At 43.0% G+C, this 144,179-nt stretch overlaps 1 protein-coding gene and 1 long non-coding RNA gene across 3 annotated transcripts; one reads left to right on the forward strand and one right to left on the reverse strand.

The window, feature by feature from the left end:
* The first annotated feature begins 13,139 nt into the window (after positions 1-13,139).
* grik3 (glutamate ionotropic receptor kainate type subunit 3) lies at positions 13,140-86,166 on the forward strand. Of its 2 annotated transcripts, none has more exons than XM_078094485.1 (16): positions 13,140-15,751; positions 52,094-52,267; positions 52,351-52,608; positions 52,696-52,877; positions 55,161-55,214; positions 57,747-57,917; positions 58,974-59,117; positions 60,790-60,897; positions 63,228-63,341; positions 66,070-66,273; positions 70,715-70,938; positions 73,586-73,704; positions 79,924-80,141; positions 81,986-82,211; positions 82,368-82,618; positions 83,312-86,166. In XM_078094485.1, exons 1-16 carry the CDS (start codon positions 15,637-15,639, stop codon positions 83,504-83,506), a joined length of 2,757 nt encoding a protein of 918 aa, XP_077950611.1. In that variant the 5' UTR covers positions 13,140-15,636; the 3' UTR covers positions 83,507-86,166. The 2 variants fall into 2 exon arrangements, with proteins under 2 accessions (XP_077950611.1, XP_077950612.1); XM_078094486.1 differs by having other exon boundaries at positions 15,331-15,751; positions 58,978-59,117; positions 83,314-86,166.
* Positions 86,167-121,544: 35,378 nt separating this feature from the next.
* Positions 121,545-123,741, reverse strand: LOC144389501 (uncharacterized). Its single transcript, XR_013453604.1, has 4 exons — positions 123,645-123,741; positions 122,728-122,993; positions 121,939-122,250; positions 121,545-121,732 (listed from the first exon to the last, which is right to left on the reverse strand). It is a non-coding gene; the product is annotated as an uncharacterized LOC144389501 (long non-coding RNA).
* Positions 123,742-144,179: the final 20,438 nt, after the last annotated feature.

The raw sequence follows: 144,179 nt of genomic DNA on the forward strand, positions 1-144,179 counted from the left end.
TGCCAGGAAAACAAAAGGAGTGATCCCCATTGGGAACCAGTGTGTTAGTGGTTGGTGAAAACAAAAGATTTAAAAAAAAATCAAGAAATATTCAAGAAATATTCAAGAAATATTAAAATAAATATTCAAAAATATTCAAAAACATATTCAAGAACTATTCAAAGGAATGATTCATTACAAAGATCATGATATGTGATGAAGAGGGAAGAAAACCTGCGTATACCACATATCTTGCTTTTTACAAATTTCTCAGGAAAACAAAAGGAGTGATCCCCATTGGGAACCAGTGGGTAAAGGGTTGGTGAAAAAAAAAGATTTAAAAAAAAATCAAGAAATATTCAAGAAATATTCAAAAAATATTCAAAAGAATCTTCGAAAAATGTTTAAAAACATATTCAAGAACTATTCAAAGGAATGATTCATTACAAAGATTATGATTTGTGATAAAGAGGGAAGACAACCTGCGTATGCCACATATCTTGCTTTTTACAAAAATGCCAGGAAAACAAAAGGAGTGATCCCCATTGGGAACCAGTGTGTTAGTGGTTGGTGAAAACAAAAGATTTGAAAAAAAATCAAGAAATATTCAAGAAATATTAAAAGAAATATTAAAAAATATTCAAAAAATATTCAAAAACATATTCAAGGACTATTCAAAGGAATGATTCATTACAAAGATCATGATATTTGATGAAGAGGGGAGAAAACCTGCGTATGCCACATATCTTGCTTTTTACAAAGTTGCCAGGAAAAAAAAAGGAGTGATCCCCATTGGGAACCAGTGGGTTAGTGGTTGGTGAAAAAAAAAGATTTAAAAAAACCCCAAGAAATATTCAAGAAATATTAAAATAAATATTAAAAAATATTCGAAAAATCTTTAAAAATATTCGAAAAATATTCAAAAACATATTCAAGAACTATTCAAAGGAATGATTCATTACAAAGATCATGATATGTGATGAAGGGGGAAGAAAACCTGCGTGTACCACATATCTTGCTTTGTACAAAGTTGCCAGGAAAACAAAAGGAGTGATCTCCATTGGGAACCAGTGGGTTAGTGGTTGGTGAAAAAAAAATATTTAAAAAAAATCAAGAAATATTCAAGAAATATGCAAAGAAGTATTCAAAAAATACTCAAAAACATGTTAAAGAACTATCCAAAGGAAAGTTTCATTACAAAGATTATGATACGTGATAAAGAGGGAAGACAACCTGCGTATGCCACATATCTTGCTTTTTACAAAGTTTCCAGGAGAACAAAAGGAGTAATCCCCATTGGGAACCAGTGGGTTAGTGGTTGGTGAAAAAAAAAGATTAAAAAAAAATCAAGAAATATTCAAGAAATATTCAAGAAATATTCAAGAAATATTCAAGAAATATTCAAGAAATATTCAAAAAATATTCAAAAAATATTCAAAAAATATTCAAAAGAATCTTTGAAAAATCTTTAAAACCATATTCAAGAACTATCCAAAGGAAAGTTTCATTACAAAGATTATGATACGTTATAAAGAGGGAAGACAACCTGCGTATGCCACATATCTTGCTTTTTACAAAGTTTCCAGGAAAACAAAAGGAGTGATCCCCATTGGGAACCAGTGGGTTAGTGGTTGGTGAAAAAAAAAGAAAAAAATCAAGAAATATTCAAGAAATATTCAAGAAATATTCAAGAAATATTAAAAGAAATATTAAAAAATATTCAAAAAATAATCAAAAACATATTCAAGAACTATTCAAAGGAATGATTCATTACAAAGATCATTATATGTGATGAAGGGGGAAGAAAACCTGCGTATACCACATATCTTGCTTTTTACAAAGTTGCCAGGAAAACAAAAGGAGTGATCTCCATTGGGAACCAGTGGTTGGTGAAAAAAAAATATTTAAAAAAAAATCAAGAAATATTCAAGAAATATTAAAAGAAATATTAAAAAATATTCAAAAAATATTCAAAAACATATTCAAGAACTATTCAAAGGAATGATTCATTACAAAGATCATGATATGTGATAAAGAGGGAAGACAACCTGCGTATACCACATATCTTGCTTTTTACAAAGTTGCCAGGAAAACAAAAGGAGTGATCCCCATTGGGAACCAGTGGGTAAAGGGTTGGTGAAAAAAAAAAGATTTAAAAAAAAATCAAGAAATATTCAAGAAATATTCAAGAAATATTCAAAAAATATTCAAAAGATATTCAAAAACATATTCAAGAACTATTCAAAGGAATGATTCATTACAAAGATCATGATATGTGATAAAGAGGGAAGACAACCTGCGTATACCACATATCTTGCTTTTTACAAAGTTGCCAGGAAAACAAAAGGAGTGATCCCCATTGGGAACCAGTGGGTAAAGAGTTGGTGAAAAAAAAAGATTTAAAAAAAAATCAAGAAATATTCAAGAAATATTCAAAAAATATTCAAAAGAATCTTCGAAAAATGTTTAAAAACATATTCAAGAACTATTCAAAGGAATGATTCATTACAAAGATTATGATTTGTGATAGAGGGAAGACAACCTGCGTATGCCACATATCTTGCTTTTTACAAAGTTGCCAGGAAAACAAAAGGAGTGATCCCCATTGGGAACCAGTGTGTTAGTGGTTGGTGAAAAAAAAAAGATGTAAAAAAAAATCAAGAAATATTCAAGAAATATTCAAAAAATATTCAAAAGAATCTTCGAAAAATGTTTAATAACATATTCAAGAACTATTCAAAGGAATGATTCATTACAAAGATCATGATATGTGATGAAGAGGGAAGAAAACCTGCGTATGCCTTATATCTTGCTTTTTACAAAGTTGCCAGGAAAACAAAAGGAGTGATCCCCATTGGGAACCAGTGGGTTAGTGGTTGGTGAAAAAAAAAGATTAAAAAAAAAATCAAGAAATATTCAAGAAATATGCAAAGAAGTATTCAAAAAATACTCAAAAACATGTTAAAGAACTATCCACAGGAAAGTTTCATTACAAAGATTATGATACGTGATAAAGAGGGAAGACAACCTGCGTATGCCACATATCTTGCTTTTTACAAAGTTTCCAGGAAAACAAAAGGAGTGATCCCCATTGCGAACCAGTGGGTTAGTGGTTGGTGAAAAAAAAAGATTTAAAAAAAAAATCAAGAAATATTCAAGAAATATTCAAGAAATATTAAAATAAATATTAAAAAATATTCGAAAAATATTCAAAAACATATTCAAGAACTATTCAAAGGAATGATTCATTACAAAGATCATGATATGTGATAAAGAGGGAAGACAACCTGCGTATACCACATATCTTGCTTTTTACAAAGTTGCCAGGAAAACAAAAGGAGTGATCCCCATTGGGAACCAGTGGGTAAAGGGTTGGTGAAAAAAAAAGATGTAAAAAAAAATCAAGAAATATTCAAGAAATATTCAAAAAATATTCAAAAGAATCTTCGAAAAATGTTTAAAAACATATTCAAAAACATATTCAAGAACTATTCAAAGGAATGATTCATTACAAAGATCATGATATGTGATGAAGAGGGAAGAAAACCTGCGTATGCCACATATCTTGCTTTTTACAAAGTTGCCAGGAAAACAAAAGGAGAGATCCCCATTGGGAACCAGTGGGTTAGTGGTTGGTGAAAAAAAATATTTAAAAAAAAAATCAAGAAATATGCAAAGAAGTATTCGAAAAATACTCAAAAACATATTCAAGAACTATCCAAAGGAAAGTTTCATTACAAAGATTATGATACGTGATAAAGAGGGAAGACAACCTGCGTATGCCACATATCTTGCTTTTTACAAAGTTTCCAGGAAAACAAAAGGAGTGATCCCCATTGGGAACCAGTGGGTTAGTGGTTGGTGAAAAAAAACGATTTAAAAAAAAATAGAGAAATATTCAAGAAATATTCAAAAAATATTCAAAAGAATCTTCGAAAAATCTTTAAAACCATATTCAAGAACTATTCAAAGGAATGATTCATTACAAATATTATGATTTGTGATAAAGAGGGAAGACAACCTGCGTAGTCACATATCTTGCTTTTTCCAAAGTTGCCAAGAAAACAAAAGGAGTGATCCCCATTGGGAACCAGTGGGTAAGTGGTTGGTGAAAAAAAAAGATTAAAAAAGAAAAATCAAGAAATATTCAAGAAATAACCAAAGAAATATTCAAAAAATATTCAAAAGAATCTTCGAAACATTTTTAAAAACATATTCAAGATCTATTAAAAGGAATGATTCATTACAAAGATTATGATATGTGATAAAGAGGGAAGAAAACCTGCGTATGCCACATATCTTGCTTTTTACAAAGTTGCCAGGAAAACAAAAGGAGTGATCCGCATTGGAAACCAGTGGATTAGTGGTTGGTGAAAACAAAAGATTAAAAAAAAAAATCAAGAAATATTCAAGAAATATTCAAGAAATATTAAAAGAAATATTAAAAAATATTCGAAAACATGTTAAAGAACTATCCAAAGGAAAGTTTCATTACAAAGATTATGATACGTGATAAAGAGGGAAGACAACCTGCGTATGCCACATATCTTGCTTTTTACAAAGTTTCCAGGAAAACAAAAGGAGTAATCCCCATTGGGAACCAGTGGGTTAGTGGTTGGTGAAAAAAAAAGATTTAAAAAAAATCAAGAAATATTCAAGAAATATTCAAGAAATATTCAAAAAATATTCAAAAGAATCTTTGAAAAATCTTTAAAACCATATTCAAGAACTATCCAAAGGAAAGTTTCATTACAAAGATTATGATACGTTATAAAGAGGGAAGACAACCTGCGTATGCCACATATCTTGCTTTTTACAAAGTTGCCAGGAAAACAAAAGGAGTGATCCGCATTGGAAACCAGTGGATTAGTGGTTGGTGAAAACAAAAGATTTTAAAAAAAAATCAAGAAATATTTAAGAAATATTCAAGAAATATTTAAGAAATATTCAAGAAATATTAAAAGAAATATTAAAAAATATTCGAAAACATGTTAAAGAACTATCCAAAGGAAAGTTTCATTACAAAGATTATGATACGTGATAAAGAGGGAAGACAACCTGCGTATGCCACATATCTTGCTTTTTACAAAGTTTCCAGGAAAACAAAAGGAGTAATCCCCATTGGGAACCAGTGGGTTAGTGGTTGGTGAAAAAAAAAGATTTAAAAAAAATCAAGAAATATTCAAGACATATTCAAGAAATATTCATGAAATATTCAAAAAATATTCAAAAGAATCTTTGAAAAATCTTTAAAACCATATTCAAGAACTATCCAAAGGAAAGTTTCATTACAAAGATTATGATACGTTATGAAGAGGGAAGACAACCTGCGTATGCCACATATCTTGCTTTTTACAAAGTTTCCAGGAAAACAAAAGGAGTGATCCCCATTGGGAACCAGTGGGTTAGTGGTTGGTGAAAAAAAAAGATTTAAAAAAAAATCAAGAAATATTCAAGAAATATTAAAAGAAATATTAAAAAAGATTCAAAAAATATTCAAAAACATATTCAAGAACTATTCAAAGGAATGATTCATTACAAAGATCATTATATGTGATGAAGGGGGAAGAAAACCTGCGTATACCACATATCTTGCTTTTTACAAAGTTGCCAGGAAAACAAAAGCAGTGATCCCCATTGGGAACCAGTGGGTTAGTGGTTGGTGAAAAAAAAAGATTTAAAAAAAAATCAAGAAATATTCAAGAAATATTAAAAGAAATATTAAAAAATATTCAAAAAATATTCAAAAACATATTCAAGAACTATTCAAAGGAATGATTCATTACAAAGATCATGATATGTGATAAAGAGGGAAGACAACCTGCGTATACCACATATCTTGCTTTTTACAAAGTTGCCAGGAAAACAAAAGGAGTGATCCCCATTGGGAACCAGTGGGTAAAGGGTTGGTGAAAAAAAAAGATTTAAAAAAAATCAAGAAATATTCAAGAAATATTCAAGAAATATTCAAAAAATATTCAAAAGAATCTTCGAAAAATGTTTAAAAACATATTCAAGAACTATTCAAAGGAATGATTCATTACAAAGATTATGATTTGTGATAAAGAGGGAAGACAACCTGCGTATGCCACATATCTTGCTTTTTACAAAGTTGCCAGGAAAACAAAAGGAGTGATCCCCATTGGGAACCAGTGTGTTAGTGGTTGGTGAAAAAAAAAAGATGTAAAAAAAAATCAAGAAATATTCAAGAAATATTCAAAAAATATTCAAAAGAATCTTCGAAAAATGTTTAAAAACATATTCAAGAACTATTCAAAGGAATGATTCATTACAAAGATCATGATATGTGATGAAGAGGGAAGAAAACCTGCGTATGCCACATATCCTGGTTTTTACAAAGTTGCCAGGAAAACAAAAGGAGTGATCCCCATTGGGAACCAGTGGGTTAGTGGTTGGTGAAAAAAAAAGATTAAAAAAAAAATCAAGAAATATTCAAGAAGTATTCAAGAAATATTAAAAGAAATATTAAAAAATTTTCAAAAAATATTCAAAAACATATTCAAGAACTATTCAAAGGAATGATTCATTACAAAGATCATTATATGTGATGAAGGGGGAAGAAAACCTGCGTATACCACATATCTTGCTTTTTACAAAGTTGCCAGGAAAACAAAAGGAGTGATCCCCATTGGAAACCAGTGGGTTAGTGGTTGGTGAAAAAAAAAGATTTAAAAAAAAATCAAGAAATATTCAAGAAATATTAAAAGAAATATTAAAAAATATTCAAAAAATATTCAAAAACATATTCAAGAACTATTCAAAGGAATGATTCATTACAAAGATCATGATATGTGATAAAGAGGGAAGACAACCTGCGTATACCACATATCTTGCTTTTTACAAAGTTGCCAGGAAAACAAAAGGAGTGATCCCCATTGGGAACCAGTGGGTAAAGGGTTGGTGAAAAAAAAAGATGTAAAAAAAAATCAAGAAATATTCAAGAAATATTCAAAAAATATTCAAAAGAATCTTCGAAAAATGTTTAAAAACATATTCAAAAACATATTCAAGAACTATTCAAAGGAATGATTCATTACAAAGATCATGATATGTGATGAAGAGGGAAGAAAACCTGCGTATGCCACATATCTTGCTTTTTACAAAGTTGCCAGGAAAACAAAAGGAGAGATCCCCATTGGGAACCAGTGGGTTAGTGGTTGGTGAAAAAAAATATTAAAAAAAAAATCAAGAAATATGCAAAGAAGTATTCGAAAAATACTCAAAAACATATTCAAGAACTATCCAAAGGAAAGTTTCATTACAAAGATTATGATACGTGATAAAGAGGGAAGACAACCTGCGTATGCCACATATCTTGCTTTTTACAAAGTTTCCAGGAAAACAAAAGGAGTGATCCCCATTGGGAACCAGTGGGTTAGTGGTTGGTGAAAAAAAACGATTTAAAAAAAAATAGAGAAATATTCAAGAAATATTCAGAAAATATTCAAAAGAATCTTCGAAAAATCTTTAAAACCATATTCAAGAACTATTCAAAGGAATGATTCATTACAAATAGTATGATTTGTGATAAAGAGGGAAGACAACCTGCGTAGTCACATATCTTGCTTTTTCCAAAGTTGCCAGGAAAACAAAAGGAGTGATCCCCATTGGGAACCAGTGGGTAAGTGGTTGGTGAAAAAAAAAGATTAAAAAAGAAAAATCAAGAAATATTCAAGAAATAACCAAAGAAATATTCAAAAAATATTCAAAAGAATCTTCGAAAAATCTTTAAAAACATATTCAAGATCTATTAAAAGGAATGATTCATTACAAAGATTATGATATGTGATAAAGAGGGAAGAAAACCTGCGTATGCCACATATCTTGCTTTTTACAAAGTTGCCAGGAAAACAAAAGGAGTGATCCGCATTGGAAACCAGTGGATTAGTGGTTGGTGAAAACAAAAGATTTAAAAAAAAAATCAAGAAATATTCAAGAAATATTCAAGAAATATTAAAAGAAATATTAAAAAATATTCGAAAAATATTCAAAAACATATTCAAGAACTATTCAAAGGAATGATTCATTACAAAGATCGTGATATCTGATAAAGAGGGAAGACAACCTGCGTATACCACATATCTTGCTTTTTACAAAGTTGCGAGGAAAACAAAAGGAGTGATCCCCATTGGGAACCAGTGGGTTAGTGGTTGGTGAAAAAAAAAGATTAAAAAAAAAAATCAAGAAATATTCAAGAAATATGCAAAGAAGTATTCGAAAAATACTCAAAAACATATTCAAGAACTATCCAAAGGAAAGTTTCCTTACAAAGATTATGATACGTGATAAAGAGGGAAGACAACCTGCGTATGCCACATATCTTGCTTTTTACAAAGTTTCCAGGAAAACAAAAGGAGTGATCCCCATTGGGAACCAGTGGGTTAGTGGTTGGTGAAAAAAAACGATTTAAAAAAAAATAGAGAAATATTCAAGAAATATTCAAAAAATATTCAAAAGAATCTTCGAAAAATCTTTAAAACCATATTCAAGAACTATTCAAAGGAATGATTCATTACAAATATTATGATTTGTGATAAAGAGGGAAGACAACCTGCCTAGTCACATATCTTGCTTTTTCCAAAGTTGCCAGGAAAACAAAAGGAGTGATCCCCATTGGGAACCAGTGGGTAAGTGGTTGGTGAAAAAAAAAGATTAAAAAAAAAAATCAAGAAATATTCAAGAAATATTCAAGAAATAACCAAAGAAATATTCAAAAAATATTCAAAAGAATCTTCGAAAAATCTTTAAAAACATATTCAAGATCTATTAAAAGGAATGATTCATTACAAAGATTATGATATGTGATAAAGAGGGAAGAAAACCTGCGTATGCCACATATCTTGCTTTTTACAAAGTTGCCAGGAAAACTAAAGGAGTGATCCGCATTGGAAACCAGTGGATTAGTGGTTGGTGAAAACAAAAGATTTAAAAAAAAAATCAAGAAATATTCAAGAAATATTCAAGAAATATTAAAAGAAATATTAAAAAATATTCGAAAACATGTTAAAGAACTATCCAAAGGAAAGTTTCATTACAAAGATTATGATACGTGATAAAGAGGGAAGACAACCTGCGTATGCCACATATCTTGCTTTTTACAAAGTTTCCAGGAAAACAAAAGGAGTGATCCCCATTGGGAACCAGTGGGTTAGTGGTTGGTGAAAAAAAAAGATTTAAAAAAAAATCAAGAAATATTCAAGAAATATTCAAGAAATATTCAAGAAATATTAAAAGAAATATTAAAAAATATTCGAAAAATATTCAAAAACATATCAAAGAACTATTAAAAGGAATGATTCATTACAAAGATTATGATATGTGATAAAGAGGGAAGAAAACCTGCGTATGCCACATATCTTGCTTTTTACAAAGTTGCCAGGAAAACAAAAGCAGTGATCCCCATTGGGAACCAGTGGGTTAGTGGTTGGTGAAAAAAAAAAATAAAAAAAAAATCAAGAAATATTCAAGAAAAATTAAAAGAAATATTAAAAAATATTCGAAAAATATTCAAAAACTTATTCAAGAACTATTCAAAGGAATGATTCATTACAAAGATTATGATATGTGATGAAGGGGGAAGAAAACCTGCGTATACCACATATCTTGCTTTGTACAAAGTTGCCAGGAAAACAAAAGGAGTGATCCCCATTGGGAACCAGTGGGTAAAGGGTTGGTGAAATAAAAAAGATGTAAAAAAAATCAAGAAATATTCAAGAAATATTCAAAAGAATCTTCGAAAAATGTTTAAAAACATATTCAAGAACTATTCAAAGGAATGATTCATTACAAAGATCATGATATGTGATGAAGAGGGAAGAAAACCTGCGTATGCCACATATCTTGCTTTTTACAAAGTTTCCAGGAAAACAAAAGGAGTGATCCCCATTGGAAACCAGTGGGTTAGTGGTTGGTGAAAAAAAAAGATTTAAAAAAAAATCAAGAAATATTCAAGAAATATTCAAGAAATATTAAAAGAAATATTAAAAAATATTCAAAAACATATTCAAGAACTATTCAAAGGAATGATTCATTACAAAGATCATGATATGTGATGAAGAGGGAAGAAAACCTGCGTATGCCACATATCTTGCTTTTTACAAAGTTGCCAGGAAAACAAAAGGAGTGATCCCCATTGGGAACCAGTGGGTTAGTGGTTGGTGAAAAAAAAAGAATTAAAAAAAAATCAAGAAATATTTAAGAAATATTTAAGAAATATTAAAAGAAATATTTAAAAGAATCTTCGAAAAATCTTTAAAAACATATTCAAGAACTATTCAAAGGAATGATTCATTACAAAGATCATGATATGTGATGAAGAGGGAAGAAAACCTGCGTATGCCACATATCTTGCTTTTTACAAAGTTGCCAGGAAAACAAAAGGAGTGATCCCCATTGGGAACCAGTGGGTTAGTGGTTGGTGAAAAAAAAAGATTAAAAAAAAATCAAGAAATATTCAAGAAATATTAAAAGAAATATTAAAAAATACTCGAAAAATATTCAAAAACATAATCAAGAACTATTCAAAGGAATGTTTTATTACAAAGATCATGATATGTGATGAAGAGGGAAGAAAACCTGCATATGCCACATATCTTGCTTTGTACAAAGTTGCCAGGAAAAAAAAGGAGTGATCCCCATTGGGAACCAGTGGGAACCAATGGTGGGTGGAAAAAAATATTCAAAAAAATGTTCAAAAAATATTCAAGATTTATTGGTTACAAAGATTATGATATGTAATAAGGGGAGGAAGAAAACCTGTATTTGCCACTTATCTTGCTTTTGACAAATTTGCCAGGAAAACAAAAGGAGTGATCTTCATGGCGAACCAGTGGATTAATGGTTGGTGAAAAAAACATGTTAAAAAAAATATTCAAGAAATATTCATTGCGATCACATGTGCACCTTAGACCACAAGGCAACATGACATTGAACCAATGTGAATAGCTCATGAATACAGTTTAAAAAAATGAGGCTGCAGCAAGAAAAACTGTAGGCTACAAAAAACAAGCCCTCGTCAAAGAAGTTCCACTTATCCAAAGGCAGACCACAACTATGCGAATAACATGACCTCACCGTCGGACGACGTCGTGGCCGCGCCTCCACTGCGAGCGCAGCGTGAGTGTGTGTCTGGACCAGCGATGCAGACGGCGCACGCGGAGCCAGGATTAATCATGCTGGGTTTTGGGAGGAAATGAGTTTCACTCTATAGGTCCTCCTGCCGAAGTGCTCATGTGTGATTTTACGCTGCTTGACCTCAGAGGTCTGTTTGAACATCCAGCAGAGCATGAGAGCTGAACGACAGGATTTATTTGCAGCAGAAGAATTGTTCTTTGTTTATCTGCCCAAAGCTTAAATATTAAAGAGTTGATTTAAAGGTCATGGGACTGTAGTTGATTTTTCTTCAAACATGCGTACAAACTCCACAGTTTTAAACTGGCAGAAGTTGATGTAGTAAAAGATGGATGAGGGGGATGATGAAGATGATCCCACTAATAATTCCATTGATGAATCAGGTCGGGTCAGGAATCTATTATCGCTCCGTGCCTTTCGCATCTATAACCCGCGGCTGAGACGCCCGCCAGCAGTCGTTTCCCATCTCACCGACTGTCTAGATGACTGATCAGGGTTGTGATTGTCTCCCCTCTCCCAACACACCACCGCTGCACACGTCAGCAGCAGCGCGTGCATCTCGAGCAGTCTCTAACGGCAAGCCAGGTCGCTAAACGTTGCAATCAGTGGCGGAATTGGGCCGATTGCTCATAACCCGGTGCGTGCGCGGCACCTTCGCCTTCCATCATGAGGCTGCAGCAAGTGCTCAACCCATCAGCGAAGCTGCTTTGTTACCCCCAGTACAGTTGAAGAGCGTAAATCAACATTTAATCATCTGTCTGCCCACAAAAGCTGCCTCTGTATTGTGCACCTGCTGTAATGGAGACGCCGGGCCTCCTGTCATGGCGGTGCTGCAGCTGTACGACGCGGAGTCTGGTTAGACGGTTCCGTGCTCGGCAACGCCGTTTGAATAATAATTAAGACAAAAAGCCTCGGCAAAAGAAAGAGCCATGAAATAGACAGCTCAGGTGGACTTTAGTCCACTCACAATGAATATCCAAACATGGATTATTTATTCCCAAACGTCAAGCTTCTGCGTCTTCAAACCGACTTTTTGATTCTTCGCTCTCTTTTCTTCTACGAGATCAATACGACTCCCTCATAGTTTGAAAAAGTGGGCTTTTTGATTAATTGACAATAATCTTTTCTTTTAACAAAAGCCACACCATCAAAAACAGCAAATACATCAAAATAACTTGGGGGGGGAAAAGCACTTAATTTATAAGCATTCAGACATAGACTTAGAAAGCTGTTCCTATTGACCCATTGTTGAGGGGAGATGTTCGATCTTCAGCGTTACGTTCCGTCTGGTGACTGGAGTCCTTTTGTGTTCCTTTTTGAAGAGAAAAGCAAAATCAATGGTGAAAATGTTTCACATTATTCATTTTTGAGACTCAATCGAAGTGCAGCAATTTCTCCATGTAATTATGACCAATCCACCTTCTTGAATTGCACATCTCCTCCAGCCCATCACATGTGTGTAAGCAAGCAGTAAAAGTGGGGAAATTGATTGTCCTCTTTCGCGACTCTCACAATCTTCAAAAACTAAACGAAATGTGCTGATCAATCCAGTCGACGACAGTCCACCTCTGTTCAAAGTCTGCAGTTTCACAATGGAGACCTGACGCTTCTGGATCCATAAGTAATGACCAACTTGGCAGACGGGGCATTGATCGCCGGCCGGTTGTAGATGCAACAGCAATCATTTCGCAGGGAAAAAATGGAGCCGAACTGGCTGTCGTAAATGGAGAGACGACCTGCTTTAACGTGACAACTTTACTTTTTAATTTACTCAAGTAGAGACCGGACTGAATTATCTGAGATGTGGTTTGATTTTGTTTTATTGCACCCAAATGTCCTTTAGAGTCCCTTTTACACTCCAATGAAGAACATTTTCCAACATAATAACATAAAAACATGTCAGAAACCAGAGGGAAGAATATTCAACCATCAGCCTTGTGGCTGAGGAGGAGACGTGTCTCCTCTAAACTTAACTGCGTCCCATATAATTCAGGATCAGGAATCACGAATCAGGAAACATTTATTGCCAAAATATGTCCTACATGCAAGGAATTTGAAGAAAAGTGGTAACAATACCTCCAGCTCAAGCCGATACAATAGTAACGTACATACACGTTATTGGAGACATTATAATAATAATCTATTGAATTATCATAGAAGTAAGGAAACACGAGGGGACACTGATTGTGTTGCAGAATAAATACTTTATATTGATACTTTAGATGCATTTTGATTTTGAATGACATTTATTTAGTATTATTTGTACAAGCCATTTCTTTTCAAACAATTGGTATTTTTAACAGAGTGCGTCACGCCTTGCGTGTAACATCACATACGTGATGTGGACGTGGGTGACGCCAGCAGTGCTCTGCTCTCATCTAATAATCCTCCTCGCTCCAGTGCGATTTCCACACGACATGTGACATAAGGCGCTTCTCACAACGCTGGAGTGACAAGACGACAGAAACGTGAGAATTTAATGTTAACTGAAAGCTTCTCCCGAATGTGGAAATCTCGCGGCGATACTCCATATTCTGCCCCCCCTCCCCCGACTCCTCTCACTGTGTGATTGTGGGGAACCGTGTCGCCCTGGGGTCTGACTGCCTCAGTTATCAGCCCAGGTGATGGAGAGCAGGGAGCACCGTTCCTCCACAGAGGGCACCCGCAGACCCACAATGTCTTGTTTGCCAGAGCTGTGTACATTTTGTATTTGAAAGAGCAAGCAAGTCAATGAATCTCGATAATGCGAGAGCCGGGCCACATAACTCACGTTGATAGTCCTTACATTGTGCCAAGAGGCGATAAATCTGCTCCGAGAGACATGAATATGCAGTGGCAGTCAGTCTGGCTTCTTCTTGCTCGCATGCACACTGATGCACAGTTTATTCCTCTCCCCCATTCCAAACAGAAAAATAAAACCAATGAGCCGCAGCACCGTCTCATCAACAGTATTCTATTAAGCACAAAGAAATGTAGCAGCGCGTTTTCAGAATATGCTTTAAAACGGCAAATCATTAATGTGAAACATGTGTTATGTTGGTGTATTAGAAATAGTCTAGAACAATCTATAATCGTCACATGAGTTTAGATTATTTTCTATATATTCTAACTGCTATTAAACATTTCTATATCTAAAAGGGATCAAGCAACCAGAGCATATTTTTTAAAGAGCTAAAATTGATTTCAGCCTGTTTATGATCCTCCACGTTATTTGTTTTAGGTCAAATGCATCATTAACTTACTGCAATCTGTGCCATAAAAAAGGTAATTCAGTACTTGCAGCTGCTTTGCCTCCTCTGTGTTAACATATAGAGAGCTATAGCAGCTCTCACTGTGTCATTGTATGCAACCTGCTGCTTGTATTTGAGAGCTCTTTGCAAAGCATGAGAAATGAGCAGCAAGTAGGCTTTAATGTACTTGATGCAGACTGAATGTCTCAAATAACTGTGATAATAAACCTGCTTTGTCAATGTCCCCATCCTCATCTGACACTTATTTCCCTCATGCTAATAATTCACAAAGCGGGCGGGGGGGTTTCCTACTCGCTAGTTTGAGGCAAAGCAAATCCATTTTAGGGCAGTAAATTAGAAACAGATCTGCATCCAACCCCAAACCCAATACCTCACAATATAAAAGATGTTTTTTGTATTAAATATAAAGTATTCATAACATGATGCAAGTAGAAGAGCGGGTCATTATTCGGACCCGTCTGAAATAGTCCTTGGACATGGTTGACAGGTGTGCGTAACGACGCGTGCCTCTAGTGGCACCGCGGAAGGAGGGTCCTCAGACGCACGCGGGCGCGCGGCTTTCTGCTGTGTCTTTCCACTCAGCTCCAACTAGGTTTCCTTTTCTTTTTACAACGAACACCGCGTGACAAAGAGCTCTTTTGTACTGATTTGGACGCCCTTCAGCCGGCAGCCTCGTGCCGTCGCTGCGCACAACCGGAGAGGAGCACCGCGCAGCGGCTTCCCCGCCTTCTCAACGCGCACCATCCGCCACGGGAAGACTGGAGTGATTGAAGAACTTTCATATTCCTCAGCACTCATCGTGAGACGCTTTTCTTTTCTCCGTTTGTTGCTTTCGGATGACAGAATCGTTCGAGGCGACCCAAAGTTCCGCAGGCGCAGTCCTCCTCCTCCTCCTCCCCCTCCTCATCTTCCTCCTCCTCCTCCTCCTCCACGGCGCGTTGCGGGAGTCCGGCTCGGCTGTTGCCGTGGTACTCGCCAGCAGACAGACAGCATCCGGCGGTCGGAGGGGACACAGAGACTGGCACGGGGGAGACTGTAGCCGATCCGCCTTTGAGGGGCTGCGGGCTTCATCCGAATCCACCGGCCGTCAGAAAAAAACACACAAACCTGAAGAATGTTGCGCCAAGTACAATGAGCGCCAATTCATCGGAGACGCCACAAACCCGCCGCACGCCGCGTCGAATCCAGCTTTGATGAGCGATTCTGAGGCGTCTTTGGAATTTTTAAAAAAGTGGATCTCACGACTTTTACAACCATGAGAAACACTTGTCCGTCTCCCCGGAGCGCGGTTTGGGAATACTGGACCTTGCTGATCGCGTGTCTCTTTCGGATTCACTACTCCGACGCGATGCCTCATGTCATTCGTATCGGTGAGTGTTCTAGATTTGCACGCGCGCGCGCGCACACGGGCACACGCACACGCGGGCCCGGTGTTGAAAGTTTGTCCTCATATATTCGGCTCATTTCGGCCTCTCCGTGCCGTCACAGAGGCACCGGGGTGTTTTTTTTTGTGGGGGGGGGTAAAGGTCTTTAATGTCACGTTGAACGAGGTGCAGCCAGCATGCAACAAGAGAGTGTAGTGCCTCTCTGCAGAGAGAGAGGGAGAGCATGCCTTGACACGCTGTGCGTTAGTGTGACCTCTGTGCACTCTGCTTAGTCTGTGCCATCCATGTTGAGTCACTGGCTGAAACCAGGTTTGTTGCCATGCATTCTGCAGGTCGTGTTTGGCTCTTCACAAGTGTGTTAAAAACAGCAGCATCACAGTAAGAGATAGAAAGTTTCAAACTATTTGACAATTGAATCAGCGGCGAGCAGTTTGATCCACTCATATTTCAGATGTCATCCCGTGACAGCCAACAGGAGCGCACAAAAACATGTGTTCAAAGTTGCATCCTGGGCGTCGCGTGCACACACACACACACACACGCACGCACGCGCACACACACACACACGCCCCAACGGGAGGGTCTGGTGTTGTCTTCTCTTCACCCACCGAGGAACAATGTGAGAATCGTCATCCGGAGGCTGGTCGACGCGATGAAACATTTTGCGCCGCCAAGAGACGGGAGCAGAATGAAGATCAATAATGTTTTTTTCGTCGTGAGGCGAATCGTTTTTGATATTTGGCGGAGTGCCACGCAGGACAATTACTCAGAATGCCATTGGCCCACATTAACATACCACCACAACAGACTGGGAGCGAGAACAGCTTAATGGCACGGGGCTCTTTGTCTTCGGCTTATAAATGATGGGTGAAAGTGGATGAACGTTATACAAATGCATATTTCATACCGCAGCACTCTAAGAGACTCTCCTTTGTGACATATTGGAAAAAAAATCGCCAACATCCCGTCACTGAGCCGCGTCCATTCAAATGAAAGTGACTTTAATGGGCTTTAGCGTTGCTGTATTCACAACCCGGCGTGCCCGGCGTCCAGTCCTCTCTACACTTGATGTATTTCAGCGCGGGACACGCAGAACGAAGTGCAAGGCAGTAGAATAATGCCCGGCGCCGAGCCTCGTATGCGGCCCAGGAACCCCCCCCCCTGTGACTGCCTGCTGCCCTCCGAGGGGTCGAGGCTCCTGTGACATCGCCCTGCGTGGACTCTGGGGATGAATCCTTAAAGCTACTGATCTGAAAATCATTTGGCCAAAAGGCCGTTATCTTTCCTTTTCTTTTTCTTGTTTTGACAGTGGCGGCATCTCACGCGAAGAGCAGAGATGACAGGCGTTGTTTTTAAAAATGTCAAAGTACTGAGACAAATCCACCTTGAAATGTGCTACAGTCGCACTATTGCTTTTTATAGAATCTATCAATGCTGGCGGTGCAGCCGCAGTTTGTTTTTTTTGTGTTCCTGAGGTTGTATTTTTTGACAAGGTTGCTGAATTTGCCTCAATGCCAACGAAAAAAAAAAGGATCTTTTGATCCTTTGAAGCCGAGTCGCTACCTAAATGGCCATGCGTGTGCATCCATTTCATTTCATCAGATAGTATTCTACACAATCGCAATTCAAACAATTAAACCACGTCTGTTTTAATAAGAGCGGGAGACGCAGAGGTGCGTTCACCACACGCGCCATGTGTGTTTTATCGCAGCCGTTTTTCTCAGAGAGGACGTTAGTATTCACAGTCTGTTGATCCCTTTGTGGATGAGTGCTTTTCTGAGGGCGTGTTTGTGTAGTGGCCCCCCCCCCCCCTTTTTTTTTGTTGCTATAATTTGGTTCTCTGTGTGCTTATGTGTGTGTGTGTGTGTGTGTGTGTGAGCTCTGTGTCGCAGTCACCCCTCTAAAACCAACAGAGGGCTCCCTCATACACCGGCGCTGGTTACCGAGTCAAACGGACCGGGGAGCGTCATGGAGGTGGGTGGCGGCGCTCTCTGTCTGCGACGTGGTTTCGGTGGCCCGCTCCCAGTGCACCATCTGGGTAATGGTGGGCATCCGAGGTAGAGTTGTTGCCGTCGATTTTAGTGCTTTTTGCAGTGCGGTGCTCTAAGTTGAGGCCAGATGGTCGCTCCGTCTTGTTCCTGCAGCCTCTGTTTGTTGGTGGGAATAAAAGACGGCTCCTCTTGTATTTGTCCACTTACACGCTGTGCTTCTCTTTAGACTCCCTCCGTCGCGTTTGGGGGTCTTTTATTTTTTTTCCCCAAAAGAAAAACAGCAACCTCATTATCCGTTTCGGGTGGATCATGCAACGTTATAACAAAGACGACACGGCTGCAGGATGACATTTTTCTCCCAGAAGGTAGCATGTGTCTGTCAATAATTTGTTTGTTTGTACAAAGACAGCCGACTCAGTAGCGTAATTTTGAACATGTTTTGTGCTTCGCTCTGCACCCGGTGAGCAGCCTTCTACTCATCAGATTGGGATCGACCAATTCGGATGACATGAAAACGCATCAATACGTCTTTTATTAAAACTTACATTCATAACAGATTATTACACATTGTCTCTTCCAACTGTGGGTTGAAAGAGCTAATTTATCATTTAGTGTCTCTTTTCTCTCTCAGTGAGGTTATTCACTGTCTGACAGGGATTTATTGTATAATCAATTACTTTATCTACCTAATACTTAAGGCACTTAATCAGTGCCAGTTAATCAATCTCCCTCATGATTACGTGTAGATTTCATTTCCTTTGCTCCTCGCTGTGCCCTCTGCAACACCTGGTCACGTGCACGTTTCCTGTAGCCTCCCTAAAACGTCTTGGCAGGCGCGACTGCAGACTTAATTATCGTGTACAGCTTTAACATTTAAATGTAAGCTGACACACGTGCAGCCCTTGAAGCGGCGCGGCCACTCACCGGCCTCGGCGGGATAAACCCGCGTCCGCGGTCACCACTTTGGTTGAAGTCTGCAAACACGGGAGCCACTTCAGAGGCTCGTCTTTATCCCTGCGCCGGCAGCTGAGAGGGGCCGAGCAGTTTTCATGTTATTAACTCTTTAAGCGAGCCGCAGAGTGCCCTCTCCACTCGGCGAGATCCCCACGCCCGCAAACGTCTCATCTGAAATGACTCAGGCGTCTCTCAGGAGAAAAAAAAGCCGTAATGGTACTTTGCAAATGTACTTTAAACAAAGTGAAACCCAAAGGGGCGCTTGTTTTGAGGATCGCTCACAGGAGGACGGCAGAGAGAGGGAAGAGGAGGACAGTGAAACACAAAGAAAGAGGAAGAACAATGAGGTGTTGCATCGAAAGTTGTATCAAATAAAGATGGCCATCAGCTGCTGAGTGGAAATGAATATTTCATTTTCATCTAAATTTGATCTCCCCCTTGACACACAGAGAGGAAGCAGGGAGAAGCCTGCTGGTAAAGGCTCGGGGGGCCGGGGGGAGTCGTCGTGGTGAATATGAACAAAGGCTGGTAGAGGTCACAGAAGAGTTGGATACAGGAGGGGGGGGGGGGGGGGGTGGATGGGGTGCGGGGGGGGGCGTCTTTGATGTGTGATTCCATTATCTGTTAGCCGAGGCAGAGATTGAAGCGGGAGGAACACAACAGTTGTTTTACACACTCCCCTTCGTCCACTTGTATAAACATCAACTGGACTGAAGCAGCCGCCTGTTTTCTGCTGCTGCATGTGCATCTCACCTTCCACACACACACACACACACACACACACACGCACACACACTCCGTCCACAACATTTTCCAAAACATATGTCTGGTCTCACTGGGCCTCTTGTACACAATCCAATCCTATTCTCTCTGTCAGCACACTCACGGCTCATCATTAGCTTCAATCTCGCTGATGGGAAACGGCAGATGTTCGTTTTGTTGAGCGGAGGGCCCGTCACCGAGCGCGCTCTCTTCTGTAATTGCTTATGATCCGGTTTAGACGTATTTAGAAAGGGACGTTCTACTTCCACAAACAAATATGTGCTGCAGGCTTTCTGCGGTGTGTCTTTTTCCGAAGCGCAATTCCAAGTCGAACTGTGCTGAATTTAAAGTGTGTTCATGTCTAACGCAGGCTGAAATAAATGCGCAGTGATCTAAAAATGTGCCCGTAATGTGTCTAATCACTAACGCTAACAAGGATTAATTGCATCAAGGCAGCGCAGGTACGTGGGTTCTTGTTCAGTCACACATAATAACGATCATCCAGTAATCCCGGCCACCGGGGGCTAATAGAGCGGATCTGCATACCGGTAAAATAATCCTGTGCACAGCAGGGCCCCATCCAGCCTCAGCCAGTTTAGCCTAGCCGCTGCTAACGCACCAGATGGTGTTTTTACACCGTACTACAAAGAGGGTGCTCTGCAGCGAAAGGCCTGCTGCAAGCATATGCTTGTGATGCCACTGACATAAATATGACGTAGTCAGAAAAAAAAGAGGGAAATCGTTTCCGTCATATTTAACGCGAGGAATTCATGGAAAAACATAACTAGTTAATTTCTTTATTTAATTAGGGCTGCACAGGTCGTGTTACTGAGTGCCGACCAGATACAGATACAGATCACCGTGTGAGAATGACTGCAGCTGTTTTTTAATCTGTCGTCAACATCAGGCTTTACTTAAACATTGCTGTTCTAAATCAACATGTAACAAATACATTCATTTTTAATTGTTATTTATTAAAAGAGATTAATAAGCAACTTGTTATTATATTGAAGTGGGGTGGAACTTTTTAATGGAGTGCCGAATTGGTCAATCTACATACAATAATTACAATTCTGTTATATATATTCTGTATAATGAATATAGATTGGCAACATAGAGAGGAATTGAGCCCAAACCAGCCAGCTGGCCAATATCTAAAATATAAAGTAAACAGAAGGGCCTTCAAACAATCCAAGAAACACAATACCCGACGGCGAGGACGTCAAACTAAAATGCACAGAACAAAAGTCACACAAAAGTGTGTCTCTGCGTTTGATAACGACTCCTACGTGATAGAATACATTAAAAGGGGCCAAATCCAATTATATGTTCCTGTGTAAAAAGTAGGAAAATTCGTCATTTTTGTGAAGCAACCCTTTACATGTCGCGGACACCGTCCATCAGAAAACAGCATTCTAAATCGGTTTGGTCCACAATCTGCCCGTTACCCCCTCACCCACCCTCACCCACCTTCACCCCCCTGCAGGGACTCAACGTCATCTCAGCAGGACGGGAGCTTTTTTTGGATTTGACAGCGTTTCGAAAATTCACGGCGTGTCGACGTTTGGCCATTTCCCTGTGAATGTTCAGTACCAAGGCAATGAATCAAATGTCACGCTCCAGCCATTTGTCTTTATTACGTGCCCTTGTCCTCTCGGCTTGACTCTGCCGTCTCAGCGTCCTCGGAGCTCTGCTGCACAAGGCGAATAACGCGGAAAGCGGTTTGAACCGAGCCGGATCCCTTCGCTCTCGGGGGTCCGTGCTAAGCGAGAGAACTTAGCCAGATCAGATCATCATATGTGTGCACTTTACTACACACATAGTAAACGGTTGGATGGTTGCATAGACGAAGCTGAGGGACTCATATTGAACCTTTTTTGATCGATTTTAAAAACCCGCCACGTCGCAACCGCTTGCCGCCTTTTTGTGCGGATCAAAACGCAGCTTTGTTCACCGGAGCGGCGTTAGCTTCGCTTTCCCTGCCTGCGTCGTCCTTTATCTATTCCCGACCCGGTCACCTGCGACACCTGCGGTCCACACTGTTACTCACCTGCACGGCAATAACAAGACCTCTTCCCCCGCCCGCGGCCTCGAAGCAGTCGGGAAATGGCGGCGGACGTAATCGGAGGTCTGAATCCTATTTAACTCGGGCGAAGGACGACGAATTGGAGGATGACACTGTTTCATTCTGCCCTTTTAATCAAGCTCTCATTGTTATAAATGTCAGGTCTTGGTTGTGTGATTCCCTCAAATTGCTGTTCCGTGACGGTGGGGAGATGTGAGTGTGTGTGCGCGCTCGGGAGAGACGGAGGGTGTGTGAGTGTGTCCGTGACAAGGGGACGTATAAGGGGAGCTGGCGTCGGATCCCCGGAGCGTCGGGTTGGAGCAGGAGTTACTAATCAACTGTGAGGGAGTCGGCAGGAGAAGACTCACCCTCTGTTTCCCCCCCAGAGAGAGCGAGAGAGAGAGAGACGCAACAGATAAGACAAACCTCTTCAGGCCCACAGCACTACAAATAAATGGCTACCACCCAAAATATCAGGGAGGGGCAGCAGAGATATTTCCTGCACATTCTTCCTTGCACATCTTCTTCTTTTTTCTTTTTTTTTTCTCTCCTCCTCGTCTCTTTTTATTACGGCAGTAACAATTGTGAGGACGGCCACAGGACGTGCATAGGACCCGGCGGTTACCTCTCTACCCCCCCCCCCCCCAACCCCCCGCTGATGGATAGCCGGGAGGTTGGAAGCCAATGTCAATTAAGTTAACACAGCCAATACCCAGAAGGTTTCACTCAGCACTCGTGCAATGTAGGCTGGACTCTCCCGTCTGCGGATCTTCTGTCCAACGTGCCCCCCCCCCCCCCCCCCCCCCCACACCACCTCATCCCCCCTCCTGGAGACCCGAGTGGTTAACCGCACAGAGCCCCCCCCGCGTGACCCGAGCGCCAGACTGCGTCGGACCAGCCTCAGATGTGTGGAACGAGACGCAGAAGATGACCATTGACAAGGGGAGGAAGGGGGGAGGAAGAGGGGCAGGAGGGGGGGGGGGGGGTGATGCTCTCACAGTAACCAAGCAGAAAGGGATTATAGCGTGTGATTAGACCATTATCGAAGCAGCGGTTATCTTTTTAGTCGGATCAATTTTCTATCACTGAGAGTTAATGAACATTTTGGCCTCTGATTGTTTTGTTTCTAAATCACGTTTTCTAGTCTCAAGTGCTAAACGGTTCAATAGCTACTCTTTTCTCACAATTTGGGAATTTGTTGTAGCTCACAATCATTGTAATGTTGTTGTACTATATGTGCTTTATATACATATGTTATGTACGTACGTCTCCTCCTACGTTAGCTGAGCAAAATGAGAAAACCGAACTCCCGAGTGGTGTTTAAACTCATCCAGAGCAGGAAAATTCATATTGTGAAAGCTGGTTATGCTCCTAATTGGTTTTCACTTTATAAGAGTGAAAATAATAACATGGAATTTCCCCCACGACAAAATAGGAAGCAATCAGCAAGTATTATCTGGTTTGATGAGAAGGATCAGTTGAAGTAATGCTGCAATAATCAGATGCAAATTTAATGAGACATCTGCAGTATATTAAGGTGACTTTTTTTTTTGGTAAAGCAAACAATTGCAATTTCTTCTTGCCTTCCGCTTCAGTAAAACATCACCACGAATAGAATGTGTTTGTCTGCTGTAACATACAGATGATTTATTGTGTGTAACAGTAGCTTCCTCTCTGCATAGATATGCTGAATATAGTGTTATCACCCCGTAGATGTAAAACAAAGCTTTCTGAATGCGAAAACAAGGGGAAACAAGAGCACTTCACTGTAATTACATGTCTAGAGTCTCAAATCTATTAGGAAAATTTAGAGCGCAACACAGTTTAGAAATGTCAATATTCTAAATGTCTTTAAAGGTCAAATAGAAATGTCAAAATCTTTAAGTAAGTGGAAGCAAGGTGTCTAAAATAAAACTATAGTGAAGCTATTATATTCCTGAAAAACATTTCTGTACTACGTTTTATTGCACATTTTAACTCCAGCATAATTTACAGTAAAAAGTACCACCAACAATGCGGCTCGTGCTTTTTTGCTGCAGACTTTCCTCATAGAGTGCATTTCCAATTCCACCAAGGAGCTTTTGTTAGCCTGATTGGTACTTGGAGGAATTTACAACCATCAGAACATTGACCACATTTAAAATAATTGGCATCACGCTGGCATCCCAGAATTAATGCTTGGTTAATGTCCTGCCTAGTCTCCCCGTGCGCTGTTCACATATGGATCGGCTGTCTGCCAGAGAGGTAATTACTTCAAATGTGGTTAGGACCATTCCTCTGCTAGGTCTGCAGTACTGCAATATGCAGCAGCACAAGGAGCAATTTCTTAGTGAAGCGATTTGAACCAGGCCACAATTATGAGTTAGCCAACAGAAAAGCAAATATTTAGTCATTAATTCCTTACATGTATATAATTGTTTGTATTTAAATAATCATAAACTGAATAATCAGTCACTCCACAAGACATCTTGAAACCAACATCTTTTTTGCATTTTCTACATAAATAAAGAATATAATTAAATTAATTGTCAAAGAAAATCTAAACCTTCAAAAGGTTGTTGATTTATCGACTTTGTTTTGAGCAAACATACCCACTGTAATCATTTTTGACATTTTAAAGACCAAACAATAATTCAAGAAAAAAAATATATTAATCAATAACTAAAATAGCCACCAGCTAAAGCCCAAAATGAAATGTTCAGTAATGGTAAAGCTCATTGATGACTTGGGGCCTTAATGCAAATTTAAAGTAGATCCAGATTCCACCACAAAGACCAGAAAATATTACATCGTCAGACTTCAGCAGCATTGTTAGATGAGCTGTGTCCTCTGTACCCGGCGTGGTGGAGCTTCAACCACACGAGAAGAGGATGTTCAAAGAGGGAGGGATGTGATCCTCTCTCCCTCTGTCTGGGCCTTCAGGAGGCCAAGCGAGAATCAGCAGGGTTTGTGATCTGGATTTCAAGTCTTTAATGACGGCTGGCTCGGGCTCTTGCCTAAGCATTGGACGACGGTAGGAGATGACAGAATTAACCTGGTGTGTGTCTTTGTGTGTGTGTGTGTGTGTGTGCTTTTTGGAGTGCAGCCTATTATGTGCAGGGGGGCCTCCTCAGTCCCTGTCAAACGTAATACATTGGACAGGAGGAGGTATTACCTCCAATTACGTGCTGTGATGCATCTGTGAAGTCTGGCCACCGTTAAGCTTTCGGGAGACTTTTGTCTGTTCATGAATTCATTCCTGCTTCACATTATACATTTCATGGGGACGGAAGAGGAGCCTCCTCTTGGACGTTTCATGTCTTCTTCCTTTATTACCCATCTTCCTTTCCTTAAAAAAAAAAAGAAATAGCCATTTATTTGAAGTCATGTTCTTCTAAGAGGGTAAAAGATGAGGGGTTTTTTTGGGGTGTGGAAGGGAGGGGGGGGGGGGGGGGTATTCAATTTCTTCCTTTCTAACCACACAGAAGATGTGGCTCTAACATGTGCTCATTGTGTTAATCCCTTGTCTGGGTAAAATGAAAACTCCCTTCCGTCGCCTTTCTTGACCCGTACACCCCCCCCTCGCCCCCCTCGTCTCCTCCATGCACTGCATTACAAGACTTACATTTCAATTTGCAAGCCCAATCACTGGGGTCTTCTGTGCTGCTGGTTGGAAAGCAATTGTCCCTCATTCAGCCTGTTCCCCTCATGTTTCCGATCAATTCGTGATTATTTGAAGGTGTTAAATGGCTTAAATTAACTGCATGCAGAACCAAAACTTCTTTCTTTTTCTTTTTTCCCCCACTTCATTTGATTGCGCCCCCACAGCCACCTTTCCCTCCATCCAGTGCTTCCCTGGTCATCTGTGCACCTTGATTTGAGAAACGAAGGTAGGTGGTGGCAATAACGGCACATGGAAATGGGCTGGTGATTGCATTCCTCCCTGCGTGGTGATGGAGGGCTTGAGTGATCGCTCCCCTGAAGCCCCTCCTCGGTGGTTGATTAGCTGTGAAGTCCTGGAGCTCAGGAGTGACACACTAGCTCATCAGACCCCGCTCAGCCTGTCAGGGACCCCCTGATTGCATGGTGCTTCATAATTGTCCCCTATTCAGGGTTAGGGTCCAGCGCAACGCCATTTCATCCTGCGCTCGACTTTCCGGGTTGGCATCCAGAAGATAGTCACTTAAAATGTTGTGGAAGGAGGGTTCATAGAAACGGCATCCATTGAAAAGATTAAATGTACCAACAGGAGACAAACAGGAAGCGCTCTTCCAGACATCCAATGCATAGTATTCATTCATCCGAATCTCTTTCAGGCCTAAAATGATCTCATAATGTGAAATGAATAGCATATAAAACTATCAATTATGAATGATGGTCAAAAGAAGGCTGTGTTGTAATAAGCCATATTGAATTGGGACATTTATGTCAAGAGGTGCTTCTTCTTCTACCCTCTCCTTGCTATCACCAGCAGCTGCCAATGGGTAAGGTAATTGGAAAAGCATCGCCATCGTGGCATTTATTATCATTGAGTTGGTAGATTGAAAGTTAAAGTATTCATAACAGAGAACTCTGAGGGCTCAGCCGCTGGTTATTGACTCCTGTGGCTCAAGCGGATGAAATGCACAATGTGTGGAGCTCATCAAATCACAGGACTGCCTTAATTCATTTCATGTTCTGGCATCAGCCTCTCAGGACACTTGAGTCTCTTGAGTTGCTTAAAGACTCGTCCCCGTGCCATCGTGATCCATCTGTGACACCCTGGGTGATATTAGCTTGAAATAAGTCTTTCAAACTCGCCACGGACACTGAAACAGGGGACAGAGTTGACCAACCCAAGAGCCCGAGGGAAGAGGCTTGTGAGCGGGGAGCTCGGCTGAGGGACTCCGGGTTAGGCTGCGTGGTTGCGCCGTACCAGTTGGTAATGACCGTTGCTTTAACCAGATGAGAAGGTCCTTTGGACACTTTCCAATTTTTCAAATTGTGGTGGTAAAGTCTGTCTGTCCTGCCGCAATCGTCGACTAGCTCCTCGCTGTAGCTGCCCAGGTCCGCCAGGTTCGGCGTTCTCATCACTGTTGGTGATCCAGCCCATCATGGAGTTGGAGCTGATGCTGAGCATGCAGTGGATGATGAGTGTAGTGGTACACGAGTGTGGATGAGGGGTTCAGAATTGTGACGGCTCATACTGATATCAAAAGTTTTTGCAGTTGGAAAGTGCAGGATCCAAGTGGAGAGACGTGTGACTTCCTTCTTTCTGTTTAAGTGCCCATCAGGTCAGACATGTCCAAACATCTCCGCAGGGTTTCTCCACTCACCACAAAGTTGGGAAGACCTGCAGTCACTTAGCTCAGCAGCTGCTTTTTTTCACTCATCCGAGACACATAAAATGACATCTCTCCTCCATTGTGCCTCCTAAAAGCCATTCGCCGTGTTGAAGACACCCCCGGCCAAAGGAGTAAATCTCTAGAGGTAAAAAACGAGCTCCATGTTTTGTACAATAGTTTTCCCGCATCTGGGACGTGTGCAATTGCTTGAACTGCTGCCATAGTTTATCATATTTTCCAGCAAAGACGTGGTGACTGCAGCCGCAGGCTTTACCATGTCCAGACCTTTCACTCACCAAATAGGCTTTTTGCTGTTGTCAAGCTTTGGCTGAACTCACTTGCTAGTGTTTGTTGGTGCGTTTTCTTTTATTTAGTATTCTAATTTCCCTCCTGCCAAAGGGAAAGTGATGGTCTTCGGTGACTCGCGTTTACGCTGGCCTTTTCTTGCTCCTCAATCTTCTATGTACAATGGACCATTAGCTTTATCCACCCATTGCAGTTTCGGTGATTACACCTGCTACATATTTACTACATTTTCAGCCCAAAACATGACTTTTTCCTTGTTTTTTCTTTGATAGAGATTCGAATGTCTAAAATAGGGCTCAGTGTCACGGAATGATGGACTTTGCCGGCGGAGACTTGTATAGAAAAGTAAATCCCCCTTCGTATTCAGCACAAACATTTACATAAGAGGGAGAAGGCTGGTGCGGATGAGTGCTTAGTCATAACACTCCCAATGTGTTCACTCCAAAAATGAGTCAGGGTGTGCGCGTCCAAAGATAAACCTGCATGAAGAACAATGGCTCCGTAAGGTCCCTGAAGAGTGCTGCAACCAGCGTAGACTCGGCATGCTGGTTTGCAGCGGGTGTCCGTGTTCACATGAGTGTGTAACAGAGAGATAATGAAGAAACAGTGAATGATAGAATTGTGCATTTGTCAAACTGGCCCTGGAACAATGTGTTCTTTTGTCCTTGTATTAGTGAAACGATACCTGCCGTTTTGTATTCATTTTGCAGTCAAAGCCTCAGAGCTCCTGATGATTATCATAGAAAACTTTTTTTAACTAAAAGATTTCTATTATTTGGTATCAATTGTCGACCTTCGCTTTGGATTGTTCTGGGGGGATTGCCAGAATGGCTCGCGGAGACGGACACACGTGAAGGCGTTTAGAGCACGGTGAGGTTAGAAGGTGAAAGTTCAGCGAAAGTGTTTCACGGTGGTTGATGGAGTCTTTTTCTGATTCTATTTGAACAGGCGAGCCAAACAAAGGGGAAACTTTTGACATTAAGTGTTGACCAGTTGCAATAAGGGACACTGACACGCACAAACAAACACACAAATAAGGTGAATGTCACCATTTGCATTTGACAGCAGAGCAGTGTTCACAGAGCCTCACCGCAGAAAAAGACACAACCTTTGGGTCGCTATTAATACTAGGTTTCTACTTTTAGAGACCAGGAGATGGATTTAACAACTGGGCTGTTTCGATGCAACTTCTTCCAGAGTGGAAGCAAGAATGTGGATCAGCCTGGAGCAGGTGGTGCTGGTGGCTCGGTGACGTAGCTGGTTGGTGCGTGCTGCTACTAGTGGTGGCTTCTGTTGGCTGTGGTCATTAGTGGCCAAACGGGTGTCAAGAATACGTCGTTGGTTCTCATAAAGCTCGGTGGTCCCTTGATGACTAGGAGAATCGTTTGCATGAACACATGTTCAGATTACTTGGTCCTCATTTGAGATTCGTGCAGATGTCACAACATTGAGTCCATGATGGGGGAAACGACAATTTGAAACAAATCTGTTGCTTTTGCTTACAACATATTTGAGTATCCTATTGTTCAAATACTGTTCCAGAGCAATCAGGAGTGGAGACGAACTGGAAGTGAAAACCGTGGTAAGCAGTGTCACTTCAGTCTGATGCTTTTTCCTGTTAATGTGTGTCAGCTAGAGACAGATACACCTGACTCAGTTAAAAGTAAGGCGTGCATACATGTTTGTAACGCTGCAATAATAAACCAGATCAGCATCGGGAAAGAGAGTCTGTCAGTGCTGTGGGCTCCGATCACTGAACCGGAGTCCCTGAAGTGGCTTAAAATCAATGGCCAAATGATAATAGACCCGATACAACGCTCCACACAGAAACAGCCTCTGATTGGTGATGTTACAGGTCAGTCCACCTTTACTCAGCCTCATGTTTCCACGACAGCGTCTGCGACAGCGAGACATCGAACTCTGCCAAATGAATGAACTGATTTTAGCTCCTATTTTTTGGTGGTAAATGATGGATTTAACCGCCTTGCTCACGGGCAGACTACAACAGACTAAAACCCCACCGCATCTCTCGGCTCTAAGCCACATGAATGTTGAACAGCAGAACAGTATCCTCTGGGGATTGTGTGCATTATGCGTTTGCCCCTCGCAAGGTCAATGTTGACGCGAATGTAGCATTGCCCTACCTGGTGTTTCCCAGACTGCAACAATCACAAAGTCCCTGTAGCTACAAGCCATTCAGAAGAGACAGGAACTTCACTGTGTGTGCACAGTGAGGAACTTCGGCAGAAGCTTAAGATACTGCGTGACATAGAAATACGGATTTGTTTTCTGTCCTGAATTTAGTTCCCACGCAAAGTGCTGCATAATGATAGATAGATAGATATAGATAGATACTTTATTGATCCCCAAGGGGAAATTTGTGTGCAGTAGCAGCAGTACAGTAAATAAAATGAGAAATGAAAAATGCACAATATATACACAGTACAGTAAAATAAAATAAAATGGCAAAAGGGTTACTGCTTATTGTTCACATTTATTGTTAAAGTGGATTTACATTCACTCTTTCAGCCAGCATGTCCCGCCGAATATAACATTTTGACAGAAGAACTTAATTTACATTTCTGCCAAAGTGTATTTCCAAATGTACTCAGTGGAAAAAAATGTTCAAATATAAGAAGTAAGTGATGCCTTACATTTCCTCCTGTATCTCCTCACGGTTGTCCCTCGCTTTGACAGGGTTTAATTAAAAAATGTGCCGCTTATTTTCTGTGTGTTAATGTTGAGTGAAGCTTGTTTTGTTTTGTTCATCCCAGATTCTCGTTCACATTTTGAGCTAACCGTTGAGCAATGTCTCTTGGGTTAAGTTTAGGAATAGATAATCCTTCGTCATGAGGTGAGCAACATACGTGAAAAAACATCCAGAGTCTCCTGGCTGAAAGGTTGCTGTTTCTTCGCTGCTCATGCTGCTGAATCAGTGTGACAAACTGGATGTACCCTTCAAGCACACGTTTTACACCCTTTGCATGCTTCTCTTTGAAAAGGCTTTTTGGTGAAATGATTTGTGGGCTCCATGTTCTGTCCAAGCAGCAGAGGTCAGTTAGGAGGAAAAGTCCCATTGAGGACACCGCAGGGGGCGGGACTTTGCCTCTTCATGAAGTTATTGTTCTCACAAAGTATTGCAAATAGTAGTGTTGTTGGTTCTGTAATGACAGCCTAATGCGAGAGGGCCAACGCGGAGTAAACAGTGGGCAGGTTTGAGATATATCACCGTAATGAAGTAATTATTATCGCTGCACTGGGATCTTTTCCAACATGATGGTTCAACAACATCAAAATGAATCTTCAGTTGAGTCACTTAATTATAATTACGATCATCCGTTGGCAGCTTAGTTTGTGAAAACACGAGTCAGACCATTTGTCAACCTTTATGCTATATTTTCCAATCCATCCTCCAATGATCATATCTAAGGAGCCTTTAAATACCTGGATTGATGGTACGTTATACTTTAAAGCTAATGCTAACAGAGTGATGTAAGGATACAACCTGAGACAATAAATGTGTCCAATAATATTATGCCATGCTGTTAATACTGTGATAACATAACTGTTAATATTGTCTTGTGCTGAAGAAACAGTAGCACGTCTTCATGAGAGCATTGCGTACTTCAGTCACAAAAATACATCTCAATGTTATTAGGGATTTGTTGCATCAGACAGAAGATCTCTCGGCCTTATTGTTGTGTCTGTTGGACATTTTCCCATTGATTTTTTTTGATGTGATAAACAAAAGACAGAGGATTTTATCAGCGTTACTAGCCTACACAAGTACCTCTATAGCAGAGCAGTGTTGGATCAAAATCGATTAGTATAATGGAAAATGATTGCAACGTAGGGTGCGATGAAAAATGATCGAGTAATAACCACGTGGCAGATTTTCCTCTCACTTTTTCTTTTCACTGGGATGGACGCACTGGGAGGCATGGAATCAATCTGCCCTCCGTAGTTTGTGGCGGCTGCTCCACTGAAAGAAATGTTAGATTTAATAGTATGTAGGGGAGGGGAAAGCAATGCATAAATAAGAGGATGTACAGTTGATGCAATGCAAATTAGCCTCGGATTCAATTTGTTGTCGGATTGGTAACAGTGAGGCCGGAGAGAGGAGGCAGGAAATAGTATATGATTTCCTCCAGCCGCTTGCATCACACCGTGCTAATTTGTGTTTCATGCCCTACGAACGCGAGCCAAGCTGCCGGTTTTCTCCCCCTCAACCCTGGCGCACAATCACGCTTTATCTTTTTAATATATTCTTTATTTGTCTATTAATGCATTCGGTTATTTTGAGAGCCTAAGCCCCTAGCACTGGCTTGGGTAGTAGTGGCGAAAGTCTTTCACAATGGTGACGGCTCACTTTACATTGTAACTCTCTCCAAAGACCACAGAAAAAAAATAAAAATGTGTGAATAAGAAAAGCGCAGCGTAAATGGCCTCCCTAATGACTCTCAGCAGGACTACTTCTTGTATCTTTTATGAGCCAGGAAGAAAGGCGCGCATCATTATACAGTACCCGTCTGAAATCCACCAGCAGCGTGATGCTCAACGAAAAGAATCCCCTCCCGGCAAATCGGGCGTAATGGGACACATTAGCGTGTCGTTAGCCTGTTAGCGTGCCCGGGGGTCGGACACTGGCTGCCAAATTCCTGCTGCAAAAATAAAACTGGCTCGTTCATTTGTGAACAGATAAAACGCGAGCGGCAACGTGTTTCTTTATTTGGGATATTTCTCCGAGATTAAGCGATTTAATAAAGAGATTCACGCGGTTTGTATCGAGAATGAGCGATGGACTCAACTCTGCAGACACCGACCATAAGAAAGTCTGATTCTTCAGAGGAGCAGCTTAGTTCCTCATGCGCCAGTCAACATGTTAATAAAGATAGTGTGCCGGGAAAGGGACATTTGGGGTCCCCTGCTGGAACTGTTGCTCCCGCAACCCGACCCCGATAGGCGGTAGAAGAAGAGATGAGAGATGATAAAGAATCCTTTATCCAGAATCCAGTAGCGTTCAATGCAATTTAATAGAGAAATATTGTATTTCTAAATCTATTACTAGGGAAATAATACCGAGCTGGCGTGCTTTGTTTGAAAAGTCATCAGTTAGAGCTGAGCAAATATGAGTCTAATATAGAAAATATTACTGTAATATGATGACATTACGGTAATATGATGCTATTACAGTTACCAAAGTCAATCATTCATATTGATGCAAATGGTGAGTTCAGTAAATCCTCCATTTGACTTCTTTGCATTTTTGATTCATACCATTTGGCTGCAAGAAAAGACGGCGTGAAGTGTGTGTCTCTCGGGTTCGTCAGTGTCAGAAACCCGCACGGAATCCGGTCATCTAATGTAAATTACTGGAATGCTAAGCAAAGAGCTACAGGAAGATGGATGGAAACCGCAGCGCAGATGATGTAGATGTCGGTGGAGAAAGACAAAGATTGATGGTTGTGGTCGGGGGAAAGGTCAGTAAAGAGAACGTGAAAGGAGGTAACGAGGTCTGTCACTGCAACCTGTCACTTCCTCTGTTGATGGGACCGAAAACATCATCTAATTCGATTCCCCTTTAAAATGACACGCGCCATCAGAAAGCCCCGTGCATTGTGGGAACATTCCTGAGTGGTAAAACAAATGACTTGCATGTGGGGCGGGATGCGCTTTGGAATGCAGGGAGAGACGGGCTGTGCTGGTTCACTACAAGTTATAAGGCCAACAAGTGCAGGGGCCAGTCAGCAAATACTGGGAAAGTCATCTGTGAGAGATGACTATCAATTAAAGGCACTTAAGGCGCTAATGATCAGCACAGGGTTCCTAATGAGGATATGTGAAGGTGGGATCGCATCTCTGAAAGTCAAGCGCAGTGTTAAGATTCCAGCAGTATGCTAAGAGCCATGAATGCACACCGGCCCACTCACCACAGCGCCAAGGTCGTCAGACGCCGTAACCGCCTTAGCCAGCACTATTTCACAGAGGGAAAAAGTTGCTTGGTTTACAGCGGCAGAGGGAGATGTGTTCCGTGGTGCAGCGGGGCGATTACATTAATTAGTTCCTTATGTCAGCTAGGAGGCGTGCTAATCAGTGAAATCGCCCCCGTGTCGTGTTTGGTTGGAAGGAGAACCTGCACACTCGCTGTCACACGCCTGCTTATTCCTGCTGGAGACGCCGAGCTGATCGCCATTATTTTTTCCTTTTTCTACTGATCAGAAATACAAGTTAATACTACCACACAAGAAAACAGTATACTCTTGTATGACAGCTATTTTAAAGGACGTGTAAGTCAAAACAGGGTAAGTTCAAATGCACTATTTAAGCAATTTGCCTTACATTATGATATTATTCCATAGAGCTGCAGGATGCAGATTGCTGCTGTGCACCATATATTTTAAGCTTATAAACATCTTACAAAGAAGTACTGTATTCCATGCTTTTTAGCTGCAGAAGTAATACAGTCAAAGCCTAATGGTAACTGTAGAAAACTCTTTCATCTCTGTTAAAGCTCCACGAATCAATATTTTTGCTCACAAGGCTCAACTCCAAATGAGATTTTTTCTCTCCTCTGAGATTGTTGTTTCTCAGTAATGGCCGGCACATTTATTGTACATCTTCCTGCTTTCAGCAAACCTTTTTCCAGTAAGTTGAGGTGACCATCTATGCTAAAGGCTTGTGTCAGGGATTGATTAAACATTGAAAAAGTGGTGAAAAATATGACAACAAATGATTTGCTCGATATGAAAGGCAAAAAGTTCCAAGCAGAATTATGAACTTTCTGACTTCAGGTCACAGTAAGTGAGCACGTTAGGCCCAGCATGGATTAAAAGGCTCGAGGAGCACGATGCAACTGAGCAACAGCATCTCCGGGTGTTTGATCATCTCCATAGCAACCTGCTCGCCGATGACCCCCATTACCTACCTGGCACACAGGTCAGGCACGTATCGCACCAAATGAAATGTACTTCCTGACAATCTCCCACACGAGGCCACAGTCCACTGAGGAGAGTCCTTAATAACAATGGAACCACCTGGACGTCTACGGGCCAATTTAATCACGAGCTGCACTGCTACCCTGTGTTGTCTGTTTGGAAGTCAATAACGTTTTAGAAATATTTACTTAAACTCGACAACCTGCATTGTAAATCCAAGCCCTCTGCTATGTTATGTTTCACATGTTACTACAGGGATTTGGAATGACACACAGTTTTGTTTCAATGGTTGTGCGAAGGGATATCACAGCACACACACACACCTCCCCATGAGACATCGGTCCGCTCTCGCTATTGGTTAATATCCCGGTGTAACACTAACTAATAAAAATACTACGGAGGTTTCTGACCTTCAGTGTCTACACGTTTGTGAAATTTGGAGCCCATCGAACACTTTAGGATGTGCAGCAGCGATACCATGCTGGTCTACCTTAACAGAAGTGAGGGGAGGGGGGGGCGTCTGTGATCAAGTATTGATAGTGACCGTTAGATAAACCGTTTCATTTTGACATGAGGCTCGGCGTGTCCCACAGAAAAACGTGCTTTGTGTCCACAAGAAACCTTGTCTAGATGCTGGCGTTATATCAGGGAGTTCGTTCCCAAGGTCAATGAGAGCCGAGCTGAGAGACACAGAAAGTGGGATTCTATTAATAGTGGTATATTTGTCACCTTGTTTCCGCTGGCAAAGAAGAAGCGTGACTGTGTGTGTCTGTGTCATTTGGCCATGTGGGTGTAAGCTTTCACATATCACGCAGGTTGTTTTCTCGTTCACTCAACAGTGTTAACAAAACTGAGCCATGCATCAGTTATTAAGTTGCTTTTATAAGAACGATGTTTGGAAAATGTCGCCCCCCCCCCCGCGTTGCACGATGGATTACGTTACTCCTCAACTGTAAAATGTATTTATTCTCCATCTGACTGGCAATGGCAAATAAGTTGGTTTTGTGTCCGTGTTAGTTCCCCGTTTATCATTCCGTGTTAGTTCCCCGTTTATCATTCCTCAAACAAGCGATTCTGCACATCATTCCAGGTCACGCTCCGCGACACGTCACGCCCAGCCAGTTACACGGCTCACGGGAGGAACACGCCGCTCCACATTCTGAAGTCAAACGGCACCAGCTCAACCCACCAACGGGACTCAGCCAAAGCACCGTAAAGTCTTCCACAAACTGAACCAGCGTCCAGGCCCCTCCATCGGGGCTCTCAGGAGAAGCCTCCCCCCCTCCCACACCTGCCACTCCCACGGGCAGCAGGGCGGGCGGTAATTAATTTCCACGTTTTAACCGGGAGGCAAAAAACGGTGGCGTCGTGGGACCGAGGCGCGTGCCACCGGCCCGCATTCCGCATTCCAGGGATTATGATAATGAGCCCCCGGAAGAGGGGGTGGACAGATGGAGGGAGGAGACGGTGGCGTCTCGTGGCCGGGGAGGCTGATCCCTGATGTTCTTTCCTACCAGCTCGTGGAAGCAAAGAAGCTGTAAACAATCGTTCCATTAGCGAGAAGGAGTTAAATATACGAGCACGAGCAGATTGCAGGATACTTTGGCCTCGGGATAATCCATCTCATGTGTCGTTTCTTTTTCTCATGCCACACATCATCTTGGAGACATTTCAAACTGCCTTGTCTGCTGTGCAGAACTTATTGTGCCATCGCACGCTTTCCTTTTTTTACATAAGCACAATCCAAGCAAACACTGTTATTTCTCAAAATGGGCGCCTGCTAATGCGTGTGGCGGTCGGGTGGGTGTTCTGGCGGGTGTTCGGGCGGGTGTTTGGGCGGGTGTTCTGTCAGGTGTTCGGGCGGGTGTTCGGGCAGTGTTTGGGCGGGTGTTCTGTCAGGTGTTCTGGCGGGTGTTCTGGCAGGTGTTTGGGCGGGTGTTCGGGCAGGTGTTTGGGCGGGTGTTCTGTCAGGTGTTCTGGCGGGTGTTTGGGCGGGTGTTCTGGCGGGTGTTTGGGCAAGTGTTCTGGCAGGTGTTTGGGCGGGTGTTCGGGCAGGTGTTTGGGCGGGTGTTCTGTCAGGTGTTCTGGCGGGTGTTTGGGCGGGTGTTCTGGCGGGTGTTTGGGCGGGTGTTCTGGCAGGTGTTTGGGCGGGTGTTCTGGCAGGAGTTTGGGCAAGTGTTTGGGCGGGTGTTCTGGCAGGAGTTTGGGCAAGTGTTTGGGCGGGTGTTCTGGCAGGAGTTTGGGCAGGTGTTTGGGCGGGTGTTCTGGCAGGAGTTTGGGCGGGTGTTCGGGCGGGTGTTAGGGCGGCGCTGCCTCCGGGAGCCCTCGGTCACTCTATGAGAGACAGGGAGGACTTGTTGCAAGTTGCTGATGCAGAAAACAGATTAACTCCGCTGGGCTTTTCTTGCCCGATGACATGTACAACAAAAGCATCCCGGCGGTGGTGGACGTGAGGGGATGAAGCTCGGGGGGCATCGAGGACGACGGGTGTGGTCTACAGTCTGTAGTATTTCCCTGTATCATTTTATATTACCACTGACTCGGTTATCTTGACATAACATAAAAACACAAACTTCACACACATTTCTTTGGTTATATGTGAAATGCACAATTAGTGCCACAGCATGCGTACGTTTACAATGTCTTTGGATGGTGTTTATTTCAACATGCAGCTCAGAGAACATACACTATTCCACACAACAGAATCAAGGCCAGTTGGAGAATGAAATCAAAGCAAATGATCAACACTCGACTAATTTGATTTTTCTGAAGAGCGCCTTAATAAACTGTGGATGAACCTTGAGTTACTGAGCAGCAAACCTCAGGGAAGTTTTATCCAGCGGCGACCATGCAGGGATTCATTGTTTGTCACAGAGGCAAATGCAATTTAGATATTTGTCCGATACCGATTTAAACAGATGGTTCAGGTATAGATGGGTTGATCCAGTGTCCAATGTCCTAGTTTCAATAAATAACAATTGAGCACATTCAGGTCTAATAGTTTATTATTGTCAACTGTCAGTTACTTAAATGTTACTTAAATGCTTAAAAGGTGTCAGTGTCGAGTCTGAAGCCCCAGAACGGATTGTTGGTATTTGCTCCACTTGCGGGCTGATTGACATATTCAAGCCATTAAGATGGAGATATGCTCCTTTCCACATTCAGCAGGTAGAGAAAAAGATTAACAATTATTTAGGCCACAACAGCTTGCAAAGCAAAATAATGTGCTGAAGAAGATGCAAATCTCTCATTTTACTGACGGCATCTGTCCATGTGAGTTACACCTTTAATATGAGTTCATAATTTAAGCAATTAAGTGATTAGTTTCTTGTCAACCACAATATTACATTTCCGTCCGTCCTTTATCCTTTAAATTAAACATATAAGGGACAATAATGCACGCACACACACGACGGACTCCGCATCCCTGCTAATATTAATGCTCCGTCCCTCTTGTGTTTGCTGTGATCATTTCTGCGTTGCGGTGCCTTCCGCTCCTTCTAGAGAAGCACAGGAGAAATAAATGACAATGATGTCAGCAGCGCAGCGTTCAGGCCGACGGTGCACAATGACGCGACGCAGAAGGAGGCCTGCTGGCGATGGGGGCGGGACAAAGGAGGAGCCGGTCCAGCCGTTGGCTGAAGGCTTTTGACAGGCAGACAGCAGGTGTGAGTAAAGAGGATAAACTTGTTCCCGTGAAGAGCGAGCTGTAGCACTCCAACGCTTTCTGATATTGTGTTTTCTTGTTTTTTAACTGGTTCAGATCGACTGTGTTCACTTATCTTATTGCCCATTTCAGTTAAGTTAATAAATGCATTTATTCCTCCTGTTCCAGTGAAATGCTGTTGCACGTTAATGATTACGTTGTTTAACAGTACTTGTAGCAAACTGTTTGCTATAAGGAAAAAACGCCTTTGAGGTCGTTGAAGTGCTTCTGTTTCCGTTCCTTCTGGAGTAACCAATTTTCATATGAATTAATGTCCTTTCTAAGTTAATCAAACTCTCTCTCACTCTTAATCAAGTTCACCTTCAGTCTGCATTGAACTCACAACTTCTGCAGCTCCAAGTTTAAGTGAACTTTATTGTTGAACAATAACTATGGCGCCAAATCCAGGTCAAAAGTTTTGTTCTTTTGAAAAACAAATGTAAACCTGAAAGTTTTGTTGTTGAACATTGAAAAATACAACAATCTATTCAAAATAAAAATTAAGTTTACAAAAAATATTTTCATGTTGAATATAGTTTTGACTCAGTTTTTAAATTTTTTGAACACATTTTTTTTTTCAAATGATGAAAACTTTTGAGCTGGATTTGGCTCCATAGATAACCACTCTCTTAGTAGATGCTGACCCAAGCGTTTTCCTCTCTTAATCTTGTTTTGCATAAATGCTCTCAAAGGCAAATAAAATCTGCTGTTAGTTTCAAATTCCATACAATAGATTTGCTACGGATATTAAGGCTAAATGTGGGTCACCAGAAGGAGAGCAAGGTGCGTGCTGAGCAAGCTTAATTACCTTGTATCTCTTAAGGTTTAAAGGGTGAGAAGGTTCACTACATCGGATTGAAGGGAGAAAGACCTACAGGAAGGGCGGCAAAATCAGGTCACACGGAGAAGTACAATTGTGAGATTATTTAATATGTTGTGTAAAATACAGTATCTCTTCCAAGGACAAACAACATCTAGAGTTCCATGTGCTCTAAATATAGACTTTTGTCATCTTCGGGTCACACATGGACTGTTTCTTTCAACAACAACAACAACAACACCTGCCTGACACCAGATGCAGATTCTGCACAGTACACGACAGAATGAAAGAAGACTAATTGTGTCCAAATTACCCGGTAAGCCATCATTTAATTCCCCCTGTCACGTTGAATAAGGATTAATTTGCCCGGCAAATATCACACAATGAATTATTGAATAACTCATCTCCCAAGTCAAATTAATCTTGAGGATTGATGGCGTGGATGTGACCTGTGATCACAGCGTCACGTTTCCCGCTGCACAATCACGAGCGCATTTCCAAGTGATGACTTCATCGCCATTGACTGGACTTGAATCCAGGTTAGATAAAACAAACCGGGGATGTCCGTCGGTGCACCGGTTTACGATTGCAGTCGGTCGGCTTTCTAATTCTAAGTCCCTCGGTGGCTGGTGACCGTGCATCACGTGGGCCGTTCTTTCCTGATTCCTCCAGACGCTCCAGATGATTTAGTTGAGCGTCCTTTAAAAGTTGACAGTGAGGCTTCCTCGCTGTTTGGGACTCAGCGATGTACCACTTGATTTTCCTCCCCCTCAGAAAACTCTAACCGGATGCCACGGACAAGGTAGAGCGGTTCATATTTAACTTACTTCAAACATCTTCGCGCTTCGGGGCCTCTCTGCTTTGAATGACCAAATAGGTCCTTGACTGCCTCCACTCACGGGCTTCACAGTCTCTCCACTTCCACGTCGCAAGGACTGCCGCTGGAGTGACTGTTACTAAACTGGTCCCGGGTGGAAGTCCTTGAGGCCGTTTCTCCCGCGTGCTTCAGTCTCCTCTTCTCGCCACGCCGCCGGTTGTCTTTAGACGAGGCGTCGCGCTCGCTTCAGTCTCTCGATTCCACGAGCACCCTTGAGATTCGTCTTTAGCAGCTGCCTCCTGGCACGAGAAAACAATTGCACTTTCGTCTCGGTGTGTTGGAGGCTTTAGCGCCGGGGTCCTCCTGCATATGAGACTTTGTAAAGTCATCCTGAAGGATATCTTCATTCAGCTCTCGTTCATTCCCATCAAAATTGGCAAGCTGCAGCCTCCGCAGCTGAAAAAGGGGATAAAACATACTTGGTTGGAAAAGTAACAGCAACTATAGAAAAGCTTGAGTGGGAGAAGAGGAAATGTGGGATTGAAACACCTAACCTTGATTTGACACCAAACCACAAGCAACGTGGAGGCCGAACAGAAATTGCAGCATGTGCAGTTTTTTTTTTTTTAGCAGAAGCAATATGAGAAAAGCTGTTAGCCCGGTGGTTTCTTTGGGTAATGAACTTGTCATCTTTCTGGTTTTAGTTTCTTGGCTTGGTCGTTTTTCTGTACTCCATTCAGCACCTCGGCCGCTCCTCTCGCCCGACGGACCTCCCGGGTCTCCGCTCAGTTGGTGGTTTGGCTCCGGGAACACATTTTGCCTTCTCCCATTGGACCCCACGTATCAAATGGCCTCTCATTGAAAATAAATAACGTGCTCCCCTAGTGTCCCGCATGGTGTTTTCTCACAAACGCTAAGCAGCCAAAATGTCGGTGCAGCAGTGGGATTTTCTATTCTCTCTCAGCCCATCGATATTATTCGGCCTGCGGGATAAAGGCACTGAGACTGGACTGCACAAGAAGGTGAGGTTAGTATGAAGTCTGGATTTGCCTCAGTCCCTTTTCACCTAATTTAAAAGTCCTTTCTGTTTTCATTTGGCAAAGGAAAAAAAGGGCCGTTGGCTGAGGGAGCATGAATTTATTCTGGATCGTAATTTTATGATCTAGTACTTTGGAGCATTTAAATGTGGAAAAAGAAGTACTACATCATGACCGCGGACTGCAGAGTAACATTCTACTTTAATACTAAATAAATTAGCAAAAGTCACATAATAACCATCAACAACATAGTCAGCAATAATTTTGATTATGGTTTTTATTATTATTTGTTTAAGGTGTGAGTTGATGTAAAAGCTTCTAGATGAAGTTTCTTTTTCTTAAAATATTTAAAGCAATATCATAAAACATTTACAGCAGATTCTGTTATGATTCTTCTATTTGACAGTCTGTAAATAAAAAACTAATCCAGCTAATAATATATTTAGGCCACTAGTAATGTTTTATGATACATGTTATCTGCTCATTTGCAGCATTAAAGTCCCAAAATACGACACACTGAATTTACCGTTTACTGTGACAGTTTCCTTCCTGGATCAAATCCAAAGTGACAGAAAGGAGAGAAATAACTTGCATGTTAATTTCAGCCTCCCAGTCCCCAGAACACTGCTCTGCCAGGAGGGTGCAGACCGAAGTCTGTCAGCAGGCCGAAGCCGACTAGAACTCATCCAGCGCATCTCCTTTCTGACACAAAAATGATCAACTCTTTGCGTTAAAACTGTTTCTTCTCCTCATCCTTTCGATGTGGAATATCACATTTCTTACTCATCGTTGGGTTCTGTTGGTTGGAAACAACATTTCTGATAAAGTTCACCTCTAAAAAGTTACTGTCATTTTCCTCTTTACCCACCAAAAGCAAAATGAATCAACTCACTAAAGAGAAATTCAATGATGAAAATAATTATCAGATGCAACCCCATTAGCATCACCTTTAGCATTTCCAAACAAGGTTCACTTTGAATGGAGATAAAAAACTGTGGCTCCCACTAACATCTAAATGCGTAGGATGTTGTTACATGTTATAAACTAAAGCATGTTTTAGTTTGACGCGGATGGACAAAAGAGAAGTCCGTGGTAGACTTTGTGTTATAATCACACGGAATACTCAACACAGACAAAGGTTTTATGCGCATGAAAATATTATAGAGTTGTTTTGAAGTATCACGTTCTTGTTATTGTTTGAAGATGAACTATCTTCCATTCTCAGTGAGCTTCAGGCTGCAACATTATTTGTGATGTTTCATTAAAATATGATGAACTGTGTCTTCTAAGGACATTTAGGTAAACAATGTGTTTCAGAATTTCACCTTCAAAGACACGATCACCTGAAAATCAGATGTTTCTGCTGTATTTGAGGGAGAAAGACTTTATCAGGGTCTGTGTAATGAAACACGTGCTTAATGGGTTTGTTTAAAAAGTCCTAATGGTTTTCTTGGTCTGCGTCCAAAGACACTCGGAGATGCAGCACAGGAATAATTTAGACGTTTAACTTTGTGCTGTATATTTTTCGTCAAGGTCACTGATCCCACTAGAATTATTGCCTCACGCCGCCGACTGACGCGGCGTTTTGTTTTTGCGCTTTGGCTTTTGGACTCACGCGTGTTTCTTTGATTTTGTTTTCACCGCGATCGATGGCGCGTGAGAACTTGGCGCCGTGTACAAAGACCGGCGATGAGACTCGTTGCACCTGTCAGAGTTGACCACGTCAGGTAATGAGGAAAGTCCCTCAGGATGTTAACGAAGCCGTTAAGCACTCATGTGTGAAACTACCAGGAAGCCGGCGTGTAAAATCGGAGCGGGCCGAATTAAAATTCACCGCACGTGGCGCTGAAATGTAAATATCCTGCCTTTGCGAGGATGAGCTGGCCTTCTTCGCTGTGCTCTAATCGGCTTTGAAAAGACGGTGCAAAGTGCTCAGGAATAATACTCGTGCTCTGTGATGAAACAACTTTTTATTATGAACCCACAATGGTCGAGCCGTGTTTGAAAAAGAACATAATATAAGCTGCGTGCATTTTGTTCTCCCCACGCTGACAACAAACGGTTCTCATTCAGGTGACACAACAAAGTCTTAAGAATTATCCTTTGTCTCATCGTCCCGAGGAAGAAACGTAGGTGTCTGGAAGCTGCAGATCTGTACGATTATTTAACAATTGGGTTTGGAATGAAGACCGTAAAAAGAAAAGAAAAGAAAACACGTCGCCTCGTCCGTTAAATGAAACTACGCGACTAGTGGTGTCTGCAAGAGAGGCGTCCTGTCGCCTGTCAATCAAATATGTGCATTCAGAAATGGAAATTTAATCGCAGTACGGGATGTGCGTTAAAGCATCATTAGGGATTTTTTAAAGGATTCTCTGTCTTTTTAATGTGATATATTTGACTGCAGCGTCCTGAAATGAAAAAGTCTACCTGTGGAAACTTCTGCTTAGATTCTATAAATGTTGAATTTTGCCGTTAATGTCCCTCGGTTGACTGGTCCCTTCATCCTTCATTGCTTTCTGCTAATCCTCATGAGTGCACGGCCCTTTTCCCCCGAGGCGAATCGTCTCCCTTCGTCTCGCCGCCAGAACGTGGTTGGAAACGAGCACCTCAGGCTTCAATTCAGATGTGTTGAGATTGGTCTTGTTCCACAGGATGTGAACTCCCTCGCAGACACACTGAATTTCCATTTAAGTGCCTCCTGTCCCAGAAACCGGCCCGAGGTGTCCCAAATGATCCGACCGGCGCCTCCCCTCATTTGTCCACATTACCTTTGCGTGCGCGGTCCGTCCAATAATAAGTGGGGCAGTTTATATTTCAATGACTGTGATAAACGGGGTGACTCGCGTGTTCCTTATCCATCACGACGACATGGACTTGATGGTCACAGATATGGAAATGTTGTTATTTGGGTTATTTTCAAGCTTCTGTGTTGTTTTCCCGCTGTTGAAAATGCACTCAAACCCTTTGAGAGATGTTTACTGCCATTCCCGAAAGTAGAGACAAGAGGTCATGAAAAGATTCTTATGTCCTGTTGTCATTGCGCCTCCGGCAAGAGATACTGTTTTTCTGTGGGAGGGCGAGATAATGGCTCTGTCAAAGCGTTTTATACGTAGCCGAACTCAAACTCTTGTTCTTGGACTAAATTAAACAAGGCCCCTCCGTACAGTTTTTTCCACACTGCTTATCTAACCTTCCACTTTAGAGACCCTCAGGAGGAGTCAATTGGTCACAGGTTTGTGACAGTAAAATTAAAAGGCCCTCTCAGTGCTTCTAATGAAAATGAAGCCCTGAAGTCCCCAAGTGACTCGTCACGGAGAATGTGGACATAAAACTCTGCGACGAAGCATCGACGTGGGCGGCGGCCTTCAGGGCTGACACGCCTCACATTGTATTGATCGGGACATAAAAAAGTAATGTATAGTAATGATACAATGAAAGGACCCAAAAAAGTGTTTTTTAACGAACTTGTCGTGTTGGCCATCTTTTGCCACCTGCCTCAGACTGAAAACAGCCGGCGTTAGTATGAGCGGGAAAAAGCACGCGGCCATTTGTTTATGGGCAACGGCATTTATTCTCAGACCAATTCTAGACAAACATTCCGACAAATATTCCGCCTGCATACTTCAAATGAGGGGGAAGCCAAACATGATTTAATTGTGTTGTTACTTGGTTCTTTTGTGCCAGTTCCTGAAGACGTCCTGTAATTAGTAAGGCTGTCAACATTAATGCGTTAATCTATGAGATTAATGTGGCCTAGATTAATGCAACAAAATATTTTAATTTAGTTAACGGTCGTTTGTTTACCTCCGGTTTACGTCCCGGAAGTAAACCGGAAGTTGGCCGCGGAAACCAAACGGCCGCTAGCAGCAGTCAGCTACATCAAGACGGAGAGGTCTTTTCGCATTGAAATTAACAGTGGTGCGACAAACAGCGGAGAACCGTGCAGAGGAATTACTCCACGTGTCAAACAGAAGGGACCCCACTTGAATGAGTAGCAAACAGAGCACCGCTATGCTAAGCTAGTTGTTAGGCTAACCTAGCTCCTATGCTACTTCCATCTCGACATGTAACGTTACCCTGAGCTGCACACAGTCTGTAGAGGACCAGCAATCTATTGACAGCCCTAGTATAGTCTTTAAAATCACAAACATGGTCCATTTTCTACTCTTATTGCTTTTGCACAAATAACGTTATGTTGTCAATTATTTACGTGAGTGACGCTGATGAAAAACACCTGATGTGAGGTGACTTTGTGGCCACAAGTGCAGAATGGTGGAACGTTTCAGCATGCACAAACGTTACCTGCGTCAGTGTTAAATGACCCTTTGCAAGTTAACAAGGTCGACTCCAGTCATTTACAATGGCGTCTGAGATAGCGACGGAGGGTGAACGTGGCCTGGGGCACGAAACAGCACATAACGTCTTCACAGCTGTTCTCTGCAATAGCAGGTTAAAGGGATTCATCTAAATGAATTCGATCCTTTAATCATAGTATCCTAGTTGGGTATGTGGGTTAGAGTATAGACACATTCTATTTGCTACTTGATTGGACACATAGCGTGCTGTATTTTTAAACCACATGGAGAGGAAGCAGCCGAGTCAGCTGTTCGGGGGGGGGGGTCATGATCAAATTGGTTGGACAAATGTTGCCAAGGATGCAATATTCAACTGTGTCGTGAGGTCATCTTACCAAACACACACACACTTTTCTAAAGCTTTGTGAACAAAGACAGGCAGCAGCAGGTGAGGATGGAGACTGGGGGGGATTGGGGACGGACGCAGGTAGCCTGGCACCGCTCAGAGCCCCCACCCGCCCGGCATCACTGACCATTGTCTCGCACCGCGTTTCGCTGGCAGAGCCTTTGATTGAGCTGGCGGCGAGGTGAGGCTCTGGCAAAGGGCGGGTTTTTACCTCCGTGATGACAATGGGCCACCGACCGGGGGGGGGGTAGGCGTCTGTTTGTGTCAGGCATTGTGCAGCGGGATTGTCGAATGGAGGTTTCGCTGTGCATTGTGCGGCGTTTTATGGGAAAGGGATTTGTCGATTTTTAGAAGTGCATCTGAGTCCCAACGCTCGTTTTTGGCAAATTGATTCTCGGCTTTGGCCGGGTTGTCCCACCATTGTCCTCATACAGTACGTTTCTCTCTACCGCGAATCGAATTCACGGTTTTCATGGCGCGCAAGGAGAAAGATACACTCATTACACCTAGTTTAGCTTAAAGGGGGAGAGAAAAAAAAGGGATTTTCATTGCAAGCACGCCCCGACACCCCTAATCATGACCGGGGTGCCCTGCACGGTGCAGAGCACAGGCTCCCGCCCTGACAGATTATCCGGTGTGAATGTTTGGGAATGATAATGAGATGAAAACACCTCGCCGAGCTGGGGGAGAGAGGGGGGAGGCTGGAGAGGGAGAAAGGGAGAGGGAGCGAGCGGCGGAGAGGGTGAGCGATGAGCTGCGATAAATTGCAGAAGCAGAACCACTTGAGCATAAAATTAGATTTTACAAATGTGTTGTTACCTGACAGTCCTCTGACAGAGGAGATATCACAACATTATAGGGCTGCATGAGTACTACTAATAGTATCAAATAAATAAGAATGCCTCTCAGCTGTGAGGGAGCAGGATGGATTTTCAAAATGGACAGTGAGAAATAACATAATTAAAAAGGCCTTTCCCATTATGGACTCAAACATTACAGGCTCAAATTCAATTTATATGATAATATATTATGATCCGTTAACACAGTCTGTACACATGACACATTTGTCTAAAGTGTGATACTTAAAACATTCAACTGTAACTCTGAATTTGACATTTTGAGGAAAGATTGGGAATTTAAAAAATAACCTTCTAATTTTTTTTTTTTTTGTCAATCTGCCTCTCTGTCATTATTATGTATTAATGTTTGTCAAACGCTTGATATTGACTGATAGCAAAATATTTCTCCCTTATATAAAGAAAATTACCGTCATGCTATTTTCTGACGATGTCTTTGGGCTCCTGTAATAGAGTGAAACTAGTCGATAATTCATTTAAACCTTTCAGACAGAAAATACAAACACAGCCTGTCAAAATAACATAAACCTCCACTTTACACAATGGATTGCTTTGAGTATTTGACGTAACAATTATTTGCATTGTTATTATAGTCACACACAGTAAGTCAAATACATCATTCAGAACAGCGACGACTGCACGAAACAGTCTGAGTGACAAATGAAGGCTCCAATTCACGTCGGCTCTGCAGAGCGACGGTGTGTGTGACGAGTCCCTGAAGACTTTGCCTCCAAGACGAAATAGTGTGTGTGTTGAGAGTTTTATTCCCATATGGGATAAATCTATGGGGAAATATTTGACCTAATGTTTATTATTGTGTAAACTAATAAAATCGGTAATATGTTTTGACACACTTTGTATTGTGATATATTATTTTATAGCAGTTGGTTGTAGTTTTGAATCTTGCATTTGCAAGTTTCTCACATACGAGAGCAACGTCTGTCCGTTAAACGTTCTCTCATTCACACCAGATGCCGGTGGGAGGAGACTAAAGCCAGATTTGCGTAGTTTGGCTCGAGTGCACACGAACTGTAAAAGTGAACAGAATGTTCCTTTCTTTATAATTCACTTATGTAGTTGAATAGCTGGTTAATTCAGCGCTACATATATTTGATGATTAAAGAAGAATCCAGCAGAACCGTCATACTTCTCAGTGACATTTGCTTGTGTTGTTGTTAAAGAATATGTAAATAGAGAAAACAGTTGCGTTGTTTTAAGGGGATTATTCAGGCGTTAAAAAGGGCTTATATAGTATAATGTCATTGTTTTGTCTACAATGAAGCTGCCACTGAACTGAAGTGCAGGCTTTATTCTTCTGCTTCATTTTCAAGCATCATCAGCGAACACAAACACTCAACAGCTGATGCCATCCTTAAATAGTCTTCCGCACCACTAGTGCTAGTAAAACAAATACACGGGATATATTTTAGATACATGCAATTTTACACCAAACGTACATATTTATTCATTAACGTGACATGTTTTTGGTGACGCTTTGGGCTGGTTGTGGTGTTCTGCAGAGGTGGTGTGTGCGAGCCTCAGCATCTCAGCACCCGCCCGTCAGTCGCTATCACGCTTTTAGTGGGAACGTCATCAACAGTTTAGACCTCCGTCAGCCGACAGCTAACACTCCAACGCGCCAATAAATACCACCTGTTTGATGGAGGACGCGGCCGATAGACATTAGCTTATAGCGCGTGGACACTGTCTGGTTCTATGCATGTAGGTGCATCAAGTGATACAATAAATAATGTTGATGTTTTCAGAATGAACAGAAACACGTGTGCTTCACTAATGGTTTAAGGTTTAAACATAATTCATCCAGATTAACCGTTAACGACAGTAACGAAGCGTGCAGGTCTCACACTCACACCCAACAGGCCGTTTCACAGTCTTCGATCGGACGGACCTGCATGTGTTTGAGCTGCAGGAGCGGAGGCATCGGGGGAACGTTAGAACCAGAACCGGGGCTCTAACCCAGAACTGTCTCGCTGAGAGGTGACTTTGCCATCTAATAAGTACCCTTTATTTCCTCTCACGGTACTTATCATTGATATAACAGATCACAGGCCTGATTTTCATTGGACTACTTGCAGAACGTGCAAGTTAGCCGCTGGTCTCGGTGTTGATAAGCGCTTGTCCCGAGTGTTGTGTTGTTAACCATAATTATGGAGAAAATATTCTGCTCAAAAACTGCGGCGGCGGTGTGTGTGTGTGTGTGTGTGTGTGCGCTCTGTACTGGTCATTATTTGCAGTCGTCATTTTGTAACTGAGTGCTGTTGCACATGCGGGAAGATATGGAGCCATTCATGGGGAGATTGGGAATCCCACCCGTGAAAAGAAGGCACAAAAGAGCACTACTCAGAGAGGCGGTGGGCGAGCACATGCCGAACGTATCCAAGAGCGTAATGAGCCAGCTTCATTGTTCGGGCCTCCACATCCGTCTGTGTGGTAGCAAGGAGTTTGTTCCAAGAAGCAAAATGTCTCCTAATTGGAGGGCAATAAAACCCAAATATGTGCTCCATCCTCTTATGTCCGTCCATTACGGTCTATATCCAGAAGCTGTCGACCTTCACACAGAAAAACTTATTTACAGAAAAATACTCTTATTTGTTCATTTTGGTTTCCAGTTTTGGAAATAAAACCTACTGGAGTGTATCCTATTTGTTATGGATTACAACTAAAACAGAAAAATCTGCTGTTCTGCTTCTGAACGCCTCCCAAATTGGGGTTACAAAGGTCTAGAAGCACACGCGAGGTAATGGATTCAAATTCAATGTTTTGTAAAGCTTGTAAGGTCAAATTGTTGCTTGACGGAAAAAAACAGAGTTTATCGACCTTGGCTTTCTCTCCCCAGATTTCATGTTTAACAAGAACTGTTTCATCACAGTTTTCGCCTCAGTTGCAGAAAGTGTGACCTTGCCTTAAAACGCGTTGGTATATTTAGAATAAAATGCAGAAAAAAAATCTAACTGTTGTGATTCCTTAAGACGTCGGTGTTAATCTTACCGTCTTTCGCATGTTTGGTTGTGTAACAGGGACAAACATCACATTGCAAACAAATATAACATTTTCAATCCAGCCCAAACAATTAAATGAAGGAAAAATCATAATTGGGAAAACAACACACCAGACTTCATCTTCTCACAGAGAAGATTTGCTTCATATTAAAAAGCAGCAATAGCTTTAAGGCTCAGGTAGTAAAGAAAATAAGAAAGAAAGAAAATAAATGAGAAAGTCCTTAAATAGCACACAGTGTAATATCCCAGAAACACGTTCAATTTCTTTGGCGAGATATAATTCTTGTTGTAATGTTGTAAAGGTCATCAAACCAAAGTCCTGAGATAACAAACACACCCATCAGCGTATCTTCTGCCACTCGGATCGGCCTTTCAGGTCTTTGACTGCAGTAGATGTACGAAATGTAAGAAGCAAACCTGTCCGTTGCTTCTGGTTTCACTTTCTGTAGCTTGAGAGTCAAAACTGGGTCGTCCTCTCCTCGCATATGAAACTCGGTGTCTTTTGAATGCAGCTGATCCACAAAGTCCTCAAAGGACAAATTACGGAAACAGCTGCAATTAGCGGCTGATTTATATATTGTGGCGGGACCTTGGGGACTAATTAAAGCCCCTTTGTGTTCTTGTCTATCCGAGGCATGCTAATTTAAAGCCTTTTGACTGATTCTCCAGAACACGTCTCAAATTCATGCGTCTCAATTTGCAGGCGCCCGCTGCAATAACCAACATTCAGCTGGCTTTTTAAAAACCTGAACTTGTAAACATATTCCATAATATTGCAATCCCTACATCATTAGAGGAGCTAAAAAGAGCCGCTTATCCCTCATCGGACGAAGTTGCGGGAGCTCTTGCACATTAGGGCTTTAAAGCCGCTGTGCTTCTGAAAAGGGGAAAAAAAAAGCCAATCATCCGCCGGAGTTTCTCCTCCCGACGAGCAGGTCCCCCCCTGTTTATTGAATTTGTTTAAGTGCATCCGAGCAATGCGCATTTCATCCTCTTAACAGTCAAATTACTATATACTCCAGCAATTACTTAATGTACTCTAATGAGATTTCCCCGTGAAATGGAAGGATTCATTTATTTTAATGCGACGCATTCCGCCGGGCGTTTTTTATGCCTCACGTCCCCCCGCGACCCGGCGAGACTTAAGAGTCATGAATAGTAAAGGTGAGACGTGTGAGTCAGGGAGGGAGGGGCTGGGGGAGGGGGGGAGGGGGGGGGGGGGTCACAGGTGCTATTTATCCGTCACCTGGTGGTCTCTCGGATTGGTGAAATGCTACCAGCTTGGCAGTCTGCATGTGTGTGTTCTAGAGCACAAATAATACAGCAAAAGACTCAAATGAAATAAATCACTGGGTGCTCTTTAAATCCCATTAGGCCTAATTAAATTAAATTCTTTTCTATTGATTTTTCTTTCTGTGCTGTTTGATATATAATAATGGTGTGCATATAAATCCAGTAACTGTTTGGGAGTGTCCCTAATTCAAAAAATGTTGAATATTATTTCAAGAAGTACTTTAACCATCCGACTGGACGTGAGGATCTCAATATTCCTGTCGGATGTACTTAAAGTTTTTAATCCAAAATGAATTGATCACAGCGGTATTTCTTCTTATTGAACATTGTTACGAGTGTTACAATCAAGCTGCTTTAGTTGTTTGTTGGATATCTAAAGGTTCTAAATATTGATTGAATCAGCACACCAGAAGTAAACCTTAAGATATCTGCTACTGTGAGTCAAGGTTGGAAAATGTTGTGATCTGCATGCAGGGAAACCAGTTTAGCAGACGGGCGTCTCTGTAACAATATGCACTTGATGGAAGGTGGCTGAGACGTTTTCTCTGTTATTCAGATGCATGTTTTGATGAGAGCGGAGGTGGAGGAACCACAGACTCCATAAGCTGCTGTTCCTACGGGCATCTTTTAAAAAGCTGTCTAAACTGTCTCCTCAAAGGCTGCAGCGGAGCCACGGAGGGACTTTGTCGTCTTACGTTTGACAGCACTCGGTGTTTGGTACTTTTCCAATTACACACACATGTTGGAACTTTTTAAGTGTTGACATGACAGTGAAAGATTGCCTAAGAAAATGCTTTAAGAGTAAGCGGCGTTGAAATAGAACAGAAATGATGCACATACACAATAACGCACGAGTGAACCACACACACACACACACTGATTCACATGTCCCGACGCTTTTGGTATGTTTTGTTTAATGGAAGCAACTCCATGACAAGAGACATCTTGGGATGGGTCCATAGCAGGAGTCACCAGTAGCCCGGGCCGGGCCACTTAAAAACAAGCTGTTTAGAATCCTAACAGGTCAATATGATGTTAGTGGATCCAGCTGAAACACATGCTTTACCTAGTTAAAAACAGGGCTACAATAGGCAGTAGGGTTATACAACCAATAATCCATAAAGTGGTTGGTATAATATTGGTGGAGTTCCACTGACCTGAATGTAATGTTACATTTACATATTTTTTATACATCCTCTTTATCATTAAAATTCCATCCATCTGTCCAACTATTGAAAACAGATGTTTTTCTCCACACCGAAGGACGCAGCGCAGCACTTTGATGTTCACATTGACATGTTTTATGGAAAAGTCCGGCTCATCTGAAAAATACTTTCCTTTGAATTTTTGTATAAAAGAAGAGTGCTCACGTCCAGCGATCTGCTCCTGCCATGTGGTATTCCTGTGAAATAAAAGGACATTTTAATGGAGGGACAAGAGCCCTGGATATCCTGCCCTGATGGACCAGGCAGACACACACAATATATATATACATACACTCCCTAGATCCATTATGGCTTTAGACTTCAAAGCTGATATTGGTTTTTCAGCATTCGAGAGGGTCGCTCTGTGTTTGCTGAGCAAATTTAATACCGTGAGTTATGAGCGCTGCTCGCTGCTCGTCTGAGTGCAAACGCCTCTAAATATTTCTATCCATTTGGGGCCGGCCTGGACTTGTGTCTGTGTTTTTCCTTTTGCCGTTATTGTGTTCTGAGACTGGGTTCCGCGGTCTTCACTCTCTCGGCCTCTTTTCTTTTCAGGTGGGATTTTTGAACAAACCGACGGACCCGTTTCGCTCGTTAGCGCGGAAGAGCTCGCCTTTAAATTCGCCGTCAACAACATTAACAGAAACAGGACTCTGTTGCCGAACACGACGTTAACGTACGACATACAGAGGATCAACATCTACGACAGTTTCGAGGCATCGAGGAAAGGTGAGTGGCCTGTTCCGCGTTCATTGATGGTTTGTTAACCGTGATTGTTTGTTCCCAGACGGTCTTCTCTCGCTCCTCTCCAGCGTGCGACCAGCTGTCTTTGGGTGTGGTCGCGATATTCGGGCCCTCGCACAGTTCGTCCTCCAACGCCGTGCAGTCCATCTGCAACGCGCTGGAAGTGCCGCACGTGCAGGTGCGGTGGAAACATCACCCCATGGACAACCGAGACAGCTTTTATGCCAATTTGTACCCGGATTACTCTTCGCTGAGCTACGCCATCCTGGACCTGGTGCAGTATCTCAAATGGAAAACAGCCACAGTAGTATACGACGACAGCACAGGTGTGCAGACTATTATATTATACTAATATGTCACGTGACCTTATCCTCGATAATCGTCTTCATCGGTGCCGTGTCTCTCTCCTCCAGGTCTGATAAGACTGCAGGAGCTGATAATGGCCCCGTCCAGGTACAACATACGGCTAAAGATCCGTCAGCTCCCTCTGGACACGCAGGACACCAGACCGCTGCTCAAAGAAATGAAGAGGAGCCGCGAGTTTCGCATCATTTTCGACTGCAGTCACCAAATGGCGGCACAGATTCTCAAGCAGGTGGGTGGGAGACCGCCGATCGGCCCCCGTCGCCGATGTCGGATCTGCCGGACAACGATTGGTTCTTTAGCGTTGAGTAGATCCAGATGTGTTGAGGATGGAAACATGGAGGCTTTGACTTGGCGAGCGCCGGTGAGGGAGTAGCAGCAGAAGGTTTGTGGGTCAATAATCAGCGATACTCTGGTGTGGAGGTACTAGTCTTCCACTTGTGCCCCTCCACAAAGCCCAATACAGCTCCCACAGCCTCCCCCCACCCCCTATTCACTGTGCTGTCAGCCTCTGTTAACACATTTACCAGATGCATCATCTGCTGCCCTGCTATTTAAATAACCCGGTCCTCCGGAGTCACTGAGATGTGAGTTGACGTGTATTCGCTCGTGGCCGCTCTGCTCATCTCCACCGAGGAATCAGTGACCTCTTGAGAGAAGAAGTGAGAGAAGGTTTAGAGGCAAAAATGCTCCTGACAGTTGCAGTTGAGGACCACGTTGTCACAACGCTGTATGCTCAAGCTTTTAAATACAGGTAACAGGTGATTGGTTATGAGTTTGATTGTTTTTTTTGTCCATATCCGGTGAGATATCGACCATTGGTGATCTTTGAAATCTTTTTTTTAATCTACATTATAGATTATAGACATATAGGAGGCCTCTACATTCATTGTACTTTGCTGGGATACCTTAAAGAAACGCTTTGTGCGGATTTAATTTGTAAAAATCAAGCATGAGTTGCAAAGTCGCAATATTGCTTGTCTATTTTATATTTTTTATTTAATATATATTGGGCGGCACGGTGGCGTGGTGGTTAGCACTGTCGCCTCACAGCAAGAAGGTCCTGGGTTTGATTCCGCCCAGTGGCCTTTCTGTGTGGAGTCTGCATGTTCTCCCCGTGTCTGCGTGGGTTCTCTCCGGGTTCTCCGGCTTCCTCCCACAGTCCAAAGACATGCTCTGGGGATCAGGTTAATTGGGGACTTTAAATTGCCCGTAGATGTGTGAATGTGAGTGTGAATGGTTGTATGTCTCTGTGTAGCCCTGCGATTGGCTGGCGACCAATCCAGGGTGTACCCTGTCTATCGCCCGAAGTTGGCTGGGATGGACTCCAGCCCCCCCGCGACCCTGTGTGCAGGATAAGCGGCTTGACAATGGATGGATGGATGGATTTAATATATATTTGGGCTACAGCTGAGGTATATTTTTACTTTCTTTTCAGCGATTTAGTGAGAGAAAAAAAACATGGTCTTTACAAACCGAAAGGACCAAGACAGATAAATGTTTCTTGGTATAAAAGAAAATGGATATTTAGAGTCTAAAAAACGTGTCTATAACACAGATACAAACTAAAATAGATCTAATTACATTCTATCTGGTAAACCCGGCTGCGAGTATTATTGTAGCACATGTGACTCATGTAAAACAATGTTCTCACGTAAGGAAAGTGTGGATATTATCGTGGTTTTGATTTGCAGGCAGCAGTGACAAAATGTACCGGCTACTAAACTACCGTAAAATAACGTTTTCTGGCAGCGTTACAAAAAGGTCGATCTCATCCAAGACAATAAGCAGCGTCCAAAGGACCGACTAAAATGATGTGTAATCTGACACGGCTGGTGCGGCAGATAAAAAGGAGAGTTTGAATAATGTTTCATTCGTCATGTGCTGATTCGTAACACTTCTGGGTTCTTTTTTCACCCTGACGGGGTAAATATGGAAATAAAGAAAACTCTTGCACAAAGTTTCAAAGTGACGTATTTGGCTGGATGTCGATAGAAGAGAAGTGACTTTGCCTCAACATAAGTACAGCATCTTATTTATATACCCTTGGCTCCCCCCACCCCCCCCCCCCCGACAGATGGTACAATTAAATAGGCAGAACAGCCGCCATGGGAATGTGAGGCCTTTGAATGTAGATTGAGTGAAACAAGTGGCAATGATGGAGCATTCGGATGTGAGGCAAAGATTAGTGAGCTCTTTTGATTCAAGCTCCTCTTCTCCGCTGGAATAACGCCACGTGGCCCCCGAGCCCCTGCAAACCGCTTCAATGCATAGAAAAGCACCGAGAGCCTCTGAGGACGTCATATGGTGCAGAAACCCCGACAAGCACCAACAGCAGGTTGTCCACAGAATGATCAGCGGTGTTCGTCAATACGCTCCTCTTTTGCACATCTCTTTAGTATCTTCTCTTGCGTGCTGTTGATTCTAAAATGACCTGACGGGACCAAGTGACCATTTTCTCCGTCCTGTCTCTGTTCATTTCACCTTCCCGCTCTTTGTCTCTGTGTCCTTTCAGGCCCAGACGATGGGGATGATGACGGAGTATTACCACTACATCTTCACCACTCTGGTAACGTACTGTGCTTGTTAATTCAAATAGAGTCTTGTTTTTTCTCGCCCCCACCCACCGCAGGTTTTTGATGAATAGTGGCTAATTGCCAAAGGGGTTTGGATCAAGTCCATAGTATCAGTTTTGCTTGACAAGCTGGAGGCATAATGGAGTCTTCAGTGTGTCGGAAACTCTGCCCTTCTTCTTATTGTGAAGTCAGACAAATTCAACAGCATGAGACTCAACTGAATGTGGCTTCGTTACAACGTTACAAATTAACAACAATTAATCCTCTACCGTCATGAACAAATGAATTATGTTGCCTTTTTGCAGATCTCACTTTACGATCATCACAGTTGTCCACCCCATGAATGTCAATGAAGGGTAGTGAAGGTGAAAGGTTTTGTTTACTATGTAATACATATCCTCATTAGCACCACAGGCCTCCAAAATAATCAACATTTTAAAGTTGAATCAACAAAAACTAACCTGAAGTGCATCATCCTTCATTTTTGAAGACTGTTTGATCTTTGGATTTGGTTTTGGATTAATTTTAGCTCGGTTCTGAGTGGGAATATTGATATATTATATATATATAATATATCTCAACAGCTTTTTGCTCTAAAATGTCAGATGGTTCAGGCTGTAACATGGTTTATTTTTCATTAACAGATGTATTTTACGGGGACCTGCGTATGTCACTATTTCATCAGTATTTTACGTTCTCACTCTGATAAAAATACGAATCTCCCGTCTGACTAATACGAGCAGAGCCGGCAGGGAGCCGTCGGCGCTCGCCACTGGGACTCCGCCTCTCTGGAGACAAACAGACTGAATGGGAATGAATACCAGCGTGATCTGTGCTGTTCCTTTCATTCTCTGTTATCATCAATGTTTCCCCCCATGTCTCCCCGGACCTCTCCGGTCTGCTGCGATAATGTGACATGACACAAAGGTCCGGGCATCACATGTGTCATCTTTCACACTTGACAGCGTGGCCACGCCATTGTTCTGCCGTACGTGGCGTTCGCATCGCGCGCCTATTGCTGGAAGGAGGGGATTCAAAAAGCTGCTTTCAGTGCCATTATATTGGTTCATGCGTTTCTCAAACAGGTGGAAGGGGAGAATACCTACAAGAGGATTTGCTTAGATTCTTTTTATTTTATTTTTTTCACAGGGTATCCTCTGGAATCGCTCTGTGCCATCAATCTGAGGCTGCAATCGGCTGTCACATTGATAGACGCACCATTAAGGAGATAATACCTGGCGGCTTGATTTGATCCAAAATGATGAATACTTGTGTAGTACACTTGGCAATACAATTTCCTCTCCCTGGAATCCACTGCTGTCTGTGTTTTATCTTCCCGGGGAAGGGAAATGCCGACTTATTAGAGCGTGCAGGGGGGGGTAATAACTTCCTTGTCCTCTAAAATGAGTCTGTCATCGCTATCTTTGAGAACCTGAAGCTGAGAACTTTGTTACGCATAACGCTGTGCGAGTAAAGGTTCTTGTGTAAAGCTGCTGTAGGAAGATGTGGATTTTGTGTTTATAGATGTGCGTAGAAAGCAGCAATGCAAAAAAAAAAAAAGTGAACTTATAATTGAAACAACTCACTTTTCAGACATCCTAAAACGCCCTAATAGAAACGAAGATGTCACAAAAGAGAAATGATATTTGAACAAAGCGTCCTGTCCCGGTTAGTTTGTATTCTTAGCTTCAAACACGGAGGAAACTTGTAACCTGATCTACTTTTTAACGTCACACGCAACAACACTGGTTCACTTTGATCTGCTGCCAACCAAAGAAACACAAAGGAGGAGAGAAATGTCTCAAAGGCCGGCGGCGACCGTTCCTCCGTAAGTGTCCAACGCGCCCCCCCCCCCCGGCTCCAGCCCCACAGGGTGCTAATGAAATATCTACGTCCATCCAAATGTCTTTTCCGAGCCCCCCCGGCGCTTATTCCGGCATGACGCGTGTCAACATGTGACTTCACACTCGGGCTACAGCGGCTGCACCAGAAATTACACAGCGGCTCAAATTGAATTGCTGAGGGAAGATGCCAGGGGAACGCAAGTGTTGAATTATTAATGCGAGCCAACGGAATTGGTGTTTCTTTTTCATTCTTGTTCTTTAATGTCTGGGCTACAAACAACAAAATGCCTCCCAAATAAGGAATTTGCAGCTATAAAGATTTCCCCGCACGGATATGATTAAGGAAGACGAAATCAATCACAAGCGTGCGGTTTGCGCGGCGTAATTCATTATCAAGTAGGCTCAAAAAACAGTAACAATTTATCAACTGTAAAAGGGTTCGCCGGCAGGAAAGCGACTCCGCCACCAGAGTCTGTTTATATCGCATTTATTGCACGGACGCCCAGCTTAAATCTCCTGATTTGACATTGAAAACCACTGCGTTTCTCTTCCTCTTCCCATTTGGTCTTAATATAGCATCTCTTTGATCAGCAGCTGCGTCATTCTCTCCTCCATGTGAGGAGAAAGCAATGCAAGGCAGACTAAACGAGAATCCGCCCCGCGTGTTGTCTCTCCCAAAAGGACCTGATGGCCATCGACCTGGAGCCGTATCGCTTCTGTGGCGTCAACATGACCGGCTTCCGCATCCTCAACGTGGACAACCCCCAGGTGGCCTCCATCGTGGAGAAATGGTCCATGGAGAGGCAGATTCCACCGAAACCCGACTCGGGCCTGCTGGAGGGGGTCATGACGGTATGTTTTATTACTTTTGCGTTGAAAGTCAATACAAAGGCACCACCTCGTCAATCCATCCGGGGGCCTTAACTATCGATTGTGGCGTTTGCCGGCGGTAGAAAATGGTTTTAACCTTAAGACGTACCAGGAAAAAACAGTTTCAGCTCAGCAACTACTGTTAGGTCAATTTTCTGATGTATGTATGAAGCACAAGAACAGAGGAAAAGGCTCAGCTACAGTTTGACTCAATGTTGACTGGTGTGGACGCATATTTCAAATCATTTTGTATTAAAAAAAAGTGGTGTGACTATTGGAACCACTCTGATTCCAATCCTAAATAATCAACTATTGTCCTGAAAACTGCACCATACAAGTTATAGGAGGTTTAGCCTCATACAGACATTTACAGATAATCTATCCAAAAATGAGCTATAAAAGTGAGAACGGTTCAACGGATTCCTGGTTTGCTCTGGCTTGTTGATAGCAGGGTGAGATATTGGCGAGGATAGCACGTATCCACTGGTTTATCTTGACGCTTTGAACAGCACAGATGGGGGGATATAGAGCCGTGGAGCACATCCATTAAGCCCTTATGCACCAATTACGGCATTCTCCCTTCGCATTGTTCCAGAACAGGTGCGTCCCTTTACAGCCAATCACTTTCAAATGGACGGTTTGTAATGGATAATTCACCATTGTCTCAGTATGTTTCTAGTAAAACGATTGGGACTCTGGCCGACTCCAACGGCCACAGCGTCCAGATATTAAAACCCGCTACAGCCCGTTTGGGACGAGCCGGGACGTGAATATGGTACAAATAGTTCTGCAAAAATGTAATTAACAGATCTTTATGGAAGGCATCGGGCCCCTGACGAACTCGGACCGTTAACAACAGGATCCTCTGCTGGAGGACTCAGGCTGTTACAGATGTGATAGCTACAGTTGTGCTGACAATAAGTAGTTTGAACACGCAGGACCTTTATAACGGTTTCCACATTGGTACGATGGTGACCGAACCATAACGTACGTCTTCCCGCAGGCATCAGCTGAATTAATGTTCACCCCTTATTCCAGACAGATGCGGCTCTGACCTACGACGCGGTCCACATCGTGTCCGTCTCCTACCAGCACGCCCCGCAGATGACGGTCAACTCGCTGCAGTGCCACCGCCACAAACCCTGGAGATTCGGAGGGCGCTTCATGAGCTTCATCAAAGAGGTGAAGAGACATATTTGTCCGGTGGTTATTTGATTACGTATGTTTGATCCTGCTGATTGAGGGGAGTAAATAAGAATGGCGGTGGATTGTTGGACTGTGCAGTCATTTGAGTCTTTGGATATTTACCCAGAAAATCAATGCTCTCCACACACACGAAGCAGACCATGCCTTGATAGACACATCAAAGCAGTGTTGTTGTCAGCTGCACAAATCCCTCGTATTCATAACCTCTTTTCCAGAAATGCACGTACAGTAACCTTTTGAAAGCACAACCAGTGTAGTTGGCTGTTATTTAATCTAATACGAGAGTCTGACAGTGCCTCAGAATACACAAAATGGAAGATTAAGGGTGCAGAGATGCTACTATTTGTGTCTTGGTTTGTTCAAACAAGAAAATCATTTGTATTTTTATTTATCCTGGGTGTGGTTTATGAACAGTATGAATTCCATTTGTTTTTCTCCTCAAAATTAACGCATTAACCTCCTGGATCTACTGTATTTCTCAGTCTTTGCCCTCTAACCAGGATCTCTCATCCGTGGTAACTCTCCAATAAATTTGCATATACCCACAGAGCAATCAGAATGATGGCGATGGGGGGGCTGTCCATGAAAAAGAGCACAGCCAAACCTCTTTCCACTTCCACTTATCATTAGCAAAATGGCTGACAACTTATGTTCAGTACCCGTGGCTTCTTCCAAAGGCCGTGTCCTGCACAGGCCAGGTCTTTGTTGCATTTTTTTTAGTGATGATCCTTGTTGAGCTGGCGTGAAAATACTCTCAATAATGGTTGTGTTCCTTTTGAACAACAGTTTTAGCAGCAATTCCTGCAAGCACAGTGTGGCAAAGGCCTCTTCCATTACAATGCACAACCAAACATTTGAGCATTAGCGATCCAAACAAGCCGCTGTGGCTCATACTTACATCGTCAATGTAAGAAATACACTGTATGGTTTGGTTGTAAAATAGAAAGACACTCAGGGCTGATTTACGCTCGACGGGCGTCTGACGTGTTCTGAAGGTCGACTCGGCCCTCCGGACGGGACGTGGCCGAGGCATTTATGTCACTCTCTGAATTAGAGCTGTTTGAACATGCCACCCACCTCGGTGGCAATAGGCCAGATGGAGCGAGGTAACGGGGGGGCGTTTGGAAGCAGAGAGTGACGCAAATTTCTCCTTGAAGCTTCGATCCTCTCGCGACAGCTACCAACAAAGACAAGGGAGAGCTACAGGCTGTAGGATTGTGACACTTTGGAGAATAATATGATGTAAAAAATAAACGTAAAGCACACTTGGCACACAAGGATCGGTTACTCTTTTGTATCAATAGTGGTTTGAGGCATCCGGTGCCTGCATCACAGACCGGAACTGAATGAAAGTGGCACTGCCACACAACTAAAGAGCAGTTCATGCACAAAGATCACAAGAGACAAAGTGAATGAGTTAGCTGGAAAATACATCCTGGCATGCCATTTTAAACCGAATTCCTCCCACTTACACATATACATGTATGTATATAAGTATAAATCTGGTACATGCAAGAAGCCAGGATGCCCTCATCTTCATTAGCACAGCTTTGAGAAGAACGGGTGGCTATGAGTGAGTTGCATTACGGGAGGCGCAGTAATGTGAATGTGTGAATAAGTATAAATGTGTAAATGAATTGTCTTTCAGTCCCACTGGGATGGTTTGACGGGGAGGCTGTCGTTCAACAAGACGAGTGGCCTACGTACAGACTTCGACCTGGACATCATCAGTTTAAAGGAGGAGGGGCTTGAAAAGGTATATTTCAGTCTCTCGGTAGCGACGTGTTTCACCACATTCAGTTTGACAGCGAGAAACAAGAATTTAATGGATTACTCATCTCACGGATACCGCTCAGATTTTCCTTTTGATGCGGAAGGAATAATGCAAATTTGAATATATCATTTACCTCCTAACAAGGAAGCAAATTGGCTGTTTCAACAAAAGCACAAGTTAGTGGATCATAAAGCAAATTGGATTAGGGTAAACATTAGGCTGTTAATTGCCGCCTCTCTTGATGATAATTTGAGGTGATGCCCAAAATGCTGTTTGGTGGTAATGAGCTGTATAAACATGTTTTAGAAGAAAATGAACTAAAAGGTTGGTAATGTAGAACTTATTTTATTACACTGGAAGGCAAAGTACCCCCTGGACTATAACAGCGTTTCTCTTCTAGAGGGCTTTTATACATTATGAATACATCAAAAAGGAATAAGTTCCATTATGACTTCCTCAAGTACTCCCCAAAGGCTCCACTCTGTAAAGCAGCAGCTTTCCAGCGTCCAACCCTTATGTTCAAGGGTAGGGCAAAAAGAAAAAGTGCTGCTTTGAAATGATTCTTCTTCTCTATTTCACCGCCATCGTGTCCTGTGTGCGGTCGATTAAGTTAAAGCACAGACGTGGCGCACAAGTATTTGATGCCATATTAACATCTTCTCATTGTGCCTGTGACAAATCCCGCGTGTCAGCGTTGATCCCGCAGCGCGCCGAGGATTTCTTCTCTCTTGTATATCCGTGGAATCGGCTTTAACCGTTGGAACCAGTTAAGATGTGGACTTTTTTTTTCCCGACTAATCCATTGTAATTGAATATTAGCCCTAGTTTGAGCTCCAGCCGGAATTATGAACAGTTTCTCAGACACTCAAATCCAGTATGCTGAGGAAGGTGAAATAAATGCAATGCTCTCCGAGTGGTTGCATGAGTAAATAACTTTCAAATCAAATATTTGGCTAATTGTGTTTTAAATGGATGCAGCTAAAAGTAATTAAAGTGAAACCAAATTTCCCAAAGCCAAAAGCACTCAGATATGTTTTTGAATCTTCCCCCTGGAGTCCTCTTTGGTTGTGTGACAAGCTGTAACTAATGTGCTTTTCAGGCCTAATTCCAGCTCTCTCTGGATCAGGCAAGGAGGACATTAGCAGACGTTTTTGTGGCTGTTCTTTGTCTGTGGGGGGGGGGGCATAACTTTAAATGGTTCCACCTCGAGCACAAACCCCAGTGAATGTATAATAAAGCCGTGTCTGTAGTAATAAAACCACGAGGCGGGATTGGAGGAGAGTTTAGTGGAGGGCTCGACTTGCAAACAAAGATTGTTAGCGACAGCCACGGGACTCTTTGTGCTAACGATATGTTCCTCAGTGCGTCCCGACAATGTGCAGAGATTTTTTGCCCGAGGGCGTCTCGCATGTATAAATCCCTTCATTTCTTCAAATCTCTTGGCTTATCTCACTGAGACCGGGGAGCAAAACCACTTTTAGAGCGTTATCCAACATCCGACCCCGTGCCTCACCTTCATTCAAACGCAACGCAGTCTCACGGCAAAAACGTGTAACAGCTACGTTATGGACCAACGCGGGATCCTCACAATGCAATGTTTGATTTGCAACTAGGTCACGTGACTATCCACTTTCCCTCAGCTAACAAAAAAGAAAATAGCAGACTGTCGGTCTATTATCTGTGAAAAACACAATATTTTAAGAAAGCATTAGTATGCATTTTGATGGCATTTCTAGCGAGACGTATGTGTTATATTTTCATAATCTTCTATCAGAGAATGTAGAAGACTTTCCGTTCATTAGTTTCTAGTGACGTAGTTGCATGTAAATGAATGGGCCAAAATAAACCGTAGTATTGTCACGATTTTGGGGAGAAAGCGCGAGAATACCACGTTGGTCCAACGTAGCTATTACGCGTATGTCAAATGAACTGCAACCTTTTTGCAGTATTTGCTACTTTTGACAATTCTCTGCTAAACCAATTGTTAAGCCCTTCATTTCTTCTTTTACGTGCACTTTTTTACACCCTGTCAGAAACCGTTCCAAAGTAACAAATCATTGCATCATCAAATGGTTCAGACTTATTTGATTCGCCCATCATGCTTTATTTCCTTCAAGACATCTTCACCTTAATGCCTCCTGGTTTCAAACCTCGACCCCCGGCTCGGCGATTCAAAGGCGAGCCAGCCAATCATATGATGCGTTCAGCCTGGCGCTAATGTGAGAGGCCGGGTCGGAGAGCGAGTCTTCTGGGGTCACAGCACAGCGGACAGCACACAGAACGCTCGGCTACGTGCTTTTCATCTTCCGCAGGTGGGGAAGTGGAGTGTGTCCGGAGGTCTTAACATCACGGACGTGCCGAAGCGAAAGGGGATGAACATCACCGACTCCCTGGCTAACCGCTCCCTCGTCATCACCACCATCCTGGTAGGTCTTTGGGTAAAACATGTGCTGCTGTTTTCGTCTCCTTGGTTTTTCGTTTTTGGGCCGCGTTGTGTATATTGAAGGACTAGTCGGTATCTAGCGCTGCGGTTGCAGGTTCCAACCAACTGAATCCCCATCAACGGCCTTCAGGTGACACCGACGCGCAAAGGAACCACTTTTCATGCAGACACGAATGGCTCATTCGAACTTAACGAAAAGATGGCTCCTAGTTTCAGGTGATTACAAACTAATGAAAACTAAGATATGAATTTAAAATCTAATTTCAACCAGAAAATACCTGAAAAGGCACAGAGTCTCTCAGTGTTTAAAAATAAAGAAAAGAATTCAGACCGTGCCTTCAACCAACAAATGTAGTTACCTTGGGGTTAATTAGCTCGCTAGCTACAGCTGATAAAATAATCCATAATGAGAAATCTGCTTTTATCTAAAACCACCGGTTCATTGTTCTGAAAAATTTAACTTAAAATGACAATGTTGGATCTGCGTCCATGATTATAAGCTGAATAAGTACGCTGTGCAAGAATGGGAGGCTTTACAGGTTTAGTAACAGGAACCTCAATTATCAGCGATTCAGACGAGGTTTTAGAGTAACATTGTGAGCGTGTTAAATGAGCTCTGCAGCACACAAAAAACAAAGAAACCCCAGAATGAACCATTCTGAAGGCAATAATTAAAGATCTATTCTTTTGATCAGTGGTTGTGTGTACTTGACCTCGTCGCTCCCTAATGCACCATTTCAAGCTGCAACAATAGACACCCTGATGATGCTTCTATTGGAACATACGGTTGCTATTGTGACCAGTGAGGTCCTGGCAGCACAGAATTAACCCGTCAGGTGCCATCCGTTTGAATTCTGTCTCAAAGAGGACAAATTGAACAATATTCATGGCAGTTTTGGGTGATTTGAGTTGCTGTTAAAGTCGTGTTAGTGTAGATTTGTTTCAGTTCGATTTCCAGTTATTTTAAATCAGTGGTTCACACACAAACGGGGACACAACAAATGATGACAAATACACCTACAAACGAGTAGTGGAGATTCTCTCGGCCCCCTGGTGAGACAGATGGAGAAAATATGAGATCAACAAGGTGCATAAATAATGTGTCGTGATGGACAGATTTGTGACTGCTGTAAAGCGCAAATCAGAAAATGTGTCCAACACAACAACGGGACACCGTCTTAAAATGCTAGCGGGAGACAGTATGAAGCCCACTAAATAGACAAACCCCCCCAGCATGATCCTGTAAACATAATCCGATACAAAAATTTCATGTTCAATGTTCCTGTATCATCACAGGGGGGCTTGACAGACAAAAAGTTTGGGAGCCACAGCCTCAAATGTTAGATCATTTTCACGCATTTGATTATTTCTGTCACGTTCTATTTTGTTGTGTACTCTGAAATTGCTGAAGAGAGTTTCAACTTTAATATCAATCTCCCGCCGATGTAATGACATTGCATCAAACTGATTCAAGTGATGCATGAACAAGACGTCTGACAGCTTTATAATGATAACTTTCTCCAAGAGATTAAGGCACTTAATGTGTTTTTCCTCTTACATTAATTGTTTGCACTCCATTGCCTGTAATGTCTCCGTGCGAGCCCACCTCCCTCCTCGTTCTGCTATGCACGCCGCCCATGCTGCGACTGTGATGGCACAACTGGTATAAACACTTTGATTTGAGTCCAAACCTTGGGGAATAGCAACGTTTGGAAGGCTAGAAACAGATGGTAATGACTTTTTCCCTTGACATGCAAACTTTTTGATCAACTCAATTGGACAACTTGAGCAAAGTTTTTGGACGAGTATTTGCTCCGTCAATGCTTTTCCACGTAGCATGTATAACTTATTATTTATTCAAGCTCAACGAACACTGCAATCTTTGTCCACATGCTGTTTTAGCTCCACCCTCATCACCTCCAACCCATTCAAAAACATTCCATGAGCAAAAATACATTTTGTTACTGGATATTTTTATTTTCACTTAGTGAGGTTGTTGTTGGTCACCTTCACCAGAGAATAAATTACTGACCTCACTTTGTAAAATATGTATCTGAGGCAGTAAATTGTGTTACAGGCCTTGCACATGGACCAACATGTTCTGCAAGTTTCTCAGGCCGGGTAACAGGCACTAATAAAGGAAATCATTTATGAGCCATTCTGTGCCAGTCATTGTCACTGCAGGCGGCGTCTCTGCTGCTCTCCCCTGGAGATTGGTGTCAATTGACGAAGGCGACGTCGTGGGCATGTTCCATTTCACTGCGGCATTCTGTTCCTAATCAAGCTTTTATACGGCCCAAATTACGAGCAACCAGGCATGATATTACAGCCAGTAAAAGAGTGTCAGCCACCTGACCGTAAAACGAAGCGACCTGGACGCTGGAGAGGTCGGGTCGAGCCAGCTCAACGCCGCGGGCACATTGATAGCATGAACGTTATTTGAATGCGCGTTGCATTCAGGTAAGCAAGAAACAGACTTTAATTAGCCTGGTTCTCCTTTCTTCTCAGTGCCACAAACCTCGGCCATTTTTCATATTTTAAACAGCCGCTGCACCCGCGCTCTCAGCCCCCGATCCGCTGTCACCGCCTGTTAAAGGCAACGGCAACTCAGCAGCTCGGATCACTTTGCCCCAATTAAGTGCACGCGCTGAAACAAATTGAAAGCGCTGACCTCGGCGTTGCTTTTCATTTGATCTTTGGGGTCTCTGCAGGAGGAGCCATACGTCATGCTTAAGAAGTCTGACAAGGCGTTGGTTGGGAACGACCGGTTCGAAGGGTTCTGCGTCGACCTGCTCAGAGAGCTGGCGAACGTCCTGGGCTTCACGTACGAGATCCGCCTGGTGCCCGACGGGAGATACGGCTCCCAAGACGAGAAGGGCCAGTGGAACGGGATGATCAGGGAACTCATAGAGCACGTAAGTTGCACCTCCTGTTGTCCGCTGCACATGTTTCCTTAAAGAAGCGCCTTGTGGAATATTCCCGTTTGCTTTCTGGGCAAGTTGCGGGCTTAGCCGTTGCCTGTCAACTCCACGAAGTTGCGCTTTCTCAGCCGAGGAATCCTCCGGCATATCGAACAGATGACTAAACGTGTATTGTGTTAACCAGTGAGCTTTGGTCGGGTTTTTTAGAGGCGGCCAGACGCATGTTTCCTGTTTTTATGCTCAGCTAAGCTTATCGATTTCCGGCGTCAGCTACATATGTATTGTACGTATACATGGGAGGGGTGTAAATCTTCTATTCCAAGTCCAAGAAAGCTAGTTAGTGTATTTCCCAAAAGGTCAAACTGTTCCCCCACAATGTGCTGCATCGCTAAAATGATGCGGCTTCACACGCCGTAAAAATTGTTTTACATCATGACGCAAACTTACAAAAGCATGCCATTGAACCGCGTTGAAGGTTGTGTCCTCTACGTGGGCAGTGATATAGTTATGATTGAATACAAGTCAAGAAGAGCCTGCAAAGCTGTCAGTTACATTTATGGCACAATTATGTCAAGGTTGCCTAAAAGTTACAAGTGTGTTGATGTCATTCATTGAGGCGAACCGCTTCCTTCAGCCGCAGAAGCCAGAGACCCACGACGAGCATGCAACCCTGCGGATGCAGTCAGGACGCGCGTGCGCGCGCCATCATCCCGCATCTCGGGCCGTCTTTGTCCAACTCAGAGCCTCGGCGGCCGTGACGCTGAAGAGATGGTGGCATTTCATAAGTGTCCCTGTCAGTGCTCTCCCTTTGTCCTCAGCCCCGGCGGGTCAGCGCTGTACTCAGCTGAAAAGTTGTAATAGCTTAAGTGGCATTTAGTGCAGGGAATCGTATGGCAGGAGTCAATGGCTTGGTGCTGAAAGGGTTGGGAAAGGTGAGCTCCCACTGCAGCACTTTATTTCTCCCCTCCGAGCTTTTTGCCAGATCCATGTTAATAACAATAACCTTGAGGGAAACAAATGGATTACTAAAGGCAGAGAGCTCCTGGCGAGATGCAGAGATGCATGACCCGTGCGTTAAACAGAACATACGCTCTCTGTAGGCTTTGCTTGGTAAAAAGGGAAATTGTGTAGGTCTTAATTATCTTACAGCACAATAAAAACAACCTATTTTTGCTATTTGCTGTTGTCGTTTTTGACATATGGTTTCCATGTGTTTTATGAAGATATAGCATTTGGGGATGACTGAGATGTTCTAGACTCATACCATTAATTTCCTCTATTTGCTTTTGGTAGTAATCAAACAGTAGAAACATACAGATACGAATGGTATTTAAGTGAGATTTTAGAGAGGAGTCTTCTATATTTTACCTTTTTTGGAGGTTTATTGCTTCGTGAACGGCCGCAGAAGTGAAGATTAGATCTATACTGCTATTTATTGCTTTTACTGCTTCTTATCGCATGGCCAAGGGTGCATGAAGGCTGCTTTGTGGATTTTTAGTGGGAACCATCTTGCGGTCTGGTGCTTTTCTTACCCGTCGCTATGGACAAGCTGATCCGTGACATAGACGGACATAAAAAAAACACAAACTTTGACTCAAGCCCGAGAGATCTGACCCTGGAATGATATCAGAGACCAATGTGGCTTCAGATTCCTCAAGCGACCGCATTGCCGTCACTGAGCTGATACTTTTTGTAACTAACAATAGCTGCTGTATGTAAGATGATATTTACAAAAAAGATATTTTACGCATGAATAACATCCCGTTGTGTTCAGAGATAAAGAAGGGAAAAGTAAAAGAACGGCAGGCTTTTATCTGTTCAATTTGCATTCAGAACTACTTTCTATTAATCTGTTAAAACCCTTTCTAGCACTTATTGTTCTACAGGCAGATTGGACGTGTTCCAGTTCACGAGGGATCTCAGCTGAGTTCTTTTAAAAGTATCAGCCATTTTGTTTCCAGTATCACTCACGCCAAAAATTCCTCAAAATCTTTACGTCCAAACTGACAACCCACAGCTGCTTCCCAACAATTATTCTAAAGCTATAATACCATTATCTCCATGTTTAACTAGTGTAACGTGCAGCTTTCGTGCTCCTCAGTGTAGTCACTAACTGCGGTGCCAAAGGGCGTTGTTTGGAAGGTGCTAAGTGATGCAACAGGCCTTGTTAAACTTAATTTAGTCATAATAGATGATCACTTTAATCACGCTGTGATGCAAATGTTAATAGCGTGCTTAGCACATCATTTGTTTTCCATCGCGCCAATTCCTGTTTCCCCTCCGCGGATACACTGCAAGGTTGTAGCCAGCCTACAGTACATCCTTTTTTTGGTTGGTAACGGAGGAAAGCATGCGACCGCGAGAGAATGCACAAGTGCTGTTTTCATTTCCGATCCGAGACGACGGGACGACATGGTGGTGGGAGGATCTGACCGGCAGCTGCAAAGGGCAAAAGTTCAAGTGCTTCTACAGCAAACATGTCCGTCCCGTCTGACAAGGGCCCCCGAAGTAAATCACAGTTCCAGGCCAGCACGCCATGAATGCTAACGGTAGCGCGATTGCGTTGCATAGGCTTCATTGTTGGCCCTTTGTGTGGTATGATACCAGAAGGCATTACATAAGAGGCGTATCTACACCGTTATGCTCAGAAGAGTGTTGTGCATCAATTCATCGCTGTGAGTTTCCCTTCAAATCACAACTTCTTATATTTCCTCCGCATTGCGGCAGCTCCGTTAAACGTAGTGTCCAATGCATAGTTCAGCAAGGTGGTTTTCTAAAACTGCACCACATTGTGACTGAAGCTAAGCTGCTCTTGTGCTCTAAATGTTAAAAATAAAGAGAGGATGAAGCACAGTATCCCCATATGAAAGTGCTATACAATCATTACATCAGCATTGTGATTGCAAGCTGTCATATACATATACAGACTCTATAGCGCAGTGTGCAAATGTTTGCTGAGAGATAAAAAGCTTTGGTTGGAAGCAGAATGTAATTACTGTGTCTTTGGCACTGCAACAAATGCACAAACGTCCTCTGCTGTTTTATCAATTGAGTAGAAGAAAACCAGAATAAGAGCTGCGTGTAATAAGGCTCAGGTGCTGTATGTTTAGTGAGCGGTCGATGGCTCGGAGGGGCCTGCATCGCGCAAGTGCTACTTTCGTCATCAGGTGAGGAGGTCCGCAGGGAGAACAGCACTAAGCCCACCGTCTGCAAGGCCAGATTACACAGAGCCATGTGGCACGCAGCAGGGCCCTATCAGGTAATCTTAATTGTGCCCAGTTTGTGTGCCTAGGCGGAAAGTAGAACAAGGACATGCGGCATGTATATTAGCACACCGCGGGGATGTTTGGAATCGCACGCCGGTTGATCTTCCAGCTGAATGACGGGTTGGTTCAAAGCTGCCGTTGGCAGCAGAGAACAGAGGCACCAGTATGGGAATGCACAAATTTGAATAGTTTAAGAGGGACAGCAGACGCGCTGCGGGGAGGCGTCGTTTTTCCCCATCGTTGCTTCTCCTCAGAGGCCGCCGCGTGTTTAGCTTCCACGGGGCTGACCGCAGGAGCGCACAACCCACGGGGCCACGCGGCGGATGGGAAAAGTTAAGCTCGTGTCAAGAAAAAGTATTTTTTAAAGGAGTTAAAAAAACAAATGAGATGACATCGAGTGCAACACATCACTAGAATGCAGAACATGGCTCCGTTATTCAGCACCATGGCTCCATTATTATGGTCTTCTGGACCCAAAACCAAGATGAAATCTCCGGTTGTTTGGTAAAAAGGCTGTGTGGTGGGCGGTGAACGAGCCCCGTTCTCCTCTCTCCGCGCTCAGCGTGTAGAGAGAAAAGAAAGCCTCCCTTTGTGAGTTGTGCCGTTTCTTGGAGCAAAAAGGCATCGGAGCGTGAACCGAGCAGCTGGTTTCATTAACCTCCTGTCCAGCCAGGTTGCAGGCCGCAGATTTAACCGGCAACCTTCTGAATATGCAGTCATACGCGTATAATAGTGTCGGCGACTTATTTGTCACGCTCAGCCGTGTAATATTGCATAATGCTATATGTTGTTAAGGGAACATTGGAGCGATGTGAAAGGCAACGAGACAGGAGTCTCACGTTCGTATTGTTCGCCTCACGGAGGAGGCCACCACGTTCACGCTCTCCAAACTTCAAACGGCACACAGCCCTCTGAGAATGTGTATTCTCCCAGTAGATGATTTCTAGTCGGAATGACATGCGTGGGGAGGAGTCCACAGGGGCCCGGTGATGCAGTGCTCGGACACAGCTTAGTGTTTGCATGCTAACAATGCTAGCATGCTGGGACTAGAGGAAAGGTCACAGGTTCAGCAGTCATTTGAAATCATGTCTTAAAGAAGGAAAAGCTTGCCAATATTAAGAAGCAAATCCGATTTTCCCTTACTAACGTCGTATGTCTTTCTGCCACAGAGAGCGGACTTGGCCGTGGCGCCTCTCACCATAACCTACATGCGTGAAAAAGTCATTGACTTCTCCAAGCCTTTCATGAACATGGGCATCAGCATCCTGTACCGCAAACCCAACACCACCAACAACGGCTTCTTCTCCTTCCTGAACCCCATGACGCCGGACATCTGGGTCTACATCCTCCTGGCCTACCTGGGCGTCAGCTGCGTCCTCTTTGTCATTGCCAGGTGAGCGCGTGAGTTGCGCGCCGCGCGTCCCAATCCGTCCTTCACGCGTTTCCCCTGCAGGTCTCTCCGCGGACGCGGTGATTTACTGCGACACCCCGTCGCAGGCGGAGATTCGAGTGAACCAGCCAGTGATCATACGGTGCTGGATGCTGGGTAGTGATCAAGGGCAGTTATGTCTGCATGGACTGGGAGGGGGAGGAATATAAATAAAAAACCTTCAGTGGAGTCGCAACGTGTAATTTATTGCCCAATTTCACGTTTCCTGTGGTGTTCGCTTTGGTGAGGCGCTTTAAAATGATGGCTTTAAACAAAGACATACTTGCCGAAGCACAAATTAAATGATACCGTTGTGATCATGTTCAGCAGCACAAAGGAACAAATAAAGACACACCTGATGGAAAATCAGTGGAAGCTATTTATAGTTTATCTTTAGCGTTCTCACAAGAAAGTGAAATTCCCGGCAGTAATAACTTCTGTTCTGTTCTGTTGATTGGCTGAAAGTTTTTTTTTTTTTTATGAAAACGATGAATATCCTGTAAGTACCATTGTGAGTATTTCCTGCTGCTCCTCGTGCAAAAAAACGATACTCGAGGAAGTTCTACAAAAGCGGGAGCTGAAAGGCATTCTGGGTCTCGAGAGCAAACAGCTGCACTCTTCAGTCCTCGTCCCTTAAATTCTGGTAGCGGCTTCGCATAAAGCACAAAATCATCTTAAATCGTTGCGTCACTCTTTTCGGAGGGCCGGCCTAGAAAGCGGAAAAAGCTGCCGTATCCCTTTAAATCGTGAGAGCATAAAAAAAGACCTTCTAAACCAACAATATTAGGCGGAAAAACGCTTTCAAAAGCTGTGCTGCACCACGACAACGATGCTACGAGGTCGGCCTCCAAAGGCACAGTTTAGTCCATATGGGGTGTAAAATAAAAATAAACTGTAAGCCAGCTTATATTTGACAGCTAAGGATGATTTATTGGGAGGAAGTAAAGCGAACATATATATAGTCTCTCTCGTTTAACCCGTACACCTGGAGGAACATCAGAAATATGAAATAAGATTTCACGCGGATGAACATTTAAGGTCATTACGTCCCATGCAGTATTTGTCTTTTGTTATTTGTCCGTTTCCACGTTTATGTCGGGTCCTTCGGTGTGAAGCCGGTTCGCTGCTCTACCGCAGCTTTACTAGAAACCAGCAACCAGGGACAATCGAACGAGCTGTGTGGAAGTCGCACCCAACGAGTGAAGGTTCACGTGTGGTTTTCAGCCTCTCCACCATCACGTAAGGCTTAACGTCTGACGTCGAATCAAACAAAGTCAGGTTGAAGGACTTAAAGGGAACGGTAGGGAGAAACCCTTCTCGCCTTTGTTGCGAAACACTTTGAGATGAGAGAAATAAGGAACGTCAACATAAAAGCGTAAAAGCAGCCTCATATTGACCATCAGTTCAGATTAATTCATCAATCTATGAGAAATACTGGAGAGAAAACAGCATTTTAAAGGCTTTTAATCAGTCGTGTTCAGTGGCTGATTAAAAGACGAGTGTTTAAATGTTGGGAGATTTTCCTCCAGCATGTTCTGAGATTAAAGTGTATCCATTTCTTAAAAATATAAATTGCAGTCAATTACATCTTAGAATAGTATCCTAACAGCACGCTTGATACACATTGTGGATTTCAGTGTTGTCACTGACGGCTTTTAAAGAAATGAATATATTTTAATCTCTCAGTAGCACTTTCCTCCAGATGTGCCACATATTGGGGAGATTCTATCTGCGGGGGATCCAATTGTACCCAAGGGATTACCCAGAGTCACTATGTGACTACCTCTTTCAAAAAAAGGAGGAACGTAGTGACATTTACAATCTTTTATCTCAGAACGCGCCTGTGCAATGAAAGGTGTGCAGCCGGCGTCAAACCAAATGGCACAGATGTGGAGAGGTGGATGCTTTATGGTTTAGAGTCTTAATAATGCCTCACATTCTCAGACGTGACATTTTGCACAAGTGTGATTTCTGAGCCGCTGTTGGTCACCTTTCGCACAACATACGTACAACATGCACCAAATAAGAAAATAGGTTTGAGTTAAGATTCAAAGGTTTTTATTGTCAATTACACACGACCTTTGTATTGAAATTCTTGTGCTTGCCTTTTCTGGAAAGCCAACCAATTTTAAAATTAAAACAAAAATACAATATTTACATAAATGTACATGAAATAAAAATAAGGCAGACATGAGGTAAGGGGAAAAGTGCAAAACTGAGCAGGTTGTAAAAGAAAAACTTAAATTCAATGAAATGTGTGCAATATAAATTAACAGTACAGGACAAATCATGACCCCCGTTTTTTCAATGTTTTGACAGACATTTGATAAGTTAAGCGACACACAGGACATCACGTGAGATCAAACGGCTTCTTTGCATTTGAAAGCTGTTGCTTAAGAGGACGAACCTGCAGGAAACAGGAGGTCAACACTCTGCACTTCCCCCCACTTTCATAGAGCTTTTCAATGTCAGTACCTTGTCATCACTGGGTGATGATGCCTGATTACCCGGCTTTACTCCTGCTGCTCTCTTGGGGTTGAGTTGAGTGCGCCAGTCGGCTGTTTCATTTTTACAGTAATAAAAGCTTCCCAACTCGCTGTCTCCTTCCCAGGTTCAGCCCGTACGAATGGTACGACGCCCATCCCTGTAACCCCGGCTCCGATGTGGTGGAGAACAACTTCACCCTCCTGAACAGCTTCTGGTTCGGCGTCGGCTCCTTGATGCAGCAAGGTTTGGTGGCGCTCGCGTCCTCTTTCCTGTCAGAAACAATGCTGTCACACCGGCTTTTCCTCCTCTCCTCCTCCTCCCTCTTCAACTGACAAGCTCCGCGATTTCCATTCCGTGACTGTTCCATGAGACATTTACCTGTCAGGGAACAACTGCGGAGCTGCGCGTTGCACAACAAAGGGAGGCTGCTGTCGCCTCGCTGCTGTTTAAGGAGGTTAGAGTGGGCGCCAGCCACTTGTCACACACACACACACACACACACTGTCAGGAAAAGACGCAACGCTGTTTCCAGCCCCGCTCAGGACCCCTTTCCCCCGGGTCGGCACGACGGGGGTTAGTTGAGGAACATGCCTGACTAATGCCAGCTGTCAGCGAGGCTTCAGCCGGCTGGGCCGATGTTTCCTGTCTCCTGCTGAACTGTCCAACAAGTGGCTACGCGCTGCGGGCTTCGTACGCGCCGACCGCCGCTTTCTCTGAAGCCATTGCACCCGTTGGACAGGCAGCTCTGCTCTTCTGCCCTTTGACCTCGTGTGTGTTCCTGACAAACGGTTTGCAAAATTGAATCCTGAATCAACGTTTGGTCCTGGTCACGGGAGTGTCGCCTCCAACTCGCGGTAATCTGAAACCGTCATAAAAGGTCAAAAGGCCATTAAAAAGACAAAAATGATTGATTTAATCATACTCAAAATGAACAATGTGTTTTAATCCGTATCCGTTGGCCTTTTTTAGTCTTCGAAAAGAATAAAAAGCTTTTCGCTGCGATCCGAAGATAAACTGACAGAATCAAACTTTTGGCTCACAGAGCTGCGACGCGGCCGACAAATGAGTATTGAAAACATTTCAATTTGGAATCAATGCAACATCTCACAGGCCAATAATCCTCCCCCCCGGCGGTCAGAGCGCCCCTAGTGAGTCTCCGCGTATCACTGAACTTTGCAGATTTAATTACACCCTTTGACTGAAGAACCGAAGGGAAATAACACTTTGTGTTTGCTAGATGCCCCTCAAAAGGCACAGGTGAGTAAATGAAGGCCCAGGGGGGATATTAATGAAGTCGACTGTGGAGGAAAACCAGACCTGAGCAACACAGCGCTTAACCTCAACGTAACAAGACAAATCAAAGAGGCTTAGATAAACTCCACCGTGGATCTTCGCCCATACGGAGAGCAAACACATTCAGCAATTCATTAAGCGCACCAGCTCGCCGTCGCTCTTGTCAAACAGCAGCGCCGCTAATTTGCCTGCAACTGTAGTCGGGAGGGAGGAAGAAAACCCCCAAATAATGTGCTAGTCAGTAGCATTTATTACTAAACCAGAATGTGCTGTTTATATTTCCATCGGGGCTCAACGTGTAAAACGCTTTATCTTCGTCGTTGCCGAATTAAAATAATTAACATTTATGTCACGTCTGCCCTCGAGCAGCTTTATCTGCAATGATGAATTGATACATGACGCGTTTACATACGTGTTGCGATGCTGCGTGTTCAAATTGAGTTCCTCCCAAATTGTCTCGACAAAACACGTAAATCACCCGAGGTGAAGTTGACGGATTGATTCCGGCTCCTCGTGACTTCCACTCGCGCCGCCGTCCGCGTTTCGTCTGTGTCACATTAACAGGCGTCCTCCGCTCGTCTGCCAAACACAGTGGCAGCAGCCGCGACGGAAGCCATTTCCTCGACATGTTTAAAATGCAAATGGACGTGTTTGAGGCGACGCGCGGATTCAGAAAATGAAATCTAGCAGCTTGTCTGTGGGAGGGAGGTGTCGCAGACGAGACAAAAGAACGCAACATTCGAGGAGGTGCAAAAGCAAACACGTTGTGCACTTCAAAGGCCGTCCTGGGGGTCTCAGCTGCTCAGAACAAACATATGTCGGATCATTTCCTGTAAATGTCTCCTTTATCAAATGACTTGTTCCCCGTTCTCCCACTCTCACGGATATTATTCTTTCATGTTTCTAATATATATTTATACCCTCAACACAAAGCTTGATTATTCCTAATCCTAAGATATTTTCCTCTTTATTTGCTTCTCAATGGAAGAACTGCGCTGACATTTTCGTCTCTTCTTGAGATTCAGATCTACTTGCGATGGAATGAACATTTCCATTCACAACTGTTGTTATTTAAAAGCAATTAACCAACAGAAGCCTGCAGCTTTGAGAGGGACTCACTGTGCAGTGACGCGGCGGAGCGAGTGCTGAATGCAGGTGATCTTCCTCATGGGAACGACTTTATCCAATGGGGACGCGAGGCGTTGCTCGTGGGCTCGGATACTCGGTACAACATGTTGAGCACGGCGGACTACACGGAGTCCACACACACACACACTGTCAGGGTTGCGGGGTGGAAGGCAGGACTCAAACGCAGACTTGTAGAAAACAAAAGACTTTAATAGTCAAAGCTCAAAAAACAGGAACCGGGGGCAAAAGCACACAGACGAGAAACTACGGCGAACCAAGACGAAAGACATGCGTGGCGAAAGACAATGACGCGACAAGTGACACAGGAGACACACGGCTTAAATACACAAGGGAGGTGCAGGTGATTGGACACAGGTGGAAACTATTAGACGAACACAGGGGATGACGAGACAAGGCAGGAAGTGAAGTTACCCGGGGACACAAGTGGCAGAAAACTACAAAATATAACATGAAGTGAACCACACCGTGACAGTACCCCCCCCTTAAGGGCCGACTTCCAGGCGGCTCACACTAGAGCGAAACAAGGGGTGGGGGGGAGGGAAACCAGAGACAATGGTCGGACCACCCAGGAAACTCTGGCGGGCGGCCCGGCGGGCGGCCAGGCGACCGGGGAGCCTCTGGGGGTCGGCCTGGCGGATAGGCACACTGCCGGGGAGCCTCCGGTGGTCGGCCCGGCGGACGGTCATTTGGCCGGCTCCGGAACGTCTCTGGCATGGCAGGCTCGGGGACACGGGAACCCTCCGGGGGGGTCGGCGGCGGCTCGAGTTCGGGGACACTGAACACGTCCGCAGCAGTCGGCGGCGGCTCGAGTTCGGGGACACTGAACACGTCCGCAGCAGTCGGCGGCGGCTCCAGCTCGGGGACACGGAACACGTCCGCAGCAGTCGTCGTCGGCTCGGGGACACGGAACACCTCCGCAGTCGTCGTCGGCTCGGGGACACGGAACACCTCCGCAGTCGTCGTCGGCTCGGGGACACGGAACACCTCCGCAGTCGTCGTCGGCTCGGGGACACGGAACACCTCCGCAGTCGTCGTCGGCTCGGGGACACGGAACACCTCCGCAGTCGTCGTCGGCTCGGGGACACGGAACACCTCCGCAGTCGTCGTCGGCTCGGGGACACGGAACACCTCCGCAGTCGTCGTCGGCTCGGGGACACGGAACACCTCCGCAGTCGGCGGCTCGGGGACACGGAACACCTCCGCAGCAGTCGGCGGCTCGGGGACACGGAACACCTCCGCAGCAGTCGGCGGCGGCTCCAGCTCGGGGACACGGAACACGTCCGCAGCAGTCGGCGGCGGCTCCAGCTCGGGGACACGGAACACGTCCGCAGCAGTCGGCGGCGGCTCCAGCTCGGGGACACGGAACACGTCCGCAGCAGTCGGCGGCGGCTCCAGCTCGGGGACACGGAACACGTCCGCAGTCGTCGTCGGCTCGGGGACACGGAACACCTCCGCAGTCGTCGTCGGCTCGGGGACACGGAACACCTCCGCAGTCGTCGTCGGCTCGGGGACACGGAACACGTCCGCAGTCGTCGTCGGCTCGGGGACACGGAACACGTCCGCAGCAGTCGGCGGCGGCTCCAGCTCGGGGACACGGAACACGTCCGCAGCAGTCGGCGGCGGCTCCAGCTCGGGGACACGGAACAACTCCGCAGTCTGCTCCAGCTCGGGGACATGGAACAACTCCGCAGTCTGCGGCGGCTCAGCCCCCCCCATAACCCACCCCGTAGCCCCCCCCTCAAGGGCCGGATCCCAGACGGCCCTCAAATCACCAACGGGAGGGTGGGAGAGGACCATGGGATGGGAGGGAGGGAGCCTGAGTCTCGGAGCGGGGACTGGGGGCGTCGGGGGCATGGAGCGTGGGGCCGGTACTGGTCGGGTCGGGGGCATGGAGCGTGGGGCCGGAACTGGTCGGGTCGGGGGCATGGGTGAGAGTCGGGGCGGCCCAGCGGGAACGGGAGATCGCTGCGGCGGCCCAGCGGGAACGGGAGATCGCTGCGGCGGCCCAGCGGGAACGGGAGATCGCTGCGGCGGCCCAGCGGGAACGGGAGATCGCTGCGGCGGCCCAGCGGGAACGGGAGATCGCTGCGGCGGCCCAGCGGGAACGGGAGATCGCTGCGGCGGCCCAGCGGGAACGGGAGATCGCTTCTTCCGCTTGCTCCTCCTAGGGTTAAGGAGGTCCCGGAGCTCGAGGCAGGCGAGCTGATAGCTCCTGGGACCAAAAACACAGTCTGTTTTCCGCTGCCAGAAGGGACTCCTTACGTCCAGGTAGTCCGGACCATAGTCTGGCAGCGGGTCTGCTGAGCCCTTTTTTGGTCGCGTCATTCTGTCAGGGTTGCGGGGTGGAAGGCAGGACTCAAACGCAGACTTGTAGAAAACAAAAGACTTTAATAGTCAAAGCTCAAAAAACAGGAACCGGGGGCAAAAGCACACAGACGAGAAACTACGGCGAACCAAGACGAAAGACATGCGTGGCGAAAGACAATGACGCGACAAGTGACACAGGAGACACACGGCTTAAATACACAAGGGAGGTGCAGGTGATTGGACACAGGTGGAAACTATTAGACGAACACAGGGGATGACGAGACAAGGCAGGAAGTGAAGTTACCCGGGGACACAAGTGGCAGAAAACTACAAAATATAACATGAAGTGAACCACACCGTGACACACACACACACACGCACACACGCGCGTTCTTAAAGCATTAGAGACTAAACATCCTGTTCATTTATTCCAAATGAGAATTTGGCCTGATGTCGTCTGAAGAAATGGGAAATATTAGTAGTGACGATACGTGTATGTTTCAGGCATTAGTGACAAACTGCTGAAACACAATCCTCAGACTCCATGTTCACCCCGATGAACAAATCATCAGGCTGGATGATCATAGGAGGAGTTCTTCATCCCACATCCACTGAAATGAATTTTAGATTTTAAAAACTCAAGTCTGCCTTTAGATATCATCTACAAATAAACTCTCCGAAGCGTTTTGATGCTGGTAAATGGACCTCGAGTTAACATTTTCTTTTCACTGTTAAACAATATCCTGGGAAATTTGGATTCTATTGATGAAACAACATTTTGTTTTACAGTTTACAACGACTCTTCGGCGTTGTGAAGATCTTAAGTGTCTATAAAAAAAGGCAGTAGACAACCAGCGGCTGAACCAATACGCGTCCTCCTCCACAGCCTTTTACACTCACCGTGTCCCTGAGCTGCTCGGTGGCTGAAGGATTGTTGCCCTGATCGATGTGATGTTTGGGTTTCGGTTCCACGCTGACAGCAGCACTTCACGATGTAGGAGCTCGATAGGAGTCCCCCGTTGCTTTACTTCATCCCACTAAACGCATTTGGGTCCTGGTGAATTAACCGTCTCCCCTTGTTTGTGAGCATTTAGTCTTTTGTCAAACCACGAAGGGACAAATCCAATCAAATGTGGTAGAGGAGGTTAAAGCGTTGACCACACTGCCCCCCCCCCTCCGTCCCCTGTGGCCTTTTTACTCTTTAGAATTGCCCTCGTAAATCTTCTGAGTAAAGTAACAGTGCATCAAGCACAAGGGGATTTTAAAGGTTGTCAGATATGAGATATAAAGTGACTTTAACACCATTTCTAATCATAGTGTCTTTGAGCAGAGGACCGCTCAAAGACACCGGCGACGCCGGCGTGGACGGCCACTCCGTCTTGATTTTACACTTGTTTTAGATTTAATGTAATAACATGTAACTGAGTACATCTGTTCAACATGATTAATGGTGAAATAATGAGGTGTAGGGATGTTTTATACTCCTAATTAAAATACTTTACGCACATTGTGTTTTCACCAGAAGGAGAACAGTTTACTGGTCCGATCTCAAATACGAGTGATTTTGGCCAAACTGCCAAACTGGCTTTGTATCCGATGGCGCTGCCGGGAACATTTGCAGGCTAATTACTGCCTTTGTTTCATTTGGTTACAGCGCTGGCGGCTAGCAGCCCATGTGGATGATGCTGAAGAGTCTCTCACTTTGTGTCGCAGGCTCGGAGCTGATGCCCAAAGCGCTGTCGACCCGGATCATCGGCGGGATCTGGTGGTTCTTCACACTCATCATCATTTCGTCCTACACGGCGAACCTCGCCGCCTTCCTCACCGTGGAGCGGATGGACTCGCCCGTGGACTCGGCCGACGACATCGCCAAACAGACCAAGATCGATTACGGTCTGGTCAAAGACGGCGCCACCATGACTTTCTTCAAGGTACAACAAAGAGCATGCTGTTGGTTCGAGGCGTTTTATCCTTAAAGTACGTCATTCTTTTAAATAACACAAGTTTGATTCATCACTGAGTGCGCTGCAGAAATAAGACCATAAAATATGTGGACGGTATTGTAGTGTTAAAACATTTAGAGTGTAGCAGAAGCAAATCTAGTGCAAATATTTATAGAAATAATAGAATAGAATAATAGAAATATATTTTTTTATGTGTTCACACACAGCTGGATCTTAATTCCCACAGCAAAGGCAGATTCTTCAGCTTCTCCTCTTTCTTACACTGTTTGATGTGTTCCCCCATAATGATTTTTTTTTATTCCGAAGTTTCAGCGTGCCTGCAGGGCCTTTGAATTTATTTTATTATTTTGAGTTTTCCTTTAGATGCTTGTGCTTCTGTGACGCTGAATAACACACGTAACAGAGTTAAAGTTTCTGTGAGTAAGTGAAATGAAAACGCTGCACATCTCAATTGAAGTCAGTCTAGAAGTTTATGAAATTCAACAGCAGGAAAACCAAGAAATTCTTCCAACGCTCTGCCCTAGTTTTAATGCCCCAAAATATTTCGTGGTGGGATTAACTCGTGTTCTGAATTCCCCTGCTTTGATTATCTTATTGGGTTAGGGCTGCTGCTGATACCGTATAGATTTAAACCTGGAATCGCAGCCACCGTCATCCCTTCGCGTTGCATCCCATGAATACGAAATGTCATTTAATGACAATTAGTGGATCCAATTCAACTGTTGAGTTTGAAAATGGATTTGGTCCAAGACTTATGTGACATAATTAACTAACTGCCTTGTCTTCTTTGCGCTTTCTGCAATTCTGCAACACTAAACTTTAGTTATTCCAGATTCCAGTCCCCACAACCAATACAGTATGTTCTAATTTCTCCTAGATACACACACACTTATTCATCAGCAAACGCAATATGATGTAGTACACCACCCGATGTAACAATGGCATCAAGTTCCTTCTGAGCCAAACAGGCTGCTTTACACGTCCGAGGTTGCCATGACTCTCTGTTCCATTTATTCTAAGCGCCACTTCACGGAATCCGGAACAACTCTGTTCAACCCTGACCCAAAAATATATATCTTAAAAACAGTAAAGCATCAGCGGTTGCAAATGTTATACCATACAAACGTTGAAGTGTAGAATCTGAATTACTCGTTGCTGGAATGTGTCTTTGTATCTGACCTCATCTTCAAATCTCTGGCAACTTGAAAACACTCATTGGTTGAATTCAGTCATGTTATAGTGGCTGAAAGCAAGCAGGACTGTGCTTCTACTGTAGTTACACATAATGGAAGGCTAGCAGCATCTTTCACAAATTTGAAACGGCATCAAACAGTATTTATCTGGGTATTAGACATGGCACAAATGTGACCTTATCCACAAATGCATAAAATGCCACATTGCCTGATGCAGGACTAATGGAATGGCATCGTATTATTGCTACTTGTGAGAATAGATGTGCACAGAGCGTCTTTTACTCCCGAGACAATGGAGATCAGCGGGATGTGATTATGTAAATCTATTTTGTTACTTAAAGTCTGTAAGTGAACAAGTATATGTAGCACATTTCTATTCAAACACTACAGCTCCACCGTTCACCTGCTGCAGAGCTGCCAGTGCGATGTCATGGTTATCAGTGCCACCAGCTGTAACACCTTCGGCTACGATGTTTCAAAGAAATTCAGTTTGATTCCAGACGTTTTCGTAAGGGTTACGGGCGTCGCATATTCTTCAAGCACTTTGTCCTCACTTGGGCTGAAATTAGGGTGCAAAGGCAACTGCGTTCTTTAACCGTCTCCTTCTGTCTCTTACAGAAATCTAAGGTCTCTACTTTCGAAAAGATGTGGGCCTTCATGAGCAGCAAGCCGAGCACATCGCTGGTGAAGTCCATTGAGGACGGGATCCAGAGGGTGCTGAAGTCCGACTACGCCCTCATTATGGAGTCCACAACTATCGACTACATCACCAAGAGGAACTGCAACCTGACGCAGCTGGGGGGGCTCATCGACAGCAAAGGCTACGGCATCGGCACGCCCATCGGTGAGACCGGCGAATGCGTTCGAGATGTGTTATGCGTGGATTCTTTTTTTAATTTAACCACCAGTTAGCCTGCCAAAACGTGCTTTGTGAACCTTACGATCGCAGAATCCAGCTGGCACATCCTCCAAAGTAAAACGGGCATTATGTTGCTTCCAGGCTCCCCTTACAGGGACAAAATCACCATAGCGATCCTGAGCATCTTGGAGGATGGGCGCCTGCACATGCTGAAGGAGAAGTGGTGGAGTGGGAGCAGCTGCTTGAATGAGGAGCGTCACGAGACGGGCCCCATGGGGATCCACAACCTGGGGGGTATATTCATCGTGCTGGCATCTGGTCTGGTGCTGTCGGTTTTTGTGGCGATCGCTGAATTCGTCTACAAGCTGAGGAAGACTGCGGAACGTGAGCAGGTACGTGTCATGTACATGGTGTTTTATTTCGGTATTTGATCTTGATTCTGTGGCTTGGAAAACGTAGCTCAGCGTTAATTTAATTACACTCCACTAGATGTTCTGTTTAATATACCCTGGATTTGAGCAAATAACTTATTAACCAAGCGTATTTTACAGCGATGCTTCAACCTCTAAACCAGCACTGTGCGCTTTTAGTTCAAACGCGCTGGAAAAAGGATTTTCATCCGTGGGAGTACGTAGGCCACAACGCGGCAAATTGGACTTACAGGCATCATACAAACTGGAGCATAGAGAATGAATCCATTATTAGCCACTGGAGTAGTCAGAAAAGCATAAACGCTTTCCTGCTGCACATCACTAATCTGAGTGCGTAGTTGCATGCATGCGCATGCACCATACTGGCTCGTCCTTCTCACACAGCGGCGGTAACAAGCCGTTGGCAGGCTACATGTGGCGGTGCTGCAATTTGACCTTGTTGACAGCCATGGACGGACGCACAAACACACACAGACACACACACACACACACAACATGATCGTTACGTCCCACTGCATGTTGTGCTCTTTTTAGACTGTCGACAAACTGCTGTCAGAACAATTTAAAGCTAAGGCATTTACTTCCCCCCTCCCCCGTCCCTTTCCCCTCTTCTCCCTTCTCGCTGGCCTCCCCGCATCCTCCCTTCTCGCCCAGAGGTCTTTGTGCAGTGCCATGGTGGACGAGATCAGACTGTCGTTCACCTGCGAGAGGCGGGTGAGACTCAAACCGCAGCCCCCGGTCATCGTGAAGACGGATGCGGTGATCAACATGCACGCCTACAACCACCGACGACTCCCGGGAAAGGACAACATGAGCTGCAGCACTGGGATGACTCCCGTGTTCCCGTGACAATGTGCAGCCCCCAGGGCAAGAGCCTACTGTGCAACTTGTCGGGGGCCGTGCCAGAGACCAGAGACAATGGCGTCGACGTGATCACCAGATTCACCATCAACCACAGTGACATGGGGACACTGACCAAACACGGGCAACTCAAAATGGCAGCGTCGGCCACGCAGGTATGACGGCGTCCGCCACCGTATTCCAAACCGCCGTCAAGTCTGATGTTTACGTGCGCGACCCCCCCCCAAAACACGACAAAATACACATTGAAAATACTGAGAATTCTTTTTGCAAATACGGACGGAAGCTGGACGGACGGCTCGGTGGGAGCGGCAATAAACGACGGACACCCAAGGGGGACGATAAGGCCACGCTCCAAAATGACGAAATCAAATTCTCACCCTCGTACTGTTCATTTAAACAATCGCCGTAAAGGATTTTTTTTTGAAGTTATTGAATTTGAATCAGTGAACAAAATGGATGCCAAAGATCTGGCCGTTCAACATAATTAGGTAGAGTACAATTCTGTCCAATTCTTGCTCCCTCTGCTTTTTAGAAAGCACCAATCTTGTGTTCAATGCAAATTAAATTAGAGTTGTTTAAAGGGGACTAATGAGGGATTGCTCTCGGTTTTACCAACCACGCAGCGTAATATGTATTCTAAGCTAATTGTACACTGTAATGTACGAGCAAACCACGTCACCTTAAAGTATTGTTAACTATCATATCAAATAATCCTGAAAAGCAGAAGAGAAAAACAAAACCATGGACCAAATTCTAAAAGGAGAATGACAGAGATGTTGACTATTTGGACAAATTTCTAAACGTCCTGCTCAGCTCTGTTCTTATGTGTACATATATGTTTTTGCACATGCATATGTACAGATTGGGTTGGAAGGCATTGCATCAGGTATTTCTGCTTATGGTTAATAAAGAATTGTAAGTCACACATAACGGGTAAGAGACTGTGACCTTCAAACTAAAAGGCATTTTTTGTGCATTTAACTGTGACATCGAACTTTGAGCTGGACTTGTGTGGCTACGGGACCTTTGAATGTCCAAAGTACTTCTGAACACATACTTGAACAGTGAATTTATTTTCAGGTGTGATCTAGTGACTTTTTGGCAGGAAACAGGTGTTTTGTATAACGTGCGTTCATGAAAACTTAGCAATGGTTTTGGTTTGAAGGTCATCTCTTCAAAGTCACAAGCTTTTCCTGTTTAATTACCTGGTGTGGACTGAGGAAATCGATACGTGCAGTGTGTGAACATGCTGAGAGATAATATGCTGAATAGACGGAAAGAAAGGTGATGATTTTGTGTGGTCGTGTTGACTTTAATACCTATCGAATGAGTGTGTATCTTCAGCAAATGTCACGCCCCAAGAAGAGAGTCTATGAGCTGCTATCACCTGGGAGCCAACGAACAGAGGACCTCTGTGAGGTTTTTGAAGTCAATGAGACAAAAAAAAAAAAAAAAAAAGATGGAACCACGATTTAAGAAGACTCCAATCTGTAGAATTTAGCATTGGTTTGGTAGAGATTCACTGTAGAGCTGTCGATGGATTCTCTCCTACAAAGTATAGTATGTAGATAAGATCAGCAGGAGAAGATGTATTTTGCTAAATTTATACTATTATAAATTCATTCTGTTCACAGTCAGAAACGTTATAGATGCTATTTATTTCATTAGAGAGGTCTCCTTAACCCATTTCCTCACTTTACCCCAGTTCCACCGTCCCAGACCGTTTATTTATTTAATAGAAATGCATTATACTGTGGTGTATCCGATTACTACCATCCAGATGGGAAACTGTATGTAAATCTACTTTTATGATGGCTGATATATTTAATTGAAGTGAAATGGAAATAGAACGTCCCTACTCATTTCGGGACTTTCTTGGAATCGGGAAAATAGGGTTTATCTCGTGTAACTGGACCTTTAACAGAAGCAGATCTAAAGTGCGTGCGTGGTTCTACGACATTGCTGTTTCTCTCATGTGTACTGTAGCTTCCCATGCAGGTGATTGACAGCCTCGTATTTCACCTTTTGTAAAATGTGAAAATAACTGAAGAATCATAATCCAAATAAATTGGAATTAGGACGAGGTTTTCTGCTTTGGCTGATCAGTCAGTTTGGTTGCTAAATATATACATCTTTTTTTACAAGTTAATGTGAATAATAATGTTATTTTACACAGAATCGTATGAAACTGGGGAGAAAAGTAATGCATAATGTGAGCTGCATAACCTGTGTTCCATTAGTGTGTGATATGAGTCTCTATTTTCCACCAGTCACAACGGTTTGCCTTTTTATGTACCTTTCTTTTGAGTTGCACAGCTTCCATCATTTGGCGGAAAACCTCACAAACAATACAATAAATATGTTGGTGCCAACCAGGGTTTTTCTTTGTGGACATGCAGAATTTCTATGAATATAGTTTTTGTAAGGTTTTGTAAAAAAGAAAAGGGAAAAAAGAGGATTTTGTTTTCCTAGTAACTGTCTGTGTTAAGAGTGCATTAGAATAACTGACATCTCATTGGGAAATTCAACAAAGTATCAAACAAAAGCTAATGAAATATTTTCTTTTTAACGCATTGTGAATAATTCAATTGTACAGTTTGCTGTATGAGTTATATGAAGTTTTAAATAAAAATATATAAACTATATCTCCTGTTGTGATACCGTGCTTAAAGGGACACGTTTCCCCTTTTCTATTGAATAGATTCATTTAAAGGTCAAATGACCCACATTCCTTTAAAATCATCATGATTGATATTTACATTTTACAATTTCCAATATTAAATTCCACCAAAGCAAAACTGATGCTGCTAAATACAGAATGAGAGAGATTGGGAGCAAAAAGGCAGACTAATGGATGAACAAGAAATGGAAAAACCTTTGAAGGGTGAACATGAGAAGATCTCTCAAACGTGTCATAATAACATATAAATAAATGTTGTCTTTTAAATAAGTAAAAAAACTAAGTACAATTTTTAGGATTCATTGTTTTAGTTTGGATTAAGTTTGCAGCTGCTACATGAGGCTGGTTGTATCATGTAAAACACAGATTATTGTACTACTAGAAAGGGTGAGGGGAATAAACATGAATGCATATGTGCATGAATGAATATGTGCTTTTAGGTAGCCAATCAGGTGCAATAGGCAGAGATTAACCTGGCTGGCTTTACGATGGCAGACGTGCGTGTTAAAAAAGCAGAAGAAACCCCAGGCCATGGCGTTAAGGAGCAGTGGGCGCATAATGAGCAATGGGAAGGGGCCGCGTGCCTAATGGGAAGATTTATTATCTCTCACTATCAATTAATCCCTGTAGGCCAGTAGGAGCACATCAGGAGTATGCAAAAGAGAGAGAAGGAGGCTGAGGGAGGATGAGAGGCAGCCAGCTGAAGAGAGAGAGATGTGAAAGGACGCGACACAGCGGTGCGAAATGGAAAAAGAAGAGGTGGGGAGAATAGGAAGGGGCGAGGAGAATGAGGGAATGATTTGAAAGATATACAACGACCGTGAGGGGAGAAGAACACAGGCTCAATATACAGATGTCTTATAGTTTTGGATAACATATAAGCAGCATGGAAAGACAATGCAGGGATAGATAAGAAACTGAAAGGGAGAGCATATAACAAGTCAAGCAACAGTAGGTAAAGAAAGCCCTACAAGCCTGTGGGAGCCTCGAGGAACATAATACACAAGACTGTGGAAGGATCAGGGAACATAATACAAAAGAGTGTGGGACACTCATGGAACATAATACAGAAGGGTGTGGAAGGATCAGGGAACATAATACAGAAGAGTGTGGGACACTCATGGAACATAATACAGAAGGGTGTGGAAGGATCAGGGAACATAATACAGAAGAGTGTGGGACACTCATGGAACATAATACAGAAGAGTGTGGGACACTCATGGAACATAATACCGAAGGGTGTGGAAGGATCAGGGAACATAATACAGAAGACTGTGGGCCACTCAGGGAACATAATACAGAAGGGTGTGGAAGGATCAGGGAAAATAATACAGAAGAGTGGGACACTCAGGGAACATAATTCAGAAGACTGTGGGACACTCAGGGAACATAATTCAGAAGACTGTGGAAGGATCAGGGAAAATAACACAGAAGAGTGTGGGACACTCAGGGAACATAATTCAGAAGACTGTGGGACACTCAGGGAACATAATTCAGAAGACTGTGGGACACTCAGGGAACATAATTCAGAAGACTGTGGAAGGATCAGGGAAAATAACACAGAAGAGTGTGGAACACTCAGGGAACATAATTCAGAAGACTGTGGGACACTCAGGGAACATAATTCAGAAGACTGTGGAAGGATCAGGGAAAATAACACAGAAGAGTGTGGGACACTCAGGGAACATAATTCAGAAGACTGTGGGACACTTGGGGAACAGAAGACAGAAGACTGGGAGACTAATACCACACAACAAACCGCTTTGTGCGCATGCTGTAACGATTGTCTGTTTAACTTGAAAGCGCAGAGCTCGACTGGTAATGCAATAATGAAGATAATGTCTGGAAGTAGTTCAACAAATTTAAAATATTTTAAGAAAGGAGACGTTTTGAAAATGAACCAAGCAGTTACTAACTGGTTTTCTAATACAAATGATTATTCTATTCAAAAGGAGATGCATTTGGTGGTGCTCAATTATGTCCGTGTGGCTTTTAAGAAATTGTAAATTTTCTTTTTCAGTGATGGAAATGTTTGATGTAATGAATTGCATCGGTCCGCACCCTCTTGGATGAATGCACTTATTGTCGCTTCGGATAAAAGCTTCAGCTCAATGAAAAATGTAAGTTTAAATCAAATGACATAAGGACCTTGTAGTACCTTTACAGTTATGAACATAATTTCCTCTGATTTATCCTCATTATATTTCACAGTACTTCACCATGTACAATAGAAGCTGGGCCACTTTGAGAGAAAAAACAACTTAAATGTCCTTCGTCTCTGCCATAATGGAGACGGCTTCGGTCTGTTGCTCGTGGACGCTCGTGGTGCTTTTTTCTCACTCTGGTGGCGCACGTCCAGAGCAGTTCTCTTTTTCATGACCTTGACAAGCCGTCGCTGGGTGATGTTCAGCTCGACACTCCAGGACGGTGCGTCTTAGCTCAATGGCTGAGCATCATTGACCCATTTGGGGGTGAATGAATGCCCGACCCGTGCCATGCCCCTCTCAGTGGTCCCACTGGGTGAGAAACCCATCTTGGCCGAAGCTGCGTCAGAGTATTGCCTTGATAGCGCAGCCAGTGTGGACTGAATCTTATCATAGGCAATGTCATCATCCCAGAAAACTGATTTCCCTCCAGGAAATGCATTATCTGTAGCTGTGAAGGATGCGGCTGAATAAAAATATCACCTTAGAAAAGAAGACCAGAGGTTTCACAAACCAGGAGAGAAGTTTTAATCCTCGACATTTCAATGTAATTAGAACACATTTTTGATAGGCAAGGCAAGGCTAGGCAAGGCAAGTTTATTTGTATAGCGCTTTTCATACACAAGGCAGACTCAAAGTGCTTCACATCATAACATTTCATACAATAAAGGGAAATAAAATGCAGGAATTAAAAGACAATTAAAAACAGCAAATAAAATTATAAATTAAAATCTTGTTTAAATTGTTTAATTAAAGGCAGAGGTTAAAAGTGCAATGTAGGTCAAATTTAGCAGAAGGCAAAGCTGAACATAAAAGTTTTCAGTCTTGTTTTAAACGTGGTCAGAGTTGGGGCAAGTCTTAAATCTTCAGGAAGTTTATTCCAGCTGTTTGTTGCGTAGTAACTAAATGATGCTTTCCCATGATGTATATTTACTCTGGGAATCACTAACAGATTGGTGTCAGAAGATCTTAGTGATCTTGAAGGCTTATGTAGTGGAAGCATATCAGTGATATACTTTGGCCCTGAAGCATGTAGTGATTTATATGTGAGCAGTAGGATTTTGAAATTAATTCTCTGACATACTGGGAGCCAATGTAAGGATTTAAGAATTGGTGTAATGTGCTCACATTTTTTGGTCTTTATTAGAACTCTAGCAGCAGCGTTCTGAACAAGCTGGAGCTGCCTGACAGTTTTTTTTGGGAGACCTGCAAGGAGACCATTACAATAGTCTAGCCTACTAGTTATAAAGACATGTACAAGTGTTTCTAAGTCTTGAGCTGACATGAGCCCTCTAAGTCGTGCGACATTTTTGAGGTGGTAGTAGGCCGATTTTGTTACTGATTTTGTTACTGATGACATTGAATAGAATGTACGATCAGCATCTTTCAGTAACGGTCATTCTCTATGACAGATTTCGTTGTTAGTGAAAGAGTTATTTGTAAATGAATAAGTCTCACAAGCGCAGCGACATTGCAATAAATATTTAATCATTTACCTTCTATTTTCTTTACCAAATCTGTTTTGCCTCGTGGCGTGGCGTCTTTTCCTTCACACTTGTGTTTAACCGCTGTATCGTCTCTGATAGTTTTCCCTTTCATTCGTGGGACGTTGGCCTAATAAGCAGGATTACTATCGGAGGGTCCATCGCAATAAAAGTCCAAATGATAAACAATTAATGAGTGTGTAATTACAGCACACCATGACGCTGTAATGAAGTAGTAGCACAGAGGGAATACTCATGCATATTCTACCGTCCATAATGAGCTTGGCATTGGGCTGCATGTATCGTGTTTGTACAGGGAGACGGCATATGGCAGACTGTCTGAATGAGAGGAAAACATTGTTTATTCCGGACCCTTTCTGTTTCATTGCAAACCCCCGTCCCCACCAGCATTAGAGCTCCATCCGCACACCATCATGTTGAATTATCCATTTGACTTTAGGTGGAATAACCTGAAAGAGACAGTGCCCATGAAATGCCTTAGCGACTTGCTCCTCCGGTTCTCTGTCTTTGACCCTGGTAATGACTTTTCATGAATATAAATATAGAACTAGATGAAAGGCAATTTTCTCCACTGTACATAAAAACCCCACCCTTGAACATTTAAGTAGTGTTTGTCAAGAAGCTACTGGGCTTTTACAGACGGACATTGGTTGTGCACTCAGAAGCAAAACCCCTCTTCATTTACATAAATCGCTCGCTCCTCTCGAGCGCTTGTCACATGTCAATGACGCCAAACTGATCCGTCTGAGCTTGTACTCACTAAAAAAACTCAAATTAGAATGCACGCGATGCAATGATTACATGTTTAAACACACAATGGTTTGTGGCAGCAACTGAGACGTCACCAGATGTGTGCAGCTGACAAAACACACGCAGTCGTTTTCCGTACTGAGGGCAACAACACCTCGTTGCAAAGAGGGTCGGTGAGTCACCCGACTTATTCAAGGAGACATGTGCGCTACACGTTACACAAACAGAAATGTGTAACGGACATCTCATTAACACACAGATCAATGAACCCTAACGTGGAGGTTCAATTAGAAACCTTGGGTAAGGCAGTGGGTCCCAAACTGGGGGGGGGGGGGGGGGGGGCGCGCCCCTGGTAGAGGGCGTGGTGGAACTACAGGGGGGCACCACTACATCATACATGGGTTTGTACTGCAACATACTGATGAGCAGAAGCGTTGATGAGCTGATTCTTTCCATTCCACCATTAGACGCAAACTTAAATATCATTGGATTACTCTTTTTGTGTTGTATTAAATCACCTTTGCAAGTGATTTGCACACGGATTCTGAGTCTCCACATTCACATATAGTTGTGTTCTATGAAGCAAGAAGACTAAATGTATCAGGCAGAATAATGGACGAAATGTCGACGTCATGTGTTGTGTTTTCATACTGAAAATGCGTTTGATGTTAAAAAAACTGCTTGAATCTTGTTGAGTCCAAGGAAATAATCATTTGTTATTGTCTCATTGAGAGACGGGTGGACCTACCAAACCCGGCTGTCTTCTGCCTGAGCAGGTACTCACTGGGTGTTTTCCCAAGGAAGCTTTAAAGTTCACTAGTAGATGATTTTCTCTTCTCTATCAAACTCAATTTTACACTTTCACCCTTAAGCGTGAGACGCTGCCAATACATCCAGCATGTAAAACACTCACATTTGAAAGAAGAAAACAAACAAAAACATTAAGATTGTACAAACGCAATGTTCACTATTTTCAGTTTGCCTTCGCTTCGGGGTCGTGCTTCCTTCTGTGCACAGCCTTGTCAGTTATGGACCAAAAGTACTTTCTCAGAATATGCTAACGGCACCTACACTTACTCGGCATGAGCACAAGGTTAATTTACCGTTGCAATAACAGAGAAGTAATTATACCAGAAACTGTAAGTATGTCTTGTGCTATTTTTTTCTCCTTGAGAAGACATGAAAACTCCTTAGTGATGGAAGTCGGCGACTCTCTCTTCTCTTTGTTCTATAAGAGGACATCATATTGGGAAAGTGCTGGAGGATGTCTGGCTGCTGGGGGAAGGTTTATGGGCTGTGAAGGCCAATTTGAGCAGCCCGCAGAGTCCAAAACCGTCACGTCACGTTCTTCCCTCTATCACTCGTAGAAGAACAACCCCACAGCTATAATCATAAAGGAAACAAAACTGCTGTCGAAACTGTTTGACATTTTCAGTGGCAGCGGCGTGGATTTGTGTTCCGTGAGTTGCTCATCAATATTAAAGCAGGAAGCGACAGTTGGAGGGACTTGGCATCGAGTCTTGGCACCTCCAGCAGGATTGCAAGTGATGGCTGGGTGCTTTGTTTAACCCAATAGTTGGTGGTTAAGTGAAGAAACAGCTGCTTTGGACCTCTGCGACCAAGACTGCTGCCTGGCAGAAACATCGCATCAAAAGCCCTTTATCGAAATACCGTTTTTATTTAAATGTAAATGATTTAATGTTATTCATTCACAATTTATCTTCTAAGTGTTTTGGATCTAGTGTTCAGACATATATCTTGGCATTCAGAGAGTAAACTAACTTCACCTTATGGCACACTGTTAATATGCAGTTACAAACCAAGCAGCACACCATAAAGTGCCATAAAGTGTATGATTAAATCCTGTCTTGCTCAGTATTCATGGCAGATGACTTTCGTTGTGCTAGACTGGTTTTAATTCCCACACCAAGCAACAAAAATGTTAATGTGTAGCCACTGAAAATAACAATTCATGTCCCCCATTGTGTTTCTTTTCTGCGGGTGTGTGATGCATGTGTTTGCACGGGTCATATTTAATTACACTGCATTATTGCTCAGTGAGGCTTTGTTAATGCAAGCTAGTCTCCCTGATAGAAAAGACAAAGAAACAGCACCTGTAGCCGTGACATGGAACAACTAATATCAACTAGTAATAACTAATTCAATCACAGTGCATGTGGGTCGGGGAAACCTGGGAAGCTTCCTACTGGTCCTCCTCCAACCACTCAAGTCACAATTTGCAGTTAAAAAGCCTCGGGACACCCACAGAAACTCCACAGCCGCTGAGTTCGCCGACTGAGAGGCCGTTAGGAAGAGATGCTGCCTGGCACAAAGCACCAGGCGCGGGCTTCGTTGGCGGTTTGTGGCTTTGCATATCGGGAAGTCCTTCAAAGTCAGCCGCCGGGCCGCGGGCAGCATTCTAATGAGGTCATCAATAACCTGCAACAGCTGCTCGGAGAGAGAGACCTCATCTGTTAAGCTGTAGGCACCAGTGACTCTGCTGTAAGTGAACAAACCGCTCGGAAATAATGAGAGGTATTCTACGGAACGCCCGGCACCGCCACCACGGACCATTAATTGGTGGAGCTGCAGTACATTTAAAAATGTGACGCCGGTGACAGTGAATGAAAATGTTGCATTTAAGTCCCTCTGGAACTTGTCACGCGTCGGTTGTGATACTCTGGTAGGAATCAAAGCAGTAAACAAGTCCCCCACTACAAAGAACACAGTCCCTCTTCGGGCCAATCAGGAAGTAGTAGACAATATTTTATATTTGTAAGCAAAACATCACAGTTCAGTGTTATTTGCTATCAATCCTTTTATTATTATAGTATTATTTTCAGGCCCAGAGCCAAACACATATTCACAAACTTGGCCAAAGCAAACTTATGCTATTATTTTTTTAAATTAAATGTGCAGCATCCAAGGTACTGTGCTTTATGTTGAGCATTAAGCGAAACGTTGCCTGCACTTGTTAAGCGTGATTTTGCCATTGTGGTCCCCAAAGCATTGGCAAACCTTGTTCCAGGAGGTTTAAAAAGAGATTGCCGGGTTCAGGGATAACAGTTCGTTAGCAACGGACGGACGCAGACAGACCAGTGGAAGGAAAAAACGAAGGCCAACCAACAACCTTTGCAATAAATCATCATCGGGAGGACGACGACCTTACCAGTCTGGAAGAACTAGTTGCTTTCTAGCTTGCTAACAACATAACGAAGCCAAAAGTGACCCTCTGCTTTTCACATTGGAGGCAACATTTGGATGAACGACTTCCGATCGTCAATTCCTCCCCTCAGACATGAGGACGACAAGCTTCTATTATACATTAATGGTTTCCATCAGCACTGCATGGTTGACCCATTCTCTGCCTCACTGCTGGAGACACCACAAGCTCATCTGTTTGTGTGATGATAGCAGAATGCCACATGTAACCTGGGGGGGGCTTTGCTTTACGCCTCTGTAGCTGTCAGAGGAACACGAGCAAAGGAAGCGAGATCTCTCTTCCTCCTTCTCCGCTTTGGCCCACGGTTCATGCTTGCTTTGATAATCCAACGCTAAGAGCCAAAACAGGTGCAACTCGGGATTGCCAGTAACAAAATGTCTGTCAGGCTACTTAGAAAAGCCTTTTAAGGGAATTCTGTTGGAGCATTGAGTACCGCGCACCACATTCATGCAAGCCGCACAACTGCTGAGCCACGACGCACACTGAGCTGTACATTGTCATATCGCACTCAAGCATTGATGGTGGATTTTAATTTAATTTTTACCCCCCCGGGTAAACGGAGCAAGCTGGGGTGAGACTCAGTAAACATCAGAACAATTATTAATTTATGTTTCGCACCATACAGCATCATCTTCATTAAGTTAATGATCGTTAAGGTGTGAAATGGCCAATAAATCTAGATTTGCTTTGCTCTACACTCTTGTGTCGTTTACGGCTTCTATAAATGCTAATTTCTTTTTTTTTAAAAGGCGACCAGTTTTTATTGATTTTATTCTTAGGTTGTCCTAATGTTGGAGATAAAGACGAGGATGACCGAGACACATGCAATTTCCTCATTACAACCCATAAATACATGATTCACACATGCACAACAGCAAGTTGTTTCAGAGGACGAGCTTAAAGGGCTAAATAAGAATAAAAAGTCAGTCTCATTCCAATGCATTCTTAGGTATTTAGAATACAAACAATTAACTGCATTAAATATTATCACTACATACGTTTGAATTTACCGTTGCTAAGCTCTGATTTGAAATGCGGCCGCTCGAATCGCGTCACTGCGAAGGTAATTCTCTTGGAGAAAGATTCACCCTTTGATGGAGAAGTCAGCGTCGCCACGACGTCGGGCCAGGTGAGTAACGTTGGCGATAAGCCCCTTTTCCTCTGTAGTTGTGCCATGATGGCTCACACGCCGAAGCAAGCAGGGAGGTGGTGGAAGGATTAGGAAGAGGTTACATCCGAGGCTGACGTGCAATAGGGCGCACCGGGGGGGGGGTGAGGGGGGGGGGGGGGCGCACAGGTTGAGCAGATGCTGCTGCAGCAGGGCCTCAGAACCACAGTCGAGGTGTGGAGACCCCAGCTAGTTATAAGAAAAGCACCAGCTGACAACAGCTTGGCCACAATATTTATATTAATGCAAAGGTGAAATAAATGCATGCTGTTGTCTCATGCAACGCGTAAACCCTGCTGCTGGAGCTGCTGTGTTAATATCAATTATTGGGAGCATTGAGACTCTCCATAATCTCACTATTATCATGAGGGTTGTCTTGCATTAATGTAGCCTCATTGGTCAATTAATCATCTAAATTATACCTTTATTTACCTAATCAAATTTAGTTAGACCTGCCAGTCGTTTTCAAAATGATGTATTGCTCTTATTGATGGACTGATTTCTGAGCACCGCTTGTTTTGCTCCTAATTGTCCTCATCTATTCATTTCCTTGTCACAGATGTCTCCTTTATTTAGTTTGCACATTCATTTGTGTGTCAATTACATTTACAGTGAACAATTATTTCCGGCAAGGCTCGGGATGCAGATCACAGTTTCATTAAGTTGCCAGCGATCCCTGTTTGGCTGATAAAATCTGACAAATCCCATTTAGCAGCAGCCCAATGTGCCTTATATGATTAGGGAATAAGATGCAGGCAACACTGCAGCATTTCTAAAATACACGTGCACACGGGAGGCAAGTTGGGCAGGGGAGGATACCGCGCTCGAGATGAGACACGGGACACATTTTGGCAGAAAGTGAGTGCAACGTGCAGCGTGACCTCTGTTCGTCCTCTCTGGAACTTCCACAATAGTTACCATCATAATGCAGCTATTTATGGCACCTGTTCAATAAGGCAATATCTCCGGGTCGATTGTGTGCAGCTCACTCTCCCCTTTGGCATTCTCGTTTGATAACTCAAGCACTACGGATTTTTCTATAAGCAAAAATAGTCTGCACAGAGGCATGAACATTAGATATTGGTTGTTTTTAAGGATCAATATTTCAATGCTTTTGTTTGGTTTGTGCCTAACTTTATACACTTTAGAATCTGCAGCACACCTTTACAGTGATACATTTCTGAAACTAGCAAAAAGAAAATTACCATCAATATATATATCTTTCTTTGCTCTGAGGCTATATCAATTTCCAGGAAAATGCAGGGAATCTGGTTGTTGCATCACAACCTCTGCAAAGAGCATCGCTTCTCCAACTGCAAGATAACCTTATATGCTCCTCATGTTGATGAGTGCATGAGGGGAAATGTGTGCATGGGGGGGACGATGCTGATAGAACACATTGAGATTTCCCATAATGTTCCCCAGACACAAATGAAAATACCAAGAATGCAACAAATGCAGAAAAGGTGACTATGTTTGGAAAGGTCTAGTGGGATGGAAGTAAATTCGATTTTGCGGGGAAAATGGAAAGAGGGGGGACCATAACATTCTAATGGCAGATTGGGATCTAGTTTGCTGAGGGGGGGTGACAGAGACTAATGGCTTTCTGTGCCCGGTGTGATCAAGAGGCTTTGCTAAACCTGAGATAATCGGCTGATTTCTGCTCGCAGTCGCTTGGCGTTAGCTGATCGTAATCAGCGGGCCCAACACAGCGGAGAAGCCCGCCGCCTCTCCGCAGCGCTCGGCTCGCCCACAAATGTCCCGTGTGGTTTTGTCTGAAGAAGCACACCCCTCTTCTCTACAATCTAACATTGCAATAATACGGTGGTGATTTGGTTGAAACGCGCGTCTCTTATTGAGCACAATGAGAATGCAATTCCCCTTTTTATGTTCTGTGATGTGTACTGCAAAGGGGGGGGGGGGGGCATTGTACTTTTGAAATGCTATTGAATAGTGAGAATAACTGGAAACACTGGAGAAGCAGAACTTCAGGATTCAAGGCCGTGGTGCATGAAACATTGCTGATGTTCTTGTGCGTGGTCCTTGGGCTTCACAGCGCCGTTGCACATTTTAAATTTAATCCTAATCAATGTTCCGTGCTCTAATGAGAACACTGGTTTTTACACGCTTGTTGACCTGCCAAATCGGGACGCCTTGAATGTGATCAGAGGCTTATTAGCCGTGGGAAGGTAAGAACTCGCCTCCAGCACCATAACAGCAACTCCAACGGAACACAACAAACTGCATTTCATCCCCCAAACGGAAGATTCTTTGATGAGTTGGCGTATCAATTTGAAAAAAAGCCATAAAATCCATGAGTGGGACTCCAGCACCTGTGGATTTATGACTCTCGTCAATTCATTTCATACTGTCATTACTACTTAACTGTTCCAGTGGGACTCCTTTGCTGCAGAATAACAAGTCCCTGCATTGCAACGACCAGATGTCCAGGCTTTCCCCGGGGAAGACGCCCGCGGCTGTCCAGTTCCCGCTTCTGTGTTGTCAGTTTCAGGCAGAAGGAACCGGGCGGCAATGTGTTGGACCATCAGCACGGCTCAGAATGAGCTTCTTGGCCATCAAATCCGTAGAGAAATCCAAAGTTAAAGTGTGAGGTCTCTGCTGGTAATCCTGTGTGTGGTCTGTGTGAGTTGCAGCATCTCGGACTGTGCTGCTTGTCTTGAAGTACATTTAATTTAGTAGATTTGGTAGATTTGGCCATCATGGAGTCCATCCTCTGTTCCTCCATCACCGTCTGGTACGCTGCAGCCACAGCCAAGGACAAGGGCAGGCTGCGTGTCATCCGCTCTGCAGAGAGGGTGATCGGCTGCAATCTGCCATCCCTGCAGGCCCGTAAGCGAACTAAAAAGATCGTAGACGACCCCTCTCACCCCGGACAAAACCTGTTTGTGCCCCTTCCATCAGGCAGGAGGCTGAGGTCCACCAGGGGTAAGACCTCCTGCCACACGAACAGTTTCTTCACACGCCACATGCACATACGCCTGTCACTTGCCACTTTTACTCACAACACAGTTGTGTAGAGTATCTGTTCACTGGTACACTTAATTTGTACCTTTTATTCCTTTATTTAACACATAGCCTCATATTTTATTCCTCTTGCAGCATGTTGTCTTATCTTTCTTGTTGTCCATTGTCTGCCTGTCTGCACCAAATTCCTTGTATGTCTGACATATTTTGGTAATAAATGTTTCCTGATTCCTAAAAAAAGATGCAGAATATTCACCGGATGAAACCCGATCAGACTTCCATATTTAGGGGGCCTGGATACAAAGGCATTCAGTTCATATTTTAATATGTCCAATCGTACACCATTATAGATGAACGTTTGAGATGAATTATGGGTTCATGTGACTTGATCTGTATACCAACTGGAGGAGTAGAATAATAGAACAGCGTGTGCGCATGAGCCTCGAACAATCAGACAAAATGCTGCTACTTTATCGTACTGTGCTTTCTGCTACTGTGCTCTGTGGCAAGCTTTTATTATTAATAACTGACATACACAATATGAGAGGAAATGAATTACATAAATGAGTGGGATTGCTCACTTGTTTGTTTTTTTCCCTTCGTTGTTAAATAATTCATTAAACGACACAATCCAATTAGTTGTATGCATTGCAGTGTGATTAAATTAGATATTAAGGCGGATGCTCAACCACATTTTGTGGCATTAAAAATCAACCAGATCACACAGGAAATTTAATTCAGCCGCAAAGATATTATCGGACAGCGTCGATAGTGTCAAGGCTGAGAGCTAGGATGCCTGTACAGTCATTTTAACTTAGTGCCGTATAGACTGACCTTTCCAAAGATGTTTTTTTTTTAATGCCATTAGTTGCTAAAAGAAATCGGATTATGTAGTATAAGAAAAATACCCTTGAAGCATCGCTTCAATATATTATGATTATGTATTTTGTTAAGAATACGGCTTGAGGTTTACTTGTTGAGTTATCAACCCATCTAGATTACAACAGATGGTAGAAAGGGTCTATATGAGGTCGGGGCTACTGACGTCCAGAGCGGGAGTTTTCTGTTTTTTAACTTTAACCCCTTTATAGCATTAAATCATAGAACGGCAGGCTCCATAGGATTCAATGCTATACAACGACTAGATTAATGCAACTACGCCTCGTATTCATTTAGCCTGGCATGCATTAGGTACGAATAGATTCCCAAAGAACATACACACACACACACACACACACACGACAAACAAAACCCTCGTTGTAGGCCTGAGTCTAGCTTGGGAGCGTAGAGGCCTAAAACTTTGATGGCCGCTTCACGTGTCCATACAATCAATACACCAAAAGGCACGTGCAAGATAGTCAGTACTCACAAATCCCATGCGAGGTTCAAAGGGGAAGGTGAGCGGAAGTTGGGCTCACCAAAGCGGTCCAAAGGCGCTTCCCCGATCCTTTTTCAGTCATAAATGTCCGTCTCCTGAATCAGATCAGTCAGCTAAACAACGAGTCAATATTCTACTTCATGTCGATCTAGCAAAACAGTCTCAACAACTAAATTCAAAGGCAAAGCTAACAGTATGGAAGCCAAGCTAACCGGTGTTAAGCTTATGCTAATGGTTCCTCGCGATTAGCATCTTTACTTGTTTACACTACAACCTTTAGTCACAGTCTAACGAACAACTCTTATTTACCTCTTGTAGATTACAAGAGTCCAAACCATAAGATAACTGGTCGTCAGCCATTAAGTTATGAACAGGATTGCTCTCTTACGCTGTTAAATCTTTACTTAACGGTGATAACTCGCGTCTACATTGATCCGATACACTGAACCTGACCGCATACGTCTAAGCCCCGCCCCTCCACCTGAGAATGGAGGTGGATTGGCTGTTAGGGCAAACAAACGTGCTGAATCATGTACATATCACACAAACTATACTTTTTTACATAAACTGCAACCTTGAAACTGTAGATAAGTATGTTATTGGCATACATTTTAGTCACCTGTTTCTTTTTTTGCTATATTTATACACACTTTTAACTTGGTTTTAGAAAATTATTTAAACTCGTATATTCCCCTTTTTCTCCATCCTCCACGAACTGTGTTTTCACTGTGAATCAAAAAATCACCTTCCAGGGTTCCTTGAATACAATAATGCAATATTTTCAATAATTTCTAATGAAACTGAGACAAGAGTTATTTATAATCCAGTGTCACTTTGCTCTAGAAAGGAATTGCTTTAACGTGAGGAGAACTACTGCCTCGTTCCCCAACCAACAACTAGTGTGAATAAACTGCTCGTATGTAAAACATTGTCCTGATGCTGCAGACTGACTTCTAATTTAACAGGTCAGTTTGAATGTGAAGAGGTTTACCTTCTCCTTCCACCAATCTTTGGTGAGGATTGGGACATTGACTTTATGGCTGTGTCATACGTCAAAACTGCTTGAAAAACCAACAGGAGAGCGAGTGAGACTCCATCCAATACTGCTTTCAAAACTCCTGATAACAAAAGAAAAACCTGTCTGAGGCACTCAAAGGAACACTTGCCTGTAATCAGACTTGGGCTCTTCATCGCGAAGAATTGATTTTAGACAAACATATTTATTTGCAGCCGTGTTAGAGAGCGGACCACTCCACACAGACCACCTGATCAATTACACAGGCTTTCCATCCAGCCGAAATATGCTTGCATATATCGGGAAAACTCTGAATCGCAGAACCAAACCATGGCTCATTAGATAGACATTGAGCTAACATGAAACAATGGAACAGAAAGGGAGAGCGTCTATTTGCAATAATAAAGTGCAAATACGAGCAGCCGGCCCTTAATGGAACTCCTCGCAGTATCGCTCATTGGTCGGGCCCCCCAAGGCTTAGCGAGATTGAATACACCATATGTTCATCTGGAGCTTTTCTCCTTGTAAGTGGCACTGACGCCGTGGTTTTGGCACTACCCTTGTACTTCCCATAATGCATCAATCCGAAAGCTCACTTAGGCAGTCACTTCCCAGACACCACAAACAAGAAGGGACTGTGTTTTTTATTTGTTTGTTATATAACAGCACTCCATCCACTATATGACTTAATTTGGGCTTTTATTTGTTGTGCAGTAGGCCACAAAAAAAAGAAGATTTCACTTTCATGACCAATAGATATGAAACCTTTTCGTTGATGTGTGTTATGAGCCCCGACAAGTTTTGTTCTTTTAATTAATAAATTGTAATTGGGGTAAAAATATATTACCAGTGTGAATTCTTGTCCTCGACCAAAGAGCACCTGACTCCCTTTCTTCTGGAAGCATCTCACGAAAGCATGTGGTCACTGTGCTGATTGGTTCCTTGGAAATAAGTCATCCAGCATGAAAAAAAAGCAGAACAATAACTTATCGACGCTTAGTCAATTAAGTATAAAATGACTAATTAGTCCGCGACTATGGAGGTGCAGAGATATTTACAAAAAATCTTTCTGGGCGAACTGGTTGTCATGTAATTGTGGTACAATTTTAAATAGAACTCTGAAAATGTTCTCCCGCCTGCTGCACTCTGTGTGAGTAAACTGAGTATTATTTTGTGATATCCGTGTCCCATCTAACCTTGTAATGATATTCCCTCATCCTGCCTCAGCAGCCCTCCCCCACAGTTACCCCGCTGCTGCCGTACAGCCATTTTTAGCCCCATAATTTCCTTGGCAATAAGCGCCTGATGAGGTTGGTCAGGGATGAAGACTTCTATTAACTCAAATGTTGTACATGAAGGGAATTGCAGACCCATAAAGCAAGGTCTTGTCAGTCTCCCAGGTGAGCTCTAGCATGAAGAGCACAGCCTCCGTCGCCTCCCACTGGCAGATTTGCCTTAAAAGTTTCAGTGCCTGAGGGGAGGAAGGTAAAAACTTGGAGAAAGCTGCTTGATTTCCCCCTTCATTTCTGCCGCATACATGTATCTGCTGTTAAGTGAAACAGACTGTCTCTATAAAGGAGGTGTTCAGATGGGAACATGGATGTCATGTACTCACGTCAACGTGGGGTCCCAACATAGTTCACAGCTGAGAGCTTGTCCCAGGATAAATATTTAATCGGATAAATATTTGGCTATGGCTGTTGTTCCATGATTGACACTCACACAACAGGGTCAATGAATACACAGCTCTACCAATTCTGTCCCATTGCAGGTGGTGGTAAAAAACAAGATATACAGTATTGTGCAGGAATGAAAAACACTGCCAGCCAGTCAACTTGAACGTGAGGGGCCGGATTTGAAATGGAAAATAATCTACTTTGCAAATGTTTCATAAGACCTCAAAAGACAAAAACAGGGTATTTTGGTGAGCGACGCCAAAACACTGGTAAAGTAAAAACCTTGAAATTCTGATTAGAGTGATCACTCTAGGAGCAGATGAGGGTTTGGGGGATATTGCACTCTGCATGTGTTCTCATTTCCTGAACATCTCTGGGATCTGGAGAGAGACTTGTCAGAGACTTCTTTTCTTTGCATGTATCATCTATAAACAGGCATCCTAACCAACGTTCAAGTTGTTTTTCTTTGGAAATTCACCTCTGCCTTTTTCTAAATTAAATGCACGATTTTCTGACAGTTTCAGTATGTCCCGTTTGACCCATGATCTTGTATGTTAAGATAATTCATCGAAATCAAACTGATTCAAGCCGAACAAACACATATTGTGTGTTGCATTCAGTAGTTTTGACTTCACTACATCCCGCGGTATGCACGCCACATTGCTTTAACAGACCCAAAGGGGAAACACAAAATCATTCTGGCTTTTGCAAAGGATTCGGGTGGGGCAAAATATTGCATATATGTTTGTGGACACAGCACTGTGAGATGTGATGAAGACAGCAGACAAACAGTGCTGCTGATGGACGCGTGAAAGCGTGTTTGCAATTAAGGAGGAATCGCTACATGCTTTAGGGGGGTTGATTTGAATTGAAATTCAGCCTTTTATACCTGGCTTAAGAAATATTACCCGCTCATTTAAATGCCAGAAAAAAGTCACTGTTTTTTGCTAGGATATTGATTTTTCCATTCAATCCTTTCTGGGAAAGTGTGTTCACATTCTCTTGCATTTCCCTTTACACCACTAACTGACTCCATTTGAACATGTACAGCCTGGTTATCCACGGATATTCCACCCACGTAGAGTACTAATTTGGTTCATAACCTCCTCTGTTATGTCAACCGTGTAACACCCCGTTAGGTGGGATGTAGTGCAAACACCAGTGATTAAAGCGTGTTATCTGTCCTGCCTTTTGACACTTGTGTATCTGAGGCTGGGCGAGGAGGACACATTCTAGTTATTTATAAGTCTAACAAAGTTTACACTAACCGCGCTGCTTCAGTTGTGTGTATTAATTGCATCTTTCTGTCAAAACGTGTTTCTTCTAATCCAGATGTTCCGTAGTCCGCGGAACTCGGCAACCATTATCACATTTTCTGGTAAATATGGAAAATAATAAATATCCAAAGTAACATTTTACACAGCATTATACATGTTTGTTTCTTGGTAACTGTGTTTCCATTGAAATGGTAGAAAAAAAAAGCAGCAGCAGTCTTTACATCCAACAAGAAAACGGTAGAATCAAATCCAGAACCTTGACTGAGCATCATGAGCAGAAATCGTTGTACCGCCAAATATTTCTTGACAACTCCTGAAGGATTTCATTGCACATTTGAAGGCACAATAAAGAAGACGCATGCACAAATGCTCCCCCGCAGTACACGACGGCGTGTTCCCACAGAGGTCCGCTCTAATGACAGTCGGGGTAATGGGCTATTTGATTCGGCGTCAGAGCCGGCATGAACGTCATGATGCAGAATATGACAGCGCCGCTTCCACACCTTGAGAAAGTGATGATTTTACACGTGTCGGTTGTCGCCTTGCGTTAGGCGGTTGTTTCATCACTGTCAGCGACAGATGCTGCCTTCGGCCGCACTGAGCTGCCGCGCAGGAACGTCGCCGCCACCGACCAACGCGGCGAGGGGAAGCGCTCAGTGCTGTGAGTTCTTCTGTGAGGAATATTAATCTGGCGATGTACGTTCTGCGACAGCACCGGAGTCCTGTTGCCTTTCGGCGCCATCACCTTCGCTCTGAACACCTGCTCATAGTTTCTGAGCTATTTATTCTTTGGCCATCTTCAGCATTAATCAAGCAGATTTTTTTTATCGTTCTTTCTCGTCACAAAAACGATGGTCGCTGATATTTCACACACACAGTATTTATATAGCCCCCAACAACAAGTGGGCCCCTGATATCGGGCTCAGGCAAAGGGGGGCCCATTTACCACCAGATCCCGGCTGCAAAGGAAACACTTTGCTGTGATTCATCATTGGTTTCGGGGGGCGAGGCACCGCTGGCGGCCGTTAGGACCACTGGAGGTTCCCCCACAGCCCGGCAGTGAGTCGTAGCCATAGACTGCTGCAGTGTAGTCGTGCCGGTCTGTGCGAGCAGGTTGTGCACTCGGTGATAGAGCGGCCAGACTCCGCTGAACCTCCCAGCCGGCCGACGTTGGTTCATTTGGACGTCGTGCTGTTGAAGTGCAATATAAATATACTGTGGATTGTTTTGTTTACACTGGGGCGAAATCTATAACCGTGACACGGGAGGCTGTGAGCTCGGGGCTTAAGTACGACCAAGGCAAGTTTTGTTTGCTGGAGATAAGAGCAAGATATAAAGAAAAAAACTATTTGGATTAAACGGGTATATTTTGTGCTTCACTGGAGGCCCAGAAGGTAGTTTGTGGATGAACAACACAGTCCACTGAAGTTGGACGTACCGGTTACGTAACATTGGTTTGTTAATTAAATTTCTATAGATGCATTTCTACCATTAGAATAATGTTTTTCTACCCCTCAAAACATTGATGCTGTGTTTGCTTTCATTGCAGCTCGAATGACGATGTTCTGGTCATCCAGATTCACTGAAGGGAGGCCAGGGGGGGGTTAGCCGAGTTGTAAGTGTAAACAAGACCCTTTTGTCCAGGAGACTGAACTACCGGTGAACGCTGACACCATGATGGAGGGAGTCCGGATGGTCCCCCCCCTCCCCCACCCCCTTTCTGGCCGTTAACGTGGAGAAGGCTTGAGAGCGAAGTGATCCGGGGACTGTAAAACAGGGTCAGTGGGGACTCCCTGCGTCTAGTCTCACACGGAGGGACGAGAGGAGACACACAAGCCCGGCTTTCAGACAGAGCGAGCAGTGAATGCAGCTCTGTCAATTTGCCAAAGTAGCCGGGGTGATTAACATTTGAACCGTGGCACATCAAGAGCCCCCTGTGGATGAATGGTCATTCTATCAGCCTCATTAGGGGGGGGAAACTATTCAGGGATGCCAAGCACAAATTGCCCCGGCCCAACTGTCAGGCTTAGATTGACGGCGACAATGGCCACCGAAAGGAAACCGCCGCGTCTCGCAGATTGTTCAAATCCTCCAGTAAACAACGTCCGCGGCCGAGAGATAAGCAAAGCGCTGCTAAAACTGATGGAGTTTGTCGTAATAGTAACGCGCGGGGCCTCAATGGGGTCGCCTGCTTGGGGGCCGTAACGTCACGGGAAGACAGCATGTCAGCGGATCCACCAGCTAAATCCTTTCCTAGCTAAAGGTTGTCTTTTAGTGGAGACATGGTACTTTTTTTAGTAAACAATATGATGTACTTTTCCTTTATTGCTGACACTGGTTTGCCTGAATATCTTTTGGTTTCACGTAAACAATTGGGTAGGAATCACTTAGAGATGGTTTACTGCTACACTGCTGCTATTCCATCCATGTGCTGATGGTTACTAAAACTATGATTATGATTTTAGAAAATCAAATGAGCAAAAATAGCTGGATTAATCTGGAAAAAATGTTCTAGCATAAACAGCTTCAGGTTCCGTTTTGGAAGATAAGAGCACTACAATACAGTTTTTCTCCTTTTAGCAGTAAATTACTGCTATTAGAGGTATAGAGTTGTCTCTCTTCCAAGCCCTTAGTGGGGCCGCAATCATTTTGGCAAAGAAAATGTTTGCTTTTTTCCCCTTCTCTCCTCTTCTCCTTTAAAAGAATCGGCATGATCTTGTTTGATAGACGTGTTTACCCGAGCTCTGGATGGAATTCATTAGCCATAATTAAGCGTATACTTGATCAGGAGGGGGGTAAAAAAAGGATTATGTGAAGTCAGATTAAAGGCAACTGAGCGAAACCAACGAAGAGATTATCAAGCGCTGCCAGGCAAGCAGGCTGCCTTTGGAGTCTTCTCTGATCGCTATCTCCTTAGCGCTTTATTCGTCAAGCCAGATCGGGCTCAATGCTCAGAGCAGGCGTGGCCGTCCAGATCCTTCTGCAGGAGCGTAGCCCCAAAGGCTTGTGTTGACCGATTAGCTGACGTACTCCCTCAAAAATGAGGTTAAAAAGACCGGAGAGGCAAGTGACGTCATTCGTCTTCGCTAAGCCCCCCCCCCTCCGGCTGTTATCGCCCCGCCTGTCGAGTTTTCGCACCAAGCAGGTCGTTTTGACGATATCGGTCCTCCGACGGAAATAATAGTAGATTTCAAGAAAATCCTTTGAATATTTAAAGAAGAGTAGATGGAGGGGACTTAAAATATGCATTTGAGAGCTACATTAAAAGTAAAAATGTGTTGTGAATAAAGAGACGTCTGTGGAGATTGGAGTAGAATGTTATGTTTTGGGGGTAAAATGAATCCTTTCTAAACTTCTCCCAAGTGAACAAGGCATCGGCATTCATTTGGATTTGTGATTCTATAGAGACCACAAAATCCAAGTCCAAAACTTCTTTTAGCTTTATTTAGTTATTCACCATCTCCTGATCAGAATGTCTGGCTCCTTAGCTGCTGAACGCTTCCAACAGTCTTCTGTGTGCTGTGATCAGTAAATCAGATCAATCACTTTAACTTGTACTGCCCACTGTTGACTGTCGTGTTCATAGTATTTGTTGCCTATTGAAACAGAAACAAACAAACAGGCCATAGAACCCAAACGGATCCCAACAGAGCTGATGGGAATAGCAGTTTTGGATTATAATTCTCTGTGACAAGAAAATATTGGATCTTACACATAGTCATTTCACACATTGTTAATTTCAAAAATTGTTGAATAGTGCTGTTTTAAAATTTGGGAAATCACTGTTGGATGTTATAACTGAAACAAAACATATTTTGACATCCTTAATTGTGTATTTATATCCACCAAAGGATTTTACGCAGTCGGAATCCTGCAATCTGTTTAACTGCAGGTTTGCCATTTACCTCATGGAAGTCAAATGCCCCCACTGTTTTTATAAAATCCATTAAAAACGGGTATCAAACAGGAGCTGCAGCTGCATTACAGCAGTGGTGAGGAGCTTCTGGCTGTGGAAAACACATTAAAGTCTTCATGGGCAGTAATGCTGATGGGAGCAAAAAAGTACGCTGCAGCATTTGAAGCGTACATTTCTCACCTTTTTCATGCCAGAAACAAAAAGGACCGCCTGCAGTCTTTAGGCTCAACTATTCAAGATTAGCTCAAGTTTAGCCTCATGCTAACCCATAGCCACAGTCGTGAGCCTCAAGCTGCCGTTGGTAAAAGTTAAACCATTAGCAATGTTTTGTCTCCATTCCTAAAGACTCCTGGAATCTAAAGCTTTATTAACATTAGGGTTCTTTACAATGCACACTTGACACGTTAAACATCTGGCCATTGGGTCTGCATTAACAGGTTGGTGCAGGTTGACTTTTTCATGCAACGCTCGCAGTCCAAGAGAGCGAGTCACTAGAAGCTCGGCACGCGATGTTTTAATAGTCAAAAAGTGCTTTCATGAGAGAATTGACCCTCTAAGTGTCACCATAACATCTGTTGTAGTAGAGGTTTCTTTTGGATATTCCTCTGACGTAGCCTCTGTGTCACGGTTTGGGTTTATTTCCTGTCTTATTTTGTAGTTTTCTGCTTCTTGTCACCCTGGGTAACTTCACTTCCTGCCTTGTCCTGTCATCCCCTGTGATTGTCTGATTGTTCCACCTGTGTCCAATCACCTGCACCTCCCTAGTGTAATTAAGCCGTGTGTGTCTCTTGTGACTTGTCGCGTCATTGCTGATTGTTCTGGATGTTCTTGGTTCCTGCCTGTATTTTTGCCCCTTGGCCCTTTTGGAGTTTTTGACTATTAAAGTATTTTTGGTTTGACGTCTGCGTTTGAGTCCTGCCTTCCCTGACACTCTGAACATCCCGTCCCTCCAATTATTTTCTTCACGCTGATGTTGAACTTACTATATTCTATATAGGAGATCAGTAATGGAAAAGGACACCGGCACGGTTCATATACAAACGTGTATGCACAGTGAATAATGTGTGGGCATTACTGACCTGTTGATTTGAGACCTGCAAAGCAGTGCCTGCGGGTCGCTGCAGGAACGCTTGGAGAAACCTGTAGGGATGCCTGTGAGAGATAGAAGGTGGTTGGATGCTACTAGCAGAGACAGACCGAAGCCTGCAGAACAGTTTTAAGGATTAATGCCTTTTTAAAAGAAAAAAGCATAATGGATTTAAAGCAAATAGGATGCTCGATGTTAAACGTTTATTCCCACATTTCTTTTTAAGACAGATGTTTGTATAAGCGCTTCTTTTTCAGATCATGTACCGTTTAGTAAATCCTTTAAATTAGTCATTTTCAATTTGGGTTTAAAAGCACTAAATTTGAAGACAATTTATAGTAAATAATGATAACTAACTAAAAAAGGTTACAGCTTGAGCATGCATTGGGCTACCTGTCATTTTAAGTCAGAGCCGCAACAAAAATGCCATCTAGACATTTCTAGATGACATATGTCATACTTGCTATACAAAATAAATTGCATGACTTGTAAAATAAAGGAATTTCATCTGTAATTTTCTCTTTTGCAACATATTTGCCAAACAGCTTACATCCCGTAGGGAAAAGGAAAAGGGAAACCCTTGAGAGACAAGGAGTGCAGGGATTTATCAATGAAGAAGTTGCAATCAGCCTCATGATGCAGATGTGTGTGAACTCGTGAACCGTCCAGTGACGGAGTTCTGCTTGGAAGGGAAACGTCTTTATATCGACCATTGGCTTCATCCCTCAAACAGGATCTATATGTATATATATATATATGTATATACATTAAACAGGGAGGAATGTTATTGCATTCAGTGTCTTCTTCACACTGAGCTCTGAATAATCCCACATCGGTAGTGTTGACTTCCATCCATAGACATCAGCACTCATTTCAGCAACATGTTCATTTTTGCACAATGTAATGTTTGCGTGTGTACACACACACACACACACATACCACACACACACACAGACACACATTGATAAGCGAACCACACAAGGCTATAACAACTTTGACTGTGTGGCAACAAATCAGCTCGTACTCGACTATCTGTACATCAGAGCAAAGCGCTTTAGTTATTGTAATTACAAAGTGCAATAAATCAAAATAAAAGAAAACTGGTTGGCCGTTGCTTTTCTCTCTCCCAGCTGAATTTGTTTCCAAAGATCTGAACTGCTGAGGCAGCGTTTGTCGAGACAACAAGCCCTGGAGAATTGCACATGTCTCAGCAAATATGAGAATTCCACATCAGGGGTAATGAGGTGACTGAAATAGAAGAGCAGCCATACGATGTTGGGGTGATCATTTCCTCCCAGAGATCTGATTTTAGTACAGCGGTAACCGTGCTTTTGATCACCTCCTGACATAAGTCACGAGATGTTTCCACTCCGATGGACAGCGGACGCTGCATTTTCACTGTCGATGTAGTTTAACAGGCTATACGTTGCCGGTGTGTGACATCACTCTATGAAGATAAAAGCAGCACAGTAAAGGCTGCAGAGAAAACCACAGTGACTTTATTAAGGCTGTGATGACAAACACGCCCCAATGTGACGTACACGTTTGTGTCACGGTGGGAAAATGAGAAATGAAAACCAGTCCTCTAAAAACAAAGCACTGGTTTTCACAATCAAAATTGTATTTGCAACAAAACTACCAGATGATTGACATCCAATTCCATCAAGCACTTAAAAACATCAGTTCCATTTCACTGAGCACAGCAGTTACTCCTCGCTAAAGATGTGAATGAAAAGGGCCTCCCTTACAGTGTGAATTTTCCCCGAGCTAGTTGTCATTGACAACCTACAAAAGAATCCAGAACTTAATCAAAGCACTGTGGGTTTGTTAAAAGTAAAAGTATTCTTCAGGAGGTAAATGGAACAAATTCTGCATCCAGCAAAGTCCGAATATGCAGCTTTAGTTCTGCATCGCTGCAGGGATGCATGTCATATTACGTTAGGTGGCTAAGGAAATGCACGGCTCTGTTCGTGCATTCTCCGTACGCGGGGCTGCGGCGGAAGCGGCCGGATGGAACTCTGGAGAGCAAGCTGCCCTTCCAACTGCCCTTGAGGCCAGCAGGCTGTCACTATCGCTCTGCAACAAAAGTCAACTCTGCAGTTTGATTCGTGGGGATTTCAGGGATGCACTTTGCAACCCGTCAGTATCTGTATGGAGCGAAAAGAAACTATTATAACATAGACCATGTTAGGGAAGTTATACCCACTACATCTTTGGAAAATAGTGTACTTTCATTATTCGGCCAAGCCAAAAAAGAAGAAGCCTTTAACATAAAAGCCTTCACACACATTTAACATATTGGGTATTTAATACAAGTGCATTGCAAAGGGGACACCTCAACATACAGGCGGTATACAGTAAAAATGAAGACGTTATGTTGAGTCTGCCTACTCCCCATCAACAAGTAGCTTAAAGGTTCTCTGTGTAGTCGTCCTATAAACAAAGAAAAGCTTTGTTTACCTGCAGTATTACTGATTCATTCTCGTGCATTTCCTTCATCAAAAAATAAGTTTACATGTTTTTTTAAGCGAATCACCAAGGCAGCTAGGAAAAACGAATAAACTCAAGAAATGCCACTTTTAAGACTGTCACAAATGTCCAATTGCTGTTACCTTTGCAATTCAACAAAGACCAGAATGTGCTGATTTTTAACAAGCAATTATTTAGGCTTTTGCTTTTGTTGCAGCTATTCCTGTCATGTGTGTATTTTCTGATGATTGTTGCAGTCAAGAAAGAACGATATCTTATCAGGAAATGTAAACTTCTCATTATCACGTTTCCTGGTTTCCATGGCGACTAAGAGATCCTATGCAGAACTGTTGGTCTCAATTACAAAAACGGCTGATTAGCATCAAGGTACTCGTGCAGGAGGAAGCACTGGAGGCTTTCAGATCCGCAGGCAGCTGTGCGCCTGAAGGGCAATCAGAGTGTGTGATTGCCGTCGTTTCATAAGAACTCTGTTTGTTTTACGAATAAGTTAAAATCTCTAAGAGGTCAGACATTTCAAGTGAGGTGAACTTTCTTTCCATGCAATGCAATCTTGTAAGGTTAGTATACTTGTTTAACACATTTCTATTAGTCTTTCAATTTATTACATACTCATAGCTCCAACTAAATGTCTATCTAATATAAGTATTTAAATGTCCACAATTGACATGATTCTAAAATGGTATTGGCTCCACACCACTTTAATGCAGAAGCACATTCGGCTTCAAGAGCTACAAAGAGTAATACACCAGGATAAAAAAAAGCTCTGAAGTCGTATGTCGTGTTTTTTTGCAGGAACTGTGCATCCACAGAGAACGTTAGCCTATTTATCACTGTCGCCTTGCCTGGTTCAGGCAGAGGACACAATCAGGCTAATAACAAAATGAGCCTTGATCAAATTACTTCTGCCTTGGTGGTTAATGACACTGCAAAGTTTGGAGCCCCCTGGAGCTGAAAATGCACATTTGTCAGATGTTCGTATTGCAGAAGGCATTGAATTAACTTGGATATCACAGACCACTAAAGCTTATGGGCCTGTGGTGCTTTAGGGTTCGGCAACAGTTACAACGCAGCTATTGATGCACCTCAGCGGGAGCGAATGACTTTGACGTGCACACTGTCAGCATACTTCCACTGCCATTTCGACTCACCTCAAAGGGAAAGAGATGGGTAAACCATGTGTAATGTTTAACCCTTACACCGTGGGTCCGTGTCTTGGTCAAGGACGGTTGCAGCGTATAGTTCTACTCGGTGGGTTTGGATCGAGTGGCCCGAGGCCTCCCTGCAGCGCCGAGTCAGACTTCACAGCCGCGGCGCTCTCCGGTCTCCCAGTGGGAGCTCATGCCCGTTGTCAGGTGTCAGGTGGAGTTACCCTGGCCCCGGAAAGCGGACAACTCCATTGTTTTTTAATGCCCCGGTCATTGTCACACCACATCTCTTTCCGCGAGGAGAGATGTACAGGAAGGCTTCTACTGTTGGAAGGGGTAACCGCGAGGGGCAATGCGGCTTCCTGCAGGAAGGGACGTGCATTTGGGAAATATTGCATCTGCGCTGCTCCGGCTGCACAATGGACAGAGACGCCCCTGATAGAGGCAGCCATACAAATTAAGAGAATAACAAAAAACAGCTGGTTTGAGGTGCTGAAGAATACACATGGCCGTGAGTGCCGCCCCTCAGACGACACTTTTGTCATGTTGCCACAGTCCCTCCTGCACTGAGAGGCAAAAGTAACCTAATTATACGAGTGCTTGACTATCAGATGACCCTGTCATGGAAAGTCTCCAGAACAGTACTGCATATCAACGATTGATCCCAAAAAGTGTCACGGTTGAAAAGAAATGAAAGCTTTTCCTCCCTGCAAATACTTGTGCTTTGATAGGAAGGAAAATGAGGGGCAGCAGTGAGATAAGTCATGGAGTGAATGAGAATACAACTGAGCGTCTTATCCAGTGGTTTTGTTACAAGGGCACCTTGCTTTTGAGAGCAACAGAAAACAGCAATTCATGTTATCAAATTCACAACTCAGTCAGCTGAGTAAAAGAAATCCACACACGTGCACTACCTCAAGGCTTTAGATCCACATGCCACGATGCTGCCTCTGCCCTGCTGTGGTAATACTCCAGCAGGTCTCCACTGATTTGACCTCCACGCCTCAGACCAGAAGAGCCGAGTCCTTTGCAATCTTCCATCATCAGCTGAACAAACACAATAAAGCACTATCCTCCATTCAATGGAATTGCTCTCTCTGGATTGTTCACAATTGTACTGTTTGTTTTATAAAAAGAGAGACATTTTTCATGATTTCATGATTATTTCTATTGGGCAATAACTTTGGCCCTTTTGTGTTATTTTTGCACGCTAACTGGTTTTACGTATCTCTGTTCCTTCTGTGCACCACTGGTCTATATAACCATCAATCCACATTTCCATAGTCCCAGAGAAAAAGGGTGCTTTATTGAACCCCTTCTTTGCGTGTTGCTATGGTGATCCAAACATTTTTTGTGAGTGTGTGTGTGTGTGTGTGTGTGTGTGTGTTCGCATGTTAGCAAAGCAGCTGCAGCAACAACAGTTCTGCGCGCAGCGTTAACAAGCAAGCACATGACTTCTGCATCTCAGTGAGCTGAAAGTTTCTGTCCCATGAGACCAGATCCAGCCTTAGCATACGGGTGTCCTCTCTGCCAGGTGAACCCTCAGGGCTCAGTTTTGAACTAATTGAACCAGTTAACGTGTGTAACACAGTCCCCACAACACGGAACAAATTGTAAAAGAGTTTGCGCGGACAAAAGCGTGATTTCTTTTGCCTTTTTGCCCTTGCACGACATACGCAAGCTTTGATCTTCCGCGGAACGCCGTATGGTGTTTGCAGCAGGGCGCTGATGATGTATGAGGTAGAAAGTCAATACCTGCAAGGTGATTAACAAATGATGCTTTGGCTATCAGCGCCTTCGCCTTGATGGGGAGGCATCGCTCACGCGGCGCGGCCGCTGACACGCACGCTGCTTGGTGGAGGGAGATGAATTGACTCGGACCGAGCAGGTGGACCCACCTACAACCCTGCTGACTCAAACTCACACATGCGCACGAACACACACACACACACACAAACGTGAACGTGCGCACGGGCTGGTGCACATACACATCGCCCTCATGGGAGGGTGCGTCGAGCTGCAAGGTGAAAGATGGCAAAGAAGAGACCAATTATCCCGCAGACAGATGACTTGGGATGTTTTTTCCACCCGTGTTGGACAACTTGTCTCCTTCCTTCCAGCTCTCTGTTTATGGTGCTTTACACTTTTAGGGAGGACTCACCAACACGCTGTTTAAATGTCAAAGAGATCGACACCGATATGTTCTATTCTGAGATAAGATGATGGTCACAGAAATGATAGACTAACATGAAATAATGTACATCTCCAGTAAAGGCAACATCGCTGAAAACAAAAGCATAAAGAAGCATAAAAAACAATGGATGAGTTTTATTCTAGACACTGAATCACATAGGATGTGGAGCTTAATGTAATAATCACCCTACAAACATGCAAACAGCCCTGAGCAAAACAGGACGCCGAGAATAGCAACTATTGCTGAACAACACTTTAAGATCTCCGTCAGCAGCTTCAAAGACGGAACCATCCACCATGACTCCTGAAGGCGGAGAGATCAAACATTAAACGAAAATACATTTGTCAGTAGGGGTGAAATAAAAAAAAAGATTAAATTAGTGGCCTGTCAATGACGAGAAGAGAGTGTACATGCAGATGTGTGACGATTTTTTTTTAAATGTGTCTCTATTAGGGTCCCTTTGGGGGCTTCTTTTGAATTAAATGTATTTCACTTCTCATGGTAATAAAAAATCCTGTTGTGTTCCAAAACAGTGTGGTTAAGACACCACAAATAGGATATTTAACTAGGAATAAATATTTTTTTGTGTGTCTATCAGAACTCCACCGGTCAACCAGCAGCACCACAGTATATTGAATAATAAAACACCTGCAGGAAGTAATTTTCCTCTTTTGAAAAATGTCAAAATTGCTTTTTAATTGTTTGGGCAGAGGAAGAGAACACGGACATATTGTGTAATGTGAACATGGTCAAAATACCGATTACGACCCTTCATTCAAACCCTGGTTTCGGCCAGAGTGACACATCCTTTGCAACATTAACATTATCAGGGTTGTCGTGGCGCAGGGGGTAGAGTGGTTGTGCTGGGAACCGCAAGGTTGGCGGTTTGAGTCCCGGCTGCCCCTTTGTCTCAAGTTGAAGTGTCCCTGAGCAAGATACCAAACCCCAAATTGCTGGGCAAAATGTGAAAAGCCATTGGTTTAAATTGTAATGTAAGTTGCTTTGGATAAAAAGTGTCTGCTAAATGACCTGTAATGTGTGAAAATACTTGTTTTAATAAATATAACTACGTCCATCCACCTCCTTCAGAGGTTAAAGTGAACAGGAGAAACATATATCAGGAGTAACGTCAAAGCTCAGGATGGGTCTGTGGTAGAAGGAGACTTCCTTTTGGGATGATAAACATACGCGATCACTGTTAATATATTCTGCATAATGCAGAGACAATATGAGACTACAACCCAATGTGACCTGGGGAGATAATCTACACAATATCACGACAAGTTGCTTAGTCAATGAGAGGTTTTTGAATAAATTAACATGAAATTTCCCCCGAGGACTATTCTAATCAGCGTTTACTATGGTTTTCTTGTCCTGCTTAATGAATCATAGGAATTATAGTCACATTATAAATGGGGAGTCTTCGCAGGGCTATTAGTTTGTTTCTTTAGGGGTCTAATAGAAGACATGCTTCATTTAGGGCACTGTAGCATCCCGCAGCAACACAAAATGAATTGCATTATTTCCGAGCATCTTCTCAGAAGTGCACTAACGTAATGTGGCAGAGGAAGTTATTATTCCAGACCAGCCGTCTCTCTCTCACTTAGCGTTCGTTTTTCAGAGCAGGTCCTCTCAGTTTCGACTCTGCGTCCTCCTCGCACGTTCCCCTCTAATTCTTTCTTAATTACAAAAGATGGATTCCATCAGGGGATCATATCATGAATCGTATGCATCACATATCCAGTGGGAGTTTGCCTTTCACATGTTGCCGCTGATGACTTGTGCCTTATTGAATCCACGCTGCGTAAACCGTGTTCGGTAGAATGTGCGACTGCCTGAATGCAATAAAACCTCATTCAACACGTCGATTACATTTTGGTGCGTCCAGAGAGGCGTCGCCGGCTGGGACGAATGTGCCTTCATCCCATTACAGGCTCCAGGCTTATACTCTTCCTCATGGCAGAGCTGTCTGGGTCAGTGTTCCTTTCTCCTGAAATCTGTGAGTCAAGCGCTTGATTTTAGAACCAGCTCTCCTCAGGTGCACCTTTTTTCCAGGCGCCACGCGGCCTCATCACGCAGCACTTATCGCCGGCGACTCCCTTCACACGTGTTTGTCGTCACAGAGCAGCAGAAAGCTGCACGCTTCCATCTACTAGGCCATCACAGTCATGGTCTCTGTCTGTCTGAAGGAGGAATATAATCAGGGCTTGTTGGCACCGCAGATCCTTTCCATCCATCCATTGTTTTTAAATTGTATTCGTATTTGTTGAAAGTTGCATCAAAATCCGTCCTCGATGAGATCTCACAGGCTTTTGCTTTTGTTGGGGACAAAAATATCAAAGAGTAAACAAACTCTTTCAAACCGTGATGGAAATGAACCACATATTAAACACACATGTAGTTAAATAATGAATACATTATTTTCACTGTGGAGGTTGTGAGCTGATTGTTGGTTTTTCTTTTTCAAAGGTTTTCCACAACAGCACTTTGAGGTGTTGGATCTCTGCAGAAAAGAAATCCCCCTTGTCTCATTTTGTGCTTTTGAATCCCATCGTCCTCTGTTTTGTTTTGAAAAATTGTACAAAATTTTGTCAAATAGCTTTTTTACACAGAGGGATGCAGTGAAACAGCAACAACTGCGTTAAAGTCGGGCAGCGCGGTACCTTATGTCAAGTCCTCACTTCTCACTTACCTTCAACTCATCGTGGCATGCAAAAATAAAACCGCAGATTTAACAAGAAAACGTAAAGATTGCTCTGCAATGCTGCTTGTTGGCCGAGTTATTATTCAAAAGCAGCTCATAATAGATCGCTATCAACTTTTTTTTTCTTCACTTTTGTAACATAATATTCCTGCTTTGTTTGTATTGTTGTTGTTTCTGTCTTTAACATGTAAAGAGCCTTCGAGTGCCTGTTTAGCACGCTGAAAAAGTAGAATGTATTATTGTTAGTATTGATCTCATCATTCCAATCAAACTAGTTAACATTTAAACCCATAATTGATTGCCTTTAACCTTCTCTATGCACACACCATAATCCCGACTGAGAGGCGCTTGGCTGAACCTGCGTAACACACTTGAGTCGTCTCTCTTGCTTGTGAAGCAAAGCCGCTCCTTGCCACGGGAATGCAATGACACGGTGGTCTGATTGCGTTAATAATACATGAGAAACCAAATGAACACATACACAAAGTGGAGCTGAGCATTGATTAAAGTTGGCCTGCTTGGCATTTGAGAAATGAACAAAACACTGGAGAGAAACGGCGGCCGTTAACCTTTCGGGGAGGCCCTCTTATTGTCAGGCGGCGCGGCGTATCGGGGCCTTCCCATTCTCCACCACGTTACAGATCACCTCCTCCCCTCACCGCCCCCCCTCCCCACCCCCAACAGGTGCAATCCCGGTGATTGGGTTCCACCTGCGCCAGCCAATCAACAGGGCGAGGCTCCGCTATGAACCGGAGTAAGACGGAGCGTTGGTTGGACTGCGTGGGGACGCTGGGAGTTTATTGTGACGGGTCGTAGCGGGAGGTGGGCCTGGGGGCTCCCTGTGCATTGACACCACCAGGTAGTGGCTTTTGTTTGGCTCAACCACGGGACCCCAGGCTCTCTGGGTACCACTTTGTGCTAAAGAGATACGAGTTGATTACCCATAGCAAAGCAAAATTGAAGATGAGATCTCCTTTATGTCACATTTACATCTCCTAGATATAAATGAGCACTAATTGAGACCAAAGTGGTTTTCTCATTCTTCTCAAATGTCTCTCCTGAGAATTAAGTCTCACATTGAGCACAGTGCAAGTTCTCTAAATTCTCTCACAGCTGTCTCTTTTCCTGATCTCAACTAAGAGAAAAATGAGACATACAATGCAGCTTTCAAATATGTCTCAATTTGATCTCAATTATATCTCAGTGAGAAATATGTCTCGTACTGCTCACTATTTGAGTTCTCAGATTCTCTTACAGTTGTCTCTTTCTAGTGTTTCAGCAAAAAGAAAAAATAGAGTAGTGTTAGCTCACAAATTAGTCTCAATATGAGACATTATTTAATATTATAGCTCAATCATATCTCAATTTATCTCAGCGCAAAATTTAAGAAAAGAAGTATATCAATTCAGGCAAATAATTTGAGATGGTTTACATAATGTTCAACTTACAAAAGGTGTTTATTTCTGACAAGCCATACAATTCATTAATTAGAATTTTGAGTTCTAAAACGTAACCCATCAAAACATAAGCCATGATTTGCTCAAAAGACACCTTTGTGAACTTTCTAAATGTTGACAATTGTGCTGTTTTAAAAGAATTCACAGCAAAGCTCTATTGTATAGAGCAGTAAAAGAGTGTGTAACACGTTACTCCAAGAATCCTACCTCATGTGTGATGAAAGAGTCCGTTATGACTATTACTATTAACGTTGCACGTGCGGGAGACGTGGTAGCGCCAAGACCCGCCCTACGAAGCAGCTCATTGCATGGCTCACGATTGATTAGACTTTTCACCTCGAGTGGTTAAGGTTAGGATAGCGGATTGGACAGGGGATAGGACCTGAACAAATAAAAATGTTGTTATCTAGAATACAGGGCTTTTAAAAAGAATGTAATAGTATAAAGGAAATATAATCTGTGGGTATACTCCAGTCCAGCGGTGGCGGTAATACAACAACAAGTTATCAACCGCCAGATAAAAATAGAAGAAGAAGAAGATTGGAGGGCGGGTCTTGGCGCCAATTCGTAATTTCGTTGGGGTGAGAGAAGTGCGTCGGTAACTGCTGCTGCACCTGTTGGCTTTTGCCCCTGCCACGAAGAGGTAAGAATGAAATTCTTTTGACATTATCATAATAATGGAAGGTGGGGATTAGGTAATTAGGTGTCTGTCCAACAAGTAATTGACAAAGAAACTCCGAACTGTATTCAGACTGTCGAAAATGGGATGGTTTGCTAATGTTAACGTTAGCTAACGGCTAATGTTAACGTTAGCTAATGGATAACGTTAGCTAACTGCTATTGTTAACGTTAGCTAATGGATAACGTTAGCTAATGGATAACGTTAGCTAACGGCTAATGGATAACGTTAGCTAACTTGTGTTAGCTAAATGTTTTAAATACATTTAAATTTGTCTTTGTTGACTGGATTTGCCCTCCTATTTTTGCTGTACACTAGCTATTTATCTCTGAAATTTCAGATCTGCAAGTTCATAAATATTGTGTCTATTGATGTTATACTTAGCGTTAATGATCTAAAATGTATTTTTTTCATTAACCGGATGGAGAAAAACAAAGTCCTGGCAAAAAAGAGGCTACGGGTTCCCACTCAGAAAATTGAAGGACCTGAGCTCCCCTCCCCCAAATGAGCAATCTGGTAAGTATTAACGTAATAGTTTGTTATATACGGGGGTAATAATCATAACATTAATAATGTCTAAAAATACCAGTCTAAATTGTTGTGGCCAAATAGAAATTCATTTCCATCGATGAATCCATCACCTGACGGGGGACATGCAACAGGCCGCAACACAGCTGGACCACCACCCTATGGGTAGGTTTGTCATAATTATTACATAATCGCCTGGGCCCATGAGTTCAACACTTTTTATCCTTATCCGATCAGATTTGGCAAAGTTCAAAACCAAAGAAAAACATCATTAGGATAACTTTGTTATCCAATCTATAATAATAGAATAGGCTCTATGCACAGCTCCACTACTTCCTGAACTTAAGGCTGGTCTTTTATTTCCTGCCTTACATTATTGGACAAACTGATTAATCCACGTGTGTCTGACCATTGTGACTCAGACACACGTGGATTAATCAGTTGTCCAATAATGTAAGGCAGGAAACCAAGGAGCTGCCTTAAATTCAGGAAGTAGTGGAGCTGTGTGTAGACCCCATTACTGTATTTGAGTAAATAGTATGTGAATGACTCTTGGCCCTGATGAAAATGATTTGCTATTATTTTTGCTTAATGATCAGAATCGTTTACGTTCATCTTTTTACGAGCTCACTTCCCTTTCAGATCTAGGCCGGGTCAGAGAGCTTCAGACTCTCTGCGACTTAATTGGAGAGAGATCTGGTGGCAGCCTAGCTTCACCATCAAGCCAGCAGGAGCTGTTTCCTGGGAGCGGCATATTCATCTCATCATTCCGCCTGGCTGCCATGAATCACGCATCAAAACCAAATTGCATGCGTCTGTTTCATGCACTTTTTGATAATTTCTTCACTGTTGAGGAGTGTCAAAATGCAGTGCCCTTTGGTCACCCTGGAAACAACCCCTCAGGAAAGGAAGGAAAGCAGGTCCTTGACTGTAAAAAAGTTGACTGAATCCTAAGTACGTTTTTTTTAAGGATAACACTTGTTTTATTCATATTCATGATTGGCCAAAAAAATCGTACTTGCTGATTTGCAATTCTCTGAACTGAAATGGACGTCTCACGGTGTTATTTCCTTTTAACCTGAAGTGCAGTTGTATATGGTCTATGTGGTAATTTTTTTGTCAAATTACTCATGACTGATTTTAATGCTCTTGTCTTACAGATGTGCAATTCTACCGGACTGGGAACCAATTGAGGAGGCCAAGCTATGTGGACCGCGATCTCTCTCTCTCTCTTTTGTGTGTGTGTGTGTGTGTGTGTGTGTGACAAATGCAGTTTTCAATATTGAGTATTGTTTTTAGTTGTTTCTAATTAATAAAGATAATTAATCTTTAAATTGCATTCTCAATTTCTTCTTGTATTTCTCAAATATACCTCAGATATCATTCTCATATATAGCTTCAGTAAGACATTAAAGAGAAATAATCAAGAGATGGAAGAGACGTTGGACACACAATAATAAGATCTCTTTTAAGGCTCATAATTCTCAGATTTGTCTGATGGGTAAAGACCCATAGGAAAAATGTGTTGCTCATCTGTTGTTCAATCTCATCTCGCGAGCTCAATTTGAGCATCTCATGTTCATATCATTCTGTGATCATTTGTTTCTGAGTTACTTCTCCTAAGGGTCCCTTAGGAGCAAGACATAAGCTAAAAAGAGACAAGACATGAGTAAGACAAAGGAGGTTAAATTGAGAATACCATTTGAGCAATACTTGAGAAGTGGGATAGACAGTAGAGATCTCATAATTGTATACCCCTGATCTCAATTGTGTCTCGGTCATTTGAAGGAGAATAACATGAGACAAATCTGAGAATTATGAGCCTTAAAAGAGATCTTATTATTGTGTGTCCAACGTCTCTTCCATCTCTTGATTATTTCTCTTTAATGTCTTACTGAAGCTATATATGAGAATGATATCTGAGGTATATTTGAGAAATACAAGAAGAAATTGAGAATGCAATTTAAAGATTAATCATCTTTATTAATTAGAAACAACTAAAAACAATACTCAATATTGAAAACTTCATTTGTGTAACACACACACACACACACACACACACACACACACACACACACACAAAAGAGAGAGATTGCGGTCCACATAGCTTGGCCTCCTCAATTGGTTCCCAGTCCGGTAGAGTTGCACATCTGTAAGACAAGAGCATTAAAATCAGTCATGAGTAATTTGACAAAAAAATTACCACATAGACCATATACAACTGCACTTCAGGTTAAAAGGAAATAACACCGTGAGACGTCCATTTCAGTTCAGAGAATTGCAAATCAGCAAGTACGATTTTTTTGGCCAATCATGAATATGAATAAAACAAGTGTTATCCTTAAAAAAAACGTACTTAGGATTCAGTCAACTTTTTTACAGTCAAGGACCTGCTTTCCTTCCTTTCCTGAGGGGTTGTTTCCAGGGTGACCAAAGGGCACTGCATTTTGACACTCCTCAACAGTGAAGAAATTATCAAAAAGTGCATGAAACAGACGCATGCAATTTGGTTTTGATGCGTGATTCATGGCAGCCAGGCGGAATGATGAGATGAATATGCCGCTCCCAGGAAACAGCTCCTGCTGGCCTGATGGTGAAGCTAGGCTGCCACCAGATCTCTCTCCAATTAAGTCGCAGAGAGTCTGAAGCTCTCTGACCCGGCCTGGATCTGAAAGGGAAGTGAGCTCGTAAAAAGATGAACGTAAACGATTCTGATCATTAAGCAAAAATAATAGCAAATCATTTTCATCAGGGCCAAGAGTCATTCACATACTATTTACTCAAATACAGTAATGGGGTCTACACACAGCTCCACTACTTCCTGAATTTAAGGCAGCTCCTTGGTTTCCTGTCTTACATTATTGGACAACTGATTAATCCACGTGTGTCTGAGTCACAATGGTCAGACACACGTGGATTAATCAGTTTGTCCAATAATGTAAGGCAGGAAATAAAAGACCAGCCTTAAGTTCAGGAAGTAGTGGAGCTGTGCATAGAGCCTATTCTATTATCATAGATTGGATAACAAAGTTATCCTAATGATGTTTTTCTTTGGTTTTGAACTTTGCCAAATCTGATCGGATAAGGATAAAAAGTGTTGAACTCATGGGCCCAGGCGATTATGTAATAATTATGACAAACCTACCCATAGGGTGGTGGTCCAGCTGTGTTGCGGCCTGTTGCATGTCCCCCGTCAGGTGATGGATTCACCGATGGAAATGAATTTATATTTGGCCACAACAATTTAGACTGGTATTTTTAGACATTATTAATGTTATGATTATTACCCCCGTATATAACAAACTATTACGTTAATACTTACCAGATTGCTCATTTGGGGGAGGGGAGCTCAGGTCCTTCAATTTTCTGAGTGGGAACCCGTAGCCTCTTTTTTGCCAGCACTTTGTTTTTCTCCATCCGGTTAATGAAAAAAAATCCATTTTAGATCATTAACGCTAAGTATAACATCAATAGACACTATTTTAACCTAAATTCACTTCATATCTTTGAGACAATAATGGTATTAAAATGAGCAAAAATCAAATCATTTTCCTAATTGATTGTTTTGAAACCTATAAAACCACCAAGATTAAAAAAATGTAAAGATTATGAACCATGATAGCATCCCTATTCTTGGGTGAGCTTTTGCAGAAAATCTGCTCACAACATTCGGACTCGTGACACAATATTTATGAACTTGCAGATCTGAAATTTCAGAGATAAATAGCTAGTGTACAGCAAAAATAGGAGGGCAAATCCAGTCAACAAAGTCAAATTTAAATGTATTTAAAACATTTAGCGAACACAAGTTAGCTAACGTTAACTTTAGCCGTTAGCTAACGTTATCCATTAGCTAACGTTAACAATAGCAGTTAGCTAACGTTATCCATTAGCTAACGTTAACATTAGCCGTTAGCTAACGTTAACTTAGCAAACCATCCCATTTTCGACAGTCTGAATACAGTTCGGAGTTTCTTTGTCAATTACTTGTTGGACAGACACCTAATTACCTAATCCCCACCTTCCATTATTATGATAATGTCAAAAGAATTTCATTCTTACCTCTTCGTGGCAGGGGCAAAAGCCAACAGGTGCAGCAGCAGTTACCGACGCACTTCTCTCACCCCAACGAAATTACGAATTGGCGCCAAGACCCGCCCTCCAATCTTCTTCTTCTTCTATTTTTATCTGGCGGTTGATAACTTGTTGTTGTATTACCGCCACCGCTGGACTGGAGTATACCCACAGATTATATTTCCTTTATACTATTACATTCTTTTTAAAAGCCCTGTATTCTAGATAACAACATTTTTATTTGTTCAGGTCCTATCCCCTGACCAATCCGCTATCCTAACCTTAACCACTCGAGGTGAAAAGTCTAATCAATCGTGAGCCATGCAATGAGCTGCTTCGTAGGGCGGGTCTTGGCGCTACCACGTCTCCCGCACGTGCAACGTTAATAGTAATAGTCATAACGGACTCTTTCATCACACATGAGGTAGGATTCTTGGAGTAACGTGTTACACACTCTTTTACTGCTCTATACAATAGAGCTTTGCTGTGAATTCTTTTAAAACAGCACAATTGTCAACATTTAGAAAGTTCACAAAGGTGTCTTTTGAGCAAATCATGGCTTATGTTTTGATGGGTTACGTTTTAGAACTCAAAATTCTAATTAATGAATTGTATGGCTTGTCAGAAATAAACACCTTTTGTAAGTTGAACATTATGTAAACCATCTCAAATTATTTGCCTGAATTGATATACTTCTTTTCTTAAATTTTGCGCTGAGATAAATTGAGATATGATTGAGCTATAATATTAAATAATGTCTCATATTGAGACTAATTTGAGAGCTAACACTACTCTATTTTTTCTTTTTGCTGAAACACTAGAAAGAGACAACTGTAAGAGAATCTGAGAACTCAAATAGTGAGCAGTACGAGACATATTTCTCACTGAGATATAATTGAGATCAAATTGAGACATATTTGAAAGCTGCATTGTATGTCTCATTTTTCTCTTAGTTGAGATCAGGAAAAGAGACAGCTGTGAGAGAATTTAGAGAACTTGCACTGTGCTCAATGTGAGACTTAATTCTCAGGAGAGACATTTGAGAAGAATGAGAAAACCACTTTGGTCTCAATTAGTGCTCATTTATATCTAGGAGATGTAAATGTGACATAAAGGAGATCTCATCTTCAATTTTGCTTTGCTATGGGGAGAATGTGTGCGGGAATAAATTGTGTAAATTGTGTCTCATGTTCGTCCCCACGACGAAACGTTAACATTAACATGCTGCTAAAAATTTTTAAAAACACAATAGTTCATATTTTCCCTTCACGGTTTCCATTTGCTCTGCTGTAGAATCGTGCAGCCCGGTAATCTGTGGTAAACACTTAAAACTAAATATTGTGCTTGTGTTTCACACCAATGAGGTGATAAAACGGTCTGTCTGCTCATCTCGCTGTGCCTCTAAATGTCTGGTTTCCTGTTCAAAAGGTGTTTTTTGTATTTTTTTTTAGGCCTGATTTTCAGCTTCCATTAAGCCTGTAAAACGTTGCAAAGTGACACATTTATTCTTTGCTCGGGGAAAGTGGTGCCGCAGCTTGTCAAGACACCAAACCAGAGCCTTCTTCATCTTCCGGAACACGGGACAACTTTTAGCCGATTATTATCAGCAATCCAAAGAGATTTGCAATTAAAAGACGTTTGAACTAATAGGTAAGTGTTTTTTAAATGAATGGAGAAAAAAAAAAAGAGTCCCTGCAGCTGTAAATGGTGTTTGAACAATGGATTCGCCATGACTTCAAAACAAACACAGCTGATTAGAGAAGCCGGAATCACTCTGCAGGTTTTGACACATGTATTGAACAGGGAACGTACAAGTCGTGCATCGGGGGTCGACCGTCGCAGCCACGCTGACGGCCTGAAAGCGTCATCGAGGCGTATTGTGTTTTTCCTGTACGTAGGTAAGAGTAAGATGTGTGAGGAAGTTACGGGACGGCTGGCCGAGAATAGATGCTAGTGACACCTACCGTGTCGCTCACGGCGGAAGAGAATGAAGTGACAGCGTTGTATCACCTACACGCGGACAAAATCTGTCAGGTGTCGTGTTAATGTTCAGCATATGGACACGAGAAGCAAGTGTGACAAACACCAAATGTTGCAAACCTCTGATTAACTGCAGTCATATGTGGGATATTTAACAAACGGTTCTCGGAACTGGAGGAAGGGTTTTGAGAAAAATTGACAATTGTGCAGAACCCGTCGAAATTACGATATGATGTTGACATGCAACATACATCCTGTTGTTAAATAGCAATGTGCATCTTTGGGAAAATATTTTAGCTGGTATAGCTTAGTTTGTCAAAAGTCATATATAGTTTGGGAAGTTTTTGCGCTGCATATTGTTGTTGTTTTACAAAACAATGTTGCTCTAGTGGAGCAACGAATCAGAAAGCTCAAAGTTCAAACTAATTACTTATGTCATTTATAGTTAGAATAGTTATCAGTTTCTTCCTCATCCAGTAACTATTAAAGTTGTATTGTGAAACCATGCCCTTAATTTATTTATACCTGATTACATCACATACATAAACTATTTGCTTATAATACTGCTTTAAACTAAAGGCGTATACCACTGACAATGTGATTTTGATGCATAACTTAAAGCTCTATGGGGAAATAAAACGTGACATTTATATTGGATCAATTGACGCATGCATAAGGGTGAAGCCACAGAGACGCCTGAAGCTTATTGTTCTGGTCATCGGGGCCACACAAGCAAACCGATCGCATGAGTGAAACATGACATATACCTGTTTGTAGCTGTTCCATAAGGATTTTACAGAGTGCTGCATGTAAATTGTTACGTCCTTTAATCCCTGTGCGCACTAATGTTTTCAGACAATTATAATTCAGAGATGCAAATTTCAAATTGCAGTGAAAACCTTGTTCTTTACACTGTGTCTTGTGCAGTTTACTTGCCCGCTCACGATATGACGTAAAATAAAATGGGAAGCTCGCGCAGTGTAAGTGGCATCATTTCTCCTTGGAGAAACATCCTTTCATTGCATAATCGATGGAGCAAAGAGCTCATTCCATAAATGTCAGCTTATCCAATTCGGCGCCTTTACCATTATTCAGGTTGTTTTTTTTCCGGGGTTGTTAACTGGTTATAACTTCTGCATCAACGTTCTTCTGCAAATTACAACAACAGCAATGAAAGTGGCATTTATTCGCGAAAACAGGTCAAGAGAAGGAGACTCCTCCCTCATATCTCGACTCACGCTGGAATCTCTTTGTTCCCCCGGGGAACACGCTGATTTTTGGTCCATATTCCCCTCTGACTCGTTCATACGCCTTCGGCAATGTCTGATAACACTGCCGTTGTTTGATAGCATTGGAAGGCACACACACACACACACACACACACACGAACGGACAATCACACACAGATGCACAACTGAGCACAGTCACAAACACACAGACACACACACACAGACGCGCACACACAGGCAGCACTGCTTCAGGAGGGGGACAAGTGTCAGCTGGAGGCATAGAGAGATAGGCCGCCCCCGCTGCAGAGTTAATCTTAATGAAAAACGAGTCTGCCTCCAGACCGGCACGCTGGCAGACATCCATTGATGTTCTTTCCTCAATGTGTTTTTTTTTTTTTACTTCCTCCTATATTTATATATATATTTATTTTATAAGGCATCATAGAGCTTAAAATTGATGTATATTTTTTCAAAGTGTTCCAAAATTCCCTCCTTGAAATATGAGAAGTATAATTTGTTCATGAGGAGTCAGTTTCGTTAAATATCAATTAATCAGCTTTGCTCCATGAATTCATCATGGAATATGATATAAAGAATCCGTAGTCAACAGAGGTATTTGAAAAGGTATAATCAGCAAACGCTTAGATGTTGTAATTAATTAATCGTGTAACAATTTTGTCAAATGTGAATCACATCCTTTTACCAATTGATCCATTATTTCAGCAAAAGACAGTAAATGTCCCATTCTGAAGCAGACTATATATTTTAGGGAAGCCAGTGGTAATTTCTATTTTCATTTAAATCATTCAATTTTGACGGCGAGGGCTTTAATTGCTGTGCATATTAATGTGAATTACTGGAGCTTTGTTTAAAAGCAGCTGTTCCGGGCTGTTGTTCTCCGATAAAGCAAATGTATAATGAAGAAAAATATTTCTTATTACTGGACCCAATTAAGAAAGAATATGAACGGGAAATTAAAATGACTTTCTGTTTAATGTGACATCGGGCGGATCTATCAGCTGAACTTGTGACATTCTGGTTGCATTTGGCTACTTGGCTGTTTTTATCGCTGTTTCTTTACTTACTAGCAGCCCAAAGCAAAGAGCCAGTTACGTTAAAAGTGCAGCCTCGCATAAACAACCACACTAAATTTCCTAAAAAACTGTTTTGCATTCATTTTATAACATTCAAGACTACATGTTTTGAATCACGATGAATGCTTTTGTACTTTTTTGCAGAAATCTTTGACTTCTGCACATTGCACAACACGTGTGTGCAGAACCCGCGGAACTAGAAGCTATTTACCCACAAGGCCAGAGTGCAACACAGGCTGAATCGGTCTCCGCTCTTACTGTAAACGAGCGCCTGCAGCCGAGTCGCGGCCTCTTGCACCCGTCAAATGTTGAACTTGGCGCCCGACCGGCCCGTGCGGTTACTGCGGCGCGGCGGGGACCTGCCTTGTCACCCTGGCGTGGATCTCGGATCAAGCGCCCCTGTCCCTGCGGGCCCTTTCTCTGGCGGGGTCTCTTTTCGGGGGGGGCTCTTGGTATGACACAGTGCATTAAGGGTCCAGTGTGTATAAGTGAAAGAGGGGGTTTGAGAGCCACGGGCTTGGACACCTAATTAAGTCCTGGCCGTTTGGTTCACTTGTCTTCAATGTGACGGAGTCCAGACTAAGTGAGCTTTGTCAGAAGTGGTCTGATCTCATACAGCAGACGGATGTTGCATTAATGGAGTATTTATTGGATTCATTTTCAAATGTACGTAAGCTGTTTACTGTGCATATAGGATTGATTAGATAGAGACAGAATACAAAGGGATGAATGACAAAAAAGGCACGAAAGGCAGGATTTTTTTTTCTGTTCTTAAGCCACTATTTTAGTGACTTTTTAACCCCGGATCCAAATGATAAACACTCTAAAACTTGGTAATGTCAACATCATCATCCTGAGGAATATTTGGTGACCTGGGAGCAAAACTCTTCATTGAGGCTTCATTGAAATGTTGTGAAGCAGAAAGAAAGATGCATGTGAATGGAGTCCGCTGCCTGAAAGCATCAAGTGTCGAGTCTATGATACTGACCTCCTGTGCCGTTGGACTTCCTCAAAGCCTGTTGCAGCCTCACGCAGTATTTTATGACCGGGGAGAGATTCATACGACGAGTATCAGATATGGACCCATTGGGAAGCTGATTGGCTCTGTTTTATTTCACGTCAGCGCACAGAGAGGAAACGATATCCACGCTGAGACGCGATTCATTATCCGACGTTGAGTCAATGCGAGCTCCTAATTGGATGCTACCTGATTACCATCGCCGGGTCTGTGATGGAAACTATTCAAGTGAGGCTTTGTTGACTAGTTATTTGAAATCTTATCGAACGTTCGCGAAAAGATTATTTCTCCGTGAAAACGTCTCACGCGCTGTCATCGCGTTTTCAGAAAACCTCTGGAGTATAAACCGACTTTTCAAGTCGTCAAACATCCCGGTATATTTCTTCAGCCTCAGCCAGACACTTCTTCTGTCGTGCATGTGTGTGTGTGTGTGTGTGTGTGTGTGTGTGTGTGTAGTGAAAGTTGCAGGTCTGAAGCAATTACGTGCCACAGACAAGCCTTTTGTTGCACTACGACAAACCAATTTCCTGACTCAATGGCAGCCAAGTGACTCATCACTTTACTTATTCAGGCTCCTTAGCATACTAGTAACACATAAGACCTTTTGAAATATGAAATATTTCTTATCTAAATGAATCAATAACCACCATCTGCACCCCCCACCCCACCCCGCCACAGCATCGCTGAATTCTTCATCCAAAATACTCAAGAACATACGGCAAAGATTGTTGTTAGGTGAACTGAAGTGAAAGGTTCCATTAAATAGAAGGCGCCTCATCAGGTCTGAATAATAATGACATTGGCTCCCATCTCATAATAAGTCTCGGCTTTATGTGGAAGACAGCTCGAGCGCTCCGGACTGAAATTGAATTTGGTTCATTTCCTTTGGCTGTCTAATTCTTTTGTGCACTTCTCCTTTACTCGGCATTGATTATTATACAAGGTGCATCCAGGCTGACTTCCATCCATGGGTGCAAAGATACACACACACACACACACACACACACAGGGAACCAATTTTAGCAGCCATCCAAAAAAGTAAAGCGCTCTGACAAATATGTGGAGAATGTTCTGGTCTTAACACGCCTGAGATTTAGCTCTCAGGTAGCGGGTGACCCGTCCAATATGCTTTGTTGGGATTCTGTCCAGCGCATTTTGGGATTGGCTACACAACAAATGACTGGAAGTGAACAAGCATGTAAAAAGACATGGATGGAAGAGGGTGAATGACCCCCGTGTCGTTAGCAGCATTTTTAATTAAGGTGAGCAGCAGGCGGAGGGCGCGGAAAGTCACACCCTCGGCTGACGGCCCAAGTTTTTAGCTCTAAAGCGTATTTTGGCAGAGCTCATGGAGCAGTCGGTGCACAGGCGTCGTCATTGTTTCAGTTTTGGACCCAAAGAGCGTGTGTTTTAGCTAATTGGAGAGTGTTTGGTCTGGTTCAGGCTTTGACCATCAGTCAAGGCTCTTTTCGTCCAAGCTCTGGGACTCTTTTAATGCCAGTAATCCTTTTTTCTTTTTTTTTTTTCTAGACAGCTGCTCTGGCATTTGCCCCCAGATCACTACTGATGTCAATAACGATCACACTGTGCAAAAAAACCCATCCCAGATGGTCAAGCCAAGTTTTAAGTACTACTTTGTTTAACATGTCTCTGAGGACGGTGGGAATCCATAATTGGAGAGCACAGTTGACCTGGATCTTCTTATCGAGTGGACATGGAGTAAAACGCATGCAGCCGCAGCATCTCCCATTAATGATGTGACTCCTCCAGCAGCAATTCCCCGTCTATTGTTCTGCAGGTTGGAACCAAGTTATAGCAAACATGAAACATTTAGTAATGTACGGCGGTTTTGTCTAATGTGATGTAATGCTGCTGAATATGAGATACGAGTCTGTGGATTTGGTGTTTTGTTCTATTTTTGCCTTCTGTCCACACACAGAACTGGACTTTGACTGAAATTGGATCAAATTCAGTATTGAATGTTCTGATTCATGTCATACGGATAAGACATTAACCAAAGCAATAAACTAGAATAGGTATATTGGTACAAAGTAACCTGTTTTCTTTTGTTTTTGTTTTAAATTCCTACCCCGTCTTTATTAAATATCCTTATCATCTATTGATGTGGCAGGGGGTGACAGGTAAAGGCACCAAATTCTCACATTAATTGGGTCATTCCTGAAGAGCAGTGCAGGAATTTGTAGTGAAAGCCCACACTCCTGAGAGGGTGTGCTGAACTCAGATAAGCGTCCACTGCGTGGATTCTCCATCTTATCTGGCGCCAGCAATAGGGCTGCGAGATGGAATAATCTAGGGCGGTTTGGGACCAATAGTTCAGGCATCCATAGGCTCGTAAAAGCAATTTGACAACGCTTCCACGCTCTAATAGGTGTGGCAAAGTCTCTGTCAGCGAAGGATGCCAAAGTAAGAGGAAGTTTCGACTTGACGTTCTCTATTAAAATACTATAAAACAACCAAGTATGTTGCCTCTTATATGTTGTGTAATGCCTTTATATCTTTAAACCGGCGTCTGCCACACGGGAGATGACATGTTGCTGCCTGACAACACGTTCTCTCTCCAGAATGAGGTTGTTTAGGGTAGAGATGTTCCCTTTAAGAACGTTTACGCTGGCCGACTTAAACTGTGAAAAGGTCAAAATCAAAAAGATTTCTTATTGTGCTGTGATGACGTTGAGAAAGACGTGCGTTGCCCATTAATGTCTTGTAGTTGCCGATCCCTGATGATGCTACATTGTGACCAGCGACCCAAGAGGAGCTAGTTAACGTTAGCCGTTATCCGTTAGCAGCATACTTCTTGATGGTGTGTTGACGCTTGAAACTGTGATTGAACTGGATGAACTAAATATTGTGGGATCGGAGATCACGACAATATCAAGTCATCGCTAAAGAAATACCAAAAATATGAAAATCATTCTGGTTGTATTGACATGAAGCCTTCGTCCACCTGCAGTGGAACAAGCAGTTTTTTGACAAAGTTGTTTTTGAAGGTGAAACGCTAACAAATATGATTTGAAGCAGAATATTTCTTGAAATAAAACCATTTTGTGGATTTTGGAAAATATAGACATTTATCACAGAGAATGATGTTGTTAAGACTCTGGATACGCTGGGTTCACTTTCATGGGATTTGTTGACAGTGATAAATATACATTTTAAAAGCAATTTATTTCAAAGATTTTATTGTCAAATACACATGCCCTGTGTATTGAAATTCTTATGCTTGCCTTTTCTGGAAATACCATTTTAAAATAAAAATATAATATTTACATAAATGTACATGAAATAAAAATAAGGCAGAAATGAATTGGCAATTGGCAGTATGATTATTGTCATCTTGATTTTCATATATTTTAGTAGGTTTTCTGTTTAAGGTTGAATGTGCATGTCTTGGTAAACGTTTTGGGAATGCAGCGTGTATGAGAGAAACAAATGCATCATGATCATTATGGATTCATAACTGTCCGCTCAAAAACAGCCCGAGTAGCAACCCGTTTGCCCAGAGGAAGGAAAACGGAAAAAGAAAAAGGTCAATGTTTTTTTTTTTTAAATGTAAAGATTAGAGATCGAGAGTAAGAGGCTATGAAGTGTGAGCGGAGGAGCGGAAATTGAACCTCACTGCCACCGTACCGGTCAATCAGATAAATAACGGTATAATCGAGTTTCTCCCCTCACATGCATAATTCATTTTACATTTAACCTTATATAGGTTTTTTTTTCTCAGAATGACTTTGCTTTAGACCAAATTGTTTTGGATTCAAGAGCATGATGGGAATTAGATTTTCTTTTGTCTACCGAGCTACAAGTTGTACCTCTGAGGGCCTCATGAATGGCTTTCTGTGCACGACTCCTTGTTCTAGAAACTAGAGATTTTATCAATACTAAACATGGAAGATCTGATTAATTTGCACGTGGACAAGGTCATAAATGGATTGGTCCAAGAGCAACCTTTAATAACAATAGATAGGGACTCTACTGCATATTAAAGTTTAAATACAATCAGTTTCTTTGTTCTTTATTCTACTCCATCACTTAATCTGTTGTGGTTATTCGTATATTTATTGTGATCATTTTGAACACGTTACAATGCTAATGGATGATGAATCCCAACCGACCGGATGACACTGAAGTACAGAAGCAGTGGGAGGTGCATGAGGAGTCTTTTCCTCCGGCTCCACAGTCCCTGGCAGGTGTAGAGGCAGCTCACTCACGACTCCATGGACCGCCTGCTGCTAAATCTGATTTAGTGCAGGGAAATATTTTCTCCCCGAGACCCTGCCTTTGGTTTAGAAGGCCAGGCTACATGTTGTGAAACGAAGTAGGCCGCCAAACTAAACGGGTTGTCATTTGCCCGCGCTGCGTGGCTATTGATTTGCTGCTCCTGGCTGCTGGTTTCCTGGAGGGGACTGCGAGCTCTTAAAGAAATACCTCCGTGCTCCATCAGAAGAAAGCCTCCCCCGGGCCGCAGCTTCACGATGAGGCATCAGGTCAAAAGAATGCAGGTAAGGATGCAAACGTGGCCAATGCACAAAATATGATATGGATTGGGTAAATTAGATATTTATCTTGTAGTTGTAATTGAGACACTGATGCGCTTCAATTATTTCAAAAACAAGATCGTAACGCGATGTTAATGCACTCCGCGTGTGAGATCGGTGCAGACCGGCTGCACGTTGTGCATGTGATCAACCAGTTACACGCCGCCACGGCAGGTTTATGGAAATAGACTCATAGCACGGCTACCTGGTGTCCCACTGAGACGGAGTGAGACATCACATTCATTTAGCAGCCTCCAATTAGTGCTGAGTCCGCATCATCATCAATTCACATACTAATTGTCCCGCGCGGCTCGGAGAGCGTTCCGCCATCTGTGCAGATCCTCCTACTCTTGAGCGGCTTGTGAGTCTTTGGGATCGAAGAAATGTAACGCGGTTTTAAGGTTTTAATGTATCATCGCAAAACCACAGTTTTCAAAAGTAATTCATGGGTAATTAAATGAAACTCCCCGTGAGGTATGTGATCAGAATTGGCCATGCACCTTAACTTTCCCTTTTTATCGTGAGTATTTCTTACACCCAAATTAAATTATTTCCACATGCTTACAATGAAGACGGGCCAATGGTCATTGCCTTTGTGATTTTTCGTCTTGCAGAAAGCACTTTACTCACAACCCAAAGAACCGAGTTGAACAGCCGGCTCCTTTTGCAAACATATGCTGCGTTAGATTGCAGAGAAACCCCAGCAGCTGCTGTGGAAAACGCAAACACAACAGGTGAACTGGGAGCGCGCGTATATAGCGGTTTCATCTCAGGTTTAGTGGAGACCTTGAGTTGTGAAACACCAGTGTTTTCACAGCTCAAACGGTTGAGAGGTGGCTATGAAACCGACCTCACGGGTTTAATGGAGGCCGCGGCGCCCAGCGGATTGAAAAGAAAAACTGGCTTTCAACATGTTGTGGACGTGAACGTCTGCACACAAGTGAAGGACTTGCTCTGAACTGTATTACAGTGGATCATAGAAACACAGCTCTTACTTTGGGGAAAAATGTATTTTACTCACAAATATTCATTTCGAGGTCTACAAACCTCAATGTAACAATCCATATATACAATATATATATATATATATATATATACAATATATATATATATATATATATATATATATATATATATGGAGAGAGAGATATAACATTTTGAAAATAACATGACCGACCCATTGCTAAAGATTATTAGCGGATGTTGTGTCAGATTTATTTCCGTGGCGGTCGGGTGACGAGTGAACATAGACGGCATCTCATCCAAACAGTGCTGCTCTGTCGTCCTATTCCAACATTTGTGAAACTTTCCCCCTGCGGCTCTGTATCTCCGTCTCAGGATGCTCGTGAGCGGCTCATGTGCTTCAAGATGTCAGCGGTGTCAAGTGTGCTTCGGTTGACGCCGCCTCGACCCCGGCGCACAGGGTCCGATCACGCGGCCCGTCCCATCCTGCAAAGCAAAATGATTCAACGCGTCCAATAGGCTTTACGGCTCCTTCTCATTTCTTTCATTTGAAGCCGGCTGTGCGCCGCCATCCCGGGTCGGTCAACCTCATTCCAGAATGGCTCTCCTTTAATCTATACGGCGGGTTTCCAGTGCGGTTCCTCCTTTCAAAAAGGCGCCCAACACAAAAGCGAATAAATCCTTCACAACAATAAAACAGTTCATAGTGTGAAAAGGGATTATTTACAATCACGCCACAGCTTTGTTAGATCTGGATTCTTGTTTCATGGTCTTGCTCTCGGGATTAATCACCTTTGTAGGAACTCCTACAAGCCGATACTCCATTATTACTTGATTCCTCAGGCTTGTTGGTGTGCAATACATTTCTCATTTCTTGATCATGAGTTTGAACAATGAACATCAGTCAGAAGGCACAGACAATAAAACTGGATATCATGAATGTCACCGTCCACCCGGGGTCAACCGACAGGCTTTAGACTAATAAGCATAGTAGACCGGGCATTGGGCCTCTCTGTGAGACAAAGTGAAGATTACTGTGTGCACGGCGTGCCGCTGGATGGAATTCTTCCTGCAGGAAGCGATGGATCACCAAACCAGAAGCCCACAGGAGAGGCCTGGTGATTATGCTCCATTCCAATGGTTGTGAAAAGCCACGTTATCCTTGGTACATTTGTGAATCATTTCCGCGATGTTGGGCTTTTTAAAAATGTTCCTGCGTGGGATTTTAACAATGGAAATGCAATGCGGCCACGCGGCAGGAGTCAGCCGGGATGGATATTGATTTTCTATCTGGTGTTCGGGGGGAAAGTGTGAGCCGAAGACACGGTCACGCCTGTGATGTTCATCACTGCTCAAAGACAATTATGGAGTGAGAACTTAAGGGTGGCAGAGGGTAATCCTTTTACCAGCCTCCCCCAGGTCTTTCCAGTGGGTTGCTTGATTCAGGTTATTGACTCCAACCACTCTTGTCCGGCCCCAAAATTACCTATTGATTTACCCTTTTGACGGTTGTTAGTTGGAAACTTAATCACAGCGACCTACGTTGTCATATAACGTGCGTTGTGGTCGGCCACTGGCTGCTGGTTCCCCTCTTGTGTCAGTGCTGTAAGTAATGCCGTTACCAAAAACACAAGGAAATCAATACGCGTGCCACTAGCTCAGTTCTGCTCGCAGATGCTTAGACCCATATGTAAATGTCTTTGTATTGATCATTCAGAAGAAATAAGGGTTGTTCTTCAGCAATTTGTAGTCTGCCCTCCAAATAATGAATGTTCTACAATTATGCAGATCAAATAGACTTTCTATTAGCAGCTGCTAAGCACAGAGGCATCGAATCACAAAGTTAAAATGCTGATTCAAAAGTCTGATATGAGGAAAAATCGAAAATACCTTCAACTCAGTGAGCCGAGGTCATGTTGTTTGTCAAATGTACACGCCTAAATCCCTGTCGGCTCCAATTGGTCGACCTTTGACACTGAGGAGTGAGGAGATTTCTTGGACAGAATACGGATAGAAGATGGAAATGAGGGTTGCATTGATTCAGATTTTTTGAGAACCACTCAATACAAATATGTGTTAATTAATGCTGCTAATATGCACAAATGTGTCCTTAATATTATCTCTTTTATTATAAAGCCATAACAAACAGCCTTTAATGGCACGACGCTCCCTCTCTGCATCTGAGTAAATGTATTTAAAATGACAACATTAACTTTCCAGCGTGTCCATATCCTGAGAGCAAAACGTATGCTCTTGGTAACGCTCTTCAATTTTCCATAATATCACCAGGGTTTGTAAACTAGTTCTGGCTTGAACCTTAAATGCAATTTGTAGTTTTGCAGCGCGTCAGTGACACAAAATGATAGTAATTTGTTACACACAATAGAGGAAGCTACACAGAGCGTCTATAATATCGGGAGTGATGATTAAACCAACGAGAAAGTAATTTCGGACACAGCTAAACACTCGCACGTGTAATCCCAACGCCGTTTTGTGGAGTGGATTTTATGTAAAGCTCTTAATCACACTGCATCCACTACAAAGAAAACAATTAGGCATGCAAAGCTCCTCTGGTGAAGTGTTGATGAAAGAACTATTTGGGAAGGATCACAAAAGATGGATCTCTTTCAGCGCCAACAGGTGCCAGTGTGCAAATGATAAGATAGTGGTCAGTCGATAGGAGCAGCACTCAAACCACTTAAGGGACTGCTCATGACGTGACACCGCGACATCTCATCAATAGTGATGATACATATTTACTCAGAGAACATCAATAAGAAACAGCGATGTGTTATAGACTAACGTAAGATTCACTGACGAAAAGCAGTAAAAGGTCCTTAACTGGTCACCATTAGATGTGTGAGGATCACATGCTAACAAGGTTTTCAGAGGAATGATGCTGACCTTTGACCTTTGTCAGTCCATGACATGAAAATAAAAAGAATGTGTTTTCACCTTATCAACAACACGACAACTCTTAAGAATTCCAGATTGAATGTGCAATAAGCAGTTTAGTTAAGAAAAATGAATATCAAGTAGTTTGTAAAACTTGATCCAGGCAAGTTCTCCAGTAGTCGCTGTGACACTGAACCTGTCAGTCAAACGTGAAAGGCGGCGCCCAGGGAGGTTTGTGACGAAACACACTGTGACTGCGGAGACTCGCCCGCTGGAACCATTCAAATTAAGACGGGAAATACTGAGGCGAAGGGACAGCAGGAAGGAACTGGGGAAGATATTTTTAGGAGACGAAGGCAAAGGGCGAAACGCAGGGAAAAGCTTTTTTGACAACATATCATCTCCCCGTCGTTGACTAGCAACACCTTTTGCTTTGCACTCGCTGCTTAGGCCACTGTCTAATTATTTGACGTGTGCATCAAACGATGGGCGGTTCGGGCATCGAACTTTGAACTTGCCGGCGTTTCTGCCCAATATTTTAGGTCCAAATGGTCCCTTCAATATAATGACGTCCACACCACCATCTGTTAAGATTTAACACTGCAGAATTATCACCTTTCGCAGAGATTAAATCTAAAGTATTGGAATGTTAATAAAGCAGTAACCTGTTATTAGAATATTGATGGGGTTTGTAACATTATCTGAACGAAGGTTTCAAGGTTTGTGATCATGTTTGGGACTAAATGAGTTAGAGATGAATGATTAAGAAATCCTTTTATAATGCCGATGACTCATCAAGGTGCCTACAAAAATGAAAAATATACGAGTAGTTGTGAGTCTCAGCACACAACGAGTTGTACTATCGAAAGTGCTTTTGGAAAATAGTACATGCATTTAATCTCATTTGGGGTAATTCATCAATCGGATGTATAATACACATGAAGTCTGAATGTTAACTGGCAGAGAGGACGTGTCAAAGTACCACCAGACGCTTAAATACGCGCATCGTCATTTCCAGTGGAAAAAAGGACATTCAACTCAACACAGCATTAAATATTTATATTTGTTTTCTCTATTTTATTTTGCTGCAAGATGCTTCTCGGCAAGTCCTGATAAGCACAAATGTATGTTTTATCTGCTTGCTGGATGTAATGTTTGTTTCTATCCATTAGCGCGGGCATTAGCGGGCTGTTTGCACTCTGCACTGACGCTTGGTGGTGTAATAAACTGTTAATTCCTCACTCTCTGTGACAGAATATCATTAAGCTCAGCCATAAAGGACACATGGGCGAATAAAAGCTTGGTATTCTCATAATAATGTGCTGCGCCAGTTTGGTAATAATAATAATTATACCGCTGGGGGGCCAAATGCAAGATTAAATTGATCAGTGTTGATACTGCAGCGATGATGATGTCGGATCGGCGCGGTCGATCGGTGTCGGTAGTCTGTGATCTAACCTCTCTAACATGTGCCACACGCAGTACATCACCTTAAATAGCGATACCTTTTATGAGTATATTTATTTGATTGGAAGGGTTTTTTTGTTCAAACGACCTCGTCATTGTTCGTGGGGGGGGGTGGGGGTGGGGGTCCGTCTCCAGGTTTTCCTCAGGAAGCGGACGGGAGCCGCTCCGGAGGTTCAGGCTGGAATGGAAACGCTAGTTTGGAGATGATATCTGTCCGTCCCCCGCCACGGAGATAACGCCGGTGACAGCTGTTGTGGCAAACGGCTCACAGCTTACAGAAGTACCTGCAATGAGATGGCCCTGATAAAATAAATTACCTGTTCGATGGCTGACGGCTTAAGAACACTTCCTGATTTCATTTCTTTTCTTTTTTTTTCGCCGCAAAACCCCACTGCAATCTGATTTTTCTGGGGCCATATTGATAGAGATTGAGAGGTTTTTCACGGAATGTGTTACTTATTTTACCCCTAATAAGAGGCAGCCTGTCCGAAGCGTCGTATTAAGTGTTGAGCTTTCTTGCAAAATACAACATAAAAAAAACATCAGCAGAAGTAGCACACGCAGCGACGGGAGGGTGTCGGCTCGAGATGCGTGATGACACGGCAAAAGAGTAACGCCAACAAAGTGTGTCCAACCGGACGGCTGTGCTTCGGCGCGGGTCTGGTGCGAACACACAGAGGACGGCCGTTGTGATGCGAGCGGCGGCGCCCCGGGCTCCGGGCTACACCTGCTCCGATAACAAAAGACAGAAGGGGCACATTTTTTTCTTTTTTTTGGCTGAGCACCGTGATTTCCTGTGTTAGCGCGCGGCCGTGTTGGTGCAGTGTGCAGAGCCGAGGTTTAAAGGAAGAGGCCTTATCAGCGTCCTCCAGGCCTTACACCTCCACTGGAATCCATATCCTCGGGGGGGGGGGTTGAGGCAGGGGGGGAAAAGTGAAGTCTGACAGAAGACGGAGGAAGGAGGCCGAGAAATGCAACCAAGCACAAACGCTAAAGGGAAAACGAGGTGCTGTGAGGGGAAGAGAGGAGATTGGAAGAGAAACAGAAGCAAACACAACAAAGAGAGTGCGACGTCGTTCTTTGACTCGTATCCTTTGTGAGCGAAAAACATGCAGCAGTTAGTGTTTTTTGACCTTTACATTTAAATAACCAAGTAAAGCTCCTTTGATATCGTTTGGATACTGAACAGCCGAACCACTGGGATTTACAGTGAAGAATCATTAACAAATAGATGGCAGAAGATGCTCAGAGAAGATATTTCGCCACTAACAGTTTGGCCCAGACGGACCACAATGCCTTGCAGCTAAAAAAAAGAAAGACCTTATGGGACCTGTTGAGGACATAGCAGGACAAGGGTGGAAGGACACAGGCTTCCCCAGACAAACAAAACACTGCTCCCTACTAAAAATCATTTTATTAGATCTACATATATATATAGATGTGTTCTTATTGCCGCGTCGATGGTAACTGGTCATTACAAATATGTTTTTCAATTACTAAATTATGTTAAACATTCATAAATAATTCACCTATTTTAACTAAGTAATTGGTTCCTCCCCGGCCCACTGGATTGAACCCTGAGGCCCCCCAGTGGACACGCGCAGCCCGCACTTTGGAATAGCTGGTCTAAATATTAAGCTACTGTACACACAGCCAAGAAAGGCTCTGGCACATAACGCAGGATTTAGATTAGATAGAGATTGAACAAACTAACAAAACATGTTAATTAGCAAGATTTGGGTAGTGAGGAGGACTTAATTACTGCAGCACAGCGCCAGGACAGCAGTTCTCCCCTATTTCACGGTGATATTTAATGTAACACCACCATAATGCGCAAACATTCTCAACACAAAGTCAATAACTGCTCCTCCTCTCGGAAAACACTGAGAGATCTGAGAGGCCACATGGCTGAAAGAGCCACCGGTGCTGTGACATTCATAACGTGGTGAGGCTGCAACAGCAGAAAGCCCTCCAGCCTTTGGAGCCAATCTGAGGTAATATGGGTCGCTGCTGGTGCATTCTAATTCCGACGTCTCTCCGGGGGCGTTGCCCTCACACAACACACACAACGGGAGGACGCACAACTCCAACGTGCACCTAAAAATACCTCTTTTGCAGGAGGTCAAGCTATCCGGGTAGTGAGGGTTGGAGAAAAAGGAAAATGAGAGTAGTATGAAGGTCGGTGGGCGGAATTAATAAAATAATACATATTTATGTAGAAGGATATTGCCGTCTGGTATCCTATTGTTTTTTTTGTGAGGTATGATGGAAAAAAATAGGAATTTGATTAAATGAATTCAATTATATTTTTTAACCTCTTGACTTCATATGGCTATATTTATTTTTTACATAACTTAAAATGCTAAGGGGAGCACTGCAGCGGTTTAGTATTGCACTTACACAATGTTGCGGGGGTTTAAGAGGAAACATAAAAAAGAGAGAGATGTAATTTATGTTGATGTGTTTTTGGCTGTTCGACTGTGAAAAGTTGTGCTTCAGGAAAGGAATCTTTTTTTGTGGCATATTTTAGTTGCCGGGCCTTGAATAGAATACTTTACATAGAATACAGGTTATTATGGTAAATGAAATATTTGACCACTGGTGTCTTAAAAAACAATGAGACAGTAATGAAAGCAATCAAATCAATATATCCCGACTTTAACACAATTTCAATTGTATTCACCCGCTCACACTGGATGTGAGGGTCGCGTCTCGAAGTTGGGGTTTTATATTTGGAGTTGATCAGAGACTCGACCACACGATGACTCTTTGAACTGATATTTTTGAAGCATCGTATCAATAAATGAAAACTTTCCTTCTGACACAAACCTTCTGAAAATAAAATAATACAATCCTTTTTAAAGTTACATTATGGGAAGTGTGAGGAATACGGTTACATTTAAATCACCTGTAAGGACACGAAACAGAGGGCAAAAATGGTTCCGCTTCAAGACATTAGTGAAATGTTTAAGTTAAAAGCTTTTTCATTACGTACGGGCTGATTGAAATGCCAGCTTGCATTTATTTCCAACCACAACTGATGTACTAAAAACTGCACTGGTTATTGTTATTACAAACATAAAGAAAACTTCAATTTCTGTTTAGTTTTAGTGCTTTTTTTTGTGGATCTGGGGCCGAAGCATTCAAGCCACGAGTGATTATGTACACATCTGTGTAATAATATGGATGTGACATTGAGAACACTCCATACCAGCTTTTATATGGCAGCGCAATGCCGCCTATGAAAGGAAGCTCTTAAGGCGCGACGGAGCCAATGAGGGAAAGTTGAACTAACTCAAAATGTAAACTCTACTAATAAATAGTGCAATCAGCTGACATCTTCTGAGGTAACTAAGGCCAGTGGACATGCATATATGTTCATAAACACACACATATATATATATATATATATATATATATATATATATATATATATATATATATATTATATATATATATGCATATACATACTGTATGCATATACATTACATTGCTTTTTGATTGTTTGCTTTTTACTTTACTTTTTACTTAGAGACATCTCAACACAAGACAACAGGAAGTATTGTCTTATTTATTTACACTGAATGTTTGGAGTAAACCTTACATTAACTATCATTGTGTCAACGAATACATTTAATAAAATAGATAGGTACCCCTACATATAAGTGTATAATGGTGCCATTGTTTCTAGAGGTTGCAAATCGATGTGGTGATGTCATTGGCTGATATCGGTTGTTAGCTCGAATAAGCATCCGTCAATCTTGTTTTATATGATTAAAAGGCACGAAGGTCTTTCAGCTACTTGTACCTGATCGCCTGCAACGTTGTGCGTGCCCGATTTACTCGCCCAAAATGTAAAATTACTTTGTACTTGGCAAACAATTTAAAAGAGCATACTGCACCAATGCTTCTGCCTGGAGAAAATGTGCATGGTTCCCCTTCACAGAACCTCGCAGCACAAGCATGCACACAAACCTAGAGTACGTCCAGCCTATTTCCTCGTAAGGGATACTGAAATCAACCAGACACAAATAAATCTGTCCAGTTGAGAGCAACCATTGACACCATGCAGACACTTCCCCTTGAAATGACAAGTGGGCACCATGACACATCAAAGTGGAGCAGCAGGTGAGCCAAATCATTAGATTAGGCAGATTTATGGCTCCATGAAACTTGTTATTACCCACGCCGCGCTCCACTGATGTTTAGCCTGATGTCTTTATGAGGAGGCCGTTGTTCACCTTCCCCCGACAGACACCGAGACGATTACAATACCAGAGACGCAATTTGACTCCCATCTCAAGTCACAGTGGACGAGTTCTGTCTGGTATTTAAAAACTTGTTCAAATGAGGGTTTTGAAAATGCATTTCCTCAATCAACTTCTACCGTGAGATACATTATCCAATATCGACGTTTTTTTTTTCCATTGTACATCAGTTAGCTCGACCACACATCCCTTAACAATCATTTGGGTTTTTGGTTTTACTCCACTGGGCTCGAGCCATCGCCGAAACTCATCAATCTCCGTCTCTTCTATCTGGAGACAGCGCTGATATCAGAGGGACGTTTCACCTTCTTTGTGCAGTACGGCTAGTTAATCTATTAGAGCAGCTCATGCCTGTGGGTTTTTTTCTCTGCTCGCAGGGGCTCAACGGATGAATCGCCGAGGCTTAATTTAACATCGCAAACAATGGAAAACAGCCTCAAATAACGGCAGCCGTCGTGAGCTTATCAGCCTGAGCGGGGATTACAAGGGAAATGAATCATTAACACTATTGCCACTCGAATGCTGCCAAAGCATGATTGGCAGGTTGAAAGCTGGGTGTTAAGCGGAGGAGAGGAAATGGGAGGAGCTGCGGCCTGATACCCAGTGAAGCGGGTGTCATTATCGGATAAGAGTTCCAGGAGGCCGAGCCAAAGTGACCCGCTGCGTGTGTGTGTGTGTGTGTGTCAATAGAAGACAGACTGGATGAAAGAAAAATGGACAAATGGAAGACGGAGGACGAGTTATAATGTATCCCCCATCCCGCCTGGCCCGATGGCACCTACGCTGACACGTGATCCAAAAACCGTGAACCGACTGCGCCCCGACAACATCGGGACAGCGGGGCTGGAATTATGATGCGGCTTTCTTCTATTTATGCGGCACAGTTGGATTTTTTCGTATTAACAGAAAAGCTTTGAGATGTGCGTGACATGGAGTGCACCGCAACCCCACGGCCGCCTTTCCCAATATGACACCAGGTAGATTTTAATGGCTTTATGGAAAATAGTGGGATGCCACGCTGTCGAAGGGGATTCTGGGTCACGGAGGGATTTG

The sequence above is a fragment of the Gasterosteus aculeatus genome, chromosome 20 (genome assembly GCF_964276395.1).
Source record: "Gasterosteus aculeatus chromosome 20, fGasAcu3.hap1.1, whole genome shotgun sequence".
Taxonomy (NCBI): domain Eukaryota; kingdom Metazoa; phylum Chordata; class Actinopteri; order Perciformes; family Gasterosteidae; genus Gasterosteus; species Gasterosteus aculeatus.

Excerpts from the sequence above, each read along its gene's own strand:
- grik3 (XM_078094485.1), top strand. The coding sequence starts at position 15,637 with ATGAGAAACACTTGTCCGTCTCCCCGGAGCGCGGTTTGGGAATACTGG. Across the intron at positions 63,342-66,069 it reads TCGTCATCACCACCATCCTG|GAGGAGCCATACGTCATGCT; the intron begins GTAGGTCTTTGG and ends GGGTCTCTGCAG. Across the intron at positions 73,705-79,923 it reads CGGCTCCTTGATGCAGCAAG|GCTCGGAGCTGATGCCCAAA; the intron begins GTTTGGTGGCGC and ends TTTGTGTCGCAG.